At 41.7% G+C, this 121,112-nt stretch overlaps 5 protein-coding genes across 7 annotated transcripts in view; 3 read left to right on the forward strand and 2 right to left on the reverse strand.

Annotated features, from left to right (window-relative positions):
- LOC128757776 (chondroitin sulfate proteoglycan 5-like) overlaps positions 1 to 18,384 on the forward strand; it is an 18,875-nt gene extending 491 nt beyond the window's left edge. Inside the window, exons 2-6 of one of the 2 annotated variants that reach the window (XM_053863298.1) lie at positions 6,270 to 7,020; positions 9,092 to 9,280; positions 10,124 to 10,286; positions 15,161 to 15,313; positions 17,487 to 18,384. In XM_053863298.1, the coding sequence (XP_053719273.1) occupies positions 6,270 to 7,020; positions 9,092 to 9,280; positions 10,124 to 10,286; positions 15,161 to 15,313; positions 17,487 to 18,011 (1,781 nt within the window). In that variant the 3' untranslated portion in view covers positions 18,012 to 18,384. The remainder of the gene's footprint in view (positions 1 to 6,269; positions 7,021 to 9,091; positions 9,281 to 10,123; positions 10,287 to 15,160; positions 15,314 to 17,486) is intronic. The other variant, XM_053863299.1, reaches the window with a different exon arrangement.
- Positions 18,385 to 31,084: 12,700 nt separating this feature from the next.
- Positions 31,085 to 42,586, reverse strand: mrpl3 (mitochondrial ribosomal protein L3). Its single transcript, XM_053862770.1, has 10 exons — positions 42,379 to 42,586; positions 41,991 to 42,172; positions 41,618 to 41,709; positions 36,825 to 36,923; positions 34,968 to 35,067; positions 34,802 to 34,862; positions 33,025 to 33,136; positions 32,866 to 32,943; positions 32,696 to 32,773; positions 31,085 to 31,274 (listed from the first exon to the last, which is right to left on the reverse strand). The coding sequence occupies exons 1-10, from the start codon at positions 42,450 to 42,452 to the stop codon at positions 31,125 to 31,127; spliced, it is 1,026 nt and encodes a 341-aa protein (XP_053718745.1). The 5' UTR covers positions 42,453 to 42,586; the 3' UTR covers positions 31,085 to 31,124.
- A 928-nt stretch (positions 42,587 to 43,514) lies between these two features.
- On the reverse strand, positions 43,515 to 84,434 carry cpne4b (copine IVb). The gene is made up of 16 exons (XM_053862094.1): positions 84,161 to 84,434; positions 70,392 to 70,582; positions 66,566 to 66,745; positions 62,690 to 62,761; positions 62,441 to 62,515; positions 61,866 to 61,949; positions 61,702 to 61,791; positions 56,226 to 56,324; positions 55,183 to 55,269; positions 54,833 to 54,892; positions 54,610 to 54,743; positions 54,434 to 54,488; positions 54,296 to 54,347; positions 51,411 to 51,544; positions 50,247 to 50,483; positions 43,515 to 45,523 (listed from the first exon to the last, which is right to left on the reverse strand). Exons 2-16 carry the CDS (start codon positions 70,560 to 70,562, stop codon positions 45,392 to 45,394), a joined length of 1,662 nt encoding a protein of 553 aa, XP_053718069.1. The 5' UTR covers positions 70,563 to 70,582; positions 84,161 to 84,434; the 3' UTR covers positions 43,515 to 45,391.
- A 949-nt stretch (positions 84,435 to 85,383) lies between these two features.
- On the forward strand, positions 85,384 to 94,862 carry dync1li1 (dynein, cytoplasmic 1, light intermediate chain 1). 2 transcript variants are annotated; one of them, XM_053863895.1, is made up of 13 exons: positions 85,384 to 85,525; positions 85,714 to 85,787; positions 86,754 to 86,870; positions 86,949 to 87,179; positions 87,364 to 87,518; positions 87,634 to 87,727; positions 88,256 to 88,391; positions 88,472 to 88,583; positions 89,724 to 89,783; positions 89,877 to 89,921; positions 90,201 to 90,288; positions 90,385 to 90,507; positions 93,520 to 94,862. In XM_053863895.1, exons 1-13 carry the CDS (start codon positions 85,422 to 85,424, stop codon positions 93,636 to 93,638), a joined length of 1,458 nt encoding a protein of 485 aa, XP_053719870.1. In that variant the 5' UTR covers positions 85,384 to 85,421; the 3' UTR covers positions 93,639 to 94,862. The 2 variants fall into 2 exon arrangements, with proteins under 2 accessions (XP_053719870.1, XP_053719871.1); XM_053863896.1 differs by lacking the exon at positions 85,714 to 85,787 and having other exon boundaries at positions 85,400 to 85,525.
- A 1,274-nt stretch (positions 94,863 to 96,136) lies between these two features.
- On the forward strand, positions 96,137 to 104,726 carry LOC128757622 (catenin beta-1-like). Its single transcript, XM_053863054.1, has 17 exons — positions 96,137 to 96,273; positions 97,058 to 97,107; positions 98,603 to 98,812; positions 98,890 to 99,140; positions 99,207 to 99,445; positions 100,106 to 100,307; positions 100,430 to 100,574; positions 100,927 to 101,030; positions 101,097 to 101,231; positions 101,322 to 101,525; positions 101,610 to 101,768; positions 101,848 to 101,967; positions 102,329 to 102,479; positions 102,558 to 102,679; positions 103,392 to 103,452; positions 103,561 to 103,756; positions 103,833 to 104,726. Exons 2-16 carry the CDS (start codon positions 97,095 to 97,097, stop codon positions 103,749 to 103,751), a joined length of 2,307 nt encoding a protein of 768 aa, XP_053719029.1. The 5' UTR covers positions 96,137 to 96,273; positions 97,058 to 97,094; the 3' UTR covers positions 103,752 to 103,756; positions 103,833 to 104,726.
- The last annotated feature ends 16,386 nt before the right edge of the window (positions 104,727 to 121,112 follow it).

The following is a 121,112-nucleotide window of genomic DNA, read 5'->3' on the forward strand; positions in this document are numbered from 1 at the left end:
GCACGCGATCGGCAGGTGTTGCATTCAAATATTGCGTGCTTTTGACATGTATTTTCCTCGTGCATGATTCGGGGCAGTCCTCTCTATTTCATTGTCTTATCTACGTTGGATAAGAGTGATCTGCTCAATAAATGATGGCAGCACAGTTGGGCAAACAAAGGCAGCACAATGAGGTGATGTCATTTAAAGCAGCGCCATTCCAACACTCCACTAGTTCGACTTGAGTACCAGACAATAGCCCGGTGACAAGTGTAGCAGAAGGCCGGGCGGCGGCGCAGGCTCAATCCGGATTAGGTGCACGGCTGGCCGGCAGCAGAAAACCCTGAATTCCTCCAGACACCAACGATGGCAGGAGGCGTTTTGTAAAGAAATGTCGCGCTGAAAACGGCGCGCCTCCGTCGCTGCCCAGCAACAGGGTGGCTCGTGCACGCGATGGGTCGCCGGGGTTCACTTGGGCACGCGCCGCCGGTGTAGCAGCGACCCCTCCCTCCCCACCCCGACACCCCCCCCCTCTTCACCGCATCCCGCGCCCTCGATGAGTAGCGGCGCGTTAACACATTAACAGGCTATTTTGTCTCTGATGATCGAACCACGTGGCTATTGATTCTAAATATTTAATTAGAAAAGAGGTTTCCCGCCAAAAAAAAAAAAAAAGGGGGGGGGGGGTCAACTGAAATTATCAGACACGTGACAAAATCAAATGCACTGTATTTTCCTGCAGAATTTTTTTTTTTTTTTGCAGAAATATTTTCCTGCAGAAAAAACAGTACATGGCTAATCGATGGCAGATTAACTGACCGTGCCTCCTGATTGGTCGATCGCTCTCTTCTGATCTTATCTGGACTCTGTATGAATAAGACTCAAAGATCAAAGTCAGCAGACAAGATAATTAAAGGACTAGTGATAATGAGAGAATTGAATGGAGAACTGGAGGAGCCATCTATAAAGGCGATAACTCTTTTGGACTGAGAAATAAAGAGATTATGGATGGAAGCTTGTATTATAGTTGAACGCGAAACTCAAAACATGCCCTTAACTCAACCTACAATTTCGTCAAATACAATCCACAACCAGTCAGGTTCACTCCTATCATTCATGTTACAGTCCCATAATACACAGCAACAGTCAAAGTCTGATGGGAAAAAAACAGTAAATCCCATCGTGCCATTGAGGTTGTCCCATCAAGATACTTGAGGTCAATAAACTTGTGCTGAACATCACTTATATTCGCGCTTATCTGTGGATGTGACCACACTCTCAACGACGTCTTAAATATTTACTGTACAATCTACAAAACAGCCTCCTTTTTTCAGAGTGTTCACATATTTAATATCTGTCCTTATAGCAGCACCACACATACACAACTAAAACATCAGGAAATTATAGAAGAAATTGTTTCTTTTAAAAAGCAGTGGTTACTTTTGTCACCTGCAACCATGAAGATGCAGCTAGCTTAAGTCCAGCATTTTGATTTTCCACTATGCATAAGTCGCTGTTACTTGAAAAGCTTCGGCAGCAGTGAAACCACAGCCATTAATGTGTTTTCAAGACGTGATCTTGCACAAATTTATTCTGATTCCAAGAGACTTGTGAAGCTGAAACAGGATTCCTCACGCACTATGGGTTGAGCCTCAGACTGTGTGATGTCATCTGTTATACTTTTACTCATTGGGGGTGAAAAGGAAAATGTCAAAAGAAGTGACATAATGTAGTCAGTAAAATTTCAAACGAGTTATCACCGACATAACAGAATGACGTTATATAAAAGTAAAAAAACAACAGCAATCCATTCATCTGAATCCACGTGACTTGGAAGGATCAGAAGAGCGAAGCCTTGGAAGTGTCGGAAGTGAAAAAGGTCAGGAGTGGACTCTGATGTCTCTGAGCTACGACCTCTGCATATATAAGTACAGGGGAGTCAAGCGCACCTGACAGCTGGAGTTTGCTGTTGATGCAAAAAACAACAACATTCATTCAGCAGCATTGCACACCCAATTAGAATTAGAGGATTTTAGGGTCCCAGAAAACGCTACAGAAGTCAGTGGTGAGGAAAAGGGGAGTTTACATTTCTGAAGCTTTGTAACTTCACTGAGGTAGCTAAGTCATGAAGGCAGACACAGGGAATTCAACCCTCACTGACCTTACTACGATGTGATGATGGGGTTTGCTGCCTAGAAATAATGCTGGCACTTTAACACGCCCCTTTTCCAAAAATCCAATATACATCTTCCCTAGTCTATTGATCCAGTCTCCATGACCCCATTGACAGGGATGTATGTCGCCAAAACAACATGCTTCTGATCTAGCGCATGATGCTATCTTGAAATGCAGCCGCTGTGTGCTTGCATGACTGCATACTGCGAGGTCCATCTGCCCTGTAGCCGCAGAAACCTCATGCTACGCCAACACGCATCACATCAACATTTTGTCACATCTTTGTACACACATTTAAAAAAAAAAAGGGTGGAAGGTTGTCTCTCGTCATGGATACTGCATCGCCATCGCCCGAGGGAAACCCGCTTTCATCGGCCTTCATTTGATGCATGTATGATTTTAACGCTGACAACGCTGGAGAAGGCTGCCGGCAGCTGTTGTCTACCTCACACGCCCTTATTTCACATTGTGTCCAGCTGGTAAACCAAGAGCTGCTGGGGATGTGCACACAGCATCTTCAGGTAAAGCCTGTTACCATGGTGACAAGAGGCAGTACGCTCGGCGGCGGTTATAGCCACAAATCATAGCCTTTCCGCGACGGAAATTAAATTTCAAAGCAGCTGCTTTCAATTTGTTGTTTTGGTCTAGTAATCTCCCTGTGTTCCCTTTAGGTCGGGCCATCTAAACGCAAAGTGGCAGGTTCAACCTTTAAATGAAACAGAGCTTGTCACTTCTAATCAGACGGCTATAAAGGAAGCTCTCTATTAGTTTGAGATCATGAGTGCAGCATGAGTGTTGCGTTGGCAGAGCTAGCGTGCCGCGCTAACCGCTGGCTGGCCGATTGATTTAAAAATGCGGGAGTGAACGCGCGAACACTGGCTCCTCTGTTGCCTCCACCGCTCCCTTCGCTCCTCTGCTCCATTCAACATGGCACCTCTTTACATCTCACCATGGCAACGGTGGTCTGTGTGAGGGGTCTCTCATGGTTCCTCAGCCACCGCCGCTTTTCGTGACTCGAGGCACGTTCAGATGGTTTTTGTATGAGCTGTGAATGAAGGGCCAGACACTGAGGGCAGCGATCTCATTGGACACCGCCGTGTCAGGACAGCGGTGGGAAACGGAAAAATCCAACGTTCAAGTGTCTCCTTGAAATTTCATCAGCTGTGGGAACATTCGTTTCACTGGGAGGGAGCGCAACATTAGTCTTTAAATAGCAACGCAGCGATGAAATAATCAAACCTGACGCAGCTTCATTTCCTCACAATTAAGTGAGACAAATCTGGAGTCTTTCAAGACTCCTTTAAGACAGAGTGATTTATGCTGCAACAGAGCTGCGAGGCAGAGTAGGAGTCATAAATGAACTCAGGTTTCCCTTCCCTCTCCATCTGGCAGACGATCCACTGGTGCACAAAACAAAGTAGAACTCTGTCAAAAATGTTACACACCCACTATGCTCCAGCAGCAAGGAAGGAATTTTTCATGCTGGAACGAAAGATGAGGCTAAAACTGAGACAATGGAAGAGGCAATGATCAAAGCCTATTGTTCTGATATTTTTCTTATCTTCTAAGTAAAGTGCTGCAGTGAACATCTTCAGGCAACTGACAGAGATAATAATAGAGATTTATGTTAATATATTTTTCATACATAACATAACATTTTCGCCACAATTTTCTATTGTTGTGCTCTTTATATATATTTTTGTATTTTTTTTTGTTCCTATTGCCTTATTTTGTTCTAGGAACTCATTAATGAATTGTCTGCTCATATCAATTTCCAGAAATCTTTATCGACCGTGTGGCATATCTTGTCCAAACAGTAGATGCACCATCTCTACACAGATAATTAGAGGCTCTACTCAAAGTCGCCGACAGTTACCTTCATCTCAGTGACACATCAACCATCTGCTGACAGAAACTTAGGGACCAATGATCTTATTCTTGAGGGCGTGAACCAGAGTCCAAGGCCATGGGTTCATGGGTCAGAAGGACGGGTGGAAGTTGTAAAGCAGTTTTCAGATGTGTTGCTCTCAGTCACTGCGTTCACGCCAATATGTCACCTAATGAGAACAACATTCTTCCTGAGTTTTAGCAAAAATATATTTAAATTGTACATAATATTGTATATTTGTAGTCGCAGATATAGTTCAGCCAAAAAAAACGACATACCTAATCTAATGTATTTTGGTTTGTAATATTTGAATTTTGCTTAAGTATTTATTTTTTGTGCGAGAAAAAAAATCATAAAAAGAGCTGCAGTCGGAATAATAAAAACCTTGACCTCAATAAAGCCTCCCATGATCGAGATAATAAAGTCAGTACTGCCATTGAAATTGAATACGACAAAAGCAGAACGCTGTGTCTCTTACCATGAACCCGACCTAGTACATTGAAAATGTTGTGAAACTGCTCTTTCCTAGTGATCCTGTACCACAACTTTTTGCAGGTGTTCCCGCTGAATATCAAGTGCAGGCAACCTACCAGTCCAATCTAAATCCTAATCTAATCCTAACCCAGTCTCGGTCACTAGAGCACATTAGCCAGTCACTCATTGTGCCTAATCCTACATCGTCTGATTACACGACAGTATTCGGCTCAGGTTTTGGTTTGAAACAACAAACAGGGAACACGGTGCATTACAGATGTAGCCTGGTAGTTAGACTCTCGAATGAAATCCCCACCAGCCATGACTCAGCGATTATTTTAGTGTCATTACAATGGAATTATCAAAACTGACTGTACAGTAGCTGAAGCTGCGGGAGGTGCAGGGGGAAGTAACTCTGAGTTTAGCATCATGGTTCTGACTAAACCAATGTGGGAAGGAATCTGAAGGATGAAAGGGAAAATGGGAAGAACATCAGACAATTTTCCATTTTCAAGATGAATAAAAACAAGTTGTTAAAACATGCAAAAACAAAATGTGAAATACAACTTCCTTTTATTAGATTGATAGTAGGATCTTTTTGTCTTTTACCCCGCTGAAACAATTCAACTAAAGACGTCTGTTCTAATAAGTTTCATTATTGTAAGTTTTTGCTAGGGATGCTCAGATCAGGATTTTTGCTGCCGATTACCGATACCGATCACCGATATCAACCACATGGATTGACAATGAATTTGTAATCGAAATAATGAGGCCTTCTGTTTATATGATGTGAGAAAATGAACTTTAAATCATTTTAATCCAGACACGGTTTTAATATACCTCTTAAAGGTGGCAAAAATAGAAAAACCTTGCAGAATGCAATGCAATTCTCTTATTCTCAAAAGGACAAGTGAAAAACATTTAATTTGATGTGAGACGTCGCAGGTGAATCTCCAGAAACTGTGCTATGTCCGTGAAATATTTACATACTGGCTGCTGACAGCGGGAATCAGAGACTGAGAGCAATGCATTTATGAAAGATTCCAAACGTTTTCAAACGTTTCAGATTCAGGTGGCTTCAGTCATTTCTGTTTCCGTCTCCATCCCTATTTTTTACTCATATTTTATTTACTTGTTTAGGTTCTTTACACTGCACCAGCAGGGGAAAAATAACTGTGCTGGAATATTACTATATTTTTTTTAACCAGAGAAAATAAAACATCTAATTCTGAATTAGGGAAAAAATGGAGCTTGGAGGAAACCCCTACTAGCACAGAGAAAGCTTCTCAGCTTCACTGCACGAGTTCCCTCAAGCTGGAGTTGAACCCACGACCTTCTTTAAAAGAGGCTGCATCATTTTAGTGCCCTATTTGAAAAGTCAAAACATTAAATGATCACATGAGCGACAAATAAAAGTCAAATGGCTGAAAAACGCTGAGACCCAGAAGGCAAAGCTCTTTCTAGGTCATGACTGAAAGCACAACACCCTGTCTGTTATCTAAGCGGCAGGAAGAGCTCAGTAAAGCCGCACAGATGACACTACTTTGGTGAAGAGGAAATGTGTTTTTGAACATCACTAGGAGGCCGTAGTCTAATGTTCCAGTCAGACTTCATAATGAAGCGATAATAAAGGTGTGTACAGAGCAGTGTAAAACCATTTTCCAATATCAGCTATTGGAATGAGACCAAATGGGCTCTCAGGCTGCGAGCAGGAGTTGCGATTTCTTTTCTGAACTGTCTCTTTGATCGACAGGGAGGCATTCGCTGACCAGACGCCATCATCACCACAATCAATCATCTGTCAACAAAGAGGCCTTGAATGCCAGGATGGTGCTTAGCGACGACTCTGCAGAGCGAGAGCACCTGATTGGAGCGGGTCCCGGGGTGAAGCTCCCCGTCCGCTCCCACAAGCATCATCACTCTCATAAGCATGCTCGTCCGAACTTTGCCGAGGAGCCTGCAGGGGAGGAGCTGACCGCGGGAGGTGCCGGATCAGACCACCAACTGTCCGATGACATCGTAACGGTTGAGTTTCACAGCCCGGCCCCGGATTTTGTGCCCTCTGACGAAGGAGTGAACTGGGCTAAACCCCCTCAAGCCCAGAAGCAAAAAGGAGAACCAAGTGATTGGACTCTCTCTGACTTTTACGACTACACATCACGGGATGATGATCTGTCGGCACTAGATACTACCCCAGAACCTGAGCCTACACCGTCTCCTCCAGCTGACATGGAGGATGAGAACCCGTTACTGGCTGGGTCCCCTGCTCTCCCAGAGTACGTGAGCCCCGGTTTGGCCAGTGGTCCTGCTCTGCAAGCTCCACCGACACTCGGAGGAGACAAAGGTCAAGGCGTTTTAGGGGTCGCCATGGGGCCCGACGGATGCAGACTCGGCTTTGCGCGATCCACTTCTGGGGCTTGCTTATCTCAATGCGAGGTCGAGCCTAATTTCTGCTTTAATGGCGGAGTGTGCACTGTGGTTCCCGGGTCGGCTGCCTTCTGCAGGTAAGAGAGTTTCTACAAAAGACTTTTTACCCAAGTGTATCTGATTCATGTGTGTGTTAACTGCAAGTTCTCACTTCTAAGGCACAATAAACTGACAACCGTCACATGGAATGTCACGATCAACATGGACGCGGAAGTCGGCTTGATACTTATCAATATGTTGATGCCTTAGAAGAATGTGTGGGGCATTTAGGATGGTCATGCCAGGCCAGGAGAGCATACCGATTGTGTTAAAGTCATACAAGGAGAAGCGTATGCTTTCTAGATGGGTCAAGTGGTAGCGCTGTCTCTTTCATATAAGGTTAGTTTGGGATTCTCCCCTCAGGATGAATCAAACTTTAAAAGTTAAACTTCAAGCCATGTTTTTGAAGTATTTTTGGGATAAAAAATTCCTCTTCTATTTTCTAGGAAACTCCCTGGGTGTGTATAGCGCACGCATTTCATCTGTGAGACTGAGGGATCGGTGGATAGTAGGGGGTTGATTACGACTTAAATGTGGTGCTCATTATCACCGCATTAATTCTCCAACACAAAAAGAAGATTTAGGGCGCTCCACTCAGAAAACCCACAAACAGACAGAAGGCAGGCTTAGTGCAGTGAGTGATGGTCTGGATCACAGCAGGGTCGCAGTAGGATAGACTGAAGGAAGGGTGTGTGGTGAGTTCAAGGCCTGAGGAAACAGATTCAGCCTGACCACTGACTTCTAACTTCCCTTTGAAATGTACTATATATTTCTACATACAAATGTAACCGCACTTTAAAATGGGCAACTCAACTGCACTAGGAGAATAGGTCTCCTTCATTAAGGAAGGTTAAAGAGTCAGTGTAAAGAGTGTCCTGACATTAATCCCGACACACAATAAAGGAAGACGCAAATTTGATGTGAAACCTGGCAAATGTGAACTATTTATTCTACAACTGCTTTGTAACTGAACTGCCAAGTCAGGTACTTTTTAATGGTGATAAATCAGAGAGGACGCAGACATTGAAGGATTAAAGCTATCGAAATATTTCTGTCTGCATCAGCAGGCTCCTTGTCATTTTGTTGAAATAATAGAACTACACTCTCACTGCGAGTGACACTATGTATTTCTCATGTGGCTCTCAACACACACTGCATTTTTGACTTCTGAAGTATGAATTTGAATTATTAAGGGGATCGCTGGTGTTCACTCCTGCTGAGTCTGCTCACTGGAGCTCATCATCGGTTGTCTGTGCAACTACAATTACAATACGATAGTGGCACACTTTAGTCAACAAATCCACCCTCCAACAAAACAACCCAGCAACTGTACATACATAAGTCATCTTTCAGGGACAACTTTCTCCATTGTGTGCATCGATACAAATGCTTTTCTAATAATCCATTATTGTGACAACATAATTCTTGTTTAGATAAAGTCATAAATTGCTCAAATATGAGTCCTTGAATAAACCAAAATGAGCAGCATCACAAGGTGGAACTTTAACAAACAGATGGGCACGCTTCATGCACCATCATGTGTCCCATTTAATATTGACACCGGTCCCAGTGTCACAGCTAAAGGAACAAATCATTAAAGGCAGAGTATCGTAACTGATACTGTGAAAATCATTTTTTTTTAATCCATGACACACTTTCAACAGCAATCAACTAAAAAGTATCCTAAATTCGCCTGCGTGGGCTCAACACATGATTCGAGCCCATAACCTTTGTAGTGCCATCTGTCCCATCTTGGCTGTCTCTGTCGGATTACAAGTGGACTGCAGCTCAGCGCATCATACCTGCTGCATAATAGCACAGCACACATGCGTGCACGCACTGGCAAGAGTTCTAAAACTTGCATGCTAGGAGGGAAGAATGTTGAAAACACACACACAAACACACACTAGCAGTCACACTCACACAAACAAATGCGTATGGCCTGATCCTTTGATCTTGTTAAGGGAGAAGTGCAGGTCCAATCCCTTCTTCGAGGGACAGGCCTCAAGACACTGAGCCACATGACAGCGTGCTACTTCGTGTTAAAAAAAAGTCTAGAATGATGATATCGCAATATACTTGTGCTAACTTTTGCTTTATCTAACTCAGGTGCAATGTGCAAGACTACATCTGGAATAAAGGCGCCCGCTGTGATTGGGCAGTCACTGAGTTCCAAGTGTTGTCCGTGGTGGTGGGCGTGTCCTCCCTGGTGGCCCTCCTCCTTTTTATGATTATTGTCCTCTTTGCCAAAAGTATGCACCGCCTCAAGAACGAGAACAAGCGCCTCCGCAGACGCAGGTGTGTTTCTGCAGCTCACCTCTCATTCAAAATTCAAAGGCAGATTATTGAAGGCGACATGAATTGCCCAACTCTCCGGTATATTGAGAGAAAAGCTCATATCATTTTAAGGGATGGACTTTTAATCTCCCCTGCTCATTGTGTAACTGAAGGAGAGCACATTTCTGTCCTCCTTCTAGACTCTTTGAAATAGTAATAGACTCATGGAAGAAGGAAGGAACAGATAAATCTTGCTCCACCTTTATGAAGAAGACGTTTTATTTTTAAATTATGGACGTCACATGTGATCTATTATGATCTATTAAGCAGCCACCTCTGAGCAGATTAAACAAGTCTTTAACTGATGATTCATATTGTACCCGAGAGTATTACTTAACTACGATAGTGACATTTAAATGTTCATTTATGATCAACAAAATTTTCATTAGTGTGGGAAAAAATAATGAAAGGTTTTAAAGTGAATTAAACAGGGATTAATTCCATTAAACCATATATATATATATATATATATATATATATATATATATATATATATATATATATATATGCTATTACATCATTTATACCCCTAAAGCAGGGATCTCAATTTATTACATGATGAGTTTCTGCTTCAAATGGATGGTTATATGGTTATTATTATTTTAATAAGTGGTGCCCATTTCATGAATTAATAATGCAAAAAAAGAGAGAGAAAGAAACCAAGAGGAAAGATCAGTCCCCAACATTCAATGGTTAAATGTTTCAAGTGTCACTTCCACTTGAGCAGCGGGACTTTTTGGGGAGAAAGCATCCAGAACTTCATGAATAGTGAAAGACCTGCTCCTCTCTCTTTGCTGTCTCCAGTAAGTATCGCCCGCAGAGCAGTGAACCACAGACGGACGGACTCTCGGTCTCAACAACGGCCGATGGCTCCCAGCCAAACGTAAGGAAACTGTGCGATAGTCCTCCGCCTGCTCCCCAAGCTCACACTCACAACCTGGCGTACTATGACAACATTATCTGTCAGGTATGCCCCACACTCTCCTCTTGTTTACTCTCCACTGTCATGTCAATCACCAGCGTCGAAACTGTACATCTGTCTGTGTCATTTCTTCCTCTCTGCATGTGTTGATCCTTTTGTTTTACCCCCTCGAATTTTAAAAGCAGCACTACTGAGTTATGCTTCACACATTACATGTAGCTAACGTCTAGCTACACGGCGTACTACGGCTACTTGACAGTGTAGTTCATCGCGTAACCTTGAGCCTGGATGGATTTATAGTTACATTATATTGACTTTGATACCTTGAGGTTTACAACATTCTTCATTGCCAATGACATCATGGTCAAGGTGTTAGCATCTGTTTGCCTGAATGATGCTCGGCATTGACACAAGTCTCATGGTTCTTCGCAGGAAAAGCATGCTTGACTGCGAGAGTGGTCCCCGCCTTCGATAGAGAGGTTCTATATATCATGAGGTTTGAAGTGGGCATGGGATTACACAGGCTGAGCAGAGGGAGGGCTCACAAGATCGATTTACTTTAGGGTAGACGATCTCAACAGGCTACCTTCCTTTTGAGGAATTGTACATCTGGAATTCCATGATAAACCTACCCCTGTGACCCAGCAACAAATGAGCGCCTGAAGACAAATTACACATAACTGCCAAATACCTCACAGAAAATGCTTACATTGGTACCAAGCTGCAGAAATCAGAGCAGGAGAAACGTTTCTCTTGATAAATGAATAAAAGCAAAAGTCTATTTTTTAGCTTCGCCTCTCACCGTTAAAACTACTCTTGAACACGCCAGACGCATTGCTTGCTTGTGCTGTTTAAATATCCGCATACCTTTGTGTGTGTATGTGAGTGCATGGCTTTGTCGTGATCTAATGTGCTGCCTCAGAATACCCGAGTACTAACCAAAGCCAGCGATCGCACTGGTGTCCTGTACAAACAAAATTGTCATTGGCTTTAAAATTATTAGTTTAATGTGAACATGTGTGTATTTACCTTAACGCCCCTCAGAGACCATCATCAACCAGCTTTACCTGGGAGTCTAAACATAGAAATCCTTATAGCTACTATCAGGTAAGCCGTTCAGCTGAAGTGCTCAGCGCCCCGCTGCAGTTTCCTTCCCTGGCCTCGCTTTGAACCCCTGAGCAAAATTCCAGTCCCAGGATGTTTGTGGTTGACATGGGCATTTCTAATGGAAATGAAGAAAAAATGATTTGTATGATTACCAAAATGTCAAAATATTAAACTATCAACTTAATCCTAAATAAAACCTATAGCTTTGGGAAATTCATAGTTATTCACAGCATCCAATGCATTGGACAGCATGCACTTAAAATGTCTGCCAACTGAATGTCAAATTTCAAGAGCACAAAAAGCATCGACGCTCCCTTCCTTCCTTAGTTGTGAATTACACAATTTATATTGACTTGTAAGTATCAGAAAGTCCTAAACAAAACAATCATGCTTGTTAACTCCCTTTAATTTAAATCAATGTAGTCTACAGTAGGGATGCTCCTCAGGATTTTTGCTGCCGATCACTGATACCGATCACCATCGATCCCGATCACATGGATGGACAATGAATTTGATCGAACTGATGAGACCTCCTGTGTAAATGATGTAATAATAATAATAATAATAATAAATCATTTGAATTCAGACACATACTAATATACCTCTTTAAGAAGGCAAAAAATAAAATAAAAAAACTTGAAGAATGCAGTAACTATTATGTCAAAAGGACAGCTGAAAAACATTTAATTTGATGTGAGACGTCGCAGTTTGGTGAATCTCTTGAGACTCTGCTATGTCCGTGAAATATTTACATACTGGCCGCTTGTAGTGTGACTCCGAGACAGAGAGCACTGCATTTATGAAAGTCGTCACTCCAGAGTTCTTCAAAAGTTTCATATACAGGTGGCTAACAAACGCTGCACCCGACTCCAAAACATTGACAGATCCAGTCGCTCCGTCTCATAGATAAAGGCTGGTCATCTAGCTAGGTGAAATTAATAATTATTGCTTAGGCAATTAGCTTAGCATTCCGAAAGTCACAGTCGGACCAGCGAGTGTTGTGAAGCGTTAGCTGTGCTAACAACCTGCTGAGATTATTAGCGCAGATAACTTTCAAAATTTGAAGGCGCTTCCCTGCGCAGCATTGTCCCCTGCATGTGCTGCAGGATGCATACTTTACATTACAGACTGCAAGAAGCTCCACAGCAGTTTTGCTGCTGCCCAGTGATCGATCGGAGCATCCCTAGTTAATAGTTTAAACAGTTTTGCTGCATTGTGACGGGTCAGTACTTCTTTGCTGACATGAACTCCGGGAATTTACAGTTATAATTTACAGTAGCAACCTTTTCATTCATAGCAGCAACATAATTAGTGTTTATATTACTAATATGTACCAGAAAAGAAGGAAAAAACAAAACAATTACTTCTATCTTATTGGTAGGAACAAAAACCCTTACAAAAAGCAGCTTATTATGTTGTATTCATGTCTATTTAATGATTTGTTGAAATAAGAATCAGCCACACATAGTAATTGATGGGATATGAACAGGAAGGATCCAGACTTGTGATGTATTCCTGTGTCTTGTATGTTAGGAATGAGCTTGGTTAGGCTGTCCATCTAAAGTTGCCTTTGCTGTCTTGTTGTGCAAGCAGGCATTCACAGCTACCCCCTCCTGTAGCAACACCTGCGCACTTCTGCGAAGTGCAGACGGCAGTCCTCCATTTTGCTTCATTTGCCTGACTCACAAATTTTCCTACACAGCAATTCTCAAACGACCTTCATAGGTTTGTGCTTGTTTTGATGGGTAAACAGATTCTGTAGCAGCACATGTGAGTTTGTCTGAGTGTGTGACTTCATCTGTGTGTCACTTTATACAGAATATCCACATTATGTCGGGGTACAGACTGTTTTATGAAGATGTTTTATCACCTTTAATTCTTCTTGCTGCTGAGACGTGCACATTATTTATAAACATGTTCATGTTTAAAGACAATAAATCAAGTGAATTACATTGTCTGTCAGTCACGGCATTGAAGTGTTGAGAACTTTAAAAAGGCAGTCGTTGAGTTGCACAGCTGTGTCAGCGTAGCCGATCGATGGCACCCTACTTACTGTCTGCTGTTGCCATGACCTTCAGAAGTCTGTGACTGACCAATCAATGGATGGACTCCACATTTTCATAGCGATGAGCAGATGTTCTCACCAAACCTGGTCTGCGCGTCCTGCTAACACGGACGTATGGACTTTAAATTCACTCTACCTGTAACATTTTTTAATCACCTTACTTTAATAGAAATAAAAACCTGATGGCATTTTGCCGCACTGGATGACCTCTGCTGCTCTAAATGTCAAGTTTTGAGGCTAAAAGCCCCTGCAGGCAAATGATCTCCAATGCAGCACTTTGAATGTCAAAAGTCTGCTTCTTTCAATGTCCAAGCATTTTGAGCTGATCAGACTAGCGCATGGCCAGATGTTTAATAACACTGCTGCACGCTCACAAGCTAATGAGTGCACTAAAATAAAGAGTTGCAGCATGTTTTATATTGTTAATAAATCTAACAAAAGAGCTCATACTTAAGATGTGGTCAAGTCATAGTATCCAAAGCCACAGCATGTTTTAAGGTTTATGCACAACAGTGGCGACTGTGCAACAGTTGTAGTACCACTCGTGCTCACAGCCACTTTCCCTGCCATTCAAGTGGCATTAAAAAAACAGTGACTCGGCTGCGGGCCTAACATTACTGGGAAGTCAAAATGGTGAATGGACTATAAGCACAGGGGTAAACAGACGTATTTACAGGAAATAATTCGCCGACTCACTTCCCTCTGAGGTAAAGTATCGATTAGAAACAAATGTTTTGCCCAAAGGTGACTCCCGATGAAAACATCCACAGTGGTGAAAGGGTTGGGTCAGGCTTACCCAAACGCAGAAGGAAATGAGCTGGCTAATTGTTTACATGAGCAGTCCCCTGAGCATTCAGTCCATTGTACCCCTTTATCGACAGTGGAAGTACACTGAAAGCAAAAAAAAAAGATTTTGATGCTGTCCCCTCTCGGGGTCCATCACATCCTTCCTTCAGAGGCAGTCATCAATTGCTGCAACCGATCCGATCTGTCTTTTCCACTTCACGCCTTTGTCAAGGCACTGACTGATCAACACCCTGTAACTTGTCACCGGAGCTTTAAAGTCGGCATTCAACGCGACAAGTGTCGCTTGGAACACACCGAAGCTGCAACTGTTGCCTCAAATGTTGCACCCCAAATTCCATTTGGTTGTGTTTACTGACAGTTTACTACAATGAAAACAGATGCCAATGTACCACAAATGTAGCCTTAGATCAGATTAGATGTTCTTTCTTCGTCCCACACTGCGGATATTTCAAGAAAGAGTAGTTCCCATACCAGGAGTCGAACCCAGGCTGCCTGGGCAAGAACCAGGAATCATAACCGCTAGACTGGCCAGGTGTGTCATCATCGGTGGAATGTGTGAGGAAAATGAATTCCATTTAATGGGCAAGAGGTAAATCAGGGACAAGAAAGCTTAGAGAGGTTATGGAACTACTGTACCTCAAATGGGTGATAAAACATTTTCTGGTCTTTGTACTCCGTGTGCATGATTTGCTCTACAGAGGGCTGTAATGTTGCAGCTGGCCATGTTGACCACATCACACCCGCAGACCATCTTCAGTAAGATACAAGTTGAGAACAGTAACAGGCAAAAGCAGATCTGTTCATAATGTCAATTCTGCATCACTTATTCCCCCATTTAAGACTGAGTCGGTCCAACTTCACTACACACGCTGTGAACATTTGACTTTCAGACACCACACACTTTGTGACCTATTAAAAATGAACTAACCCTCCCTGACAGGACGATCCTCAGAAGCAAGAGGACCCGGCAAAATCCCCTCAACCCAAGGAAGAGGGCTCCATGAACATCCTCAACTCTCATTCCCCCAAACACGAGAACAACCGCCCCACCTCTGTGGCTCACACCCCTAACAACACAGAGGAGAACAGCGAGGTAAACGCGCTCCAGAACAACTTGGTCTGAGGCTGCCGGCGTTTATTAAGTGCTGCTGGAGAGTCAGCGCACAACCTTTAAAGCACACACAGCGTCTGCCAAGAGCACAGCGCTCAGCGAAAATTAGGCCTCCTGTCAAAATAAGCACAAATTTAACACAAACGTCCTGTTTACACGTTTTCCTTGTAGAACACCCTCTCTTTGCCTCGCGCTGGACTAAACTCTCTGGCTGGACCAACTCATTACTGACCTGCTTAACCTCTGTCTTAGTCTTGACAAATAGAGCCCCCGTTCTTAACTCCTCCTCTGTATGCCCTCACCCTCCACCTCTGCCTGCCCCGCCTTACTGTCTCTCTGCTCGCATGCATTGGTGTTATCAAAGAAAAGTGTCTGAAAATGTACTAATTCCAAAAAACAAAACAAAAAAAAACAAAAAAACAAGACGTACGTGGAACTAAAGTGACCGTATTTGCGAACTGTTCATGTGTGACGTTTGCTAATAAGTGGATATGTCTAGATTACATGAGGTCAAAGTAACTGCTTGGAGTTGATGTTTTGAAAATATATATACACATGTAACACACGGCGTGTCTTGGTTTACAATGTGATTTATAATACTTTAATGTACCGGAGATTCTTTTTGTACTCTTTTGGGGTATACATTGAGGATTACAGTACACAGTTGTGGGAATAAAACCTTTTTTCATTTTACCCGGCTTGTCCCCGTGTGTTGCTACTTTCCTCCTCCTTTCAATGCATGTAAGCTAACTGCTGCCCAGCTGCTCCTCTGCTATTAATGACTGAACGCACGGCTGACCCTGCTTTTATGCTACAGTAGATCGCAGCACACACACAATCATGAGCGTGTGGTTTCAGCGCCGTGGACAGAGACTACAAGAGCTGAAAATCGGACTCCTTCTAATGAAACAAGTGCAGTGAGGTTACATGGTTTTTAAGATGAATGAAAACATATATATTCTTCCACCTCAGGCGATTAATATTATCCTTCTTGTTGTGGTCATTGGAGACATATTCATTTAAAAAGTTGGATATCTGCCATGAAAAAGGGGCCTCAATTAACATTGGAAATTATAGCATGTCAGTATATTGGACATGTTACCATTCAGCTGCTGATGCTCAGATGCTCAGATAAGGGTTTTTGCTGCCGATCACCGATACTGATCAGCAAGAGTGCCGATCACCACCGATCACCGATACCGATCACATGGACTGACAATGAATTTGTAATCAAAATTATGAGACCTTTTGAGTACATGATGTGAAAACATCAATCATTTTAATTCTGTTTTAATATACCTCTTCAAGAAGGCAAAGAATAGAAAAAAAACCCTGCAGAATGCGGCAACTTCTCTGTCAAAAGGACAACTGAAAAACATTTAATTTGATGTGAGACGTTGCAGTGTGGTGAATCTCTTGACACTTTGCTGTGTCCATGAAATATTTACATACTGTAGCGGGACTCCGAGACAAAGTGCACTGCATTTATGAAAGTTGCACTCCGGATATTTTCCAAAGTTTCAGATTCAGGTGGCTAATGAACGTCCGACCTTCTCCAAAGCGGTGACGGACTCTGTCGTTTCCATCTCCACACCTGAGAAAGGCTGGTCATCTAGCTCTGTGAAATTAATAGTCATCATTTCTTATCATTCAGAATGTCCCGCTAAGGCCGGCGGGTGTTGCTAAGTGTCATGAGTGAGCTCGAATAACCATTTTTAATAAATGATGTTAAAAAAAGGGCCGCATTGTGATGTGGGGAAAAAAAATTACAACAATGAAACATATCTATATTCTATATATTCAAATACAAATGACCAAACACACTTAACGTATAATAATTCTGAGGCATAGGCATAGAGAAGCAAAAGCGTTGTGAAGGCAAGCACTATGTTTGCACTTGCTCTTCTAACAGGGCTGTCCAAACCAGTCCTCAAAGGGCCCGGGCGCTGCAGGTGTTTGGTCCAACCCATCAACCAATGAGGTGTCAGCTGAAACAAGCAACAGTAGACACTTGACAAGCAACTGCTTTTATCCCTTTAGAGCACAGTAGCTTTTCCAGTCAGCATCACCATTGCTCCGGTCGTTATTAGCAGTGCAAGACTCACAACTCTGTGACTTTGTCCTTGAATGGCTTCTCAAATGTTTCCTGCATCAGGATGGAGTCACTATCGGCCTTGAGGTCCTCCTCCCTAAAGAAGCCAAGCTCCACACAGACTCGAGTGCGCCGCTTCAGTACGACGTCTTCCTCTACAAAGTCCCCAACAATGGAGACCCAGCCAACTCTCATCCATCCACTCATCTCATGTCCAAATCCCCCAAGCACAGTAAAGCGTCGTCGGTGAGGCACTCATCACCTGGCTGTGATCTGTCACCGGGACGACACCCAACCACCAGTCGTCACTCGGCTCCTGGGTGCTACTCTGCTCCCGCCTCTCACGCGGCTTCCCACTCCACCCAATACAAATGCCAGTCCTCCTCTTCCACCACTCCTCCTCAGCTCCGAAGGCCCAGAGGCCGCTCGCAGGAACGAGGCCCGCGGCAACCCGGGATGGAGATGGAGCACCAGAGAGGACACATACGTCCGTCGCCTTCATCGCCTCATCTATGCCAGCCACCTTCTTCCCCATCCAGGATGAAGAGTAGTCCAGTTAGCACCCGGTCTCTACCGCCGCTCTCCTGACAGGACGTCGCACTCTGACTCTCCTTCTAATCTATTGTAACCCTCAGCAGCCCGTTGTGACTCTAACCCATATAAAAGTGATTGACAGATAATCCCTCTATGATCCCCTTAAAAGTTCCCCGACCCACTCTGATAAGAACGCATTGCCAACCACACACACCGCACTGTCGGCGCTTCAGCCAAATATTCTCAGCATGGTGTAAATACCAACTTCAAATCTCAGGTCATAATCTTTATCTCGACTCAATCTGAAATGCAAGACACAGCGGTAACACTCCTTGACCGTTTTTATTAACACAATTTTAATAGATGATCTGTGGGGTTTTCTATTCACATTTTTTTATGTTTTCAGTGGATTTTTAAAGTGTTTAATGTTTCTAATCCTCAATAAAATATTTCAAAACAAAATGTACTGTTTGTCTCTGAAAAGTAAAAATTAAAGAAAATATTTAACGCAAAACATGAAGCTTGAACACTTCAAGAGAGCGTCAGGAAGAACAGTTTTGGAACTCTGCTGCCCATCAGTGGACAAAGCTTACATTACAATAAATGGGCCAGTTTGACGACAGCAAGCGATCTCAGTAACGCTTGACTGGCATCTAACTTGTCGATCAACAACGATTATGCAATGTGATATTGCAGGACCATCAGCTGGAAAGAGGCGATTAACGAAAAGGTAATGACAAAGTCTCTGTCATATACAAGTTGAAGATAACACTTGGCTCTTACAGCAATTTACAACTCACACCAGCAGTAAAAATAAATATGTAGGTAGCTGAAAAAAAAGAAAATGCTCCCCTCAAGTTCCTCAAGTTAGGTCGCCATGAGAAACTACAATTCACAATTCAGCCCTCCAACAAGAGTGAAAGACAAGGGTATATTTCAGCGAGACAGAGTGAAGGTGAACTCATCCTTCCTGCTCCTCTCATTCATCACAGAGAAGCGAAGGCGAGATGACAAGTTAGAAAGTGGGATCTCCTGGTGACACTTCATGCCTGTTAAGAGCTCCAGTGTGGAGTGCCAGCAACAAATCGGATTGCTGTGTTCTCAGTCTGTCCTTAGGAGTGATTCCTTTTGCTCAAGTCAAGGTGAAGACGCCTGTGTTTCTCTTCATCCGTTCCCAAGTAAAAGGCACATAGTTTCATCAGAGCGAAAACCTGTGAACCATTCTTCAGTCTATAGGTAAATCAAGGGCTAAAAATAAAACAGGAGCAGTGGGTCGATACACAAAGTGTTTGTTCCCTGAACTCTTGGACAGTGATGAATGGTGTGCACATAATGGAGGACTTTAACAGTGTATAGAGGGTATTTCTCTGGATAATGAGCTAAGTTTGTTAAGTGGTGTTACAACAATTATAGCGCAATAGTAGCATACAGATGATATTCTGCCTGTTCTTGACCAGTACACAAATGAAATCGGGTTTATTGACCTTGACAAAATTTTAAATAATGTTAGATTTGATTACTCTTCATGACAATGTGTGTCATCTTTTGTCGTCATCGTGTGATGACTGTCATGCTTCTGTTTTCTTGTGCTTTTATTTTGTCACTTGTCACTTTGTTCCCATTTTCTGTTTACATTTCAGCTTCACAGCAGCACAGCTGGAACCTATCCTGTCATGCCTCACTGGTTTCAACACCTTGGTTCCAGTGTTGCCAGATGGTTACTTTCCATCCACCGGTAAAGCTCTTCCTCTCGTGCATTTGTTCCAGTGTGTTTGATAACTTTTAGATTGTGCGTACCTGTCTTATCTGTTGCTTTCTTGGTTTCTTCCTTGTTTTCTTTTCTGGTTTTTGCTATTAACCGTGCGCTTTGTGTGAGTGTTTCTGTTACTCACCTTTTGTTTTCTCTAGTTAGCTTTCTTCCTCGTGTGTGTGCGTGTTTATTCCACCACCAAGAGCTTTTCGATATTTAGGCCTCGTGAGTTTATCTGAGTGCGTTTTTGTTGTCCCTGTTATTTAGGCTTGACTTTTATTTGCCTATTTTCTGATACAGTTTTTTTCCCAGTCCCTGTGCGTTTTCCTCACACTACGTTTTGGTGGCAGCACAGTTCGTGCCTTGTCGCTCGTACACGTTGATAAAACCTCTCACATCATATTTGACAACCTCTTTCACCTGCATGTAATAACCGTACACAAGTGCTGACCTCTGACCTGAACCCACATGTGATGGCCTGTGGGTTAATGAGGCCAACTCTCTCTTTCACACACACACACATTGCAAAAAATATATGATGAAAAATGAAAATATAATGAGAAAATCTCTTTCCAGCAAATGATTTACATTAAAATGCATCAAATTAGATATCACAATCTACCATTTAAATATTGATGGTTTCATAAAATATGCGTGAGAGAGTGATATCCGAGTCATTCTGAGCTCTAATCAAAAATGAAATAACATCCGCGCCTTGCTGAGAGGATTCTCTCTCCAGTCTGAAAGCATCTCGCCCTCACACTGTTCAAGTCTCTGAGGAGAGTCCTGCCTTCACTACTAATCAAGGAGCAGTCAAGTACCTCACTGTCTGCGAGCCCTGCACCCATTTCTAAGGCAGGATGTATGTCTGGAGGTTGAACTGAGGACAAATTCCCTCCAACTTTGAACTCAAGTTAACATATAGTGAAGGGATTTCTGCCTTATCCTGACAAACGTATTTAACACAAGAAAGCAGACTCTGCTTGAACAAAGACCCTAAAACCTGCTTTGTGCTTCCTACAGAAAAGACAGATCAAATATTTAAAACTGGGGTGTAGCCATCCAAAAAAATGGGGGGGAGTAAAGACTCGATACAATTCTTGAATATTTCCTTGAAGGCACAGGTGGTCAATATTTTGTATTTTTAGCTGACAGCTACATCTGTATGGTAATATAGAAGTTGTCCAGGAAAATGCACAAGCTACCATTGCTAAAGTTACAAGTCCTTGTTGTTAATAAGTGAAGCTCCTGAGGGACTAACCCTACTGTCAAACATGTGATCCTGAAACAGCAAGGCAGACAAAATAGTCCCGTTCAAAAGGTTCAGGGACAGAGTGCTATATTGTACTTGTGGTGGTACAATAATAATCCAACAATATCATACTACAACATAAATAGCAATAATGGTTATTTAACAGGGAAAATATTACACAATACTTAACATAGAAAGAATATTATCTAGTTGTTATGAACTACATAATATTCTTAGTTGTTATGAACTCCATCCAGCTGGTCCTACAGTTCATTTCACAGTTTCAAATAAAACCATCACAGTGGTTAGCTCAGCTGACAGTGACGTTCTAACCAAGGCTTGAGCCTAATACAAGGAGCTGAAGGTGGATGTGAAGGTCAAAGATCAAGGAAGCTTTATTGCCAATTCTGCAATATGTGGAACATACAGAACATTGGAATGGCAATACCCAACAGCACTGTTGGATATGTCAAGTGTTTGCCTTAATGCATTTAAAAAGTATAAGATATTTATTATTTAAACATCAATTTACACTTAAAATGTCGATACAATCTTGAGATTTTCTTACACCCCTGAGCAAGACAGATATTTTGTATACAAGCAAATAATTTGCATTTTTGTTTGAAATGTTAAAGCTGGTTTCGGTCATCTGCTCAGAGCAGAGACTTGATGGAGCTGTTGGCCAACATGGCTGAAGATTTCTAAATGTAAAAATGCCTGCTCAAAGCAGTAATCTGTTAGCTGGAATAATAAAATGGCTATGGAACTATGAAATCCTTTACACTACTCATGCAATTTAGCTCAACTTATGGAAGCAACATTAAGATAATATCTTTGCCAAAGTGACAGATTAATGATCAACACAGCCATATTTGAGCTTGTAATACATTATTGAACGCAACAATATTGCTGCATTAAAATCCAACTTTTGGTGATTGTTATTGTAATGACCACAAGTAGGGTCTTAGATGTTTTAACTCCAAAATGTATAGAAGTACTGAGAAAAAGGAAGGAGGTACATAGCTTTTCCATTTATGCACCTGACATTGACTCCTGCTCGGTTTAACGTGTACAGTGAAGTGACGTGTGTGCGGTATCATGACTGGCCACTGGGTGGCAGCTCGGCACCACTGGCCACCTTGAACTGCTCCTGTAGCGCCAGACAGGGACCGCTGGGACTTCGAAACTGCTGAGCTGCACTTGCATGTTCTTCCCTTTCTATTAGTGTTTGCTGATTCAACATGCCGTCATAATTGGTATCTTTATCATGATAAAATTAAAGAGAAATCGTTGGCGATCTTTATTAATGACCTCAAAGAGGCGAGGATGTGAGGGCAGGTTGCTCTGTGAGTGGCAGATTGATAGCTGTCTTTAGATAATGCAGTCCAAGTCTTTCTGCTGACTTCTGACTGAATCAGATGCAACTCTCTCTCTCGCTCCACACACACAGCACATTCGAGCACTCACACACAGCCAAATGATTTATGTATTGGTGGACTTTTACGTGACCTTGATGCACCTTTCTGTGACAGCACCTTACCACAAACAAGCACAGTGCAATTGCATAGTTGGGGCCCGATTGTGCAACTTCTTTTTTCTTCAGCACTCACTGCTCACATGCTAATATAGTTGCTGTGCAACAAAATAATGTGTCAATAGTTCAAGTTTGCAAAAAGGCCGCTTCACAAGAAAAGCTACACTGACGTTGAAAGTGAGTGTTGCGAGTGATATGGACTACAAAAATGGACAATGTGAGTCCATTCCACTTTAACTGAGCACAACATCAATCACCAAAGCAGCGTATACAAACCTGTTATTTAAAAACGTAACTCATTCATATATCAAGACAATAGTTGCTGTATTTCAACATGTCAGTTCGTGTAATGTCGAAACCACATGACATCACACTCCCATAGAAAAGGCAAAACATGTTCCTCTCGATCAGAGAAAAAAAAACAAAACACCACATAATTGAAATTAAGGATGTCTCGATAACGTTTTTTTGCAGACAGAGTATGAGTACTGACAACTGAGTACTTGCTGATATAGAGTATCGACATGAGTACTTAACAATACAATAGCAACCACCGTAAATGATAAGGGGAGCATAGTTGTCATATGAGAAAGGGTGAGTGTGGCATAGGAGCCGGGGATCACCCTCATTTGCGGGAGAGTCAGATATAGCCCTGTAAAAACCAGCCATGCACTGAATCCACGGAATATACCAAGGGAACACTGTAGTAGGCATCGGGTGCTGTCATGAGCAAGCGTTTGACAAGAACAAGTACAGCAAAATGGGCAAGTATCAGAGAAAGCACCGATACTGGATATCGGTATCGGGTCTTCTCGAGTTGAAATGTTGCTCCATGAAGTCCAGTGCGGTGCATCTTCAATCCCATAATCCTTTTCAGGTGATATGAACAAGCTTTCTAAGACTTCTAATTAAATAAGCAGAACTATAGGCCATATTTGCTATTTTTAAATGATCACAAATATCGCAAAATGATCCTTTGCAATACATTATATGGTAAGTTGGCATTTCATCTTGCTGACTCAGTAGACCCCAGTATGCCCCACTAAAGACCTGCTAAAGAGGCACTGTAAAAAACAGTCTGTAGTTAAAGATGCACTGACCAAATATCTCACACATCATCCAGTTAGCACAGCGCTAGTTCGTACAAAAAGGTCAGAATGCAGGCCAATGAATTAAGTAAAGTCTTGTCCTGTTTATCGCTAGTCTCCTGTGTAATCCCTACATCAATAGTTGGATCCGAGGTGGGGGAAGAAACTGCAGTGACAAGGCTTTTGGAAGCATGAATCACATTACAGGCAGCTCTCTATAGACACCCGAGCAAAGTATTATTTAACACCAGAACCTGCTCATTGAGTGTCAAAGGTCAACACCTCCTTTCTTCTTCACTCTCTATTGTCCTCATTCCTTTCTGCTCAGCCTTTCACCTGCAGCGTCATCCTTTCTCTCCCACCCCCTCTGGGCTCCCATGACTTCTATATTGATTTACTCGATGTCCCGCGGTCATATTCTTGCGGCGAAGGTTTCCGGCTGAAAACCAGTGACATTTATCGCCGCGCCACAACACGGGTCATTTAACCCCCACCAACAAAATACTGAGAGGTGATGCAGTGCTCATGGGGAAGGCAATGGGCTAATGGTGCGATAAAATATAAATATGTGTGCCGGGAATAACCCTCACCCTCATGTGTCTATGACTGTAAACTTTCTCCTTTTCTTAAGATTCTTCTATCCAACCTTGTTACCATGGCGACGTTTGAAGACGTGAGGTTGACTTTAATTAAAGGGAAGTGAGTAGAATAATGACAGATGGTGTGCGAGCGAGGATGACACAATTAGAGGTGAAGAAAAAAAATGCTTCTGTAAGGTCATGTAAGAAGTGTGAGCGGGGACACACACCCAAAACACACACACATAACATTCAGATTAGAATTCTTATCTTAATTTTTAATATTATTTGTGGGATGTTTTAAAAATAAAAATTCGCACAACGCACAATCGATGCAGCGCATGAGTAGCTTAGGACTGGCCATTATCACAGTGTAGAGTTTACAATGTTTAACTGGTACAATCCCATCAGTAAGGTTGGGGGTGAGGTATTTTTGAAGGTATTTTTTCAAGTTTTCAAGTTCACACATGGGCTCTCGGATCAGACTTCGATCGAAGTGTCCAGCTGCAGGAGCGATAACAAGTTCTTTGAGTCTTAAAGCAAAGCTCTCAATTTTCATAATTGGCGTTGGGTTACCGCTCTTTTCTGTTTTGAAACCAACTGCAGGTCATAAATGAAAGAAGATCAAATCACAAGCTCGACGACTTGGGTTGTATCTTTGCATTCAATAAAACCAGGTATAATCTTCAGCGTGGGGTGAATCAAAGAAGCGAAGGGAAGGGAATATTGACATTTTGACAAGCGGTTTACGCCTTAAAATATGTGTGTAGGAGTTTTTTTGGCCGACACCAAATGCTGATTTTTGGAAAGTCCTAATGGGAGAACATATTTTTCTTTTTTTTCCGTAATCTAAATCACACAAAAAAAGTCACTTTACCTTTAGATTCATTACACAAACCTACTAAATAACAACTATACACTATATAGAAAACATTGCAACTTTTTAACACAAATAAATAACAAATAACAAATAATAAATTGATGTCTTGTTTCAGCACTGCGTCAGACTCTGTGCACATGTTGCAAAGTGCGATTCGGTTGTCATTTTCCTGGATAGAGAAGAATTGCCAAACGACCGCCATTGTTGCTGGCTCACTGTCAGCTGCTGCAGCAGGCACTATAGGTGTTGCTGCAGCATCACAACATGTAGCGATTTTTTTCTGGAGAAATGCCTCCTTTGTTTTGTCATTTTTACATTGTGATATAAAAAATATAGAGAAATAACATTTATCGTCATGTTTGAATAAAAATATCTTATTAAATAAATAAATAAATAATAAACAAATGTATATTTGTCATTTGTCCGGCCGATAAATGCCCATATCGGCGCAGATCAATCGGACCTGCTACACAAAACTAAGTCCTTCATAAGATGAGAAATTATCTAGTGATGTAGTTGATACCACCTAACCCGAGTCCAAGACCAAGATTTTGAGGGGCTGCGACTGAGTCCAATGGGGGGCTGTGAAAAAACAACTACCCTTCTTTTAAAGCAAGAAATTAGCCAGTTAAAAAAAGCACCAAGCGACTTTAAAAGTTGATTTTTACAAGGCTTGCTAATGAATGTTACATTTGCATGAGCTAAATATGTCTCAGACACAGGCGCACACACATGCCACAACCAATAGAAAACGGTGAAGTCCTGTGGAGACGTAGGTGGGGACCCAAAGGCTGCACCCTGCTCTTCCCCGGAGGTGCTGGGAGGAAGGAATCCAAATTCAGCGACAAGGGTGGGTGGTATCACACACAGAAGGACACACATCCTCACGAGATGCAGGTGTGTACAACCACAAGGGACTCTGCACAGCAGGACCATCCGCGATCAGGCTTAAAGGGATCAGCGCTGGAAAGTTGTCTCCAAATCCCGACCCCTTTCTGTATGTTCTTATGATGTGATTTTATTGCACTGACTGTGGTGAATAAGTGGTAAATAAGTAACTTTGGTGAAATGTCTTTCCATAAGAAACCATTGGCTTCTTGCCGTCTGTTGACATGTGAGATTAACAAACACGTCATAATAGATGCCTAGAGAAACAAGTCAGTGTGAGATTGCATTAACGCTCTCTAAACTTCCATTCACTTGCTCACACTGGTTGCCTAAATGAGAGAGTTCATGTGTTCAAGAGCCAGCTGTCCCTCAAATAACACACTCAATAATTCATACGCCAATACACACACACACACACCACCACACACACACATGCTTATCTTTGTGTGTCCAAGACTGTAATGCGAACTGGTGGAGGAAGAAGTAAGTGCTGACCTGAGTTCCACGGTGAATCTTTGCTTGCTAAGGAGACATTAAAGAATGCGTGTGTGTCGAGTGGGTTGAAGCCAATGAGGGAAATGGTGGGTGTGTATGTGTGCGTGAGAATGTCCTCTTTACTAATGGAAATCAGATCACTCAAATGTTGAGCCAGCAGAAGCAGGGCAGGAGATCTATCATGTCAGGCCCCGGTCAAAAATGCTCACTGACCTTTAATCACACACTCCGAGTAATTTCCCTTAAAATGTGCCAGACTCTGGCCAAGCCGTTCATTGAACAAATGCTAATGGATTCATGGAATCAAGCAGTTTGGGGTGGACATCACAGAACTGAGTCAAAAGTTCATGATAGGTACTTAAGTTAATAATAAAGTTCTGCAAAACTGATGAGTCTGATCCTCATTCATAAGCATTTTGGCTTGGTATCTATTGGTGTCCACACGAAAAATATAAGTTGACAAAAGTCCACGTAGTATTTTGATGGGAAATCAAATACTTGGAAGGCAAGGGACTAGTGTCAGTTTATATATATATCTATATCTATATCTATATATATATAGATATAGATAGATAGATAGATATAGATATATATATATCAAACACCAAAGAGAGTTCCTAACATCATTGAAATACATCATGAAATGTTCTTCACTAGGGATGCACCACTGCCTGTTTTTTCCAAAACAAGTAGTGAACGAGTACTTGCGTTTGAGTATTCACTGATACAGAGTACTTAATACACATCAAGTTACATTAAGCGTTTTTTTTCCCCCATATATATCGTTTTTGAACAACATTCCTCAGTATGTTTTTATTGTACATGGGTGACGGTCACAAGTTTCACTGCAGTACATGCACAAATTTTAAACAAGACGACTACACAGACAAGACTTCACTGTCTGGAAGAGAAGAAAATAAAAGAGTCTTCTTTTTTATGACCTTAGACAAAAGTGACATGCTGCAATGATCTGGCCAAGTCAGAGAAAGACTGAACTATGGCACAGACATTTATGTTTTGCCTGTAGCTACAGATTTTGAGATGATACCTAAACAACTGTGATGGAATTTTTGACATGCAGAAGCAGATGCTCCTTTGAATTTAGGTGATTTGAAGAGCTTTTCAGACGCAGGATCTTCCTCTGGGATGTTGTTGTGAAAAACGCACTTCTCTAACTTTTCACGCTGCATAACAAGGCTTGATCACTGCTCTGATCTCTGTATAGGTAGCAGGGTTGAGGAAGCTACTCTGCAAGGGTTGCTTGTTAAAGTACATTTAGAAGTAAAGCGAACAAAGCTTGAGCTACTATTTTTGCTCAGTATACTCTGCATTACATATATCATTGTGTGGAGTATATAGAACACAGAAATGTCACATGTGCGTGCTCGAATATGGCCATGGTTAGGCTTGTGCATTTGTGAAAACGAAATCGTGTGTAGTGTTTCAGAGGGCGGTCCATGACGTACTCGGCAGTACAGACGCTGCCTTCACAGTACAAATTTATATTACATTATATAGGTGTATATAGCAGATCATGACATAAAGGTAAACTGCAACTTGCTTGTACCGATTGGAAAACCTCATATCACAGGATTTAAGGAATAGAACTGAGTAGTCTTCATATTGTGACAACAGGTCAGTTTATATTCTTTTCTAGATAAACATATGTTACTGGCAAAAATTGCAGTTTGTTGAAGAAACTTATAAATGTAGTTTAAACACAGAGAAGTGATAACAAATTGTAAGCTATGTAGTTCAACAACATGCGGTTTTATACTGGCATTAAAACTGCCTCTGTGATGCAAGTGGATAAGAGAGGTCTTACCTTGACAGGTGAGGCTGAACCATATGACACACCGTCAAGTGATGAAATATGAAGGCTTCCATGAGGTCTGGGGTCGTTTCTGTTGGCTAATATGAAACTTTATTATTCATGTAGCTTTGTAATGCTCGAATGACAAACGCTCAGGCTAAACGAACTTAACATTTTAGCTGTACCCAAATTACATACAACGCAGCCTCGTTAGCTTGTTCGATGGGTTTGTCAACCGGCAACCGTAGCGTCCTATGAATGATGCAGGTTTCAAAAGGAGAACAATTTTTAGAAGAGTTTTAAGCCATTAAATATGTACTTACCGCTTGGCTTCCTTGTTGTGCTGTGTTGACTTTTTTAACCAAGAACTTGAAACACTTATTAATCGGTTAAAACATCGTAGTTGCTGTTAGCCGGAAATAGTTCTACAGAACATGCCGGTAAGACATTTCAAGAGTAAAACAATTTTTTTATTCAAGACAATTATTATTGTTGTTGTTGTTGTTGTTGTTGTTGTTGTTGTTGTTGTTGTTGTTATCATTATTATTATTTACTTAAAAACTCTTGCCAATAATCAAATATAAACACATTTTTAAATACAGTTTTGAAATAGAGAACATGATGACAAACAAGTTTCAATGAACACATAACAGTTGCAGGTATACCTGTATTAGTTGTTTTCCACACTGGTATGTGAGTCCCTCATTTTCAGGGATACTGCAATGGTTATAAATATAGTTCAGTATTTACTAGTCTCTTAGAATGTGCAGAATAAAAGCATCCTGAATATGGCAACATGTTTCAAAATTACTAACAGAGGTTCATCTGTTCAGCTCCAAATAAAGAAAATAATAAAGTGCATGTCTACCATCCGTTGTATTTATTCCAGCCGGCTGATTCTTTCATAAATATTTTGGTCAATATCACATTAAAATAGTCTCCAAGTTGCTTCCATAACTACCATACACAGGACAAACACTCACAACGTGGTGTTGGAGGTCAAACCTTTGATATAGGTTAGTAAAAGACATGAAACCCAGAGTATAATGTGGATCTGTATATTCCTCACAGCACATTAAACGCCTTCCACCCGTCTAGGAAGAGCAGCTCATTTTCATATCTGACAAGTTCAGATGGCTCATCAGGCAGCCAGGGAGAATCACCATGTCTTTTCGGGTGAGATATGAGGCAGAGTGCTGACAAGAGTGTGGAATTTTGACTTCCTCTTTTGGGAATTTGAGGCTGGATGTGAGGTTCATAGTCATGGTCCAGTGGTCAGAGTGGGATTCCAGCGTGGACATGTCGTTTTCCGTGACTGCACATTCTTGCTTGACACCGATTCAGATTTCCATCACATGACATGGTTGAAGTTTGAAGGAAGTCAGGAAGTTTTGTTATGTTAATAACTAGAATGAAAACATCGGAACAAGTCGTCTATTTTTGCTAGAGAAGGTCATGAAAGCACGACAGTCAGTTGGTATCAATGCACCAATTCCTCCACCTTGAATTTGCATTCATTGAATCAAAATTCATATCTGAAAGTCCCTGCCCTCTAGTTACATGCATGAATGTATATGTGTAAAACTTTACACAATGTTGAATGCTGTTGTGTGCATAGGCTGTGCGAACAAAAATGTACTGATGATCGAATTAAACATTAATGTTGTGTTTGACAGTGAATTGTTCCAGTTCCAGTTGGCAGCTCATTGAATACTTGATAACGCAGCCCCTCAAAACACACTCATCGCTGCAGTTGGAGGAGAGAAATATATGAGAAGTCAACAAACCACTGCCACCATGACGTGTCCGTGGGACACATTAACCCTTCGTGTGCGTCGGTGGAAAGACCCACCCTGACTCGAGTTAATGTGTAGGTCTCTCGGAAGTCAAAAACAAGCAGGAGCTCATCTCCTCTTTCTGCTCGGCTGCTCTAACAGGCAGTGAACACCCCGCCGCCCTCCACCCCCCCCAGATGATGTGCAGTCTCCACTGAACAGGACTTTCAAACGATATCATTACCATTTCAAAGAGCCTGCTGCTGTCTCACAGACCTACGAGCCGTGATTTGATGGAGGACATTATCTTAAATATCTAGTTTCTCACTTGAAGAATTCTCATCAACAGCAAACTAGTGTGATGTTGGTTTTATGTGCTTGAAGCCTTTTATTTCCTCCATGAAGGGAGAGACATCAGTGGTGCCGTTCTCCTGTGAGGCATCGCTGCTTCAAACAAAAGTCTGCTGTCAATTATACTGCAGAAGCTGAGGCCAGGCCAGCAGGCCGAACGTTCACTCTTTAGAGGGCATGAGTCTCATTTCAGGGACCCACATGATGCTGTAGGGAGCCCCCAGCTTAACGCTGGCTCATTTAAATACTGCTGAACACAAACAGGCACAGACTTAAGCACCCAGCGGTCGCTGCTGCAACATTAATGTGCTCATTTATCCGCTTATGCACAAATGTCAACCTTTGTCAGCATCCATCCCTTCCCCTCCTCCTTGTTACTCACCCATCACACCTTCGGCTGCTCAGTACAGCACCCGCCCACCCTCCGTCGCTTCGCCCCTGTCTGCATTCACATCACTGCAACTGGCTGCTACCGTTTACAGCTCAGCTAACTGCCTCCCTTCTGTGATGACTCCTGCATAGATATTACACATTTCTGCATCTTTGCTTCACTGTCTTCACTCTCTCTTTCCCCTGCTCGGGGATCCTGTAGTGACATCACCATCGTGCCTACAGTTACCATGGTTTCAAAGAGAGGGGGTCTAGTGAGTATTTGGATCAAACAGACAGGCTTGTCGCTGTTGTATAACACAAGAAATATGTCTCCACACAATCAAAGCACTTCCTTTTTATTACAACATCTGCAGCATTTCCATGGGTGGTTTTAAGCCAAAGTCAATGATGGATCTGTGTGAACAAACATATCCTCGTCGTACAAGTCCTCATCAAGGTCGCCTTCCTCTTCAGTGAAGAAGGTGGGGAAGGGCGGATTAAGAAGGGTGGTCAAGCGGGTTGGCAGTGATGTGTCCCTCACCTGAAATGCACAGCGCAAGAGTTCCTCTAATTTAATGATGGTGGTGTTAACAATGTTTCACACACGGATATCACGGCTATCAAATCGGATGTTTCCCAGGCTTTTCTAACTGAGCTTGAAGTAGTGCATTGTCTTGTTTTTTTTCTTTACTGTTGGGTGGTTGGTGCGGCGTATTCTTCGCCTTTTCCTCCCTAATTTGTCACATCAGTTGAGACTATTTGCAAGCATTATCCTGTGATTTCTGTTGGACGAACTGAAGGGCGTCGCATTAGAGATGACATATTTATTACTGTAATTTCCAGACTATAAGCCACTACTCGTGGCGTGAGCCCTGCAGCTTAAACAACAGGGCTTTTATTTACCATTAAAGCACTGAAAATGCACCGTTTTCGCCCACGGATCCACAGTTCCGTCAACGGAGTCGATCTCCTGGGGGTCTGGAATCGAGAGACAGCCGCTGAGACCGGCAGTGGTGTTGGAACTTTGGGCACGCAGGCGAAAACATTGCATTTTGAGGGCTTTAATGTGACTAAAAGAAGTGAGACACTGCCTCGAGACAAAGTGCGTTCCGCTTAGAAGTCCGACGTGAACACAAGCGAGTCAGGTTTTGGCCGTGGACTTGATCCCGGCTGGAGAGCTGCACCTTGTCTATCGTGAGAAGAGCGTGAATAATTCAAGACGCTCCATATTACGCAGCTTCTTTCCGCTATTTTCTCACTCTCGATGACTGGCCTCATATTCCAAACTAGTTTCGAAAAGCATTTTTAAGCCGGTGCACTACTGACCTGTCTACAATGCAGACAGCACCACTGAACCTGCGGCTTATAGACCGCTGAAGCTTATGTATGTGAACAAGACCTATTTTCCTTCTTAAATGTAGTGGGTGTAGCTAATATTCCAGTGCACTCCCTAGTCTGGAAACTACGGTAATCACAATAACTAAAGATGCCCATATATGAATGAACTGTTTGGAAATGGCTCCCCTCTTCAAGTTGAATGTTGTGTGAGTGATTCTCTATCACATTGGAGCTAATGGAGTTCAGTCCGGGGATGTTTCCGTGAAATTGCTGAGCAGTTGAAAATCTGCGCACATTTGTATTCATTATCACTAAATAAATTAATATCTAGCGCGCACATATACACACACAGCACGACGTGCTGACTCTGGAGATGGATGTTGTGAATCTCACAAACATCATTAATGCTCACCTTCCTTTACAGCAAAAGGCCACAGACACACACAGACACACACACACACTGCTGATCCAAGCACTGTGTCAATGAAGACGGATGGCGCTGTCCTCATGTGAGATGACAGTCTACAGGTGCAAGGTCATTGGGTTCATGGCACGACAGTAAACCCACTGGGTTTGACCTTCAGCACCTGCACTAAGTGTGCGCACGTGTACCGTTCCTTTTACCTTCACTAAGCAGTTCCTGTGGCCGGGGACGGAGCCGTTCACGTAAAGCACGTTGTGTTTGGTATTGACCCGCCAGATCTGGACGTGGAAGCAGATCAGAGAATATTGAGCTGAAAACGCCGCCAAGGATAAACAAGTTCAAAACCCAATGTGTGTGAGAGTGTGAGTACCTTCAGTCCTACGGCTGTGTCGTACTTATTGCCCATCCTTCCGGGCATCTTCTTGCCCTTGAAAACTTTGGCAGGATCCTGGAGCACACACAGGGATGTTTCAGAACAAAGCAGGGACATTTGACTTCACTGGCACTTCACTGTGTGTATTTGTCTTACCCCTCCAGGCCCAGAAGCTCCTGGTCTCCTATGTGTTTTGGTTTGTCCGTGACTCGCTGGTTGGCCACTGAAGCCCCATCTTTTCATAACTCCTTGAAAGCCTTTGCCAATTCTACAAGCACACACACATTTGTAGGTCAAAACATTTGTCTACACTGATAAACACTCCTTCATTAATATCCCAATGAACTGGTTTCCACTATTTACCTGTGATAACACCAAACAAATGACTGCACCTATGGATTCTGGTGTTCCAGCATTTCCGCTACATGGAATCGAGCATGGTGCTCTGCCACGCCTTCAGAAAAATGGTCTCTTTTTAAAGAAACCACACATGATCCAACGTATTTAAATGAAGTTGAAACATTGAAACAAACGCAAGATGCGTCATGGAGGTGGACATGAACATGGCGGTTTTAAGCGTCTTTGTAACAGGAAAACCCCAAAAGAAACATCATTGCCCTTTGCTAGCAGAACTCAAGTTGCTGCAGACTGTGGAGAGATTTACTTCTTGTGATTAAAAACTAGCATTTTTATCATCACAAATTCAGCATTTGTCCAAACTTTCCCTTCTGCTTCAAAGTTCCTCTAATGCTTCTTAAGAGGCTGCATTCCCTTCTGTTTTTCTGCCACAATTTCAAAAATCCTGGCCTCGATGTGGCATAACTTCGCAACTTTCAGAGGTTACAGAGCAAGTCAGCTACACTATCAGGGTTCTCCGCAGGTGATTCAGCCCCTACACTGGGAGTTCACCCACCTCAGGGGTCAAAATCCCAGCATAAGGGGTCCCTTCCCTAACTGAAGCGCTGGGGAGAACCCAGACAATTGACATGTCTGCAAGCTCAGACTGAGCTCTTTTACTCATAAAAACAATGTAACTATGGTGAAGCAGCTGCACACACCTCTGCTTCCATCACGGAAACAATAGATTTGATCGAGTTGAAAGAGCTGTGATGATTCTCAACAAATATTCATGCAGTGTTTGCTGTGCCTCCGACATTTTAGAATTTGGAAATGGGTCTCCTGGCTCCACAATGAAAGCTTGACACCATTAAGTTTCCAGCTGTGTTGCATAAACACAACTATGAATAAAAGATTAAAGTGATTTCTGTCGTGTATATATACAAAAGAAAATGAGCCGTCATTACTACCTTTAACAGCAGATATTTCTGTGTCACCAAGTGGCATTGTCACCCAGGTAATCCCAGACTATATCCTCCCAACAATGCTTCCATGCAGTTGTTTGAAAAGGTGAACAGTAATGAGCCATTTAAGTGAAACTGCAATTCAACATGAAAAATACATTTCCAGATCCCAGGCGGCGTATGAGTAATGATATTCCTAACATGTTTCACACCAGGATTAAGCTAAGACTTTAAGAATCAAAGGGGCATTTGGGGATTAGAAAACCTTCTTCAGGAGCAAAGAGACACATTTGAGGATTAAGATAAACATGAGGATTGAAACGAAAATGCATTTCAGGGTGTGTGAATGCTCTTTTGAGGACCCAGTTTCACACATTTCAGTGATAGTCCTTTCAGGCTTTCAGGAGTATTATAACAACAACTCTACACACCGCAATAACTTGATAGAGTTATTGTAGATAAGCAAAAGTTTGATCAGCCCCGCGCCTCAAAACAGTCTCAGAATCCCATCCATGGCAAAAGCAGCTCCATCTTCACAGTAAGATGCTGATACAGAGTCAGTGCCAGAAGCAGCATGAGAAGCCAATAAGACGACGTGGACGGGAGGAGATAATTGGCAGAGAAGGGCTTACGTTTTGGCGGTGACGTCCACATACTGGCCTGGACGGAAATGGGCTGCGTACAAGGGAGTTCCTGGCGGCACAACAAACAATTATGGATGTAGCAAACATGCTGAGGCAGACAGGAGACGGTACCAAGGACATTTTTAACCGGTCAATCTGCGGTGCTCGGGGATACCTGGCTTGATGACTGCATTCTCTGAAACGCTAAAGGTGGTGATTTTCTGCTTTGGAGGAACCCCAGCGTTCCTGAAGAGCTCCAGTCTCATTTCAGATTTCTGCCAATCAACCACAGAAAACACAAAGGAGGAGAACAATAAGCCGTAAATAAGACTGACATTTTTGAATTTACAGCAGCCAAACAGCAGACACAGACTCTCATCCTTGGCAGGGAGTCTGACATTTGCATTTGCTCGACCTGCTCATATCTCGGCCCCTCTAGCCGACGTTCCCCTTCTGTCGGCTGAAGATCAGGCTGCCAGAGCTCTGAGCGTACACAGATTCCCTGTGAGTGAAGCGTGACGAGGGTGTGTGAACAGGATACCCGGCGCCTGACGAGTGAAAGGGACTCCATCCAGATTGTTCAGTTGGAGAGGGAGAAAATCATTAAGGAAGGACTGAAAATATCTTGTTTTGGAGTCGGGTTATCTATATTTTCATCAGTCAATGTGCAGTTATGAGTCCACTTCTCATGACTTGGTTTCAAATATGAAAGCCAGGCAGAAGATATACTGAGCTTATTATCGAATGAAGTTGTTTGCGTCTAACTTAATCATAATCATAGCCTTAAAACTAATATCTTCTTGCTTAATATTCCACAGAGGTTTTTGTTTATGATCAGCGGATGGAAATCATTTCCCCACCAGAGGCTCATTTTGAGAGAAATGTCTGAGACGCAGCCTCCCGGAAAGGAGCTCAACACTAACCACTGAAGGATATATGCTTGGTTTCCATTAAGCCACACATTCCGACTCAACTTTTGGGTGATGATAGAGATGCAGAGCAATAATTGCACATCAGTCGGGTGTGTGTAATAGCAGTAACTTCCCAGCTCGGGATCAATAAAGTTAATCTCTCTATACGTCAGTGATGAGTTGGATGTGAGGACAGAGTAACATTTTGTGGAAGAAAGCATGGCTGAGAATTTTAAGAAACATAACTCTCAAGTCTTCAAGTCAGGCCTCAAGTTCAGTTCACACTTTAAACAGGCGCATCACTGCGAAGCTGGGAAACACACAAGGCTGAATTACATTCCTTCCACACTGTGCATCTGTTCCTCGCTGCCTCTTTTAACCCCTTGAGAGGCCATCTGTTTTCTACTGTGATTAATTACTCCCGTTTAATACTTTTTTAGATTAGTGTGTTTACTCTGGTGTCGCTTTCCTAGACGTCCATGACATCAGGGAATGTTTTCATATCCAACAGTACCGAGAGCCTATCTTAACAAAACCGTGACTGACAGAGGTGTTGATAAGTTGTGAGCCACTGTTTAACCAAAACCACCATTTTGGTGAACACATTTTCATTCAGAGAGACTGCTACTGCTCCCGAAAATGTGTCTCAAGTGACCTTGTTGATTCTGGATAGGTATGTGGTCACAGGACCTTCACGCACAAGCAGAAAGTCCCATGCTCCAGTGAAACTCTCTTGAGCATAAGATGTGGTAATAAAGATGCGATAAATGCATGATACATATCAAGTCGGAGTCAGATTAACATGGAAAAATAAACTCAATAATTATCATTTAAGAGACAATGACTGAGCTGATGATTAAAATTTGACAAGTCTGACAGATGCGTGGCTCAATCTATTGTCTGACCCAGAATCTCAGCAACAATGAATATCATTATTGAGAGTTCTGTGTGATAAAGTGAAAACAATAGCTGTTCAACAGCTGTTCTGTCCCCTTTGTATTGGCACCGATTGAATTAAAAAAAAAATCTGGTGGTTTGGAGATCCCAGCTATACAAGAGGCAAAACACTGGGTGATCAACAAGTGTGAGACATAAAATACAATAAAAAAAAAACCTCTTACTTGGAATGGTGAGCAATTTTTTCCACCAACAACAAGAGCTGGACATCGTCCATTATACTGCTCTTTAGGCAGGTATTTGAGCACATGGCAGTCCTGCACCTGAGAAAGAAAGAACAGATGTTTTAAAAATAAATTTAAGACGTTTTTAAAACATTTAAGCTTTGTTCATTCACAGGGGTCACAGTGAGGCGAGGGCACCCTGGCGGGGTCACCAGGCCGAGCACACGAGACAACCACACACAAATTAAACTCACCAAATCTCTATTTTCGTGCGTGCGTGCGTGTAGCACAGACACGATACATTCATTTTCCTTCCGCTATGACAGGGGTGTCTTGGGGGTCACATAAGACAGATGGTGACATCATTCTGTGTTTCAGTACGATAACTCATGTATGCAGAGATATGGCAGACAGACACACTTCAACACAACGACAGCTCAGCGAGCAAACACACAATGGATGCCACACAAATGAGAATTATTTAATTGCATGCTCAATCTTCAGCCCTTGCAGATGATCTTCGTCGGGTCACTGACACCTATTTTTAAGACCTGGTGGAAGTTCATTTCAAGTGTGCAATTCTAGGGTTTATGCCACACGTGATGATAAAATAAAGTGTAAACATCGACGCAACTGGATAACGCCGTGCATCATGGAGGTGGACATGAACAAATGGTTTCCGGCATGTTTTTCACCGAAAATCCCAAAAGCAGAAACATCAGAATGACTGAAGTCCATTGCTTGCGGCCACTCAGACAATATAAGAGAAGGGCCGGGTGAGGATGGCCACAGACAGGAAAGACATTTAATTCTCATGATTAAAAACTAGCGTTTTTCATCACCAATTCAGGAAACGTCATCATATTAAAATGGAGAGGTAAAATAATAAGAACAAGATCAACTAAAATTTTTTGGAGCTGACTGGTGTATGTATACCTGGAATATGTGCTGGAATATTGCAGTACATGATGGTGGAGTGTTTTTTTTATCAGCAGGCTGATTAATATCAAATATGTCATAGGCCACATATTGATCAAGAGTTTGATGTGGGCCACAAGCCTCAGGTTTGACATGCCTGAGTTGTACTAAAAATGGTGAATCGCTCTGTTGTTTACTTCCCATGTTCGGTTTCTGTGTTGTGTTTCTAGCCTTCTAGTCATCTTCAACTCAAGATGACTATTTTTGCTTAAGGATAGAGCTCCTTATGTGATACATCTGGTTTATTTACATCACTAATCCCAAGCTTTTAATTAGTTTGGACAAACTTTTTAGCATCATCACTGTCACATCTTTACCAATTAAGAGTTCCTTATGCCTAAAACGGTGCAGCTGGGAGTAACAATCTCCCTTTACGATCAAATATACAGCAGTAGCTCCTAAAAATGTGTAATAAAAAGAACAACTTATACATAAAGTTTCTTCACCATTTATAAAAAAACAAGAGTGTGATGAGACATATTCGTAATATTGGTTATATGGTAGCCAGTAGTTATTAAAGTTTTAATAACATTGCACATCTTCAAGAAAGTCACGAAATAACTTATCAAAATGCTTCCTATTGCTTTTTCATTCTGACAAGGCTGTGTCAAAAACTTGAACAATTTGCAGTATTTACTGTACTCAAATACATTAATATTAATCTTGCATTCAACAGCTCAATATTGAGAGCATTTGCTTGAGCAATAAATTGGCTAAATTGTGGATCTGGCTAATAATTTTGACAGTCAGGGATAGAGGTACAGAATGTTGGCACTTTAAAATAAATATCGGCATTAAGGCATGAATCACACTGCCTTTTGTAGAGATGTGTGAGCTAAATGCAGTGCAATCGCAAAATAATTTTCATAAATATGCGCAAGATGAATTTCTTTAAAGCACTGGGTGTAAAAATCCATCACCTTGAAAGAGTGAATTCATTCTCTTGGAGAGAAGCGGTGAATAAACATGACAGGTGAACCAGGTGAGTACAGAACTCTGTTTGGCCTTGGATTTGCTGCTGAGTTAAATCGGCTAGAATAGAAGTAAGAACGGTCGATTTTTCATACAGTTTCATGCCGCACGTCAAACTCCACTCAATGGAAACATTAGCTGATGAGATTCAGAGACCTGGAATGCTTTCCTTTTCACGCAAACCAACACGTGACACACCAGTGCATGGCAGCATTTTCACATCAAAGTCAGCAGCGAACTTACATTATTAAAAAATATTTCTCATTCTAGGGTCAGATGAAATATGAAAGACTGCTCCGTTGAGATGCTAATCTTTGGGATTATTTGCATTTCAGGGATCAATCCATATCTTTTTGGCAGGGGGAGAATCTTTCCTTTTGTAAAAACATCTCAGCAACTCATTGCTTCTGTTCTCAGCCACTCATTGAGAGAGAAGTAATGGCCTGGTCAGCTTGTGCACCTGTGTTGGTGACTGAAACAGCACATCAGATTCAAGATGTGAGGAAGTGTTCTTCTAGTTGGAATATGGGAACGATGGATTGATTCATAGCCCTATGATCCAACCACATCAATCTGTGTTCCGCAGGTTGGCCTGCTGATCAGCATGTGTCCCACTGAAATAGTTTTAAAATGTAACCAAGCAATTGTATAGATATTAGAAAATGCATTGCATGTGATGAATCGTTTGGTGTAATTATTCTACAAAATCATAAAGTCCATGATACAGTTAACTGCACCGTTTTTTATCACAGCCCGTGTGAGTTACAAAAAGAGGAATTGCCTTGAATAAACAAATAAACAAGTGTAAGGAAAGCTCATTTAATGAACAATAATTTTAATTTTAATATAATTAATTGTAAAAATAATTAATTTAATTATCAATCTATGAGTAATTTCGGACGTGACTGATAAAAGTTATTGATTCTACCTGAGTTGATTCAACATTCTTGTGGAGTTAAGACTCTGTGAAACTCAAACACAGCAGTTCTGACCGAGGTTCATAATAGACAACATTTTGGATCGCAACTACAAGTGCAGTTATGAATATGAAATGAAAACTACTCAACAGTCCAGACAGTACCACTTGCCAACTTGTCAACAAGACATAAAGTCAAGACCAAGAATTAGTGGGGGTCCAAGGAGGGGGACAGGGACCATGTCACAGGGACACAGAAGTACTTGTCATATAAAAATATATATTTCTTTCTTACTTTGTTCGCCTGCAATTAGGGATGGGCGATATGGACAAAAAAAACATGGCTATAATTTCATATTATATTATTATGTTGTAATTTCGGCAATAACAATAATTATCACGATACAGTAAATACATTTTCATTGTATTCCATATGTTGGACACGCCATAGTCTCTCTTGAAGCTGTTTCATGATGAAACTTATTTGTGGCGTTTGTCTCCAACATCACTATTTGTTTATGTTTAAATATAAGAGTTAACTAAGCGTAGAGATGACAAATTCAGTCTTTCACATCTCTGTTAGAACCTGCTCGTGTCTGACTTCTCTGCCAGCTTTATTTGAGGGTTAAATTGAGCCGTCTGTCTGCTGTATCTCATGTCTCTTAACAGGTGACTTTAACTATGGACCAGTCTGAACACATTTCCTAGATACTATTGAAGAAATATTAGAAATAATGTGAATAAATGATAATTTAGTCATATTCACAATTCACACACCTAAAATTGTTGTTTTTCATTGCCTTATTGAAGATTTCACTAATACTTACTAATACTCGTTTTAGAATTTGTTGATGGTCCCTAACTGATGCCGCGTCGTAGCATTAGCGCTGCCTGTGAGAGTGTGCCCGCGATCATTGAACCCTAATGGGGACGCGGAAGAGGACGCCGCAGGCAATACCGGAGCGGAGGTCAGTCCAATATCCAACTATTTTTATCACGGTGTTTCGCCGAGGCGCCAGCGCAGTGGGAGACTTGCGTGTGTTGATGTGAACCAAGGCAGATGACCGCGTCAGAGAACCTATGAGGACCACTCCATCTAATAAAATAAACACAGATCCAGAGACTCAGAGTCGATCAATGTCATTATCAAAGCTTCCCTGTATTAAAAATAAGTTACAATCGTGAACCAAAGTCCACCACACTCTCCACAACTGTCACACGCCGGTGTCGGCTGTCAAACTCCATTGCGCTGGAGAGAGCGGAGTGCCCTTCACAGTCTCGTAAATGTTCATGTATGCAGGTCCAATGCCGTAAGCGTTTATTGAATTTATGGTGAGATGCAGAATTGTCATTGTGGAGATTGTTTTTGGCGGTATATCGTGTACGAGAAGTCATTGCCCATCCCTACCTGCAATAAGAATGAGTGGTGATGCACCACGGCACCAATCTTTGAAAAGATTTTCTGAAATATTTTGATTGAAATGTGATACAATGTCAAGATCACACGTTAAATAATATGTTGAGGGACACACACACGCACACACAACAGGAAAGTAAAGCTAACAGTGGATTAGATTATTGTGAAATTTAGAGCACTCCTTTTCCCTTCTCACCTATGACGTAATGAAGCGCACATTAGGTGGTGGTTTAACAAAACAAGACTTAATTGCTCGCAATGGGAGGTTTAAAGACTCTTGGTTAATGCTGCTTTAAATTAGAACTTCATTAAACCGTGCAACGAAGTTCCAAAGTTAAAGAGGATGTTTCACAGGACGTAAACAGTGATTATGTCATAATGATGGGTTTAAACCAGTGTGCTACATTTCAGGCCAATACTGAGTAGACCTGGCAGTGAGAACCTCCAGATATACAGACACTTGTCACTTCAAACACAACAAGTAAACAAGTGAAGCTGAACTTTTCTTACCTGCAACAAAGTGACTACATGCCTCTCTCCTGTTTTTGACCAGAGGGGAGCCATTCCCAACTTCACAGCTACCAACCCAACCCGTCGACTCCCTAATAGAGATGCAAAATCAGAGCAAAAAGGATCAATAAAATACAAAATGAAATTGGATAAACTCAGTCAGGCAGGCAGGACTGTTTTGTTTGTTCATTTGTCTTGCACACTGGATGATATCGATGTCTGATCTCTATCAAGCTCTTTTTCAATTTCTGTTTTCTCACCGTTAAGGATGGGGAAAAAATTATGAGCTTTTCAGGCATTAGCGCGAAGAAAGTATGTCACATTATTATGATTGTTATGTCATGCTGTGTGAAGAGGTCTGGATGACAACTACCTTCTGCCCAACTGTGTCGCTGCCAGGGTTCATCCTTCAGTGGGTTGAGTTTATCTTCAGTTTGTTTTCTGAATTCCGCAGCAATCTCCGTCCTCATGAATGTCTGGTTGTCTTCTGTGAGGTTTTCTTCAAACCATGTTGTGGTCTTCAGTGTTCTGATACATCCAACTGTCTGTGCAGGGCTACAAGACCAATGAAAAAACATCAACATGAACAATGTGTCACTTATATTGGACAAACACTGCTGCTAGGTCTATTCGGTGGGTTAGAACGGAGTACAAACTCACTTTCAAATAGTGCTTTCGTACAATAATGTTTAGAGCAATAAAACATGTTATTTAAGTAACTTGAGATGTTGCAAACGGACAGGAAAGTATGTAGCGTTCACCTTGTGGTCGCTCCTGCTCGGACTGTGATCACACCAGAGCACCGGTGAAGAAGTCGAAAGCTCCACGATGCCATTATAGCACACGGACAGACAGTTATATATCGGTATCGTCTTGTAAGAACCTGCGAAAAACTCAGAAGAAAGTGTGGTCGCTTAGAAGACCCATAACCATGCTGCGGTGAACAGCTCCAAATGTCACCCTGAGCTCTTCCGGTACGTCAACGTAAACAGTTCCGTCAAACTGAGCTGACGAGTAGAAGGTTCCGCATTCCCAGGAGTCCATCCAGCTTCAGAAATCTACTGTAAAAAAATAAAAATAAAAATAAAAATAAAAATAAAAATAAAAATAAAAATAAAAATAAAAATAAAAATAAAAATAAAAATAAAATAATAAATAAATCAATAAGTAAATAAATAAATAAAAATAAAAATGATTCCACACAGAGGTTCTAGACATTGACTTAGACTTAGACTTTCTTTATTGCCATTGCACATAAACATATCACTATATGATGGAACAAAATGTCGGTCTGAGGCCTCCGGTTTCCTAAAACAGAACTACATGTCCAAAAATAAATAAATAGATAGATAAATAATAATAATAGATACATACTAGTCCAGAAGATGTACAAATAAACAAATAATAACAAATAAATAATAAACAAATAATAATAATAAATAAATCCTGATACCAATGGAAAGTCTGTTTCATCCATCCATCCATGTTTGTTCAGTTTTACATTTAATATCATCGAGAGGTTTAAATGTGAAGCCACTTGCATCTCCATCCTGTTTTAATCTTAACCTTTCTCTTGCTCTGCAGCCTCTGCCCGTGTGTGTATGTGTGGACATGGACAGGAGTAAATTGAAAGGGGAGATTGTGGCAGTGAGTATCCATGGACCAGAGCTGTTGTTTGTGTGGGCTGTTCATGAAAACCATGGAGATATGAATTAGCTCTGCATGAACAAACAATATGCAACAACAGAAACAGTAAAGCAGTAAATCCACATAAAACTCCACATAAAAGTAATACCTTTGTGAAAATAATGAATTCTCAAAGGTAATGTAGTGATTTTACAAATAACACTGGAAGACAATAAAAAAAATGCAACCACGCAGTGAGAAATCCCAAAATGTCTTTATTATAATTGACATGCAGATTACAAGGAGGAATAAAACAACCGTTTCATCGTACTGACAAGAGTCTATCCTACCACAACTATCTTTCCAGAAAATCTTTACAATGTAAGAAGAGTATTAAGAAATTATTACAATTGTTTGTTTATTCATCATGGAAAAAAAGTCAAATAAATTGGTAGAAAACAACAAATTCAACCACCCTGTTGCGCAGATGACAGAGATACTTTATTTTGTAGCTAGCAAGCGGCTGAAAAATGGGACTATCAAATATAACATAACCATGCTAGGGTTTAGTCTTGGAGAGAAAAAGCAGAAAACACAAAAGTCCTTTCATGAACACAGAATTAATTTGTACATTCTGTGCTAAAGGACTCCAAAAGAAAAAAAAAAGCCTCTACTGTAAAAATTCATAAACTGCCCATGTCTCGATGTGGTAAGAGTTGAACCTCTGCAGCAGCCCTGCTAAGAATGTGCTTTAAAAACATACTTCAACATGGTGCCTTCAATGACACCAATGGCTGTTGGACATTTGTGTGCTATTTGTTATGCAGTATACTGTTTAGCAAGTTATAATTCGTGCTGATAGGTGGCATTTTGTACATGAGTTTGGAACTATTGTTGACTTGTTATGAGCGATGATTTCATTCAAAATTTGATAAGGCGAAAGCGCTTCGGGATGTGTTTGGTCATTTTTATTATTAGTTCCAGGCACAGTTATTTATTTCAAGACCTTAAATTCATCATCTCTTTGTTAGCCATGATTAAACAACAATGTTCTGCTCTCAAATGAGCTTTTTTATCAATTTTGGATGGGAAATTAAACACAGCAATTTCACTTTTTGTCGCTCTGAAGACAAGGCTTTAGGCACACGGGTTGGTCAAACAATCTTGACATTTAATAGAAACAGTGAACACCTTATTGTTATTTCAGACCAGAGAACTGGGGAAAAACAAACGTCAAAGTCAAACTGAACTTTCTTGAACTTCATTCACAGGCATGTTTATAAGGGGATAAAAATTCAAAGTACTTTAGATGGTCTCAGATGAAACAGCATCGCTGGTGAGTATGTCATCAAGAAAAACACTTTAGCCCCAAAGATTTCTGTGTATAATGCACATATCGGATCAGTCCACAGCATGTTAAGTTCAGGGTATCAAAATGTAATACATCAAAACAATAAGCAGATCACTGGCTTGAGAGAACTGAACGCAATATACAAAGCAAACATCAAACTGTAGAGCTGATTTGTTTGGAAATTGGCCATCAAAAGTATGAAAAACTCCTTCTGGAAAATGAAAAGTCATGATCATCGCGACGGTAAAATATCTTGACTCTACTTGCCACTCAGCAGAACCTGTTCACGGTTGGTTAACAGTCTGAATGCTCTCCTTATTCCTTAAAACTGAAAAGAAACCCAACACACACAAAACCTGGTAAAAGCGTCAAGCAAGCCTAACCAATAAAAGCAGTAACTCTGATTTAAAGAAAAAAAGTTGGGTGTCCAATTTGAATTTGTCCTTGAGATTTTCAGAAAGACTATGATTTGAGGAGCACATTCTAAGGTTCTCGAGGTTATACAGTCCAGCATACTCATATTCCATGTACTTGCTAGTTATCTAAATAAGGTAAGAGTGTCATTTCCTCGGGTTGGCTATGAGTCTGCATGCTTCATCGGGAGACTGCTCTTAGTTTCTATAAACGAGTTTCAAATATACATTAGAGAGTAATAATTCCCAAATATTGCCTTTGTGGCCAAGCATGCAATAGTCATCGACAGTTCAAATAGTTTCACCAGAACAAGCTAATCCTCTCAGCTAGACTACTGTATGCATGACTGAGTGTCTTCTTGTGTCAAGGTTCCGATCCTTTTGTCAGGGGCTGAAGGTTCTTGTGGACTCAAAGTCCGACATGCACTTGGGTTTGATGCCTTTTGCGTTGTAGTAATCCACCACTTGGTTGGGAACCTCTGCCAAAACACTCTTAGCCAGTGCAGCCGGGGACGCCTGCAAACAAAAACAAACCATGAGGGGAAGCTTGCGCACACACTCACACACGCCACTGCTGACGCACGAGTGGGAGAGATGTAGAATCTGCTGAAGCAAACGCCAGCTGTGTCGCCTGATACTAGAAAAAGCCACTATACACAGCACGTTTCCATTACACAGCTAAAGCTTCTAGTTTTCATTTATTTCATTTAACTGTTTTTGTATTTATAGCACATGAATTGAGTTAAAATATAAACACTAATCACACATTTAAGCATAAGTTAAAGCAGTCCTTCTCCAATAGTGGGGCGGGCCACCGTGGGAGCGATGCCAGAAGACCCGCACGTGACCTCGGGGAACATGCTTTTTTGCCGTACTAGAATAAAATAAATATAACATGCACATCCAGTTTTTTTTTTATTTCAGGCAAATTGATGCACTTTAAGTCTTTTCTGTTAAAAACAAAAATGATGTTCATATAGTTATTTTGTATTGGAACTTTCTTTTTTCTTTTCTTTAATGTTAACAAGGATACAATGTTATGCAGAGGTGTACTCATGATCATTTTGTAGATGATTTACAGAGGCAGCGGAGAGTTGGGTGGGGGGCGCGAAACGTTTACTTCTTCCTGGTTGCAACAGAAAATAATAAATAGATAAATAAAGAAGCACTGACTTAAAGGAAGACTATATCAACGCAGGACTGGCCAGTAATAGATGCTTCATGCAAACATTTCTTTACAACAACAACCCACCACAACAGACACTGTCAAGAACATTCTTTAGAATAAAGAAAAACATGCTAAAATCATAACATTGCACGCATTAATGGCCATGCTTCTGTTGATCAAATCTTCCTTTAAGTTACATTTAAAACAGATCCAAAATAGTTTTTAAAATTTTTCATTAATTGCAACTTAACTCAGCCTTAGATTAGTGCGATTAATTGAGATTAAAAATTGTTACCTACTGACAGCACTAAATTATAGCTGTATAACATCTTAATTTAAGAAATGAAATGCCGCTATTCAATTTGTATGAATTATTATTTTCTATAAACAGTGTGATTATTATTATTAGCATTATGTCAATATAATTAATCAGCCACAAGTCATTTTATTTGTCGCCAATCTAAAACAGTTACATTTTGAGAAATCTCTTCCGGAATGCTGTGAATGGAAAAGTGCCAAAGAAGCTAAAGTGAGGAGAAAAAAAAGTCTGGAATAATGAGCTTTGTGCTGCAGGCCTCTAATAGACAGTGATGGATGCATCCAGTAGACTTCAGAAGGAGCTAATTCCACATGACTTCCTAAAACACAGAATGAAATCAATAAAACCACTTCCATGATCCAAGTCTGGTGTTGGTAAGTGTCACAGAATTGGCGGTTTTCCTGAGAGTTAAAACTGACAACCCTAAAACAATGTTGAATGAACCATAACAGTTTTTTTTTTATTTTTATTGTTGTTTATTATCTTTCTTCTGCCGCATGATTTTCATTTCATTAGTTGTGTTTTATTAAGTCTTTATTAAGTAATTTAACTTTATTTTATTTTCAGGGTGGAAGCATTTAGATGCTGAATAAATTTAGTTTTGTTGATGGAGCCTAAATGAAGACAACACTTCCCAACTCATCTTCTAAAACAATAGAGCAGGGAACTCCTCGCCCCACTCTCCTATCGACCTGCCCTTCCTCTGTCCTGCGCTGTCACACTGTTGCCCCGTCCGCCTAATCCTTTCTGAAAAGAAACGACAGAGCAGAAAATCACCTCACCACCTCTGTCACACCCCCTTTGTGTTTTGCCATGTTCTCCGGTGGACCTTCCATTTCAGAACCATCTCCCACCTTTTACATCCTTACCCTTTCCAAAACACTCACTTCCTTCTCTTGCTTAACCGGATTTTAATTTGTTGATTTCCTCACGTGTCACCGGCCAAAGTCACCATATCAGAAATGTCACCAGACAACACACACACAACACACACACACACACAGGGCTGATGAGTTCTGACGGGCACAGCGAGCGTGTAATGACCGCCCTCGCACTGGTCACTCCACAAACCCACAATCTTGCAGATCAAATAAAAGAACAAACTGCTTCATGAAATTCAATTTCATATGTTGTCTCAGAAAACTGCAGACAGTTTTCCATCAATCTGCTCTAAACCTTACAATTCCACCAGATGCGTAAAAATAACACCAGTTCCAAACATGGATTTGGATTTAATCAAACTTCTGTGTGTGAAACGGGTCAACGCACAAACATTCCGATGACTGGGGCTGAGAATTGCCTTTTTATGAGTTTGGAATTGCTGCTGAAAAATTCCCAGGAGATTAGAAGCACCCAGAGCTCCATTAATCAAAGGTTAAGGGAAATCCGCGATGATAACGGGGCAGCGTGATGCGCACAGATGGCAGCTGATGTCGTGCTTATATGGGGACACAAATTGAATCCCACTGGGCCGATTGATTCGATAGCAATAATCTGTTTTGTAGTTTAGAGGTGCTGATATCTCTTCCCACTTTTTAGTCCGTGACCTAACCAGCGCAACCACCGGAAGAAGAAGAAGCACACAAGCAATGCATGGGTTAAGGCAGAGGAGGCTGGCTTGCTATGGCAACCCCTGATGGGAAATGCTGGAAGAAGAAGAAGTATTGCTCAAAACAAGTAAGAATAAAAAACTAGGGGTGTCTACAGATAAAAAATGTTAATCTCTATAAATCGTACAAAAGCTCATTCACGAGTTCACTCATGATTTATGGCAAATTAAACACATTTTATCACATTTAAACACATGATCAACACAAGAGTGGACATTATTTCTTTCTCATTCAAGAACCAAATTTAACATACACTGTCAAGAACATTCTTTGGAGGCACTGAAAAGGTTCATGTTCAAAGTATAACATTGTTAACCTTCTTGGCCACTCCTGTGTTGATAACATCCTTAACAATAGATATAGAATAGATATGAAATTTGTCAATAATCTGCCATTAATTGAGATTAAACATTTAAATCCATTGACAGCCCTAAAAACATAAAGCAAAGAGTCAACATTTACCAGAAAAAAAGAAGCCTGAGCACTATTTTATTTAATCCAATCGTGGCAATAAATGTTTTTCTGATTATGATTCTGAATAAGTCACTTCAATGGCTTAGAAGTCTATAATGCTCTTTTTTCTGAATCATAATTTCTCTTCTCACTCTTCTCACATTGCCAAATTGTTGAAGCTCCAATGTTCTCAATGAATCATGCTCGAAGCTACATGATGGCCAATAGCCCTATCATGGCCACCTGCACGCAGTGGCGGTTCTAAGCAGGGGCCAACAGAGAAAGTGCCCGGGTCGGAATTATTTTGGAGGCGGCAGGAGCAACGTGAAGAAAAAAAAATCTGAATTGCTGAGCTTTTTTTTTGTCATTTGCCAGTACAGTGGTGCCAGTACAGCCAGCGCACAGTTAGATGTGACAGTGCGTCACCTCCAGTGCGACTGGAAGTAGGAAGCAGGTGGTGAGGCTGTGTGGAGCCTAGAAACAGGAAACGGGGCTTCATGCAGCACAAAATGTCATATACATGTTATTATGAATACAGAACTACAACTCCTTTATTATGCTGAATAGAAATTAAAATTATTTTATGATTTTTATTTAATAAATTACTATACAGTATTAATATTAATATTCTGTTCATACTACTGTTATTTTTTAGTCATACTTTCTTTTTGCATGTTCTACTTTTTATTTTCAGATTTTATTTTTTCATTTCTGCATCACTTTTTATTTTTGCCTTTAGGGGTGGGCTGCACTCACTGTGGCCACACCGACGAAAAATTTCTAGCTCCGTCCCGGTCAAAGGAATATTTCTATGGAAATTTTGCTGAAAATGAATTTTCGCCAAATCTTTGATTTCACACCGGAATTCGGTTCCATATTTTGGTTTCATAAATTAACATTTAACCCACAATCATTTTCAAAAGCTATACTTCCCTTTTAAAACCAGCAGGTTTTCCAGTCCTCACTTCGACATTGTTTTGGAACTTTTTTGTCACACTCAGCAGTCTTAAAATTACTCTTTAGAGTAATTTCTGAATGAAACTTGACTTCTTCTGTTCTGATTCAGCCATACGTATTTGAGTCTGCGCCCCATCTGCTCCCCACTTCTTCAACAGTGTCATCTTTCTCATTGTACTCGACAAATGAAGCAACTACACATGCATGTATCTTGCAAGCCTCTTCCTCTTTAGCTCTATGAATAAATGCCATCCTTTGGAACCTAAATCCCGACTGCAGCAAAGCAAACCTTTTCTATTGATAATTGTGCTTAATATTGTTGTAGAATTAAGAAACGAATTAACAAAAGATTAAAGTAATGTATAATCTGTGATTTCTGTTTTGCAGGCTCCTTCCTCTGTTACAGTAATTAAGTATATTTATATATAACTATGCGGAAAAACAACTGAAAACTGAAAAGTGAAATATAGCTGTTTCTTAAATATTTTGCTGATTATTTATCTAATATGTTTAAAGAGAAATAAAGAGAAAGAAATCCAGAACAGAAGAGTGAACTGTAAATTCAAGGAGCATGCAGTAATTAAGTGTATTTCGGTATAAACTCCAAGCAATAATAGCATTGCAATCTGCCACAGTCTCCTCAAGTACCTCTCCAGCATTAGTCACAGCGTCTGACAAGAATGTGTTTTTTCAAAATGTGATTCCAGACCCTTAATCCCCAGAGCCACCCACATGCTTGAAGTCCTTGAAGGGGACGAACTGCACGATGTCTCGGAGCACCGGCTCCCCCTTGGGTGAACGCAGGATTCCGTCATCTCCATCCAGAATCTGCATGTCGGTGAAGTCTGCGTTTCCAACCCCGACGATGATGACCGACATGGGAAGGTGCGAGGCGTGCACGATGGCTTCGCGCGTGTCTGCCATGTCGGTGATGACGCCGTCCGTCAGGATCAGCAAGATGAAGTATTCCTGTTGAACGCAATGATTTAATCCTGGTTAAAAATGACCCGGGAAGGAAAGAAGAGGTGTCTGCGGAGACTGATATACATCTGGTTTGCTGACACAGCGTCTCATTCATCTAGCTCCTGTGAATAAAGAGACAAACTTTCAATGCTTAGAGTGAAAAGATACAGTCACCTGACATGAAGAACCCAGTGAAGAAGCTTGTCTCTCTGGAAAAAGAACTGGTTTGACCTTGTGCTTCACAATAATAACAAGTACTAGAGGCGCAGATACTGAAATACAATGATGCCGTGTGTTTAAAACAGAGGGTTTGTTATACTCAATATTATAAAAGAGAAACCTCAAAAACTTCATCTTCTGTCAGTCCTTGATGTACCTCGTGACTTGAGTATATCAAGACGAAGGTCACATTTTTTGCTGCTGCATTCATGTCCATTTTTCAGCTCTTTAAAGGCGAATTTAGTTTGGGGTTATATAATTTTGGTTTTAATGTCTGATGATGTGGTCAAATAAACAGATTTAATCTAACAGGGATCAAGTATAAGAATAATATGTGGCCAGCATAAGTATGCATCCATACAAAAGGCAAAGAGGATTAGAAATAAAGTTTGAGGCAGACAAAGCAGAAAGGATACATGTTCGATAATGTTTTCAAAGTAGCTTCTGGTCCGAAGCTAATTTGAATAAAACTCATTTTAAGCCACTGGAGTGGAAGAAAGCACGCTGAAATATGCGCTCTTAAACGTATGGCTGGAATTAAATTATTATCAATCACTCCCTTAAATGTGCTCTTTTTTTAACACTCCTTTCTTCTCTTGTACTAGTCACCGCTTATCTGTTGCCATTCGTCTTCTGCTTGTGTCTCCTCGTGGCAAACAAAACCCCATTAAACACAAGTTCAGGAACGAAGAAGTTTCTCTCTCGCGCTCTCACCATGGCCTCTTTGGTGTGCATCTCCTCCGAGGCAGATGAGGCCACTTTCTGAATGATGGGGGCGATATTGGTGGGCCCGTAAAGCTGAATTTTCGGGAGGCAATTTTGGTACGCTTCCACCACACCTTGAATACCTGCAACACACACACACACACACACACACACACACACACACACACACACACACACATTTGGTGGATCATTTATCTTGCCACCCTTGCATTATCCTTGACAGGACGAAGTTCGGGTTGTTGGTGAAATATTTGCGGGAATAAATAGGTTTCTGTGGATGTGATCGCCCTCGAAGATGTCGGGGCAGTAAACAACACCAAATGTATTCTGTTACCCTCTTCACTCACACCCAAGATAAAAGGCACACAATCTCAGTTGGAATTCAGAGGAGTGTGAAGAAACAGAAGCACATTACACAACTACAGATAAGTATTTTTTTTCTTTCAATAGCTATGAAGCAGAGTGGATACTAGCGAGTTTACATCAGGATTTAATTTAAAATTGCATATTGAATTCCATGTAGATGCCTACCACCGTGATATTATTGCTTATTTGTAAAGCCAATTCCATAATCCTCAGTGGCCATTCATCTCCAGCCTCTCAAACCCCAAAACACCATCAGCTGTTCAAGATATAACTTAAATCACTGGGTTCATAGTGCCCAGTCCTCACAGACACATAGTTGAGACTCATCACAGTGCATTTCTGTGCGATCATAAAACACGTTTACATGCAAATGTCGCTCCTAAAGTGGAACATATTTACAATTGTCAAGTGAAATTTAGCCCCCAAGTTGCATGTTGACATATAAAGCTTTCGCCTGAATCAAATGTTTCCCAAGGGGCAAGGAATCCGGGGAAGGCATCAGGAATTATTGTGGAGCTGCATATGGAATTTTCTGAAGCTATAGGCTGCCCAGCAAAAATAAAAGAAAAAAAGGGTTGGTGGTGGGGTTAGGTCATCGACTTGCGCTCCTTCAGGTTCAGCTTCTTCAGGTTCAGCTTCTTCATATTCAACTTGTCATTTCAGTTGGTTTGTATGGAGGTAAAATAGGTGCAAAAGTTCCTTTGAGCCATCACATGAAATTTGTACCTTTACAATAAAGCAATTTCTGAAGAAAATGCATGTGAATGCTTGGTAGCGCAGTCATGTGACTGGGTGTAGCGTTTTGGTTACTGAATTTTGGCTATTGGAATTGTTGCCAGGGATTTCAGATACTCAGGATGGATCTCGTCCACCCCTGGGGCCCTACCACCGAGGAGCTTACGAACAACCTCGGTGACTTCGGCCCGGGTGATGAGAGAGTCGCCTGAGTCCTCAGTCCCCGCTTCCTGAATGGAAGACGTGACGGCGGGATTGAGGAGACCCTCGAAGTATTCTTTCCACAACATCACCAGTCAAGGTCAGCAGTCTCCCCCCCGCACTGTAAACAGTACTGGTGAATATGGGGTACGGGGCCCTCTGCTAGGGGCTGTCCGGTCCCTGTGTGACCGGAGCAGGAGCATGGTTCGCATTGCCGGCAGTAAATCAGACCTGGTCCTGGTGCATGTTGGCCTCCGCCAGGGCTGCCCTTTGTCACCGGTTCTGTTCATCACTTTTATGGACAGAATTTCTAGACGTAGCCAGGGGTCGGAGGGGATTCAGTTCGGGAACCACAGAATTTCATCTCTGCTATTTGCGGATGATGTTGTTCTGCTGGCCTCATCGGACCGGGACCTTCAGCATGCGCTGGGGCGGTTTGCAGCCGAGTGTGAAGCGGCCGGGATGGGGATCAACACCTCCAAGTCTGAGGCCATGGTTCTCGACCGGAATAAGGTGGTTTGCTCTCTCCAGGTCGGTGGAGTTTAAGTATCTCGGGGTCTTGTTCTCGAGTGAGGGAAAAGGGGAGCGTGAGATTGATAGACGGGTTGGTGCAGCGGCAGCAGTGATTCGATCGCTGTATCAGACCGTCGTGGTGAAGAGGGAGCTGAGTCACAAGACGAAGCTCTCGATTTACCGATCGATCTACGTTCCCACCCTCACCTATGGTCACGAGCTTTGGGTAGTGACCGAAAGGATGAGATCGCGGATACAAGCGGCTGAGATGACTTTCCTCCGCAGGGTGGCTGGGCGCACCCTTAGAGATAGGGTGAGGAGTTCGGTCATCCGGGAGGAGCTCGGGGTGGAGCCGCTGCTCCTCCACATCGAGAGGAACCAGCTGAGGTGGCTCGGGCATCTGATCCGGATGCCCCCTGGACGCCTCCCTGGGGAGGTGTTCCGGGCATGTCCTACCGGGAGGAGACCCCGGGGAAGACCCAGGACTCGCTGGAGAGATGATGTCTCCGGTCTGGCCTGGGAACGCCTCGGGATCCCCCGGGAGGAGCTGGAGGAGGTTTGTGCGGACCGGGAAGTTTGGGCTTCCCTGCTCCGAATGCTGCCTCCGCGACCCGACCCCGGATAAGCGGTAGAAGAAGGAATTGTTGCCACCGATTTTTTTTATGCTGAACTTTTGCCAGTGATTGATTTTGTTTCATCAAATTTTACGTTTATATAGAATTTATTTAGACGCTGAAGAAAATGGGAGGCAAAACAATCTCACTGCTAGAACCTTGATGGTACTTAAAATTCAAACTGATTTGGAAAAAATGAAAAAAATCTGAATTTTGAAATTCATTTCAAAGTGCTAATATACTGCACAAGTACAAGGCACTGACTGAAGTTGGCCAACAGAGATGATGAAGTTACCCAGTGAGAGTATTGCTTGAAGTGCAACATGCTCAAAATACACATCCAGCAATTTCTGAAGACAATAATATGTAAGCTCATGAATGCCATTTGGCATTATGTACAGATGTAAACGTGTATGTATGTAAACGTGTATGTGAATGACTCACCAGCACATTCAGGATTGTCCTCATCAAAGTTCACGGCAAAATCATGGGAAACCTTTCAAAGGACAGAATCAATTCACAAGTCAAGTAAAAGAATCCCAGGGCAAATAGAAGAGCAAAAGGAAATGATTCACTCCTGACCTTAAAGTCAGGTGGTATTAAAGCTCCAAAGCCAAAGGCGGGGAACATTTTGTCGCTGTAGAAAAACACAATTCACCCATATAGAAGAGAAGTCAGTCATAATGAAAGGCTTTGACATGATCGGCGGAATTGCGTGTCAGGATTTTTACGGGAGTTGATTGACGAGGCGGTACTACCTGTCGTAGTCTTGACAGATCTCTCCGACAGCCACCAGAGCTTTCAGGTACTCGTTCGGCTGGTAGGGGTGGATGTAATGGAGGGAGCAACTGTTTCTCGGATCCCCGTTGGACGCTGTGAAGTCTATTGCCACCTGGGAATATCGCACATGTGCACGCCCTCAAACACGCGGCGCGGCGGAGAACATAGCAGGCAGTGTGACAATTTTGTGACGAAACTTACTGTGAACTGAATCTGACAGCCTCCCATGATGTAATCCAAGAAGGAGTACATTTTAATGATCTGTGGAGGAAGCCAAAGGAACAAAGGCTGTGATAACTGGGTGTTCGATGAATGTGTGACAGCAGTGAAAGAGAAAGTACTGTGTATCATTAATTACAGACAGGATGCCAAATTAGCGCGACATGTATTTGAGATGACAAGAGTGAAAAGTACTTCTCAGAAGGAACAAAACCCTTTAGAATGTTAATTCCAATACAAGAACGTCAACCAAATGATTCATGTATTGAAACAATGGTTGAATTTTAATATTTTTCTGAAACCCCACACAAAGCCAGAACATTGCCGGTTACCTTGCAGTGATTGAGAATGACCACCCCGGAATTCCTGTAGTTTTTCTTTTTTATTTGGTATTTTGGATTGATGCACTCCCACTGAATCTGTGGAAACAAAAATATAGTGTTAAACTTATACTTATAAACTTATATAGTGTTAAAGTTTTACGAGAAAGGCATTGGGGAAGTGCATCTCTCCACCTAGCCACACTGAGGTCTTTCATACAGACATGGTTCAGGAACCAATGCTGTTCGGGATTCTCAGAACCTCGGTGCTATCTACCGAACTAGCCCGTGTTCAAACTGGTTTCAGTGAAACTTAAGTGGGTGGGCACCATTTGTTTTTGTCATCTGATGAGTCAACAAGTAGGACACATCTGGTATGTGTGCGAAAAGTTCTTTTCCCCGTCTGAGCTGTGTTGGTGTCAAATGGCTCACTGTGATTTCTTTTTTGGCCCATATTATAGCCTTACACATATTTATGTATATTATATGTATTCCAAGTGTATTGAGCTCAAATGGATCACAGGTGGCGGTATTGTTACTGAGCTCTCACAACACACACAGGATATGAAGAAATATCCTGAGAGAAGTGTCATTTAATGTGTGCCTGTAGACTGCTGTGCGAGTTCTCGACCTTGTCTTGTTGCTCATTCTCTCTTGACACATCCAACAGTGTCTTCACAGTGTTAGATTGGGGCTCAATGAAAGAGACTGGAAAAAGCTTGTATCTGATTGCTCTTTGGTTTCCAGAGGCAAAGGATGTTATGGCATGAGAGGAAAGAAAGTCAAAGAGGGCAACCAAACGCTCAGAAAGGCATTGTGCAAAAAGATCTTTTTGTTTCTTCCAATGGTTGTTTACTGGAATAAAACGTATTTCCAAAATATTGCAAAAGTTAAGGAATATAACGCCGTCATTTCCAACTAACCATGAAAATTTTATTGATCGATATTGGCGATAGAGGCCTACGCACATAACCTCTGCCACACTGTCATTGGCGAGGTAAGAAAACTGTGGCCAATTCTTGGTAAAAACTAGGCATACGGGTGGATTTGCTCACCTGTTTTCCTTCCTGCTCCGTCCTCAGCTCTTTGAAGGTCGTCTGAAATTCTCCAATGAAGTCGTGTTTTCCATTTGAGTCCCAGTCCCAAACAGTGCACTGTAAAGACAACTTATGTCACAAACTGTGATGGGTCCTCTAAATACTGCGTGACAAGGTCAGTTCACACGGGAGAGGATTTCCCCCTCACACTTCCTGACCTCCCCTCACAGTCTCTTCAAACTGGCTCGCTTCCCACTCATCACTGCAGGATTGATTTCAAGCGTTTAGGCTCGCTGCGCCATTGTACCCAAATCTAGCTGACCAGGGATTCTGTCCTTCACCCAGCAACCTGACTTCGGGACTCTTTCTACAACCTCTCAATAGTTCCTGCCTTTAACAGCTTTCAAATATACATAACAAAATTCCACCACTATCATTATGTAATGTCTTTTGCAGATTCTTCCAGTTCACAAATCAACTCGATATATTAGAAAGAGGATTTATGACTGAGGACAGGGAGTGCTGCAGTATTTGTTTCAGAGATGCTGGGATAGAATATCAAGCAGCCTCATAACCATGCATCTTCAAATGTGATAATGTGTCTATTAGCAGTCGTTTAGGTAACCGCAAAGATAAGACGGCGGGATTAGATAAAAACACAGATGAACTATAAAGCTTCTCTCCAGATCTGTACTTTTGAGGGGATGAAAATGACACCTCTTAGCTAGTTTCTGGACAAAATCTTAACACTTAAGCAGTCATGAAAATGAACACGCAACCTATTCAAATTATGACAATCTTCTTGAGTATTGCTGACCAGCTTCATCCTGTTTCACTCACTCTCTCACTCACTACGCTACTTTTTTCTCACGGTCTGGAGGAGGTGATGAAATCGGAGAAATCAGGGGCTTTTTATTTACCCTTAAAGCACTCTCGTCGATCTCCTGGAGGTCTGGTATCAAAAAGCAGCCACTGACACCGACTGTGGTGTCGGAAAAGATGTGAGACAAAGTGCGTTCGGCTCAAAAGTCCGATGTGAACACAAGCACGACGGGTTTTGGCCGTGGACTTGATCCCGGCTGGAGAGCTGCACTTTGTGTCGGGAAACTCTCCACGGGGGGTGAAACAACTTTGTAAACTCGCTAAATACTGAGGTGTATAGCCGGGAGCTGCTGGAGACTGGTGCTGTGGTGGAGCGCTGTGCACCGGTCCGGGACTGGAAGATCACCAGACTATTAATTGATCCTTTCTGACGTCTGGATCTGTACAGATTAAAACCCTCTCAATTGTCAGTAATCTCTCTGACTGTGTTCAACTTGTTGAGACAGCAGCATGGATAAATCAAGATGCTCCGTATTACGCAACTTGTTTCCGCTGTTCCTTCATCTTGAAGCTGGACCCCGTTTTCAAAACTAGCTTTGAAAAATGTTTTTAAGACGGTGACCACTCACCTTTCCACAGTGCAGACAGCACCACTGCACCCGCGGCTTATAGGCAGGCGCGGCTTATGGATGAACAACATCTATTTTCCTTCTTAAATTTTGTGGGTGGGTGCGGCTAATATTCCTGTGCGCTCTATAGTCCTGATATTTCGGTGCATAAGAAAAACTGGTGAATGATTTTCCTCTCACAATGTAACCTTATTAGACAGCCTCAGCATCTGCACTTAATAAGTGCTCCCTAATCAGATGACCTCTTGCTAGCTTGAGAAATGTTATGAAATGAAATATGATAAACTCGAGAGCTCTACGGTCTATTTGTCAGATTCCATGGGGCTCATCCAGAGAAAACCGATAACCATCTATTGTTTTCAACCCTCAATCCACCTGCTTAACTCTGACAGCTTCATATACAAGTCTAATGGAAGCATATCTACTCGCTATTTCTTGTTTCAATCTGACTATTGCGACTTGGCGAAACATATAAGGTCAGGAAACTCATAAACCTGAGACAAGAAATGAAAGCGGAGCTGATAAATAAAAAGGTCGGCAGGCACGGATCGATAATCATACTCTGCATACAATGAAGCCCTGAGTGCATCTCTTGTCTACCAGGCAACACTATGAGCTCTGCATGAGCTCAATGATCAATTTCAAAAACGATTACATCGATCTGAAAAGGGTCTTCAACAGTCAATAATGAACACTCAGTGGCAACTACAGTCTATTGTTTTTCATTGAATATTTATGAATGCTGTGTGGTAAATGGTGATGCATCCTGTCACTGAATATCAATAGCTGTTCAGTAAAAAGGATTATTTCTTAATGCCATTTATAGAGCAGCGCAAGGTACCATTTATTGAGGAAAAAAAAATGTGTCTGAACAATCAAAATTTGCTACATATGAATCGCAATTTGGAGTGAAGGGAGTCTCACGGAGAAGGCAACTCTCTTCTAACGTGCCGTCTGATAGCTGAGGCGCCATGCTTAAGTGGAAGCAGATGGCATGGTTTACAATTAATTTTAATAAACAGTTAAGAGAATTTTGAAGGAGGCGAGCCACAATTCAAATCAGAATTCCATGTTAAAAACTTGCAGGAGTCAAAATATCAATAAAACAGGATCTGGTGTTTGAATAAAAAGGGGCAACTCATTGGTAAGTTTTTGCTGAGTGTCAGCAACTGCTGGTGGTCAGCGGTCACCCAAGTTAAAAACCTGTCGCACAGGAGGACATTTTCATTCAGTCCAAGCTGTAGCCCTGTCACCCCAGCACACCCACAACAACACCCATGCAGGGAAATGCCATGCTGAATGATTGATAAGGAGGAGTTGGTGGGGGGGCATTGGAGCGGTGAAATATTAATCTGAGGACGCTGAGAGGAATGAAGCTTAAGAGACAGCTTAACGTGCGCGTGCAAGCCAGTGTGTGTGTGTCTTCTTGTCTTTGGACATAATAGTTTATTTTCCTCTCAGAGGAGCTACACGACAAGATAAATGGCAGCAATCAGCCGTGAAATGTGGGGGTCAGCGGGCCAAGGCGTCGCCCACCACAGGCGCACACCAGCCATAATTCCAACACATTACAAAAGGCATTTCACAGCCCCGCATGGTCCATAGGATCGATAGTACCAGATACCAAGACGGGCTCACACATAACAAAACCACCGTCAAATATTTCATGGCCTGCTGTTGTGTTGGAGTGACCTTATTCAATCATTTGTACGACTCAAAGTGCTCTTGATGATGTCCCAGCATCAATATGATGTTCTTGAGGTGTTAGATTTATGTTCCTGGTGTAACCTGTGGCCATGACCTCTGGATCTTTACAGTAAAAACAAGAGATACATGCATGAAATTGTCATCTTGTGAAGGTGACTCTTTGTTTTCTGGGGGATAGCAGCCACTGAGAGGAATCATCTGAGGGGGGGAGAGCATCTTCTCCAGGAACCTCCAATGCCTCCCTATGGAGGCATATCTAACTGGGATGAAACCCTAGATGGACGCTGAACTTGATTGAGAGAATACATCTTTTGTTATTGGACGTCTTAGTATTCTGGCTTCCATGCGAGGGAACTCAGGTTCTCTCTGCTTGGGACTCCGATAAAAATCAATCTCAGACGAGCAGAATGGGAAAGGGGAATGTATACGTTGATGGAGGAATGGACTCCCCTATGCCTCCTCTATTTTTGTTGATGGTCTTGTTTACAGGAAATAGAATGAGGGAAAGACAATCATAACAAAACACAAAAAGGAGACAGAAAACAGAAAGTCACAGCCACATGGGGCTACATGGGGTCACAGCGGATGTGGGCGAAATGGTTGGGCAGATCGGGTGACAAACTTTGTCATCCACCATACTGCTGTGGAAGGAAAGAAACGTCTTTTGTAAGTACTTTTGGCAAAGGTGGGTGGGACCCAAGAAAAGCCGGAGAAATCATATTTGATTTGGAGTTAGTGAAGTGTCAACGGAAGGATGTGTTTAGAGACTTTTCAATCAACATTTAAGCGATTCCCCCCCCCCAATTTTGGAGGACGCTTTAACAGAATTTGTGGTACTTTTCATTCAATATTTTAGGATGGATTGACAGCCTGCGTTATATCACAGACCAATGCAACAGGAGAGAGACTCTGTGGGAGATGGATTAAATAACCAATATCTAACTACTTTCCCCACAGGTTTACAGCCCAGGATGACCATTGATCACAGTATCTACAATTCTCCAGAGCGCAACTGTTGGCAAAGAGAGCTAAAAGTTAGCACAGGGCTGCCAATTCTCTTGTAACCAGCAAAGAACTCTAGGGGCTTATGTAAGGCCACACGTCCCATTTGTATTTCTTTCTAGCCAAGTAACTGAATAGGTATATGTATAATGAATGCAGTCCTGGGCTTGCGAAATGGTACTGTGGAATGACAGTTGGCTGTCCGATGCTAGCATCAGATGTGAATCCAGCAACAAGTGCTTGCTCTACCAAGTTGCGTGTTTGACAAGATGCGCTCCCAACCAGGAAACGAATATGACATCAAAATAGGTATGGGGTGCTGTCAGTAGAGAGTATTTGATGAGTACAGCAAAATAGGCCAGTACAGGTGTGAGTACCAATTCTGGTATCGGTATTGGGTCATCCTGAGATTTTTTTAGCACTTAATCGTAAAAGTCTGTATAAAATCCCAGGCAACTAGCAGAATACTGTGCGAAAAGTGGCAAAAGGAAAGGTCAACGTCCTTCTTCTATAAAAACATCTTTTGAAATTGGGATCATACTAAATATAAACGTCCAACATGGCCTGGTGCTCAGAATCTTGGGAAGGCTTGGCGTTATTTAGGGGCTTGGCAACCAATCATCCAAGGTATTTAATTCGTGTGTGAGCACTTGTTTTTGTGCACTTCATTCAGAGATCTAGTCCCACTTCAGGTTGCGAAGCGCCATTCACCAGCTTAATGAAAAAATGAAGACCTCCACTTCATTTCATCGATGGTCGGAAGGACAGGAGGAGGGCAAGAGCGAGTGACCGCTGACGGGATGTGTAGAGAAGTAATCAAGTGGAGAGAAAGCCGTACAACAACCGACACACCAAGACACAAGGAGGGGGACGCGTCAGTCAGTTAATGAATAAGAGATCTCAGCTCTGACATTTCTCAATACAGGGTTGATGCTTCAAACAGGTAGCCGTGGAAACCAACGCCGATGGCACAAAAGTGTGTGAGTGAGCGTGTGTTAGCCCTTTCTCCTGCTGTCAGGAGCCACGCAGAGTTAAGAAGCCTTTGAATATTTAATGAACAAGCTCATGTTTATTCAAAGGATGTACAACTTTTCTGATGCGCGGGCAGCACTTTCACACAAAAAGAGCTTCGTAACAATCCGGCTTTTTCACCCCGTCATCAGAACTCAGAACAGGTTGTGAAGGTAACGAATAGTGACATCTGACGGAAGACTGTCTGTCTGGTGAATCACTGTTTGGAGCTCTTTGGCTGTATTCTTTAATACGGTAGTCCAAAAAAATCATATTGCCACCAGTCATCACCTTTTCATGAATACTAATCGTGCCACGCTCACCTTCAGCTCCCGTTCATGGTCTCCACTACAGAGTGTGTTCAGCGAAACTTTGAAAGATTTCCACACCGGGCTCAGGTTGTTCATTACCGTCTAAAAAGACACACAGACGCCACGTCGATAAGAGATGAAACATGCTCGCAAGTGTGGGAATTGTGCTTCTTCACCTCCGTCCGGTGCACTAGTGACTCCGTGCCATCATTGTTTATTCTAAAAATCTCCAGGAAAGGGTCTGACTTGCTGAAGAAATCCTAGGGAGGCAAAAGACAACGGTTATGCAGATCCCCGGAACGATCTTTGACTACAGCAAATCATTTATTCATTAACGGAATCATTATTTTACCCCACTCCTACTTTGTAGCTTCCACCCATCTCTCCCCTGCCTCTAATTTGTCTGCCCCTTCTTTTCTTCCTCCCATCGTTTCCCCCCCGAGGCACAACTTGGATTAGTCATCCGTGGCTGCGTGAGTGCATGTGAAAGCAAAAAATTAATATAGTTATCTATGTGTGTCGAGGGGCAGGTGAGATAGGAAGACTTATTGAGGAGGGGGAACCCATCTATCTCCTCGGGCCTCATTTAATGCCAGATTGTTCTTCAGTGTATTGCGTTGTCAAGTTGCCTCCCTAACAAATCCACCCACGTTCTCCGTCAGACACGCTGGCACACAAACACACCTTCTGACAGTGCGCGCCAGCACTTGGAAATGCAAGCCCCTTCATATCGTCCACGGCAAATACAAACCTTGTCGTCGAGTTTACGAGCGCTGAAGGAGAGTTCAACGTAATCGTCATTGCCAGACAACTCCTCTGCTGTCACCTTTGTGTGTGTGTTAGAGAGAGAGAGAGAGAAATGAGGTGAGTGGAAATGAGATGGAAATGAGGAACAGAGGAGAGCGAATAGGAAAGAAAGAAAAAAAAATCATCCAATTAATTATTCCCTGTGTGTATAGTTGCAAGAGCTATTGTGTGTGTGTCATCATAAGTTTCATACCGCTATGGAAGACTTTCCAGCGGTGTTGCCTTGTTTGAGCAGAGATTTGGTCAGCTTCCTCTGAGAGACGATCTGAAACAAACAAAAACAGACAAGAAATCCGACGTCACCTCCTCGCACTCCACTCCTCCTGATGCCACACGCCGCTCCGGCTCACTTCACAAGCACTTGGTATGCCAAGAGCGAGTGAGAAAAGATCTGATCCCACAGCAACATTCTGAAGTTAATAAAGTACAAGGAAGATAGTTTTCTTGGTGTTTCAACTTTTTTTGTGTTTATTTTCTCTTATCTTCATGCCACAGGCACTGTAATATAGCACTGCTTAAGTGGAGCGTTGAAAGAAAACACTCAACTCTGGCTTGCTTGTTCCCTCACACCAAAATAAATAAATAAATAAAAATCACACGCTTTTTAATTGGCAACTGAATCAACAATAGGTGTCTCTTTCTTTTAGCTGAGCTTCAGTTCCAACAACCCAGGTAGGATGGGAATCATCATTTCAGGAATGAAGGTAATAAAAGTATCCGAGGCCAAATCTGTCTCAAAATGAATCGTAAAATGTTTCAGTTGAAAAAAAGAATGCAGTCAGAATCATCAAAACATTCCCTTATAAAAAAAAAAAACCTCATGAAGGTCAACTGCCTTTTTAAAAATATTATTAAAAATGTGATCTAAGCTTTGTTGATCGAGGGTCCTCCCTTTTTGTAATTACAGATTAAATGGTCGCTGTATTTGAGCAAATTGGAGTCTGTCTCTTTAGTTCCTGTTTGGCCTTTAGGCTGACTGAAAGGCCATGTTTAACACTTGGACGAAATGATGGCAGATGTTTTCATTTATGGAAGCAACGTCTGCCTGCTTGGTCAAGTTTTGCATATTCTTTTCCCTCCTATTGGCCAGTTCTGTTATGAACTATGTCAAAGCAAAAAAAGTCATCAGTCAAACATGGAAAAAATTTTAATTTACTTAATGTAGGCTACATTCAAGGTGCAATCGTTTTCCATGATGTTTTTTTGAATGTCTCAAACAAGGAACCAAAAAAACGCACAACAAAAAGACAGAAAGCACCGTCATGGTATTCCTTTGTTTTGTTTTGTTAGTCCATGTATTTCCCCCTCTTTGTTCCCTGGAGCTTGACCAGGCAATGGCACTCACCTGGCCTTCCACCTGCTGCTGCAAAGTGCTGTGTGTCAGATCAACACATTCTCACTCCGTAGGCCTTAAATAGCAACTATTTTCAAGTGGAGTTTTGTGTCCAATGTTGAAGTGTTTCATGACTCCAGGGAGCAAGGAAGAGTGTGAAATAGGCCCCTAAAAATCAACCCTCACATGGCAAGGAGGTTGCGTTCGCAAGTTCTGGTTTCGCTAATGTTAACGCTAAAGTGCCACCTACTGAGGTGAACAGAACATCAAAACATTTCAACAAATCAACATACCTGAAACAAATCCACATTTGTGGATCTGTAAACAAAGAGACAGCCAGAGCAGCAGGCAACACAACAGCATTAGCCAGCATTTTTCCGGAATGAAAATAGTCGCTCGCTGGGTCGACTTAGCGTCTGATGTCTCTGAGCATGTTTGCTATGTTCACTATGCAAATTTGTATCCAGTGGTGTCCCATTTTCATACGGAAAAATTTCCCCTTGTTGAGGGAACATAGCTGTTGTGGGCACTTCGAATCATGTGGAAGATTTAAGGGGGTAAATTGGGACTAGGCCTAGGAGTGAGAAAGCATTGACCAGATTGACTGAGGACTTATGCTGGTAATTTCAATTTTATTGGTCTCTTGAGTTACACGTTTCTCTCATTACGGATTCTGATGCTTGAGCTTTTGATTGGATTTCTCCATGAGCTAGTTTTGACTGCCACACAATCTCTGTCCTTCCTGCTGTTGAGTAGCTGTGAGTGTGTTTAGTCCACAACAAGCTTTCTACCTTGTTCTTATTTCTTTATTTCCTCTGTGCGCATGTGTTCGAACCACCATGTGTTTTCCAATTCAGTTGATACCGTATTGCAGTTTTCTTTAAGCTTGTTTTGACTGCCAATGTATTGTAGTTCCAGCTAGACCCGTTCAGTACAAGCACATTTACTGCAGCCAACGCAGTTAAGGCGAAGTCCAGTTGGATTAGAAGCTAGTGACAGAACAACCTGCTGTGAAAAGATTTTAATTCGTCTGTTTGAGAAAATACATCTCCATACAACATCACGTCTACTGTCAGGATTCAGTTAAACTGAGTCCATTGTTAGAAGGTTCTGAAAACTGACCTCGGAACCACCAGAAATATTTAGTGCCGAAAACCTTTTTTGAACAAAGTTCACATGCACATCTTTGATAGTAGTTGTACTTATTTTTTTTTTTGATGATAACGACTGTAAATGTTGTGTATTTGTTGTGTTGACCGCCGCGTGCGCTCTGTTCGCTACTTCATGACGTGTTTCAGACCACTACTTCAGGCCTTGTGCCCTTGGTTTTGTTCATCCATTTCTCTGCCGGTTCTGTGATGCCTTTAGTCCTCCATCTGTCTGTCCTTGTTAGTGCTTTTTGCATATTAATAAACTGTAAACCGTATTATCTGTCTTCCTGTGCATGGGTTCTGCCTTGCTTTGCTAAATTGCATTGCTAAAATAATAACAAGTATTCATCGACCCAAAAAAAAAATCCAATCAATGCTATTTTTTGGCATACGTTTGGATCCATTAATAAATATGAAATAGCCATAGAAGAAGAACAGGCTGAGATCTGAAGCGCTGGGAAGCAGCCCTTCAGCTCGTTCATCAACTACAAATATTTTTATTGATTGCAGCCGTTGGGGTGCAAAGGCCATGGTACTCTCACACAGTGTGCATATCAATGATCACATACACCGGATATGATAACCTCCATGCTGCTTCTGCTTATGCCTCAAGGAGATTTAAGGTACAGTGAAGAAAACTACAGTAGCTGACCTCAGGTGAAAACATCCCATTGAGATGCACCACACGGATCATGCAGATCTTTTAAATCTTTAAGTTGCTCAGTCTTAGTGGCTCAATTTCACTTTGATCAGGTTTAATTCAGCTGGATTCTCACGGTGCATCAATGACATTATTAAATTCAACCATACCAGCATTGCTTTATAGACTCCTCCTGCTCCTCCTCCTCCTCCTACTACTAATAATATTAATGCCACCATTCAGGCCATGAACGTATTCAGCGATAATAAATAAATAAATATTACACTGAGTCTAAAAAAAATCCTGAAATAGTTTATTTAAAAAATAAATAAATAGCACAAGGATTCACAAATCTGAAAAGAGTTTACGTTGCACTGTAATGTTGGCACTATCTTGGGGCCAAATGTGGTCACGAGGTCAAACCTAAACTACAAAAGAATTTCACATTGTTTCATGTGCATTACTATGTAAATTTGAATTAGAATACTTTGAGGGTTCTTTCCCTCTTTCTCTGTGTCAAGCTTTCATCCCCTTTAGCTATTAAAGGCCATATTGAAATGCTAAATTAAACACAATTCTTTTAATTAGAGATGCTGCTTTGAACAGTATGTTTTCTCCCTCGAAATACAGTAAATAAACACTGGGGGAAAAAATGTGATGTAGTGCATCTCCATCATGCTTCTAACCCACAGTTCTGTTGCCAATATTATCACCACTTAAAAGGCTCTTTCAATAACCATGGTGGATATTAAGAATCTTCCATAAATAAATAAAGAAATACACAAATAACTAATTAGCTACATTTATTTAAGACCCTTCCTTCTGTCCGACTGTCATTTAACTTGACAGCAGCTCATAACAGTCAACGTACAATGTGGCAAATGTAACTGGCCCCCACTGCGGCGCACATGTCGACTCCAAATTTGAAACAATGAGATCGATCACCTGTCCCAGGGTGCACTCCATGGATCCCAGGAAGTCAGCGTCGCGAAGGCCATTGTTACCGGAGCTGATGTCATGGAGCTCAAATCGCAACCGTTGAACCTCCTCAAAGTAGTAATCCACCAGGAAGATCTTGGAGAAGACCGGACCACTGCTGCTCCGAATCACCTCTGTGCGGTCCACCTGCAGACATTCAGACACACCAAATAAACATGTACTGAGACTGACGTTATTGGATGTGGAAATAAAAGTGGTTACATTCATTTTCTTTTCATCTATAGTTGCATTTATTGTTACTTTGCATCTATTCATCTTCTCATTCTCCATTTCCGCTTTTATTTCCATTTCTTTTTACTTTTTTACATCCATATTATTTTCTAAATATCTCACTCACAGGACTCCATGCGTCTCTCCTTTAAGCATGTATGTGTTTTTAATCAAGAATAAAACTGAAAATTGCGACATCATTTGTCATAGATGATTCAAATAATGGCAATATTTCAGATTGGGGAACAAATAGGAACTATTAATAAGACAATTGCATGCTTATTTGTGGTCAATAATTGGTAATTATGATGGTGTTTAGTCAACTTTTTCCTGGCTGAAAAATGCTTTACAAGACAAAAACAAATGCTTTATATTGTCAATTAATTACAGGGTAATATTCTCCAAAACATGTACAAATAAACAGTTTAATTTATGGTGATACATAATCTGAAGTGTGACCCAAATAATACAACGCACTTCCACTTAGAAAAAAAAGATTAGAATCAATATGCTTTCTGATTATTTCCACATCGAGACAATTCTTGCTTGTTTTGAATGAAACATACCCTTAGTTGAACTTTACTCACAATAACTAACAATTTGATCTATGAACACATAAATAATTAAGAACATTCATACGAGCTCCTTCCTCCTCCACTAGTCAGCGCAGATAAATTCTTCCTCACTTAACATTCATTTATTGCATTTTTAAATGAAAGCAGACACTGACTGTCGCCTCTGGTGTTTCAGCGCACTTCATTATCAATGTTCATTATCAAATCCTGCATTTTCTTGGAGAATATTAACATTCTCATCAGCCATGTTCATGGAAGTGTCTTACAAGAAGAAAATACTTAATCTCCAGAGACAGTTGTAAATGTTTTGCTGTCGTTGCTCAGACAGGTTCAGTGCTTATGTTCAGGGCAACAGTGATCGACTGGCCGGATGATGAGTGGTGTTATTACTCATCTAAATTTTACACAATGATGAAAAAAAAAAGACAAAACAAAGCAGGCATTTTTGTGGTAAATCACACTACTTCAGCAGAGACGCCTATCTGCTGCAACAGCCGCAGACGGAGAGCCACCTAGCCACAATGGCAATGACATTTGGCAATACTTCTCCAACAAGGAAAATGACAACCGAATTGCAGTTCGCAACATGTCATCTGTTGCAGCGTTAAAACAAGACACGAATCAAAGCACAGAAACTTGAGTCTAACCGGGCGAAAGCTAACCAGCAAGCTAACAGCAGGCGAAACCATTGATAATAGAGTTCATTGTTTGGACAAGAAGTCTTGTTGTGAAAGACTTACAGCAGCTAATATCACACTTGGACACCAGATACTCATTCCCAGGACATGACGTCGACGAAAAGAGGAGCGGTATTATAAGGCAACATTCCAGTATTTAACAGATGATGAGTGAAGTTTTGAAAAAGGAATAAAGTTATTTATTTTAGATTAAACACTTTTATATTGTTTGTTATTTATTTGGCTTTAAAATATGCAATGGTTTCGATATACTGCTGCTCAGTATTATTTAGTAGGTTTGTGTAATATATCTAAAAAAAAAAGGTACTTTTTGTGTGATTTAGTTGAAAAAAAACCAAAACCAAAAACAAAAAAATCAGGAAAAAATGCAATCGGTCCGTTTAAAAAAACTGTTCAAATACGTAGAAATATGTGCCCACATATGAGGATATACACGTCCGCTGGATGATCCATTCAGACAAATGAAACAATCCATCTGTAACTGCAGGAGGCTATTATCTGAGTGAAACCACACCCGGCGACGTTTCTTCACCTGAAATGAGATTATTGCTATTTTGAAGTTAAACGCGAGCTCTCTGCTGCCGGCGCAGTTGTTGGCCACTTTGGCTGCTAATTAAGCCGTACTCTGGTTGTTTTCATCTCAGTCTGTCTGGTGATGTGCAGATAACCAGTCGACGTGTACAGCCTCTGCCTTTTCCAACAGCGCTTTCTGGTGCCTTGTGCTGTGGTGGGTTATTAGATTTCATTCAACATCAAACACCGCCCTGATTGTGATTCTCAACAGAGCTTACACAACAACAACAACAACAAAAAAATCCATTCTCACATTGTTTACAAGAATCAACTTGAGCCTGGCAATATAGATTTCTCCTGACGGAGACTGCATTTCACCAGTTTGACTACACTCAGAGGGAAGGGTAGAAAAAAAAACATCAATCTTACTTTTTCTTCTCCGACACAAAGAAAACAATCACAAGTCAAACTGAAGTTTTACTGTGTTGCCTACATAAAGCAGTTGATTCAGAGGCTGGCCGCGTTTTGTTGTTGACAAGACGTTATTCATTTCGAAAGATTGACATAAAAATGTGAAACAATGCTTGAAGCTTTACCATCAAATGTGTTAACATTTTAAAATCTCATGCTAACATCCTAATTTAAGACATTTTTAGGAGGGAATCATAGAGGAGAGGGATTCTGTAACTTCATAATGTCATTCTTTTGCAGACGACATTGTCCTGTTTGTACGGTGGAACTACAGTGCAAAAAACTTTAACAACAGACTGTACAAATGAATGATTTGCTCAACACATTTCTTTATTTCCTCCTCCGACAATCTTTCTTTCTCGCCACAACTAACATTTATATGCAACATTTATATAAGATTTGTCCTATCATCCACCTGATACTCAGAGTAGACTGTTTTATACAGAAACTGCCAACTGTAGTCGCTCAGGAAATGGTGATGGATGCAAACCAGTCTGCTTCCTTTCAAGGAGTTTCACTGTGGAGCTACCAGAAATTATACAGGCTAAACGTCAGTCAAAGAAAATACCCCTGTGATCAGAGTCACCTATTAAAAATGATTCAAGTAGAGTCATACACTCACAAAATATTGATGATAACAATATACTTTTAGAAGCAAATTTGTTCTATTCAGAAGAAGAAAGGAAGGAAATACATGGGGAAAAAAATCAGTGATAGAAATTAATTATTATATTAAAAAAATATTGTTAATAAATCCTTTTAGAATAATTTGAAACTTAACTGTACAAGACGACATAATAAATGCACACATACTGTACACATCAGAAAGGCAGAAAGCAGTGTTTCACTTCCCCCCTCGACATTATTGTCTTTAATAATGATTCTATTGTGACACTATTCACTGCATATTATAAAAAACAGCAGGAAAAGCCCTCAGTGAGTGCAGACCTCCACCATGCCCAATACTATCACCCTACATTTATTTTAAAATAATGATACACAATTTTAAGCATTTGAAATGACATTGATAATCGCCAGTTCTTTGTCCCGATTATTATTATAAAAATATCCTGCTGTGTGACAGACAAACAGCCAGCAAACAGTCACATAACCTTCTCGTCGAAGGTAGCAAAGTGAAAGTGCTTTTTCATTCAAAACAGTTTTAAGAAATCTTAACTGTCTCGATAAGCATTCGAACAACAAAAAGACTGCATATTTGTGATATTCTCATTTTCCCTTCATCTCCTAAAAGTCAGACAATATACGGGGGAATGAGATCCATCAGCGGCTGCCTGATGAGCGTACCTCAAACCACTGGCCGTGTGACTGCATTTTAAGCACCACGCAGGGATCCGGTTTAGACAGGGCGTCTCGGTCTGAGATTCCCCGGCAGGCCACTCTCAGCTCCACTTTGGTCAGACACGGCGAGCTGATGAAGCCCAGCGTGGCCTCGGCGGACTCGTAGATGTTGCTCATGCTGGATACAGGATCACACTCTGAAAGCAGGAGAACAAATAAGAAATGCTTTTGCTGGGAAATCGAGCAGGAAAATATGCCTTTTAAAGATAACGCAGAGCAGTGGGTGAATCTGCAATACAGTACTTAAAATAGATCTTATTATATGAAATACACTAAGTAAATTGATAAAACGTTTCAGTATATTAAGGGCGTTTAACAAAACAGAACCTAAAACAGCATTTAATGTCATGTAAAAAATAGTTCATAAACAGTGTACTATAACTATAATTGCATAATTTATTTTCATAATAATTTTATGATTAAAAACATATTCTGTTACACAGTGATTGAAGTACAATTAAATACTGTATAATAATTATATAAAAAAAATACATTTTTGATAGACTTGATAGACTTAAATTCTGGAACAAAAATATGACAAACTACAGCAAAGAAAGTTAAAATATTGTTTTCAAAGTAATAAGATCATTTTTAGGTTAAAATGTTTAAAAAGAAATATTGCTTCAAAATGCAACACTGTTGAACACAAGCTTTTACAGGCACTAAGCATAACTGTGGAGAAAAGCCAGATGAGAATAATACAATGCAACTGAACATCTTGTGGATTATGTGTTTCGATGAGGACATAAAAAGATCCACCACCCTTTATTCACTATGAATCACCTACCTGATGCAACATCTTAAGCAGCTTTAAAGCAGCAGTAAAGTAAATAGATAAAAAGTCTACTGCGTGAATGTCAGAATGAAGTCACGAAGATGTTAAAATAATGTACAGTTATTGATGCAAGGCACCTCAGAGGTGCAGAAGGCAACGCTCTGCACTACAGCTGTCGGTTGTTTTTCTTGCATTACAGTGGAACGGTATGAATATTTAAATCATTGTACGACAGTCAGGAGGAAGGACACTGTCTTTGTGGCCAAGGCCCGTAAAATCCGGCTTTCCATATGCTTTCTATATTGCATGAATGAAGCAAGCAATGTACACTCTATATATTATTCAAATGTTTATTTTAAATACACAAAAACTGTTTTCCAAAAACCTGTTTTCAGTTCATTTAATAATAAAATTGTACACGTCTGATCATCTTCATGAGGTTATCATGATGTTACATGATGATTCTAAAACAATAAAACTCTTGAATATTAATATTTCTATGAATTATTATGCAATCTTAGACTGTTTTTTTATCGCCCAAGAAACTAGACATTACAGAATACTCCTAAACCAGAGTCAAAGGTTCAACCTGTTGCGTAAGTCATGAAGCAGAGCGAGCAAAATAATTGATCGACATAAATCTTTTTTCACTCCCTGTTTGGAGTAAGTACATGAGAAAAACAATCCTCAGAATTGTCATTATAATGTCACAATTAAATACAGATATCAGAGAAACTTAATAACTCACTTTCAATTACACTTGTTGACACATTCAAGCAATAAAATTCAACACGCGTCTTGCAACAGAGGCTATTCCTTTTTGAGCTTCTTTCCCTTCCAACGTCACTCCCTCAGTGACAGACTGATTCATCTGTGGTGTGTGAGAGAAAGATACCGTCTGCCTATTCAGACGTCCTCCTTAGTTTTGTCAGAGGCCACATTTACAAAAAGATTTCTTCTCTATTTATTTTGTCAGTTCATAGATTCTTGGTTGACAAGATAAGACTTGACTGATCCTCTTGTGAAAAACTTCACTTGTCAAAAAGCCTCATAGCACATAAAGAAGTATAAAACTAATAAAAAAAAAAAGGTTACAGATCAAAGACAACTGACAGATAAGAGTGTAATATATATAGTGGTCGTGCAGTGAAGAAATTCTCATCAGTGACACGAATGGAAGATCACCTTATCTTGCCTCATCCTAAATAAGGTTTCAAAAAGATTCATATGAAAACGACGAGTGTGTAGATGCAGAACTGGACTTGTTTATATTGTTTGTTCATGTGTAAGTGCTGATTCCTTGATGGAAGAACAAACAGGTCTATGGATAAATGAACCAAGCACGCACACACTGGATCAATAGATGTTGACGTTGCATGCCATATTATCAGAAGCATCGATGGAAACATGGATGGATGTTTATATGTACTGGATGAGCTCATACATAAATGTATAGCGACGGGCCGTGAGACTGCATTGCAGTTGGATGGACAGTCTTTTCTAACTGGAGCAGATGCAGCAGCCCTGACCAAGCAGCAGCACTTCTCAAGGTCGGCACTCTGGAGACGCTGAATATCAACCCGGCCCATCAACAATCTCTGATACACAGAACATAAACCTCAACATTAACTACTTTTATATTGGCTTGGTAGCCAAAACTGTGGGGAAATTCTGGTTCGTAGGGGTCAGTGCTTTTAGAAAATAAACAAACCCGTGAGTGCTGAGAGCTTTCTTATGCAAGCTTATTCACGTGGTCTCATTCAGCAAACTAACTAGAGCGGCTAAACTTGTTTAAAAAGTTGCTCCTGGTGAAAAGAAGCACACAGGTCAGCCTTTACAGCAGAATCAGTGACCCTTGACTCTCGCTGTCTTTGGTGCAGTCCATCATAAACTGGGACACAGTCTAAACTTCTTTATTTATATCGCAAAAACAGAGCGCAAGTTCAACCGCACATCGTTCATAAATAAGGAATGGACACAGGCGTGCAAGAGGTTTTATGACCGAAGAATGAACTATCGGAAAGTATCCAAACTGATTCAGAGAAAGCAGTGGGCAACCATTGTGAGGGAAAATTGTATCCATTTTAGGCCGAAACCTTGACAAAGTCCAACTGACGGCCTTGGGGCTACCATCTATGAAAAGAACACAAAATGATTTGTGTTTTCAAAGGGGCTAAATAATGTGATGTTGTGGACTGTGCAGAAGAGTACTTATTCTTGTAACACTAGCTTCTGAACAGAACTGGGACAGTCCTGAAATAAGGCAGCGCTGTCCAAGGTCCTGAACGTTGGGTCCTGCGAGTTCATTCCTCTCACCCTGCTGCAAAGCAGGAAACTCACTATCACACTATTTAGTGAGATTTAGTTAAATCATTTTTTGTGCCTCTTTAAATTGCTCACATTATCTTGCATATGGGTATCTTAGGAAATGCTTTTTGCTTTTCCACTTGCTCTTATACTTGTCTAGTTATTGACAGTGTTAGCAAGACGATGCAGTAGACTGTGGCAGAACTGCATTTATGGTATTTTATTCATTCCGATTTCTCATCATGATCTCGTCCCATCTGCTTTCCAAGACACAAGTAGAGACACATGTATTACGTTTTAAACATGTTTCCATGTTCAGATAGAATTGTTGCAAGTTACATAAAAATAATATCACATACTGCAAGTGACAAAAATAAAAGTTCAGTTAGCTCAGTTAAATAGAAGATGGGGGTGTCCATCAGGGTGCATTTACCACCAGATGAAACTACTTGTCAACAGGGTGTATTGCACATTTTCAGGGAGAATGGGACAAAGAACAGCATCAAAACAAAAGCGTAATATAAAAGAATTAACCAGATCTGTTGGTCTCCATCAAAGGTACATTATTGGAGATACAGAACTGGCACTGGTACTCTTCTTCATATGTTGAGGTCCCATCTCTTGCACAGACATTTTGGATATCCACCAATAATAATATCAAATTAATAATTAAAGCAGACTGTCCTCTTCTATTTACAGTGACGATCCAGTCCCACTGGAATCTCTCCCAGCCCTTCAGGCAGAATGGGGTACAAACTTAAATGCTGAGCTCAGAGTAAGCAAAAAACTTTTGTGGTTCCTATACTGGGTGCCGTGGAAGCCTCTGTGAAGCCTTGTTTTCCTTTGATAACATATAGGTTTTCTCTTTTTCTTTTGTTTGTCAGAAAAGTTAAACAACTTTCCTGAGTACAAAATAATGGTAGGCATCGAAATGCCTGGCAAACTAGGGAATCAACATTAGATCTTTACTCTTTACACTGAGCTTTAGGCAAGTGTCATTAAGTTCTGGGGAAGTGAGCTGCCTTTAATTCACTTGCTTTCCAGGATGCCCATGGGTTCTGGGTTCCCACTACAGTAAATGAATTAAGAATGTTTGTAGGAAGTAAATAAGAAACTGCAGTCAAACGTGTGAAGCGGTCTTTGCGATAAATACTAAGACACAGGGAGCTTTTATCTGAGCAGATAGGAACTTTTTATGGAAATTTATCATTAAAAATTTAACATATTTTATACCTTCCAGGGTTCTATTTATCTCAGGACCCACAGCAGCTAGTGTTTATACCAGCAGCTTCCTCTTTCTAAATTAAGAATAAGGTTAAACTTAATATGTTCCTTAAAGCTATCTTGGTGTTCTAACGTATGACAATCCATAAACTGAAGAATCATCATAATCGCCACATTTCACAGGAAATGTCGAAATATCCTCAACAAATGGAATTCATTCTTCATCACATTTCATCCATCTGGTTATCATTCCTCAGCGTAGCGGGTGCTATAAAAGGCATTTGTATCGTGTTGACTATTATGTACAGAAGACATTAAGATGTAATTATAAAGCTGGAATGCGGCAGCTACTGAGATTTCCTCAACACTTCCTCTTTTGTTTTGTTGCACATGAGAGACAAATAATAAGTTTTATGGTTCACCCAAGCAGGAAGCAGTGCTGCTTCTGTAGCAGCTGGGAAAAGCAGCTCATAAATTAGGGTTTGGCTGTTTGTTTATCTCGCTCTCTTATAACTCACCGTATCAACCTAAAAATGTCAGGAGGGATTTTTGGTGAACATGTTGTACCTCGCAATAATAGAAAACTCATCTAAAAGTTTTATGCAGTGAGTGATCACTAAAACAGTTGAGGATTATTAAAGAGTTATATAATCTCCTGTAGTCGGATGAATACATAATTGAGCTGCAGGTTTTCTTTCCGTATGAACTTTATTATCATTTTAATTTATTAAATTCCTGTGTAACAGAGCCTTGATTTGCCCCTGAAATTATTTTTCCACAACAAATCGGATTTGGTCACTACTGACACTGGCTCGATTTGTATGTCAATTCCTTGCTTCCTCACTGGTGAACAAGACCAACATATTTAAGGTCCATTTATGCTCAATGTTATACAGTATTTGGATCCAGATTCGGATCCCGGTGGTGCTTTCTGTCCGTCTTCTGCATTCGTTTTGTCCGTATTTATGCACAATTCCACAAAGTTCATGGATACGGACCAAATGGAGCAGTACCACTGGAAACTGTGAGGGCAGTGTTGTTGCTTCCTGATATGTAGATCTAATGAGACACAAAGAAAGCATAACACTGGCAGAAATTCTCCATACTCCAGTTGAGACCAAAGCTTCCTACAGCGCGGCCTCTGTTTTCCTCTTTTGTGCAAGAGGTAAATGATCAATACTTCTTAGACAGTCCCCATGTTTGTTTTGGAGTTTGTCTTTTTGGATATATTGCTCAACAAATTTGAAATTTGCGGGTGCAATTTCGTAGGTAAAAGGAGCATAAAGGGGCCATTAAACTACTGTGAACTGTCTTCCATCAGAGAACTAAGGCCTTAGACTTGGAGGTGCTGATCCCCTGTATCCCAGCCATTTCACACTCTGAACCATCGCAGTGCAAACAGAGCTGCTTGATGATGCCAAGAGGACCATCATCTCAAAAGCAGATTCGAAGGTGAACCAGGGTTCTCCCCAGGGTTTTTTCGCAGCATATGGGGTGCTCCGTGTGTCGGGGCAGCAATGTGCAGGATTTTGACGACAGGAAACACAAAAGCAGAGTGCATTGTACTGTCTTTCATGGTTCTCTTTAAGGCGCTACCTACGCTGACATTGGAGTCATATTTCAAGCTGAAAACTTTCTCCCAGCGTAGGGAGCACCAATGCTGCCAAAGCACTTTGGTGAATCCTGTCCTTAAAAAGTTTCGAACAGAACCAGCCACCACTTCGACACATCCGACTTAAGAATTTGACTAACTGCCTGTGATGCTAACCAAACTCTGCTGCATTCACTTCAGGGAGAGCAGCTCCACAGGCAGGCGGATTCACAGATTCTGGCAGGGACATAAAAGTTAAGATCCAGGACCAATCGTTGGAAAAGTACTTCAACACAGCCTGAGTGGTTTGCTGCAAAGCCTGTCTGTGAAATGTCCCTGGGTAGGGAGAGTGCTACCTGGCTGCAGCTTGAAAAGCCTATAATATTAATATAGGGTCTTTAATAAAGGCAAAATAAATTGTGGTCTCCTTCAGACACATCCTCATCTCACAGGAAAAGTTGGAACTACAGTAGAGGTCGCTCTAAGAAGACGGTCAGCAGACCAGCAGCCTGTGCAGGTTCCATGAATGGAGCGAGTGCTGTTGATCTAATGAAAAGCAGTTGTCGACCGAATCAGTTTACGGCAAACTTTTAGCAAGAGGGTGTCCGGCAGACGCCCTAAACTTCAAAACAAGAAAAAACGGACGCCCTGTTTCCTCAGCAGGACGCCCTAAATGTATTATTAGTAACTCGTAGTGTCATCTCACTGGTTTACATTCAATTGTGTTTCCGCCTGGTAATTTCACCGAATATGATGCAAATTTGCAGATTCTGTATTTTGGCCATCACAGTCGCCATATTTGTTTACTGCCGTAATTTCACGGTGATCTAGTGAGTCACGGCGCTCGAGGCATTGAAGCGCGCTGCTATTGATGGGATGACTGACAGAGTAAACCACAGATAAGTTCCAAACTTTAAACAATCGTTCACAAAACTTAACATTAATGAAATTGAATTTGGTTAATTCACAACATGTTATTGGCTGCTATCTCAACATGTGATGACATTAAGTGCATTTATTTCCTGGACATACAGACCACAGCCACAACTTGGTTGTGCAGAATTGAGTTCTTGTTGAATTGTTATACATGGTGAGCCATCATTCGTTCAGACACTGTTTTGTGCTGTTCCTCCTCACGGCCCCAGGAGGATGGTTAATTGGTTAAAATATGTTAATAGGGCGAGGAAAACTGGTGCAAAATGTTCTCCAGATGAAGAGGATTAAATTGATTTGGGTGCAGCATGAATCTTAAATAAACTGATTACTTCTTGTGATCACAGCATAAATACTGATATTTAAACTCTCAGTTTAATCTTCTGATTCGCGAGCCACAGTTGTCGCTGCCACTGAATGTGTTGGACGATAAACTTGGAAAGATATATAATTTATGTTGAAATGAATGTAATGGTTTTTTAAAGGTTCTTACTCTACATGGTGCACAAGGTCAAGCCCTGAGAGTCCGAACTAAAGGATAGGCACTGGTCTAGCTGGTTCAAACTGAATATTAATGATGAGGTCTAGTAGTTAGCAGCTTCCTGAGGGAGCTCAGCTCTTGGAAGTGGGTCTGACTCTGACCTGGATCTCCCTCTCGCTCTCGTTCTGGCTCTCTGTCTTCCATAATTCATAGTCCATGTGTGTTCGCTGCTGCCGATTATTTTTAGCCGAGGCCCGAGCACACACAGACAGACGAAGACGCAGCCACAGGGCAGGTGTGCGACTTACAGCAAACGTGTGAATGTGTGTAGGTGGCATGTAATCGCTGGTGTGTCCGTGTGGCGCCATCTTCTAAGGGAGTGTGTGCGAAGCTGTCGGTTCTGGTTGAAGGTAGATGACACTGATAACATGGGAGGCTCTCAGCACTGTGAAAAAGTCCACACAACGTGGCGCACACACATTTACATCGCACACCCTGAATCTCTGATTCACCAAACGCCATCAAGTGCAATGAAGTATTTGGACAGTTGTCGCTGCATCATTATGACCAGTCACATTGACGTCACTCTCAGATCAGTAATGTTAAACATTTCACTGCTAAATATTTGTGTCAATGAGATCATTGAGGCACGGAGATCGATGGGCTGTTGTCTTTCATTGACACCACTTTTCAGCAATGGTCCGGGGACTGGTTTGTGCTTAACCTGTTGCGTACACAACACGCTCCAATGCCGTCTGGCACCTCTAGGTGAATACAGGTGGATACGACCTCTTTTGGAAAACACAGGGAGGCTGATATTCACAAAAATAATGTTGTCTAATAATGAGGTCTCCATCAGAAGTACAGAAATATTGCTCCCCTTTTTAAATACGCACGCACTTATGGATGGTAAAAAAGATTCACTTAAGTAGAACTAAGAACGAAGAGTCGCATTGTTTCCAAGCCATTAAACATCAGAGGAAAAAACTGTTTGCTACAGAACAAACATTTTCCAAATCCTGTCAAGTGACTTGGGTTAGTAAGCTAAAATAAATAGGCTTACACGCCTGGATGTTCTGTCCTTTATTATCAAGGCTCCAAAATGTCTGTGAGCTTGGATGCATGCAACAAGGGGAAAATGTAAAGCCGCTCCGTAACCACTCAATATGAATTGTCATAAATTGCTGGAGTGCATGTGTCTTCTTTATTTACGTGGCACTTTGTGTCGCATATAAAGTGCATGAAATGGGCTACATAAATACAGTTTGATTTTATTTAATACATGTGACTATTATTTTTTTCCAAACAGGCTTGTCACGAGCCACTAATGTTTTGTTATGCATTGTAAATCTTTGGAATATGTTTAACTTAAAGGTCCACAGACTGCCGTTTTTTTTGGCCGGTACCAAATGCAGATTTACTTTTTTTTCAAGACTCTTCATCAAATAGTTTTTCAAGATGATTTTTGCCAATTTCTCCCTGGTCAGTGAAACAATTTAGCAAATCCATTAAAATCAATCGGTAACACTTTAGAATAAATAAGGAACACATATTAACCACATAATAAATGAATTACCAGCATATTGACTGTTTGTGAAAGAAAGACATTTACTGAATTGGTGACAATAAAAACACATTTTTTTATCAGCAGCCCTAATGTGCAACTGGAGTTCTGCGATCAACATGCTTCAGTTGTTATGATGTTTCTTTCGTGATTTTCTGTGAAAACCGTCATGTTCATGTTCACCACCATGTTAGGTTAAGTATTATGCATTTGTTTTGAGGTTTCCACTTCATCATTTTTCTGATGGCGTAGCGACTGTCATTTAAGCCGTGGCAGTGCACCACGCACGTTTATATGTAACAGAAAACCCTCAGTTAACTTACACTTCCGCTTAGTGTCTAATTTGACTTATTTTATATCATTAATTAAAGATCATATTTAGATAAGTGAATCAGTTGCTCAGGATTATTTGTAGTTTGCAATTTTCCCCATTGCATTGTACAGTACAATATAACCCAGTAATGCTATTTTTATTTATTATTGTTATTTAATTTAAATGTTTCAACACTACTCCTGTGTTTAAAATTCAGATTGTGATGTTGACTCCTAGTTTCATTCTATTTGAGTAATTACTTGGATCTATGGATGTGGATCTATTTTTTTTTTCACCTGATGGCTTTTTTCCATCTCATTTCATAATTTGGGGTTAAATTTCCCTTAAAAATATCACATTTTAGATGCATTTTCAAATATATTATATTTTTCCCCATCATATTTTAACTTTATTGTTTAATTTGAACATCGACTTTAGTTTACTTTATGACTAAGAATACATTAAAAATAAAAACAGGATGTTTGTATCCAGATTTTTCCAGTACATTTCAGTAGATCTACATAAACAATGGATGTGGCCTCTCTTATTATGAATAAAGAATCATCAAATGGAGAAGTTTCACCTGCACGGGTAAACTTTGTCTGATGTTAACTAAATTTTAACCCACACAACTGATCATTCTGAATTGAAATGGAATTTAAGAAACACTTCTCAATTCCAGTGAACAAAAGGTGCCTTCCGCTCCTTCTCCAGTAAAATAGCTGACCTTTGGATCAAAGTCCCTTGCCCTCTAGAGCTCATGTGTAAATCAAAGCGATACACAAGCAAAACACCAGAATAGCAAACATTGATTGTCTGACAATCTTAGATGTCTTAAAATCATTCTGGGGCTCTTCACTGTCATCTCTTGTTCTCTCCACTGAGGCAATCAATCAAAGCTTAGCTCAATTGCACTGACCCTCGACTTCTGTGTGAGTGTGTGTGTGTGTGTGTGTGTGAGTGTGTGTGTGTGTGTGAGTGTGTGTGTCTCCTTCACATGTGCATCTCAACTGGGACTGACGTGACATTAATGATTCAGCTACAGATAGGTCGGCGACACACAAGCACACAGTAATTGCGCAGCCACATATTGACTATGAGACATTAAGCAGCAGTACATGAAGGAGAGACAACAAGAGCTATTAAGCAAGTGTGCTAACTTGTGCGATTACTCAGCTAAAAGGCATCGGAGACTCGTCCCGTAATCAGCAGGCAAACAAGGTTCAGGAATTAATTTCGGAAGCTGTTGTTTGCACTGGTGGAACCCGGTTTATGTTTTGCGCAGCGGGAGCACGATTTATGTGCTTTGCTGTTCTTTTGTGCAGCACCTCAGCGGTAAAATGTAACGGCTTCAATAACAAGCCAACAGATTGATGCCCATGTGTGCTGGAAGAAGCGCCAGCCGATCATTTACAACAACAAATATGTCTGCATTTGAAAGCCTGGTGTTTTGATCGTTTAAGTGTGTGTTTAACATGACAGATAAGTCAGTTAACTAACCATCCAGCGGTGAATCACAACAAGAGGGTGGTCTATAAATCAAGGTCACACCACGAAACAATGAACCTCAAATATATTTCAAGTCCATCCATACTTCCATGCTTAACCCCCTAAGTGAATAACAGCTTCTTCGGTCTCACTTTCCATACTTGTCCTGATGCTGCATTGCTATGCTATTTTTGAGCAAGAGAAAGAGAAATCCTGATTCTTATCCTTCACTTTAATGTCTTGTTTTCTTATTTCCCCCCATCTCTCTGTTGCAAATGGTTCCTTTAAGGTTTCTGCAATAACAGAAACTTCCTGACGAATCTAGTGCCTAGTTCAAGTTTGCGTAATGGCCGCCTCACTGAACATTCTTTTTCACTTGTAAAGAGCGACCAAGAATACAAAAATGGCAGTTACAAATAATCCAAACTTGTAGGTAGATGTCTCATCATTCTTTTGCTTGAACGTGCCTACGACTAGTGTTATGACGTAGGCAAAGAAATTAAGGAGGCAAGAAGTGCACGTTGTCGTAAGTGCACGTTGATGTATCAGGCATTCAACTGCATCTATACTGGACTCTTACCATACCATGTACACACAGTACTTCATGTGATCATGAGCTTGACTCAGTGTCACAATTTTGGCAGCAGTGCTACATATACCAAGTGCAATGATATTGAACTTGCCAGAGCGGAACCTTACAGAATGCCACTGCTTGGCTTAACCTTTACCCCAACCACCTTTTTTTACATTGTAGACTGTCCCATTTCTGCCTCAAGCATCAGGACATGCCGCATGAAGCGAAACAATTGATTCAATCGGAAGGACGAAAAGTCAACTTGACAACTGTCAATATGTGAACATGTTTACATGATAGTTGGGAGACCCGAATTCTTGCGTTAGCTTACTCCGACTACTGGAGAGAAATTCAAATTTCCGTGAAATCTTTACATACTGGCCGCTTGGAGCGGGACTCCGTGACTGAGAGCACTGTATTTATGAAAGTTTCCACAAACGTTTTCAGAAGTTTCGGATTCAGGTGGCCAACAAATGCTGCACTCCAGAACGGCGACGGATTTGGTCGTTTCCGTCTCCGCATAAACGACACCTGAAAAAGGCTGGTCCTCTAGCTCGGTGAAATTAATAATTATTGCTTGGTGTTCCCAAAGTCATGCTCGGACCGGCGGGTGTTGCTAAACGTCAGCTGCGCTAACAGCCTGCTGCTGAGGAACCAGAGATCTCACTTTCATGAGCCCGGAAAACTCTCCGGGCTCCGTCAAGTGCTGGCGCTTTAAATGGCATATTTAGTTTGACTGCGCTTCCCTGCATAACATTTTTCCGTGCATGAGCGGCAGGATGCAAACTTCAAATGACAGATTGAAAGAATCTGAAGCAGACTGAAGCAAAGAAAAGAAGTAGACTGCTGCTTCATGGCTGCTGCTGAGTGAGCAGCGAGTAGGGAGGAGCGGACGCATCACAACCAGCGGGGCTTCATCAGAGCGCCGGCTGTCACACGTGATCAGTTGTTGTGATCGGCAATGACAGGTAGTGATCAGCATTCACCGATCACGCTGAAATCAGCCAATCACAATCGATCTGAGCACTCCTAATATATATAGATCACAGACCGTAGGGCCTCTTAAACAAAATCAAGACCAATAAAACTTCCTCCAATTTTCACCCTATTCCCACCTTTTGCATTTCTTTCCAAGAAACACAATAGATAGAGCTTAAACATGCAATGGGACTTTTTTTTCATTTTATTAAATTAAATGAAGACATGAATAGGTCACTCAGGTTTAAGTAATGCTTTGTTATGAAGAAAAGAAGCGACTCAGGTAGTTGACTAAGCTCCAATTACTCTCAGAATGATTTGACTTTGGTCTTCTCATCTGTTTGAGTAGGTGCCATCGCTTTTGAAAAATGGAAGCAGTTCCTCTATTATCATTTTAGGTGCAGCAAACACCTTTTTTTCCACATGGGCCTGTTGAGGTAGCCAGGGGAACACCACATTTGATCAATAGGCTTATACAGACAGATTCAATCTTTAGACGATGAGATCCAGATGGAAAAGATAAACATGGTTTTGGAACTGCTGTAGGCTCACTTGCCCATGAGCGACACAGGCTTCACTCAGGATACAGGTTCTACTCAGGCTGGAATTGAATTCTGTGACCTTCAACACACAGCTGCACAACATCTCAGACAGGATGGAGAAATACTTCATCCGTGAGTGGAACTTTTGCCTGTATTTTAGGACTCTTCGAATTTTGACAAATACAATGCTATTGATGTCAAATGTACAACCAAGTCCAGACTGATTTTAGAATGACACCCTGTCAAATATCAAACATTTCTACTTTGACACTTCAGTGCACGATTTTCTTTTTTTTGGTTCCATCCACCACCCCAGAAATTCGTGCAGCCCCATCTGGGGAGAACTATTGAACTGTTTTTAATAGCCCACTCTCAAGGCTGCGTAACTGAATTGCACTTTCAGTTTAAGGCAAGCCTTCCTGCGCCCAGCATTCCTAAACACATTCCTCAACATCTGGACAGCCATTGCATTGAGCTTAAAAGAATGTGGATACAATGTGGCGTGACCTTTTGCTGCACCTGCCATGTCATCTGCATTTTAAATGCCTGGCAATGGCCGTGATCACAGGTTGCAACAAACTTGTCAGCATAATTTGAGACAGATGCACCCAGAGAGGAAATGTAAGCGCTTTAGTCCCACAGCATAAGGAGAATATGAATGAATGTGTTTGTGTGTTTACATTCCACTAGTGAAACAAACAGCTCAAATAGAACTTTGCATGAGATGTAAAATGCATGCATCTGTGTTTCAGCGAAATTATCAGCCTGTTAAATTACACTCGCGCATCTAAATATGGTAAGTTTCCCTCGCTGTTAAATGGAGGCGCAACATCTTCAGCATGTGCCTTACTATCCTGGATCACCCTGGGATGGTGTTTGTAAAAGCCCCGACTGACTTCATGGCACATCGCAAAGCACGGCTATCTCCCGGATGGAGGGACTCACCTCAGCAACCTGGTGCAAAGAGCCGAGCGGAGCTGAACTTCTCTGTCGTTTACGTGACAGTCACGCACACCTCAGCACCTCCGAACCCATCTTCTGCTCCGCACTGTTGTCTGTGTGTGTGTTCGCGGGCCACTGCGGAGACAGCGCAACACAGCAGAAATGCAATTCCCACGGGATGCTCACGGTGTGGATGCTCTCCGTGGGTTTACTCCGGGTGAAAAATGGGGATGTGGAGGGCGGCGCGCCACTTAACTGGAGTTTGTAATCCGCTGCCTCCATCGGAAGAGAGAGGCGAAGCGCGCGCCGAGCAAACGTCACCTGCTTTCCAACCTGACTAACTTGCGCCATCTCGTGGTGGAAGCGCGGAGAGACCCACTCCGGTTTGCCATTTCTGGGATTTGATTGGTTCCGATGCGCTCGAGCGGTTTCATAATAAGCACGACCGCACACCTGAGACCTGCCAGCAGTTCATTTGGAGTCCAACCTGAAAATCCAAAATAGAATATGTTTCTTAACTGGAAATAAGGCAAACTGACATAACCGCCAGCATTTATTGCCGTTATCAGATGTTTACAATTGACTTGATGTTCCTAATATATTCTATTGATCGTGTCGCAATTAAGATCGCCTTTGTAGCGATACATACACAAGTTTGTTAATACAATCGTCCACTCACTGCCCTGTGTAAAACAAGGAAATCTGGGAGAATATTACTAAAAATAATAATAGTTGTAGTCGTTGTAGTATTGTTATTATCACCGATCAAAGTTCTATAGATAGATAGATGTAGATCTATCTATCTATCTATCTGTCTGTCTGTCTGTCTGTCTGTCTGTCTTTCTATCTATCTAGCTATCTATCTCTGGCTGCTGCCCCCGCGACTTGACGTCAGACTACCGGTGATCCATGATCATTTGAAGTTTTTTTGTGTGCAGTACGCCCTACTAATTCTAAACAATTTGAGTTGACAATGTTATTACATTCTTGAAGTAATGTTGGTTTTCGTGAGTCTACAATGACTGTTTAAGGAGATGCGTTCCAGCATCACTATTTATTTAATTTCCTAAACCCACCACATTGGACTAAATCGAAATTTCGGATCGTAATAATATTCACTAATCTTTGACGTTTGTGACCGACAGTGATATGAGCTCATCCGTGGCTTTGTGCGGGCGAACCACGCCCCGGCTCCGGCGTCAGCCGATGCTAACACGGAGCTACTACATCCGGGCGCTCTGCTCAGTTTCCAAGCCCTGCGAAGATGGCGACTGCGGGGAGGAGTTCGCTATTATCCTCCAGCTCCGCTGGACCTACGAGCACTTTGGACAGCTCCGTTCTTGAAGAAGAAGATGGACAGAACCTATGGTGGGTGGCAGCCCTTCCCGCGGCGTTTATAGCCGGAGCACAGCGTCAGCGAGGATGTATTGTCCTGGGCGGAGGATGGTTTGACAGCTAGGCTGCTAACGTGGCTAACTAGCGTCAGCATCAGACCTGACTGACACGCTCGCACCATCGTGTTTGCTCGGGTTTTATCGGAACTGTTCTGTCTGCAGGTCGACCATCCTGAGTGAAGTATCGACCCATTCAAGGTCCAAGCTACCGTGTGGGAAGAATGTCCTGGTCATGGGTGGGTATCTGTGGCTGCAGCCTCCCGCTTATCCAATAGGAAACGCTAGCTCCGGTGTTCGGGGAATAATGGCTGGGAGTGATGCGGAACTGGCGATGTGGTGAGAGGAGGTTTCAGCGCTAGTGCGGTGACAGGTGCAGACAAGCGTGTTTACGAAGAGCCTGCTTGCTGTGTGGACGAGCACGGGGACGCGCACATCACCTCACCCTCGTGAAACCGTGCAAGTCATTCTAGCATGCTGCAATGGATAGATGTGATGCTCCTGTATTTGACATCACTTATTTGACTCCCCTCCGGCGAATACATAACCGGACAGCAAGGCCCTCCTCGCAAGATAAATGTTTTCAGACCCTGTTGTAAAGCCCGGCAGTGATCGTTGCTGCCAGGCGGTGAGACAGCGTGGCCACCGGCCTGTCTCTCGTCCTCCCCATCACAACACCAGCGAGCTTTCTTTTGTCCCCCTGTCGGCAGAGGTGAGTACGGCACTCGTAGGAAGGAACGCGACCATGACAAGAAGCTCAAACCAACACAAGACTTTCTAAACGCCTGTTCCAACTGTAACGCGGTCTTCTCTATGCTCACGGAAGTCCAGCTGTTAACTTGAGAAATAATGTTTACCTTCAGATTAGGTTCTTGTGAATGGAGCTTCAGTGCTGAACTACTGACAGTAAGAAAAAATAAACAAACAAAAGCCCTGTGCTTGCGACAGTGTGAGCTAAGTCTTCTTTTAGACAACCTGTGTTTTGTGTGGAGTGATCTACTTAATCAGTACACTTGTTTTTTGATTGTGGGGTAGTGGATCTCCAACCATTTGGTTCTCAGTGCCAAGTCTTATTTTAGCTTTAAATAGAACAGGTAATGTTTTGATAAATGATATTTAGAAAGTGCACTTGTATGAACAATGTATTTAGCATGAAGTATCTTAATACTAAATTTTAATTCTTCCCTATATCTGCATGCCTCTAGGTGAAGTGGGCTCGGGGAAGACCACCTTGGTTGCAAAGCTTCAAGGAGTCGAAGAGTATATGAAGGGTCGTGGTTTGGAATACCTCTACTTTAATGTCCATGACGATGACATTGATGGTAATGTTTTCGGCATACGTTACCACTTCAGTTTGTGCGCATTACATTTGTTCATCATTTTTACCTGTTCTTAAACAGATCACACAAGATGCAATGCATGGGTGTTAGATGGAGACCTTTACCACAAGGGGCTGCAGGGAGTGGCCGTACCAGTGGATGCTATCGGCAACACGTTGCTGCTTATAACAGTGGACATGTCGCGGCCGTGGAACGCTCTGGACTCTCTTCAGAAGTGGGCAGCTGTTGCTAGGGAACACATAGACAAACTCCGGGTCTCCCCTGAAACACTGAGAGAACTGGAGCACAGAAGTGAGTCACTCTGCATGGTACCAGATTTACATCACATTACTGACAGACGTGTTTAATTACTGTCTTTATTGAAGTTATGTTCCGTCATAGGAGTAGTAAATTGTGCTGAATGGGCTAATTGGAAAATTGCATTCTGTCAGTGATGTTTTTCTGAAAATGATGCAATGCTTTTGAACATGTTTAGTCGTAAAGCAGTTCCAGGAGTACACGGAACCCGGCAGTGGGGAGGACGGAACGCCACAGAGGAGAAGTGACGAGGAGGAGAGCATACTGTTACCTTTGGGAGATAACACACTAACGCACAACCTGGGCATACCAGTAGTTGTTGTGTGCACCAAGGTAACCCCAGACACCACCATGGTCATCGCCTTTACCTCTGTAACCAGTACATGCCAGCATGTGATTGCATTTAAATGTATATATTTTATTTATGGACACATTTATGTGTCTTCAGTGTGATGCCATCAGCACACTGGAGAAGGAGCACGACTACAGAGACGAACACTTGGACTTCATCCAGTCCCACATCAGAAATTTCTGTCTTCAGTGTATCCTTTTACAGCAAGCTGCATGTTGGGCATCACAGGCGGCGACAGGTGAACAAAAGAAGCAGTACAAAATTGCATGTTTTTATTCAATCTTTGCCGACTTTTTCAGCTAATGTTCTTCTGTTATGTGACCTGTAAATGTTTGATTTGGCTTAAATGCATTAATATTTTACCTCATAGTGGTCATCAGTCAGTGGCACCGTCATTTTAAGGGTCTTGGACCGAAAAGTTTGGGAAACGCTGTCTTATATCAGGCAAAACTAGATGTTAGTTGTTCACTTGATTGTAACACAGGCAATAAGTTTTGAGTTCCTTCAATTGCAAACTGATGTTGACAACTCAAAACGTTTGGGTAATCTGGCCGTTTCTGTTTCATTCCAATAACTTGACCTCGTGTCACCGCTGATGTGACCATAACCATCAATACAATGTGGCTGCCCCCATGTGAGCCTAGTAGTGATTATTAAATCATGTGTGATCTATGTGTTAAGGTTGTCGGAACAAAGTTTTCCTTGACAGGCTTGTCAGATGGAGCGTCTCTTGTTTACACGTCAGTGAAGGAGATGAAGAACCTTGATGTGTTGTATAAATATTTGGTACACAGACTCTACGGTTTTCCCTTCAATTGTCCGGCGCAAGTAGTGGAAAGAGATGCCGTCTTCATGTAAGCGAGTTCACCTACTTCGGTGTCTGAGATCACATCTTTCGTATTGAAATTTGTCTGTCTTTTCCACCGATGATCAGTCCATCAGGCTGGGACAACGAAAAGAAGATCGCAATTCTCCATGAGAACTTCCAGACGTTGAAAATAGAGGATGGCTTTGAGGACGTTATAGTTAAGCCGCCAGTTAGAAAGGTATGTTTCTATTTGATCTCACACATGCATGTTGAATTCTGTCCATACATTTTTTTCCTCTTCCATTGTGAGCATTTCTGGTTGTATGATCATTCCCAAATAATTTCTAGTGTCACTGTCAATTTTTGGATTAAAAACGAGCCTGATCACATTTGCTCTGATTTGACGCTCGAACACAGCTGCCTCAGTTCAGAGCAAATAATTGTGTCTGAGGCTCGCTCGCGTCTCACTAGGCTTTTAGCTGGGATTTTTTTCAGTGGGTGTCCCCATTTTGTTATCAACTTAAGCGGCTTGATGGCGCGGTTGGGATCCGGACCGTAACGCTTTGGTACTCTTATTCCCTGCATTTGATGTGCAAATGTTGTGTTTCCAGCAGGCGTGCTGATGCATTTGCAACACTAGCAATGGCTTGGACTGTTTTTGTCACGCTCGGCTCCATCTCTCTTCTCGCTGGCATCGAGTTGTCGACTGTAATTGACTGTTAAATTAGTCACAGAAGGCTTCATGTGTCAACGAGTCACAACCTCATTTTCCGCACCTGCACTAGATGAAAAAACTCTGCCTGTCCGGCAGCATCACTACCCAAAACATAAAAAGGATGGGAATCAAAGTCTGTAGTCGGATGCAATAGTGACAAACTTACCTTTCAAAAAAGCATTTTAAACAAGTCAAAACAGCATTTAACGTGAGGCAAGTGATGACAAATATATACATATATTATTTGCAACTCTGCTGTCAGACGTGCAGCATGTTCATTAATCTGTACATTTCATATGCAGAGTAGTTAAGATAGTTGGTGACTGTTGCAACCTTACTGTCATCATGCATCTCTCTGATGCATATGGACATAACACATCGCAAGCATGGACAATTATTAATCCTTGTGCGAACATGAAAGTCGAGCCGCTGCTGTACTGTGGCATGTGCCAGTGCGACATCGCTGCAGCGCCACCACTTTCATTGGAAACCAGAGAATAAGAATTTTGATCACTTTAAGCCTAGTTGCCATGGAAAACAGGAGGAAAAATGTGGGTATCTTTGGGGCATTCTTCCTAAAAGTAGAGCCACTGAGGGTGTGTCCTAAATGCCCTGCTCCCTGAAACTTGGGTTTCGCAGTGATGCTCTTAAATCTGCCTTCAGGTCGTTCATGAAAAGGAGATTCAGGCTGAAGATGACCAAGTGTTTCTGGTAAAGCTGCAGGTAAGGAAGTGTATATTTTTGTTTGACAAAGTTCAGCCATGCGTTATATGAGATGGAAAGTGGAGTGAACCCGTTCTTTCCTCTCTTCTGCAGTCACTGCTTGCCAAACAGCCAGCTGCGACACCTGGCCGACCTGTGGTGAGAGATATTCTCGCTCGTCTTTTATTTTTAGAGATGCTCCTAGTTGCAGTTTTCAACTGGAAAATGAACTTACTGTATAGAAGAGAATCAAATATTGATGGTTTTTGTTGAGGAGACTAGTGATATGGAATCAATTCAAGGCAAGGGATTCTGATCAAGTCCAGGCATTTAAAGGGAATAATGTGTTTCTTTCAATTACTCACTATATAGTCTGATTTCCCAACATGAATTCCAAACACATTCCACACATTTGAGAGAAGGTGTAAATTTTCCCAGGACACGACGACCAGAGCACCCAGTGGTTCCCCCAGAACGAGTAATCGCTCTGCTGCGGCGAACGTGGCCAACGCGATGCCTCAGTCAGGTGATGCATCATTCTTTTCCTCATCATTCTTAGTTTTGAATCTAAGCAAGCTCGCAGTTGATCGCTGTTCTAAATTCTGTTTCCCCGTGTCTGCAGGTCAGACCAGTGAGGGTGTGTTGGCCAATTTCTTTAACAGTCTACTGACAAAGAAAACGGGAACGGGAGGACCTGGGTCGCCAGGAGGGGGCAACAACACTCCAGGAACAGTCCGCAAGTCAGGTGAGGACGCATGCCCTGCATGTTGCGTTCATCCATGCCATTTCTAAGTTATTCACATCATCTTTTGTTTCGTCTTCTATTATCCATCTGAATTTTCATAACAACACCTATCTGCATAATATATGATAGTAGATGTTAACAGTAATAAAACACCAGCACACAGAATCACCTTAGCATGTTCATGATGTATACTCATTGTCACCATTGTTTAACCTCATTGTTGACATCATTCACAATGTGGTATGATGTTGCCCGCCTAGTCAGAGGATGCTGGCCTCGATAAGGTGTGTGCCAGCTAGATACTCCCACTTTATGACTGCTCGTCTTTATCATCATTTCCCTCTGCGGCCCCATTTTTTTACCCGTGCCTGGCTTGAACTTGCATATCTCCCCGAATTCGTTTGGGATCAGGCCCGTCTGCTTTGCACAGGTTCAGCGTGTCCAGTGGTTTAGCTTAAATACCTGACAAATGTGCACAGCTCCATCTGCTTACAATGACCCAGCATAAAGACTGCATGGCCTTTTGGAGATGATGCCACAGCTTTTAAATCTGTTGTGCAGCTTTTTATGCACTTGCACAAGTCAGTGCATATTTATGAGAGTATGTTCACGATTGTAGCAAAATTTCATAATTTTGACAGGTCATATATTATTTAATGATTTATTATCATGCATGGCAACATTTCTGTTAACCCATACTCAAGTTTGACCCATTTTTATTTTCCCAGGCATGTCGCATTGCCTTTCTCAGTTTCCTCTAAATTGCACATGGTTTGATTAAGGCTGGCAGATGTAAGGGGTATTAAGTGAATGTTATATTGACATTTCCTGTACTTGAGCTGTATTTGCTGTTGTCTCTTTCTGCTTTTATTTTAAACATGCTCCCAAATATTGTGTGTCTTAGCCATGTCAATGGAGATAAAATGGCATTAAAGAAAACAGTCTTTTCTGACAGTGATCTGAACTTATGCTCAGAATCAAAAGCGGGATATTAAAGTAGGAGTTTCCTGGAATTAATATTGCTATCACCCCAATTATATTTACTTTAGTAAAAATATGGATCCGTCGGTCTTATTAAGACCATGCATTGTTAGAAATACCCATTGACTATCTATAAATGTGAACTTATATCTGCATATAATAGCTTTGCTTTCATCAACAGGTCTAAACTTTTTGTCAGTCTGTTTATAAAAGGTTTAGAAAGTGCGTTGACATAAAACTAAAGCGCAAAATGTGTTCATTAATTTGTATTTGTTTGTGTGTAATTTTAAGCCCATGTACACACAGTTTTACATGGTGACAAACGTGCGAAAATGACAAAAATGTGGTTTATGTAGACATTAAAACTAAAATGCCCGATTCCAAGAGTGGAGGGATTATTTTGCCTTAGTGGATGTTGCTAGAAATAGATTCATTTTCACTACATGATGTCCATAGTAATGTCCATATTTCATTTCTTGATTTTTACTTTTTTCCGTGTTGTAGTCGACTTCAAGGACATTTCTTTTCAAAGGGTTTAGATTACCACTCCATGGTGTTGGATCAACAGATGATGTTGACATTAGTAAACAATGGTTTGCTCTGTTTAAAGGTTAGTGGTTAGTGTATATTTAAGTCATTCAAAAGATACCTTATTCTCCATTTCTTACAACTCTTGATTTACTGTCGATAATGTGTGCCACATCTCCTGGTCGCCGCATTTTCAAGTTGGTGCTGTGTCACTACTTTGCATCTGTGAAGTTCATGTATTGCAGCCAGCCATGCTGCTCAGCAACAGCCTAGCGATAGCGCCACCAGTGATAACTTGGCAGACATTGCCACAGGAATCTTTCTCCTGGAATCTGATTAAGCAGTGCACCATGGACGTCCACTATCATTCTAGCCGCTCCTGAAATGAGCAGGGTAGGGCCTCTTAAAATTCTAAGCCTTATTCCCATTTTCTGCTAGAATAAATGCATTTCTGCAATTGGTTTTGAACAAATGACAACTTTTAATGAAGTTGGAAATGAGGAAAGTTTTGTTCTGAGTTGTGGTGTCCTTTTGCAGAACATTTTGTGACAACATTTATTAGAAATTTCATAACAAGTCGAGTCTCAGTTCCTGCTTTCAGTCATGAGTTGTAAATTATAATTTTATTCAGGAACATAGGGAACTTCTGTTGTTGAAAAATGAACCAATGGAGTTTGAGTTCTTTTGGGAAAGGGAAAAACATCTGTCAAATCTGCTCTGATATTTGAATACAAGGTGAGATCTCCAGTACACAACACTGCATGTGGGTATGACTCACCTCTGACATTGTCAACATTGCCATTTGAACTTGTTTTATTCTGTAACGGACACCATGAGTCATGAGCCGAAGCACCCCAGGAGATTATCCTTTGTATCTCACAACGTTGGTGAGGTACTTTTCTGTTAATCATTGCACAGCTTTTAATGGGATTCAGAAAGGGAGAACTCACTTAGCTCATTTGTTTCTGACACTGTCAGTAACTTTTCTGTTGCACACCCACTTGCCCCTGTTATGGTCTTGACTAAAATCAAATGCTGAGTGCTAAGAAAACATGTCTATAGAATGTGTTGCTCTCCTACTGTGGTGGGTCATAGTACTGGATTTTGAGTCCATCTGCTCAATATTAAGAAGTACCTTGTCAGTGACAGGGTACAGGCTCAGAATATTCACCTGAAACCAGCTCTCCGGTCTATAGAGGACGCTCTTGAGTTAATGCTTATAAATGACAACCAGAACGTTTCCAGGTAGCTTCTTACTCATACCTTTATTGACTTTTTAAGCATGCTGACACTTGATTTAGTTTTTGGAAATGTGAACTTTGAACAGCTTTTAAGTACCACATCATTGTTGGATTGTGTATTATTTGGCCAGCCCTTATTTAAATCATGTGGAATTGTTTTATCACCCATACCTTATTAATGCAATGATGTTTTTAATGCTATATAATTTGTGTTATCATCTGTTATGCTGAATGTACTGACTATGCTGCAATATGGATGCAGGGTCAAAACTTGGTCTGAGCGACGTACAGGCAGAGCTGGACCGCATCTCCAACCGGGAAACTGACTCAGACTTGCCCATTGCCAACGAGACCCCTGCAACTGATGGCCAGGAAACATGAATACAACCCTTTCCAGCGTGTTCAAATTCTCTCCTCCTCCTCCACTTCCATCACCCCTCCACCTTTTTTGCTCTTCCTCCCTCTGCTCTGTTGCAATGCGGGAACCAAAGAGGGAAGCAGGGGAAAAAAGGAAAAGGTGGACACTTAGTTTTTGCACCCCATCAACTCTTACACTAAACATGACGAACAGCCCTCTCCGAGTGTCCACCCTTCTCCCCCGATTGTTACACTAAGGGCAGGTGTTTGTCACTGTTACATACATGACTGTATTTCCTGAGAATAACTGTGTGTGGGGACAGATGAGGGCTGGAATAATATGAACTGCTGAAGGGTGCATGATTAAGAAACGGCACTTAGATAATAGGGATGGTTGTGTCTTTTATTTATCAGAAGGGAAGTGATGTTTGGCCAGAGAACAAGATCATGAACAAGAAGTAACATTGTTGTAGGATCTTTTTTTATCATGAAGGGACAAACATACCAGTATTTTTATTTGTATGGGTGTGTGTGTGCATGTGGCAGTAACATTAAATAAGAGAGGATTATGATTTTACTACAAATCACACCTGATTTTTTTTGACAAATAAATCTCTGCTTTTACACCACTGGCGTTAAAAAGGGGACTTGAATCCGTCTGCATCTGCAATGTCTTATATTTACAGACCAAACGACAACTTCATTGAGCGACAGTCAACTGATGCTCCGTCAGTTCTACAGTTGGCCAAACTCTTACTTGAGGTGCATTTTTCTTTTATTTGTAGATAACAGATTTTAGATAAGTGAACTTTACCTCCACACAAAAAAAGATGCACTAGCGATGTAGGTAACTGATGGCTGGGTGGTGGGAAGGAGAGGGGGGTCAAGAGCAAAGAAGGGTCACATCCAGAATGTACAGTCATTGTCTCGCTGATTGGTCCTGTTATTTCAGAGCTCTGTGTTGGCGTTTGTATAATCTGATCTGTTAATCAGTCAAAATAAAAGGTGTATTTATGCAGATTCATCCAACTGTCCTTTGGTTCTTTTTCAAGCTCTCACCACAGCTCCAACTGTCGACCAACACATGTCCTTCACATGCTTGACTTGTGTTTATGTTGAAGCAGGGTTGTATGTGATTTTTGTGGTGGAACAGTCATGTGTTTTTTACTATTAATGTCACAAGCCCTGATCATGACGATCACTATGCAACAACATATGGCGAATAAATAAATTACTCGGTCTCTTTGTGTTCTTCTATCCAATATAAAGCAACGTCTAATACCTGACAGTTAGCAAATTTCAGTTATGTATTCACAGCTCACTGTGATTTAGATGTATATTCTCCTGTTGAAAACCATAAAATTCCCATTCTCTTGCTTTCAGTTTTTTATAACCCGAACATACTGCTTTTGTTTTATTCCTATTGACACTGAAAAAAAACGTTTTAGTCCCAATTGATCACACTATGCGTTAAGGCAGAGGTGGGCCTTACAAGGGCCACAAGTAGCCCTTGTAAGGTGTGAACAAAAGTACTGTTCATAATTTGAATTTTAACTATAACTTTCTTTTTTTAAGAACTTTTTTTTTTTTAACTTTTTTTTTACCAAGCAATTTGAACTGTAATTCTGTCCCTAAAAATAAATAGAAGATAGCTACATGATTTATAGTTCAGTAGCCAATATAGTCACCACTTCAAATTATCTTCCATTATTTATGGATTTATATTAAGAACTCTTCAGTAAAATTAGATAATATATAATCAAATAACAGGCATATAATCTCTTTTGGATGGACAGCCCCTCACGTTAGTCACAGGTGAGAACCTTGAGAAATATAGTTTAAAGGTCAGAGCATTATTGATCTGTCCATCCATGCTTTGTGCACTGTTAATGCTTTTCATTGATGGTTTCCCAAGCTTGCTAAGAGCTTAGCCAGGGCCTACACTGTTCCCAGGAAAGGTCACTGGAGAATGACCTGGCAGTTGCTCTACAGGATCCCCATACACCACAATCGTCTTCAAATATTAAAGACTATTATTCTGTGCTTTAATGTCTTTGATGTCTCACGTCCTGAGTCTGACGTCATAAAGGTGAAATTTCCAGACGAACAAAGTGGCCATAGTTGAAAAACTTTGAAGTAACGTTTTAAAAAACGGATAATTACCTTGCCTGGTTTTCCTTTTTGAATGTTAGAAATTCCTCTTCAGATCACCCTCACCAAGCCTTCTATTTACCAAAGGTGGGTAACTGCAAATCATTTATTCGTTTTCTATTAAAATAAATTAGAATTCTCAACAATGTGCTTCAATTTGAGGTGGTATCAGCTCGTGCCTGTAGCCTTCTCATTTGAATGGAACTAATTTGTCACCAATTTACGCTTTTAATATGCAGTATGAGTTGCCGATATTTACGAGTAGGTCAACTGATGTATACATGATTGTTTTACGCGATAACTTTTAAGGATAAGGGCGCCCTATTTTTCCCTAGTGCGGCAGGATACTAACTCTTCTCGACATCGCGCAGGCGGAAGCAATATCTTCGGCGGCGCAGCAGCGGGTGTGGTTCGGACTTAAACGGGTGCTTCTGCTCTTCCCCCAATTTTCGGCCGCGTGAAAAGAGAAAATCCCCGATAGGAAACACGGAGGAGCCTCTTTACTCTGGTAAGAGCAATTGAACAACACGCGCGTGTCCGTGGCTGTCGATTCTGTGGAGGAAAACCATCTTAGGTTCGGGAGGGTTCGACTGGGAGGATTGGTTCGACTGCTAAGCTAATCATATCAACAGTAAACCGCCTTTAAACCTCACTTGCGTTACACCGACCTGCTCGGATATTAAGCCCGGCTGTAGTATTTAGCATGTGGTGTAGAAAATGCTTTGCCAGTGTGGCCGAACCCTTCGGTAGTGTTTGTTTATGTTAGCCAACTAGCCGAGTAGTAGGCTACGCATGTTAGCAGTCGTTCAAGGTAACATACGCGGGACCTCTGTTCGCTGCACACTGGGAAGGAATAGCAAAAAAAACTGCACCACATTTCTTTTGTACTTGTTGTTCAGGTAGCTCGTAGTTGGAGCTACCGTGAGAGGAGGAGTTGTAGAAGTGATTGCAGGGAGGAGGAAACCCAAGCTGCGAGGTCGGAACTTGGCCGTGGTCGGGGGGGAGGAGGAGGAGAAATATGCCTTTGATGTTCTCTGCTGCTGAATGGTGAATTGTGTTCGAGCTGGCCTGGAAATACCCACCGCTTTGCTCTCTCGGCATTTCCCCTCATAGCTGCATTAGCAAAGCAAACAGACATCTGAGGGCGAAAAACCTGGCCCAGGTAATGTTACCGCACAAGGCTGGCTACATCACTGGGGGCGTTTTATTCCCAGGCTAATGCGGGATAAGTCGACTTTAAAGTTGTCTGTATGATTCTCGTCATTTGAAGTATCGTTTCCCTGTCTACACAGATACATCTGCTGTGCGGACTGAGGGCAGGCAAGAACAATGGCTACCCAGTGTAAGTATGGAAACTCAATTGGTCTACATGCTTCTTTATTCTTGGTAACTCTTTTGATGGATTCTCGTAATGGGTTCCAAATCCAACTGTAATCCATGTTTTTATCATTCTGGATAGCTGTTAAATACTGCAATTTTGGGATTGCTTTTGGGTTATGATATTTTTCAGATATAATGCACACTTTTGAGGGAAATTTAATTCACAAAATCCATTGCAAGAAGCTGCTGTCACAAAGGTTCTCTAGCAAAACCATTTGTATTCATTGAGCTATAAGCGGGCCAACTCAGAAGCAAAGGGAGGATTTTTTTGTACTGATGACCGTTAAAAATACTGCTTTTAATCATGAGAAGTAAATATAACCCATGCAGCCTGTCACACACGGTCCGTCCCTTCAGGTGTCTCGAGCTTCACTTGTGAACTTGAGTTCTGTGAGTTGCTTTAAAAAACACCACAGTCATGTGCACTTTTCTGATACGGCTTCAGTTTCTTTATTTTGACACCTAATCACGCAAGTTGCTTACCATCGTCTTAAACAGTGGTGAGATGGAGTCAGAATTATCGAGGTGCATCATAATGTACTTGTAATATATACAAGCAGCACCTTAGTATTAGTCACAGGACCAGTGACGGTTTAAAAAAGAAACAAAACCATATATATATTTCTACATGGTAGGATTTTTGCTGCAGGAGCAATTTGTAAATGTATGCCATTGTAATCTAGTCTTAAAATGAAGATGTGACTTGTGTGATAAATTATGTCTAGGGATGGGGTGATGTGGGCTAAAAAATTGTGATACATTTTGCTATTCTGGCTAATGATAAAAAGGCGCGATAAATACATTTTCATTCTCCTGCATGTGTTTGACGCACTATATTATGTCTTGAAAGCCCAACTGTTTCGTAATGAAACTGACCATTTACTAATTGGGCAGTTGTGTTCTCTGCATTACTGGAGCCTGTTTCCAACATGAAATTTAAATATAATACAGGCAAGCAATTCAATGGTTCGCGCTGCTGGTGGAAACCTGTTGTGTCCTTAGCTTCGCAGACTGTGTTCTCCCAGCTTTATTTTGTGCTAAAAATCTTGCGGTTTGGGGCTAGCAGTGAGTTCTCATGTTAGCAACATGGTGGCAGCTAGCGAAAGACATGGCAGTTTGTTGTGTTTATATTTCTGTGCAGATCAACATCGGATAAGGGGAGTGGGAGCAGTTTTTGCCAAGGCGGCAGCGCTGCGGGAGACCGTGTTTGTTTTGATCTGATCCACATTAAACAACCTTGTCAGAAAACTTACTGGGACCACTTGATCTACCAAAACACTGACCCATAGTCTCAGTATTTACTGTTGTCAATATTGAGAATTTCCTGTGTCTGGTTCATTATTCCCCTGAGAAATTAGATGTGTAAAATGTCAACCTTAAGATGTGCGCTCTCTGGCCTTGAAACAAGTACAGTATTTTCTAATGATTTGCCTGTTATTGTATCGTCTTCCCTGCAGCTGATTTGATGGAGCTGGACATGGCAATGGGTGACAGTAAAGCTGCTGTGAGCCAGTGGCAGCAGCAGTCTTACCTGGATTCAGGCATTCAGTCTGGAGTCACCACCACAGCGCCATCTTTGAGCGGGAAAGGGAATCCAGATGTGGAGGAGGACGATCCAACTTTGTATGACTGGGAGTTCAACCAACCATTCACTCCAGAGCCGACAGGTAATGTGAATATGTGATCAGTAGTAAAGCTTATACTGTTTGTTGTGATTGTTGCCCTCACTTATCCTTTTTCACAGACATTGAGGGCTATGCCATGACTCGTGCCCAAAGGGTGCGTGCTGCAATGTTCCCTGAAACTCTGGAGGAAGGCATCCAGATCCCCCCAACTCAGCTGGATACTGCTCACCCCACTGCGGTGCAGCGACTGGCAGAACCTTCTCAGATGCTTAAGCACGCTGTGGTTAACCTTATTAACTACCAGGATGATGCTGAGCTGGCCACTCGTGCAATCCCTGAGCTCACCAAGCTTCTCAATGATGAGGACCAGGTATGGCTTCAATTTAAGTTGGTAAGTTCCAAGACAGTTCTGTTAACAGAGACGTTCCCTTTTTAGGTTGTGGTCAACAAAGCTGCTGTGATGGTGCATCAGCTGTCTAAGAAGGAGGCGTCACGACACGCGCTGATGCGCTCGCCACAAATGGTTTCTGCCGTTGTTCGTGCCATGCAGAACACCGTGGATGTGGAGACCGCCCGGTGCTCTGCTGGTACCCTGCACAATCTTTCCCTCCACCGTGAAGGGCTCCTCGCAATCTTCAAGTCTGGTGGCATTCCTGCCCTCGTCAAAATGCTGGGGTAGGAAGCTGGAGTGGGTTTTTCTGCTGTACAAATAATTCAGGAGACATTTTTAAAATGGAATCATGAGTAGGTTTTTGCCAAGTTTTACTTTTGATAAGCTACTGTAATTTGCTGACTATTAATTGCTCCAGGAGTTAAGCAGCACTAGATTTAAGAAGAAAGTAGATTTGATACACACATGAGCCGTGTTGGTTGCTTCACAGCTTAAGGTACCGGGTCTGCAACAAATGTACAAAGGATGTGTAGCATTGCATCCAGCATAGAGACTGATGATTAATGATGGAAACAAACTCAACGCTCACATCATGCTGCCAATAATTCTCATCACATCAGACAGGTGTTTTATTCGCATCACCCTGTGTGCGCTGTTTTCGCCCTTGTGTGTTCCCGGCACTTTCCTTCAGTGTTCCCAGAGCTCTGTGCAGCAGTTGTTACTGGCTATGGAGACTGATTTCCGGGAACACTGGGATAGTGGTTGAAAGTCTCTTCATAACTGTAAATTGTGCACATTCTATTTTGCACCTTTACTGCCTTTTAACAGCCTTTAACATTTCATTTTACATTTATAACATCCCCATTTCTGGTCTATAGATGCTGTACATTTGTGTGCCACTCTAAGAACTGTAACAGTGCTGAATGACTTTAATCTTTTTTCAGCTCCCCTGTTGATAGCGTGCTGTTCTATGCCATCACCACGCTTCACAACCTTTTGCTGCATCAGGAAGGAGCCAAAATGGCAGTGCGCCTCGCTGGGGGGCTGCAGAAGATGGTGGCCCTGCTTTCCAATACCAACGTCAAGTTTCTGGCCATCACAACTGACTGCCTCCAAATTCTTGCTTATGGGAACCAGGAGAGCAAGGTACTGTCATGCACTTAAGACTGAACAAGAAGGTCAACAGTGTCCAGCTTGTGTTTATTATTTTCAGTCCAATGAATACAAAGGTCTGTGTACACGTTCTTACACATGTTCTGTGAATTTAGCTGATCATTCTGGCCAGTGGAGGACCCCAGGCTCTGGTCAACATCATGAGGACCTTCACCTATGAGAAACTGCTCTGGACCACCAGCAGAGTTCTCAAGGTTCTCTCTGTCTGTTCCAGTAACAAACCTGCAATCGTCGAGGCCGGTGAGCGCGCACAGACACACATATATTGTAGTGTAGCAGTGCAGAAATTGTCAAACAGCTACAACTAAAATACATTCGTATGTGGAACTATGATTCAAATGTATTTCTCTGTCCAATTTTATTTTGAGATGACAGTTTAAAATTTTCACCAACAGCTGTTTTTATTTCATTTAATTATTTACACAATGTTGTGTGTTTTCAATATTTTCTGTCTCTCCACCTTACCCCCCGAGCATTATGGCTTTTTGTGGCTGTGTCATCAGGTTTTGTGTGTACCTTGTTGGTCATCAAACTCTTTTGGAGTTTGATTTCATTTGACTTGACCTCCTCCTGTTTAATTGTCTGCCTGTAGGAGGAATGCAGGCTCTGGGGCTCCACCTCACTGACCCAAGCCAGCGTCTGGTCCAGAACTGCCTCTGGACTCTGAGAAATCTTTCAGATGCTGCTACTAAACAGGTAATAATAGGAGATATGCAAGTTTAAAGTGGGTTGAGATTTGATTGGCTGGCTTTTCTTCTGTAGGAGGGAATGGAGGGTCTGTTGGGGACACTGGTCCAGTTGTTGGGAAGTGATGACATCAATGTGGTGACATGTGCTGCCGGAATTCTCTCCAACTTGACCTGCAACAACTATAGCAACAAACTCATGGTCTGCCAGGTAAATTCGCCTAGTTTATCCCTCTTGACTCTTGGTGATTTACGTCTACTATGGTTTTCTCCATTTTAACTTCTCGATTACTTGTTTTAGGTTGGGGGTATTGAGGCACTGGTGCGGACTGTTCTGCGGGCTGGGGACAGAGAGGACATAACGGAACCTGCCGTGTGTGCACTCCGTCACCTGACTTCCCGGCACCAAGATGCTGAGATGGCCCAGAATGCCGTGCGGCTTCATTATGGACTGCCTGTCGTGGTCAAACTTCTTCACCCACCATCCCACTGGCCACTCATCAAGGTTTTTTTTCTCCGCCGTACACCATAATACATTTATTATTCACCAAAAAAAAGTACAGATTTTGATGTTGTGTCCTCCTTTTAGGCCACTGTGGGTTTGATTCGCAACCTGGCTCTGTGTCCGGCCAACCACAGTGCTCTGCGTGAGCAGGGAGCTATCCCACGCCTGGTGCAGCTGCTGGTCAGGGCTCACCAGGACACCCAGAGGCGCACCAGCATGGGCGGCAACCAGCAGCAGTTTGTAGTGCGTCTACAAAGTCTTGATATGGAATCAACATTCTTTTTGTTTGACTTCCCTTTCACTCCCTCATCTGCAAACACAGGAAGGGGTGCGTATGGAGGAAATTGTGGAAGGCTGCACTGGAGCTCTGCACATCCTGGCCCGGGATGTCCACAACAGAATTGTCATCAGAGGACTCAACACCATTCCACTTTTTGTCCAGGTAAACTAGACTGTCATGTCCATGAGTTGGCTAGTAAAACTTCCCTTGCTTGTGCAGATTTTGACACTTAACGATAGGAATTTAATCTTTTGCTCCATATGAATCAACATGCCTTTGCTATTGAACATTGTTGGACAAAGATATGTAATGCAATGTTTGGTGTTACCCTTTTTTTGGGAAAAATGTATAAGACTGTATTGTCTTAAGCTCCGTTAACAGTTGTACGAGGAGCTTAGTTTTTCAAAATCTATCTGTGTTTTGTGTTATCCAAGTTTTAGTTGAATTCATCTTGCATATTTTTGTCATATTGTGTGTTTAAAACTATGTTTCAAATCTTCACCTGCCGTTGTGTTCTCTGCAGTTGCTGTACTCTCCAGTGGAGAACATCCAGCGTGTGGCTGCCGGCGTTTTGTGTGAACTGGCTCAAGACAAAGAAGCTGCCGAGGCGATCGAGGCTGAGGGAGCAACCGCACCCCTCACAGAACTTTTGCATTCCCGTAATGAGGGAGTTGGTATGTTTTTCCAGCTAAGACAAACATGTTGCCTTTTGCGTGTTAAAACTTTGGTAACCTTTAACCCCCTATGTGCAGCGACCTACGCAGCAGCTGTCTTGTTCCGCATGTCTGAGGACAAACCTCAGGACTATAAGAAACGTCTGTCGGTGGAGCTCACCAGCTCTTTGTTCAGAACTGAACCAATGGCCTGGAACGAGGTACACTATTCACCAGCAACACCTGCAACCCTTTTGATACTGTGAAGGTTTTCAAGCATGTGTTTTCTGCAGGTCGCGCCCTGTATTTGTCAGAGGTCATGCTGAAATTTCTGATGCTGAAAAAACATTATTTTAATCAACTTGGTTGGAAAAGTGAATATTCAAGGCAATTATGTGGATTTATGGGGTATAGTCAAACAATAGTCAGTCATAAATTGGAATTGCCTTTTGCAAATTTGCACAAATCGAGTATTCAGTACTACTTTTGCCTCCATCTATGATGCCCTTGAACAAATCTAAAGATATTTAACCATCATTTAAAATTAAGCTGCTTTTCCCTTTGTAAATATGCACAAAATTATCATTATTGAAACATTCACTTCAGGTGATCAACTGTCAGGTTTTGCAGCCTTATTATAATATAACCAACCCCTACAGTTAAATACACTTTTAAAATGTTACGATCATCCAATACTCTGTCATGTTATTCTGATTCCCCATGTGCATCTCCCTTCAAAGACAAAACTGCTATAATTGTGTTTTGATTTTGCATGAAAAGCCACACTTTCTGACAAATCTCGAGCTTCATTTCGTTGTGCAAAGGCAGACACATGTTAAATTCCTAATATAGAAGTGTACGTGGCTGCAGGCTCTGTCCTCCCACATGGTGAGCCAAGCTTTGTTCCTCACCGTTTCTTGGTCCTGATTCTAGACTGGAGACCTGGGACTGGATATGGGAGCTCAGGGAGACCCACTGGCCTACAGGCAGGATGGTGAGCCTCGGCTTTCTTATCGCACTTTCCATCTTAAATAACATGCGCCGTTGAGTCATGCAGGTGCAGATGACAGCACTGTTAAATATCTGTGTGCCCTGCTTTTAGATGGCGCTTACAGGGCTTATCCAGCAGCCTACGGCCAGGACCCCTTGTTGGACCCCATGATGGAAGGCGCAGACTACCACCCTGACACGCTGCCAGACCTGGGCCACCACACTGACCCATTGCCAGACCTCGGCCACAGCCAGGACCTAATGGACAGCAACCAGCTGGCCTGGTTTGACACTGACCTGTAGGATTGGTGAGTATGACTGCAGCCACACGCACCACAGCAACCATTCCACACTAACGGCAACTCATCCCGTTTCCTTTTGCAGTTGTATTCCGAGCGAACCTGCGTTGTGATTGACCTGTAGAGTTGTTGAAGGTTATTAGAAACTACGGCGTCTAGGAAAGTGCCTGACACAAGAAAAACAAAGATGGTTGCCACAGGAATGTTAAAGCAAGTTGTTAATGGTGTTTGAGCGGTTGAGTTGGCGTTCTGGTGCGTTCAGAGGGATCACGTGACGAAGGTCTTGGAGCAGGTTTCATGTATAGACGAGTGCACACGAGGCGGATTCTAAGGTTGGACTCACTTTTGTTTTAGCCTTGCCTGTATTATCATTATCTTTGTTTCTAATTCTTTTTTTAATTTTCTTTTTGTAATACTCATTCTGTGTTGAAGGTACTGACCCAGCTTGCCTTTGCAATAGCCATCTTCAATTTCTCGTCACAGCTAAACATAAACATTTCTTTTTCTTTTTTTTAAAAGCATATATTACACGTAGTGTTTAAGTTATAGTGATATATTACAATGTTCCTTTTGGTTAATGGCCGAATGTGTAGAACACTAATAATCAAATGAATCGTACTCGACAACTTAAAGTGTAACATTGTGTAGTTCATTTTTTTTATAATCTCAAGAAAAAAAATGGAGACTTATGACTTAATATGTGCTTCTATGAGCATAAACTGTCAGTGTCACAAATGTTTTAAAGGGGTGGGGAAGGAAAGCGGGGGGGAGGGATAAAGTGTTTTATATACAGTCTCACTGGTAGGTTACTATTTTGTATGCTATGGTGGAGATGAGTTGTGACGCTATCACTGGTGGTCTCATAAAACCCAGTTTGATGTGCTATCAATGGTAGCTAGCTTGATGAACCAGTTGTCGTCCTGCTGTGATAAATTTGGAGGTTGTGACACGGCTGATCAATAAAATAAATTTTATTTCATTTGGTCTCTGTGCTGTCTGTTTCTCAATGTGTACTGTGGCCCACTCGGGAGTCCCGAATGCGACGCGCCCCAACAAAACACCCCTTAATGTCACCATGGTATCCTCACATCAATGTTCATCTGGACTTGAGTGGTGGAAGGTTGAAGACCTAGGGGTTTGCAAACAGAATGTGATCATAACAGTGTGCTCAAGGGCTTGTGTTCTGAGGTGCTTTTGATCAGAGTCCTGTTGCAGGCATCCATATACCTGTTTTTATATACATTTTCAGATTGTGTATTTTAAAAAAGGGCACCCAAGAATAAGCCATGTTGGACTCTTGTGTCAACTGGCATCTGCATCAGTTTGATAGTTTTTCAGCTATATTAGACCTGTTATGAATCCAACTTTTATACTATAAATTTCCCTTAGCAAATAAGATTCATAGAAGACTGTCACGATGTACATGCTCTTCTGGTTGAAGATACTGTGCGAAGGAACTGCAAAGACTTGACGTCTGAAGTGGAAAATCCCCTAACTTGGCGTGAGTTGACTTGTATTCATGAGAAACACCCCGGTCGTCCAGGGGTCGTTCAGAGGAGCAGGGAGGGGTTGTGGATTCTTGTCCATCTGAATGTTCACCTTGGGTGGGGTCGAAGTGCTAATGGGTTGTACAGAAGCGCTCGTTGTCTCAAAGAGCCAGGGGCTTTGATATTCATTCTCAAATAGTGTGGCTGAAAACAAACCTGTAAAGAAAGATGTCAACTATCGTTCTGTCTTCATGACTTGTTCTTAGAATCTTAAAATAAATAAATCATACATATTGATATTACATTAAAACAGTTCTAGATTGGTTTTCTTCTGAAAGCAAAAAATATTTTATATAAATCATATATATATATTGTGATGTTTTAGCAGAATACCTGTTGTATTCATTTGCTCTACATACTCAAGCTTAGTGCACTAACATTGCATTAACACGCATGAAAACAAGTCCTCAAATTTTCATTGTATTTTTATTGGAAAAAAAGTGCTAGAAAACGACAAAAAAAAACAGTAAAATCAGAGACGAAAACGGAGAGCGTTGTGGGTAAAACTGGCAGCAGGGCTGGAGACATGACCAAGTGTGGAGTAGACGGGGTAGGAGTACTCGGAGTTCACGTGCAGCCGCTTGATGGCAGGATGGTCTATGCTGCCCCCTGGTGAGCAGACAATGGAACTTCCGGCAGAAGGTTGAAGGTGCAGCAGCTCCTCAGAGTCCCAGCTGAAGCTCCTCTTAGTTGGAGTGATGGAGGCTGGAAGCTGCAGGCTGCTCAGAGGGGGGAGTCTGGGGGTCCCAGCTGAGGAAGGCTCTCTCCTCAACAGGGACTCGATGGAGAAAGGCCCGCTGAACTTGCCCTCACCAGTCACATGAGCCGCTGCCTGGCTGCTTTTGGAGGAGCGTCTCTGCTCCACCGCCTCCAGCTTGGAGCAGAGCTCAGGGAAGAAATGGAGAAGGTCCTTGAAGTGACGCTGAATCATCTTGGTGGTCACGTGACTGAAGTCCACTTTCCAGTAGTTCCTCTTGCTGCTCAGAGAATCGTGGACCAGAGGAACCTGACGACAGGACACACGCAGGAGTCAGAACCCTCCAGGTGGATCATGAGTGGAAGAAGAGGCCAGAAGGACAAAGCCTGACTCACCTTGATGAAGCACTTGTTGGAGGACAAACACACTCTGATGGTGTTCTCCACACTCTTGTGCTTCTCACAGACCAGAGGATTCAGCTTCTCCATCAACTGCAAGACAAGACAGGTCAGTCTCTCCAGGCGACACGGCGGAGCCACTGGAAAGGTGCGGACTTGTGTGTTTACCTGGCTGAAGGTGAGCATCTTGTCTGGAGACCACTGCAGGACCAGAGCGATCTTGGCCAGGTAGGTGGTCTTCCTCGTGACCGTGTCCCACTGAGACCTGCTGAGCGCAACACGTGGAGGCAGCTGAGATCCTAACGTCATGTTGATGGTGGAGCTGTGTGGGACCCTGAACGTCTCACTGGTGCTTTTAAGGACCCAACAAAGGAGGGTGTGCACCGGGGCTGATTGAAACCTTTGCACAGACAGATGGGCCATTAGAGGCGGGGGGCGGAGCCACAGTCAGGTTCGTCGGTGTGGAGAACCTTCTCTTTATCATTCGACTGATCAAAAAGTAGCTACTTTCAACATAGATAAGGAGACTATTCTCCTCTGAAAACCTTCGGCAGTGATTGTAAACATTACAGTTGTGTGATTCGCGTCTCCCATCACATTGTGGAGACCAGACTGGAACAACAGAAGTAGCCCAACATCAGCGCAGCGGCCGCTTGCTCCTCGCTAACCGCACATTTGCATGAGAAAGACTGTGAAACTCTGTATCTTGTGTTGACATCGCGCAGCCTTTGCTCACCTAATGGCCTGTTAAACCCCGTCCGTTGTTATTCGCCTCGGACGTCAGCCGCCATACTCTGGTTTTTACACGGCTGCCACAGGTAGCGCTTTAAATTGGGACCAATGAGGTGCATTTAAAATGAACATTTCATCTTTGTAAAGATTATCGTCTGCACACATTGGATGCGGTGTTAAATTCACATCGAAACCATATAATAGACAAGAAATAATAATTTAAAGTTATTATTTTAAAAAGTTAAGTTTAAATAGTCAATTTAATTCGCATTCCGAACAACGGTGAAACTGTTTAATATTTTGCGTGGCAGATATATCAGGAAAAAAACAACTACTTGTGTTTAAATCGCTTCTGTAAATCAATAACCAGAATTCATTATAGTTGAGATTTTAAAATCTGATATGTATTTACATTTACAATAATCAAACAAATCAAACCGTGACCAGTATTTAACCTGTTTTTATTTAACAAACAGGACACATGCACTTCTTCATATCGTGTAAAATAAATAAAAGAAACACATAATAAGAAACAATAGAAACAAAAATGATATTATATTTTTGCATTCCAGCACTTTTATGTTATTTCATTTTACAACATTTCACATTGTTTTATTTTAAAACCTTTCTTCTTTCTTGATATTTCAGGGAAGATATGAGGCAGTTGGGAATTTAATAATGAATACAATATTAAAGCAAAAACACCAATATTATGCGAAACCACCAATGACAAAAGAAAAATGTGGAAACCAATTGTTGAAAGAGAGAAATTATTTTCAAGGCAGATGGAGCCCCTTTGGAGTGGTGAACTCTTGTGAGTGCCTCTCTCAAAGCTGATGTTTTTTCAAGCTGTTGATGTTGGGTAAACATGTTAATGAAATGGGGATCAGTTATGTAAATGGCCGGGAGCTTCAAACTAACAGCTCTCAGTCAATCTATGTGATCGACGAGGAATGTTGTCAACCTCATTTGTCTCAACTGTGAGTGTTGTTTTCTGCCAAGTCTTCCTTTAAAGACGGGCCTTTCATTCGCTCCCCTGCTATTTTTTTGATTCCTCAAACTGCCCACGATCATATGACAGGTTGGATTTAAAATAATTTCTGTTCTTGTTTGTCGAGATCATATGCATTTTGCCAAAAAAGGAAGTAATTATGTTGCAGATCCATTTGAAACTAAACCACAAATACAGTGAAAGCAACACTTGAATGAAATAAAAGACTTTAAGACTCATTGATTTCACCATATTTAAGAGCATAAAATAAGATTTACTGGCAAGACAATGTCAGTAAACTTAAAATAGTCATATTTGCACTTCAAAAAAAAGCTTAAAAGATGTCAGGTGAAAGTCAAGGCTCATTCTTCAGCCAAATGTATGTTGTGTACCTTGAACTATTTGACTCAGTTGCCAAAATGATATAACAGGACTAGATCAAAGAATTTAAATGACACAATATATTAAAAACAGACAAGAGAAGTAAACAAAATGAATTTTTATATAGGAAAAATATCAAAGGATTGTGTGAGTCATTTCATTACGAGAAACTTGATAGAAGAATCTTAAAATAAAAACTTATACAAATAAAATAACTGACCATATACTCTGGAAATATTTAAAGAGGAAATCACACAAAACACAAAATGGGAAGTACGTTTGTGTTCTTTTTGTTCTTTTTTTTGATAAATGAGTTTTACTCATTCACTCACTGCTCATTTATCAATGAGTAATGCTATCAATGACAGTTTTACTCGCTGACAGCCAAAGACGCCGTGATAACTCTCAGCGATTCTGAAGGCTGTACCACTCTTTAATATTAATGGCAGCAGCATCACTGTGGCTCAACATCCAGCACATGAGAGGGATTCAACCAACCACCAACTTTCTTATCAACTTCAGAGAAGCTCAGATGACCGAGGACATGAAAGTCTCCAGAACACATGCAAATCAAGTTTTGAAACGGCCGCGGGTCAGTGTTGGAGTGGCTTCGCCCCCTCGCCCACTAAAGTTAAAGGTTTCAATCAGCCCCGGTGCACACCCTCCTTTGTTGGGTCCTTAAAAGCACCAGTGAGACGTTCAGGGTCCCACACAGCTCCACCATCAACATGACGTTAGGATCTCAGCTGCCTCCACGTGTTGCGCTCAGCAGGTCTCAGTGGGACACGGTCACGAGGAAGACCACCTACCTGGCCAAGATCGCTCTGGTCCTGCAGTGGTCTCCAGACAAGATGCTCACCTTCAGCCAGGTAAACACACAAGTCCACACCTTTCCAGTGGCTCCGCCGTGTCGCCTGGAGAGTCTGACCTGTCTTGTCTTGCAGTTGATGGAGAAGCTGAATCCTCTGGTCTGTGAGAAGCACAAGAGTGTGGAGAACACCATCAGAGTGTGTTTGTCCTCCAACAAGTGCTTCATCAAGGTGAGTCAGGCTTTGTCCTTCTGGCCTCTTCTTCCACTCATGATCCACCTGGAGGGTTCTGACTCCTGTGTGTGTCCTGTCGTCAGGTTCCTCTGGTCCACGATTCTCTGAGCAGCAAGAGGAACTACTGGAAAGTGGACTTCAGTCACGTGACCACCAAGATGATTCAGCGTCACTTCAAGGACCTTCTCCATTTCTTCCCTGAGCTCTGCTCCAAGCTGGAGGCGGTGGAGCAGAGACGCTCCTCCAAAAGCAGCCAGGCAGCGGCTCATGTGACTGGTGAGGGCAAGTTCAGCGGGCCTTTCTCCATCGAGTCCCTGTTGAGGAGAGAGCCTTCCTCAGCTGGGAGCCCCAGACTCCCCCCTCTGAGCAGCCTGCAGCTTCCAGCCTCCATCACTCCAACTAAGAGGAGCTTCAGCTGGGACTCTGAGGAGCTGCTGCACCTTCAACCTTCTGCCGGAAGTTCCATTGTCTGCTCACCAGGGGGCAGCATAGACCATCCTGCCATCAAGCGGCTGCACGTGAACTCCGAGTACTCCTACCCCGTCTACTCCACACTCGGTCATGTCTCCAGCCCTGCTGCCAGTTTTACCCACAATGCTCTCCGTTTTCGTCTGTGAATGTGTTTCTTTCTGTATCTCAAGCACTTTTTAATCATTAAAAACGAAAAGAAAAATATGCTTACACCATTCTTCCTATAGATGACGCCTTATTTTTTCAGTACATCGCCAACGCAAAACAGAAAAAAAAAAAAAAAAAAAAAAAAAAAATATATATATATATATATATATATATATATATATAAAACAGCAACAAAAAAATGTATATATATATATGTATATCGCTGTTACAATGTAACAACGTTACTGTGCTGACGATACATAACTGGAAAACGAAAGCGGTTCGTATTTCATTCTTTTGCTGTATTTATGAATTAATGAATCTATAATTTAATCGAGGGAAGCCCAAACCTTTTGTCAGACGCCCTGTGCTATTCCCCTTTTCTTTCGCCAGGTGGCAGCACAGGTTGCTGAAATATATATATATTTTTTATCTATTCTTTTTGTGATTAATTCATATTTTGCCACCACATTGCTTTCAACAACTTCTAAGTGTTTTGGATGTCATTTATATTTTCTCATTCAAAACATCTCAGATAAAAACACTGTCTTTTTAAACCCATTTCACGTGGAGTTGCAACAAAAATACCACACATTTTTCATGGGTTGAACAAAACCTGTATCTCATCCTGTCCGGCCTCGTCGTGCAGGTGACATAATGAGTTGAGTGACCAGAATGGCGAAGTTGAGCTGAACAAATACAAAAGTGTTTGCTTTTTTTTTTGCTTCACTTCTGAGCAGGTGAAAAGATCACGAGCCACCTGTGTCAACTGCCTGAATGATGCAGCTCACCAGGGTGGACAGGTCATCGCTGGAGGTGCTGTCTATGAATGTTTCGAAATACAAAAGGTCAGAAATTAGATCAAATTATATCAAATACTGTTTATATTTGGAACATAAATGAATGAATAAGAATTTAAACACAACAATATGTGTTGTACGTAATGTATAATTTATATTATTATAATTCCATCATCTAGAGCAAAATTTAAATGCAATATCCAATATTATATATGAAATGTCAGAAAATAAAATCTATAAAAATCTATTTAAAAAAGTATATATATATATATATATATATATATATATATATATATATATATATGTGTGTGTGTGTGTGTGTGTGTGTGTGTGTGTGTGTGTGTGTGTGTAGCTTCTGCATCTGTGAGGCAGTGACACAGCAGTTGTGTTGACTCATGTTGTGGTCCACACACCTACGTGATGTCGGTAGTGGAATACACTCTGTGACCTTGTACATCACAAGGTCGGTTTGGCAGCAGGCGATTCCAAACACCCACACTTATTTGACAGGTTCCTGTAAAATCTCTGACCAGTTGAATTGAGAAAGAGCTGCGTCTTTTTCAAATCCTCGTGTTAGAGTTTTGTATTTGAAATCCAAACAAATGTGTTCTCTGTCACGTCATGTCTTTAGAGCAGGTCTTGAAAGCTCCGCGCCTGACGTCCAACACTCTGGAGGATTACAGAGGGACGACCTAGATTACAAGTCCTGTCCTCTGTTTGCGGCCCTCCATGTGATCGCAGACTATTCTGGACTCAACATGTGACTAGAAGAAACCAAAACGCCTTCACGTCGCCGTCATCAACAGCCTGGATTTGGGGTCACAGTTGTCCATATGAGCGATGTGGTTACGCCTTTCCATCTGAAGCATCAGAGGAAGCCACCGCCCGCTGTCCGTCTGCTGTCCGTCTGTCCGTCCACTGCCAGGGATTTACCACACTTGACTGTTTGTGTTTACAGACGCTAATCCGGCACGGTGTTGTGTTGCTTCGTCACCCTGCCGGTTAATCTGCACCATATTCTAATGTTGACGTTCGAAACATTCTTCTGCTGTAATCTGTCTGAATTAGGATGGAGCTGTCGCAGAAACCGATCAGTGAAGTTGAAATGAGGATGTTTGTTCTTTTCTTCGGGCCTTGCTCCCATCACACGCTCTTCCCTGCTTTCTTCTTTTCTTTCATCACACGTCTTCTTAGATATCACTTCCTTTCTACATCACTTCTTCCTTAGCTTTGTATTCTGTCTTGTCTTCACCTCTCTCGATTCTCACTTTGTTACTTAGGATCTTCGTGCTTTTGGGTCACTGGCTCAATGATTCCCTGTCTTTCTTCTATCCTTCGTATCGCTGACAGCCTTCTTTCTTCTCTCCTTATTTCCATCCTGGAATTAGCATTACAAAATTAGTATTTTGTTCCCTCCCTCCGTCCATCCTTCCTTCCTTGTTTCATTCCTTCTGTCCTTCTTTCTTTCCTTTGCTACATCCTTCCTCAGTTCCTTATTTCTTTGCATGCTTCCCTCTATTTTCCTCCCTTCTTCCTAAGTTTCATCTTCCCGTCCTACCTTCCTTCCTTTTTTCATTCATCATTTCCTTCCACCCTTCTGTCTATCTGTCCTTTCCCCCATCGTTCATTCCTTGCTTCCTTCCAACATTTGTTTCATCCTTCCTCAGTTCCTAATCTATTTTCATCCTTCCTTCTGTCTTTCCTTCCTCCATTAGTTCCTTATTTAATTCTTTCTGTCCTCTATTCCTTCCGAACTCATTTCCTTCCTTTGTTTGTTCCATCCCTCCTTCTATATCATTATTCCGTCCTTCCTAATGTCTTTCCTTCCTTAGTTCCTTCCTCCATTCCTTATTTCCTTTGAGCCTTTGTTCTGCCCTTCCTTGGTTCCTTATTTCCTGCTTCCTTCTTTCCATCCTTCCTTCCTTCATCCCTCATTTCCTTCCTTCTTTTCCCCATCACTATTTTCCCATTTCATCGCATATTCCATGTAGGATGAAAAGTGAACGTCTGGATTATAAGCCAGTGCCCAAATATAACAGAGGTAGTGAAGTGAAGTCATACACAAGAGAACAAACAACTGCTGGAGTCACGTCCCACTCGTCTTCCTCGTACAGGATTAGCTGCGCATACTTACACCCACGCAGACATGTACACAGACAAGTGAAGCAACAGCATGTTCATCCCCCCCCTTCCACCCCTGTGCTGCGTTCACAGACGACGTCTGCAAGTCATCCACTGTACGACCCAACAGCTTGTTGACAACATGCAGCGTCTTTTTCTTTTCTGAATGGTGGGGAGCTCCGTGTGCAGGTTGTTATTTGACTGACAGGATGGAATTACATGACCTGACCCGGGAGACGGGTCGCTCTCTGGACGAACATTAACCACGGGCTGATCTGGGACAGCAATTATTTCCTACACCAATAATTAACAGCAGACACATTCAGTGTCCTGATTTTTATGAAGGTGAATAATCGACAGGCTTGGATTTAGGTCATTAGTGAGTGTTAAACTTTGCAGCGTGACATAGTCAACACACCGACAATCACATGATTCTGTCTGATACACACTTTGTGTGTGCGTGTGCATGAGCCACACATCCTTCCTTCTTCTGCTGCTTATCCGGGGTCGGGTCGCGGAGGCAGCATTCGGAGCAGGGACGTCCAAACTTCCCGGTCCGCACAAACCTCCTCCAGTTCTTCCCGGGGGATCCCGAGGCGTTCCCAGGCCAGACCGGAGACATCATCTCTCCAGCGAGTCTTGGGTCTTCCCCGGGGTCTCCTCCCGGTAGGACATGCCCGGAACACCTCCCCAGGGAGGCGTCCTATCTCTAAGGGTGCGCCCAGCCACCCTGCGGAGGAAACTCATCTCAGCCGCTTGTATCCGCGATCCAAGAGCCAGAGAATGTCCACACGAACCACTGCCACACATCCATCAAATTCATTTTCTGCGCCTTTCCCCGAACTGGGTCGAGACACGATGTACGTCTCTTCTGCTGGACATTTATAGTCACATTATCACGTTGATGCAACACACTTTAAAGCAATGGCTTTTATTATAATAGCACATTCATTTTTAACAAGCCTTCGATCAACCCATTAAAATATAAATAATAATTATTAAATATGATCATATTTCTAGCTGTGTTTATTTAAACACTTAATATTATGACTTTTATTCTTTCTTTCTTTTTTATTGACATTTATTCATTGTAATATTGGAATGTAAACAGCTGGTATTATGAGGTAAATAGAGGTAGATGCAGCTGGTAAAAATACAGACATATAAATACACTCGTAAACAAACAAGCAAACAAGAGAACGACTAAAGTCACTACTACAACGGCCCAATAAAATATAAATATTCAACTTCTTTTCTTGAATATGATCATATTTCTAGCTGTGTTTATTTAAACACTTAATATTATGACTTCATTTATTCATTGTAATATATGCATGTAAACAGCTGGTATTATGAGGTAAATAGAGGTAGATGCAGCTGGTAAAAATACACCCATATAAATACACTTGTAAACAAACAAGCGAGAAGAGAATGACTAAAGTCACTACTTATGGAAAAAAAATATCGTTTTTTTTTTTTAGAAATAAATTGTTGAGAAAGTTTTGATTTTTTTAAATAAAAGAAAATAAATTTAAAAAATATGCACAAATACAAAATACGTTTCAATTTGGGGTGACACTCGATTAAAAATATAACTGGAGTTACATAATAAATTAATCTCGATTCATCACATTTTAATATTTGGTTCCAGATTGATCAAATTCAAGATGAATTTATCCACATAAGCTTAAACACCAGGGTCGACGTGCTCCAGCGATTGCTGCATGGAACAAAACGTTTGGTGCTTCTAACTTTTTTACGCTACAGTTACTACAGTTTTTTTTATCATATCTTAACATGCCAACATAAAATGCTGCCTGCAAAAGAATGTTTTTGAGCGATTAACTTAGATCGATTCTTTTTTTTTAAATGCAATGAATTACCTGAAATTCCTCTCTTCAATCCCCTAGTTTGGATATTTCCTCTATTGGCTGAGAGGCCAATCTGAGGGGGCAACAAGGGGCCAGATATTTGACCCTGCCTGCCGTCTAACATTCATTTTACAATGTCGTGATGTCATTTGATCATTTTTATGTTTGATCCTATTATTTTTGTATCCCACTCTCTTTAATCCTTTGCTCCTCTTTTTGATCAAAAGCAGTTTCATAGTTGATGATTTCGCCACATTATTTAACACCAGTAGTTTAAGTGGCGGGTAAATTCACTCAATGTCATCAAGTGGACATGATAAAATGAATAAAAGGTTTCTTCGTTCATACTTCTTTTCATAATTCTTCTTTTACATGACAGGAAGGCCCGCACTCTGGGCAGCTGCCATCACCACCGAAATAGGAAGCCATTTCAAAAGGAGCAGTGGGAGTTGTTAGATCTCACTCCTTCTTTGTCACCGTGACCCTCCTCCTTTATCTCCCACTGGAACCAAGCCGGCCACTTCTGCGGTCCGGGTCAGATCCAAACGCCCCACCTTCATGTGGTCGCCTTGATTGTTGCGGGGGAAAAAGAGCTCCAAGAATGTGCGGAACATCAGAAGGTTTGATTCCTGGAGTTAATAAAGATGTTAGCGACGGAGCATGTGACCAGCAGTGACTGTGAGGGGATCAGATTAGCTCCAGTCTAATCGCTGTTTGTTTGTCTGCTATTCTTACGCAACACACGCAGATGGATGCATGACACTCATCTGAGTGTTCGGCGCCGTCACTGTTGCACTGCAGCTTTTGTTACCAGTCATGAGTTCTGGATGTGGCAAGAGAGAATCAGCTGCCAGATGTTACTATTATCAGAACAGTATTTGTTGGTGTACTACTGCAAAATGAAGTGTCAGCTGGTCTTCACAGTGCAGCTGTGGCTTCTGCAGCACTGACCACTGAGACCAGTGAAGACCTCACCATGGTAGACCGACCCTCTCACAACAGAGCGACCGGCCAATAAAAGACGGGAGTTTAGTGAGCGTGACCTTCATCCTGAGGCCAAACAAACACTGATATGAAAACTTTAATTGGGGTAATACATCAGCAGTAATAACTCCAACAGTCGTCTCAACATCAAGAGACAGCAGGAGAGTCATATCTCGACTGTTAGCTCGGTGAGATAAGCCATATTGAGGTCATGTGGGAGGCAGGCTTTGGAACACGTCAAAAGAAATACATCTGGATTGATATGTCATGAAATCCAAACGTTTTTCTGTTCATTATCAATTCATGAATAAAGTATTGGTGTTTAGACTTGTAGACACAGGAAGCAGCAACAATGCTAATAGCATAGTTGCTAAGGGTTAGGGCTCAACATTAAGTTGATAACTATCAATTTTAGATTGAAAGAATCCAAACGGAATTATGATAACAATAGTTTCAAGTGTTATTTTGGAAAACAACTTTGAACATTTAGAAATGTCTAAGCATTAGCTTAGCCTGATGATGCTAAGCTATCAGATATCACATTAAAGAAAAAGGAAACAAAGCATTGATATTTGTACATGTTCATTTTAATATTTGTAAATGTCTAAAAATGAAGTTAATAAACAGCGTGTTATCTTTAAGTGAGTGATAGCATTTACTCCTTTACAATAGCGTCATTCAGGGTTCAGTCCAGTTCAAGGTTAGTTAGTTTTTCTCACCAAAGCTTATAAATGATTAAAATATATATATATATAAGTACTGAAAGCACATTAAAGATTTATCTCTATTGCAAAGAATGACCCCCTGAGATAACAGATATCAGCCCCAATAAATAAATAATAACATTATAACGTCTTGAAAGTGTATTTCCAGTTTTACGTATTATATTCCTTCTCTGAGGAACATTACATAAGAGGCAAACCCACATAAATCCTTTTGCCAAGCTTGCCTGAACTGCCACATTTGCCATTCTAACAGATCTAACAACCCAATGCTTCAGGCAGGAGATTTTTTTTGTCTTTTTTCCATGTTCAGTGACTTCAAATGTTACACCAGTGATGTCCATGTAAAATTATTTATTGACTAAGGCAGGATAAAATCCCAAAGGTGAACCAGTGTGTGAGAATTAAGACATGATGTAACTTTTAAAAGATGAGACAGAAGACATTGAACCTTTGCGGTTGTCTGTCGCCATCTTCTCTGTTTGCAGTGAGCTGAGGTCATGCACTTTGTGATGAAACGCTGTTCAGCTTCATAACCTCTTAAGAGACTATATGAGGGTTCAGTATTAAAGCTACATGCACACTGGAGCCACTGAACGGTAAAGTCCTGCGCCATCTTTGTGGTTTTCCTGGTAACTTCCTTTATTTACAGTGAGGTCCAGTGCTGAAGTTGGACCCAATTGACAAGGAATAAAAATAAGGTACCCTGCTGCCCCCTGTTAGCCACATGATACACTGAACCCGAGTAAGAGGTCATTTCGTCAGGCAAGCTTTTGATGGGTGCACCCTATACAGATGCCATCATCCCATTGAATGGGTGGTTTTCAGTCGCATGGACCAGTAGACTCCTCCAGTTACTACTACTGCTAAAATGCTGCAACCATCATTTATTTATTTTTGGACATATAGTTTTTGTTTTTGGAAACTGGAGGCCTCAGATCGAAATTTCGTTGCCATAATATAGTGGTATGTTTTTGTGCAATGACAATAAAGAAAGTCTAAGTCTAAGTCTAAGACTAAGGCTGGCCAAAATGATTTTAATAAATAATAATAACTGGCCAGACATTTGTTTAGTGATAATATGATATTCTCTAGCTGTGTTATTAAGGAAAAAACATGCGTTTTGTGACCCATAATTCCTTGCAGCAAAACGAAACCCATACCTCTCTAATTGAATGGTGTGATGGCTGCCAACTCTACCAGCTAGGAGCCTACTGGCACATCTGAATGGGTGATGTGTATCAAAAAACTCCCATTAAACAGGGTGTTTTTGTCTGTATTGGGTGCCCCCGATGAGGTGGCACTCTCTTTGCAAGTCAACCCCTTGGGTTGCCCCTGTCTGTGTAGATGTACACTGAGAACCTTGAGGTTTTGAGCAACAAATCTAAGGAAGAAGATGGTTTTCTCTGTGAGAAATGGTATCAGAGGTAGGATGGTAAAGTCAGGGCCTCAGAAAAACCCATGTGAGGGACCAAAGAGAAGGGATAGACCTCTGGTGTGGATGTTGTTCCATGAAATACTACTGGTTAGGTGAGGCATGCAAGGGTGAAGACTTAAACATGCATTGTCACATGGTTGGTGCAAGAGCACAGTGTGTATGTTGTTATGTTGTTGTTGGTGCGTTAGTTGTGGGGACGATAAACAGGACAAACCTTTTTTTGACAGGTGTCACTAACAGTTTTTTTGCTGCTGACATGAGTACCGGGGTAAACACTTGTACGCTCACTGAATACAATGGGAGTCTGGAAACTGCAAGTGTTTCGGTGGATCACTGAAGAAAATAAATGAGAAATGATCAAAACTTACCAGACAAACTCAGACAGTAACTTTCATCTATTCTTAAAGGTACAAATCAGTGCGGCAGAAACAGAGACAGCTCTGCCACCTTCATCAGATGCTTGAGGGGCTGTCAATGATCATGACAGGGGAGCCTGTGAAGTCCTGCTTATTCCTGCATGTCACTAGAAAACTCAGTAGCGCGACAGTTTAGTGACTCTTCCTTGACTTGCTTTTAATATGTGCATCCAATTTGCCATGATCGTACAGTCACCTAATATTATCTGTGCTCACCACAAGTTATCAACTTTCAATGTCACATTATTTTTTCACTTTTGGGCAACAATAGAGTAGCTTTTGTGCAACAAACAAAATTATCACCGACAAAATGACAACATCACAAGGCTAATCTTCCTGTTTTGGTTTCCAACGTTGCTTTGAAATGGTATTGTATTTACAGGAAGGATTTCTCCTCAGCTCAGTTTCATGGTAATATCTGGAAATCTTGAGAGAAATGAGCTATTATCGCCACAGTAGGGGAAGAGTGAACCCTAAATGTACTCATTCCTGAGCTCCGTTCTCTTGTTTTGGGCAACTTGTCAAGGTCGTCGCTGTTCTCACAAACATTGTAATCTGTGGTGGTGCAAGTCCACCTGCTTTATCATCTGCTGAGACATGATGACCCACATTTGCTGCACCACGCTCACAGATCGTCTGCATTCATGAATAGGTGGGAAAAACATAAACAAGTCCAACGGAGTCCAATATTTGCACACATTAAGCAACTCAAGAGGATTGTTATTCAACCTTGTATTGAAGGGGAACTTGACTATCACTGTCAGCACATTAACAGCGCTGTGGTGCATTCATCTGAATACTTGAAGCCTCCCAATCTAATAACATGCACTTTCAATTTATGTCGATTTAAGGTAAAGCAATTACTTTTGTACATAATGGAGCTTTGACTTAAATGTCTTAAATTATTTTTTAATTTTAAACAAACTAACATGACAATAATGCTTGAGGAAAGTGCAACTTTCTGATGCTTCTTAAGTTCCTGCTTCACTCAGTTATCAGCACACAGCCATCCGTCCAGTTTCCCCACTGCTCTGTGCTCAGAAGTTGTTGAATAACTTTTTATTCAGTATCTCAATAACAGAAATTCTTGGAGTTCAGTTGTCTGTCACATGACTAAAAGTACTCGTTCCTCTTCTTTGTTCCCGCTGGCTCTTATTTCCATGTCCCTTCCAGTCGACATGGCTGTTGCCTGTGACTGCGCCTCATTGTTGCTGCAGACGACCGTGATCATCCATGTCAATTCCACAGAACTGGTGGAGGCTCAATGTTTTTCCTGTTTGTCCAAACAAAAAACACGTTCCTGGTATTTCAGTCTTTGAGATGAAACTAAATATAGGGAAATGGCGCATGCATGAAAACCAATTGTGCATACACATTATAAGAACGACTTCAATGGAATCTTTCCTTTTTATGACTCGTGTTTACTTTCTCTTAACAAAACAGAAAGAATGTATCTTATTGAAATTGTCAATAAACGTTTGGAGTTTTGGATGATTCTCTCCTACTAACCTCTGACCCTGTGTTGAGTCTGCACTGTGCAAATCAGCTCATTTGAATATGTTATCTTTGATATTTCAAATGGGAAAAACTATAAATAAATGAATAATGTAGAACAGTGATGTTCAATGAAAATGTCCAGAAGTCTCAAGGTGCTTTTCTAGTTTTACATGTGCTAAAATGTGGACACTGTGGAGCAGTATAGACATGTGTTGCCAAAAAAACAGTGTGAGCAAGTTTTCCAAAGAGCTCACGAACGCACCTTGGGAAGACACACGCCCACTGCTGTGGAAAATTCCACAGACGGCTGATGATAAGGTACGCCAAATTGATTACAGTCAGCGCGCGCCGAGTTAGTGAGTCTTGTTTCACTCTGCTAAACTTCGGCCCCGATGACCACAGTCAACTTTTTGGTCGAAAGTTACAAATCCCAAACTGTCAATGCAGCTTTCATTCCAGATTAGATACTGGGCTCAACAGCTCATCTCTCAGATAACTGCAGTTCTAACTTCTGAGTGACCAGAATCTCGGTGATAAAGCAGAAAGCCCAAAAGCTGAGACAGTTGCGAAGGGAGGGGTGGCTCTTAAGTTTGTTCAGACCTCTTGGTATGAGCTTCCTTGGACTATAATCAAACCTGCATTCTCAGACTCGCAGGATTGTCAGGGAACAATGGAGACCGAAGCAAACTTCCAGTGACTTTTATGTATTCTGAGAAATGGTATTAGCTGCAAAGCTCCATGTGAAGAAGATGGAAATGTTCCCATGTAAATGTCTCGGTCCAATCTCTACCCCAGGTCTTCCTTCTAGTCTACTCTTATGGAAGGTGACTGTTTCCCTTTACAAACGTTACAAAATAAGTACAAAACATACCAAAGTGAAGAAAATTCACACTTTTGTCAGACTTTTTCATTCAGGTCTTATGTCTTAATGAGAGAAAAAGGGTCTTCTCTTGAAGCTCCAGGAAGACTCAGGAGGTCATTTCTTAAAGGGACCTATTGAGCTTCAGTAACTCCCCCATTGCCAAAAACACGTCTTTCTTCTTCATCTCTGAAGACAATTGTGGCTACTGTTAAGAAGTGGCTCCATGAAGTCCGATACAGTGCAGGGT

The sequence above is a fragment of the Synchiropus splendidus genome, chromosome 4 (genome assembly GCF_027744825.2).
Source record: "Synchiropus splendidus isolate RoL2022-P1 chromosome 4, RoL_Sspl_1.0, whole genome shotgun sequence".
NCBI lineage: Eukaryota > Metazoa > Chordata > Actinopteri > Syngnathiformes > Callionymidae > Synchiropus > Synchiropus splendidus.

Bases quoted from the DNA above. Each gene is read 5' to 3' on its own strand.
- mrpl3 (XM_053862770.1), bottom strand. From the start codon at position 42,452: ATGGCATCGTGGAGCTTTCGACTTCTTCACCGGTGCTCTGGTGTGATC. The intron at 35,068-36,824 runs GTAAGAGGTTTT...GTTGATTGGCAG, and splicing joins AAAATTGCTCACCATTCCAA to AAATCTGAAATGAGACTGGA. The intron at 32,774-32,865 runs GTACTCACACTC...TTCCACGTCCAG, and splicing joins ACACAGCCGTAGGACTGAAG to ATCTGGCGGGTCAATACCAA.
- dync1li1 (XM_053863895.1), top strand. From the start codon at position 85,422: ATGGCGACTGCGGGGAGGAGTTCGCTATTATCCTCCAGCTCCGCTGGA. The intron at 85,526-85,713 runs GTGGGTGGCAGC...TTCTGTCTGCAG, and splicing joins GAAGATGGACAGAACCTATG to GTCGACCATCCTGAGTGAAG. The intron at 87,728-88,255 runs GTATCCTTTTAC...CAGGCTTGTCAG, and splicing joins CAGAAATTTCTGTCTTCAGT to ATGGAGCGTCTCTTGTTTAC.
- LOC128757622 (XM_053863054.1), top strand. The intron at 100,308-100,429 runs GTACTGTCATGC...CTGTGAATTTAG, and splicing joins ATGGGAACCAGGAGAGCAAG to CTGATCATTCTGGCCAGTGG. The intron at 102,680-103,391 runs GTACACTATTCA...TCCTGATTCTAG, and splicing joins AACCAATGGCCTGGAACGAG to ACTGGAGACCTGGGACTGGA.
- cpne4b (XM_053862094.1), bottom strand. From the start codon at position 70,562: ATGAGCAACATCTACGAGTCCGCCGAGGCCACGCTGGGCTTCATCAGC. The intron at 61,792-61,865 runs GTGAAGAAGCAC...GTGTCTTTTTAG, and splicing joins CACTAGTGCACCGGACGGAG to ACGGTAATGAACAACCTGAG. The intron at 54,348-54,433 runs GTCAGGAGTGAA...GTCCTTTGAAAG, and splicing joins TAATACCACCTGACTTTAAG to GTTTCCCATGATTTTGCCGT.